The sequence below is a fragment of the Aquarana catesbeiana genome, linkage group LG04, assembly GCF_042186555.1.
Source record: "Aquarana catesbeiana isolate 2022-GZ linkage group LG04, ASM4218655v1, whole genome shotgun sequence".
NCBI classification, from domain to species: domain Eukaryota; kingdom Metazoa; phylum Chordata; class Amphibia; order Anura; family Ranidae; genus Aquarana; species Aquarana catesbeiana.
Window position 1 is genome coordinate 592,159,262 of NC_133327.1, and position 144,179 is coordinate 592,303,440.

Genomic DNA, 144,179 nt, shown 5'->3' on the forward strand with positions numbered 1-144,179 from the left:
GGGGACCTTGTACATCTTGGGTCCCAAAGTCTTTGCAACAATAGCAGGAAACCAACGAGTGTTGGAAGCCCCATAAGATCAGGCCCATACCTTTTGTTGGGCTGTGAATCGGGGGAGCTCGTCGTGTTTGACCATCTTGTCTTGGGACTGCAATACATGTTCCTGGACTGTTTGAGGGCGGAGCATGTCCAAAACAGTCCATGGCTGCCAACCCAGAAGGAGTTCAGCTGGAATTTTCCCAGTGGTTACATGTGGTGTGTTTCTGTAAGCAGAAAGGAAGTAGTCCAGCTGCTGGGGTGACAGGACTGTTGTTTACTTGCAGCCACTGTAGCTTTAAAATAGCGTTTCAAAGTCTGCACAAACCGTTCTGCTTGACCATTTGTAGCTGGGTGGTAAGGTGCGGTCAACTTGTGCTTGATGTTGTGGGCAGTCAGGAAACTCTGAAACTTCTGACTGGTGAATTGTGCACCGTTGTCTGTGACAACTTTTCTGGGGTATCCAAACGTAGCAGCGAGATGTAACAGTATAGAAATTGTCACCTTAGTCGTTGGCTGAGTAACGGGAATGACCTGTCCTCTGATCGGGCGTGCAAAGTCCAAGTGTAGGTGAAACCAAGGAACTGTGGCCAAGTCCAGGGCTGGACGCACCCTCAAGGAGCTCTCTTGCAGTTTGTGCGAATCCAGCACAAGCATTCACATATGTTATGATATCTGAGTCTAGGTTCAGCCACCACACATAGCCTCGGGCCTTTTGTTTCATACGTGTGCCCCCTGGATGACCAGTATGTAGCAAGTCCAGAATGTGTCTCCGGAGGGTCTGTGGAATGATCACTCAGTCTCCCCTTAAAACATAGTCGCCAGCCACAGTTAATTCCATACGCCTACGGAAATAAGGTTCATAATCCTGTGTGACGTTTGCAGGCCAAGCGGACCGTACCCAGGAGAGTATTGTTTTCAGGAAGGTTTTCTTGGCTATATGGTCTACTATCTTCCCAGAAGACAAGAAGGACAGGCTGGTGTAACAACAACTCTTGACTGATGGAGAAGAGTCCGTCGACATCCCTGTCAGTCGGGACATTGCATCTGCATTAACATTGGAATCATGACCGCAATACTGGATTTTGTAGCTGTATGCTCCCAAGAATAGGGCCATAGCGTTGGAGGTGGGATGCAGTTGTCTGGGAGATGCCTTTTCAGGGCTAAAGATCTGAAGGAGTGGTTTATGGTCCGTCAATATGGTGAATTGACTACCATACAGGTAAAGATGAAACTTCTTAATTGCCCATATCAGCGCAAGAGCCTCTTTGTCAATGTGTGAATAATTGCTTTCTGCTTTTGTCAAAGACCTGGAGGCAAATGCCACTGTTTTTTCTGACCCATCTGGTAAGATAGTACAGCCCCCAGACCATAGGGTGAGGCATCACAAGCCAAGGTGATAGGCTTCTGGAGGTCATAGTGCACGAGCATACATGAAGCCAACAGCTTCCGCTTAGAAACTTCGAAAGCACGTTGACATGCAGCCGACCAGTCCCATCTGGAGTGCTTCTCCAAAAGCTTGTTCAACGGAAATAAGGTATGTGCCAGATCTTGCAGGAATTTGTGGTAATAGTTCAGCAAGCCAAGGTATGATCGCAGCTGCTGGAAGTTGGTTGGGGCTAGAGCTTTGACTAAAGCATCAACCTTGGCTTCCACGGTGTGTATACCCTCCGCATCCACAAGGTGGCCACAAAACTCCAATTTAGGCACCATGAATTGGCATTTCGCTAAGTTCACTTTTAGACCCTGCTCTTGGAGTCTACCCAACAGAAACTCAACGTTCGGCTTGTGTTCCTGGTCCATCCGTCCCGTGATGAGCATGTCATCTAGCAGGCACTGCGTGAAAGGAATGTCCACCAAAATCGCGTCCATTTTTTGTTGCCAAATGGCTGGAGTGGAGAATACACCAAACACCATCCGATTGTATTCATACAGTCCCTTGTGGGTGTTGATGGTTAGAAACTTGTGGGAAGAAGGATGAACCTCAAACTGTAAATATGCTTGTTTGAGATCAAGTTTGGTGAACTTTTGACCCCCTGCAAGAGAGGCAAAAATGTAATCTACTCTGGGTAGGGGATACTGGTCTATCTCCTGTTGAGAGTTCAGTGCCATGCGGAAATTGCCACAAATGCGTAAGTCCCCATTTGCTGTGCTCTACCTTTGAGATGACACCTTGTTCCTCCAGCCGACTTAGTTCAGCTTCCACTCCTGCTCGGAGTGCGAAAGGTACTGTCCGAGCTTTGAAGAACTTAGGTTGAGTGTTGGGTTTCAGCTTGAGTCTCACACAGTCATGCTTTGTTTTGCCCAACTGGTTATCAAAGCTGCTTCAGGGACACCACCCATCCCTCATTATCTCCTAATGGAATTGTAACAGTGTTACAGGGGTTCATGGCAATGTCTAGCATACCAAAGAGAGCAATCCGTTCTCTCCCAAAGAGAGGGGGTCCCCCATTTTCTAGGATATATAGCAGTTTCTTTGTCTGACCCTTGTACAATACCTGTACTTTCACGTAACCTAGTGGGTGGAGTATCTGCTTTGAGTATATCTGTAGTTTGATTGGTGTTGGGCGGACAGTTGTTCGGGTCTGAAGTCGTCTCCATTGTTTCTGGGTGATAACTGAAACTGCTGCTCCTGTGTCTACATCCATCTTGAGTTTCTTTCCCTCAACGGTTACCTCTACAGTCATTGCAGAGGGTACTGAACGCATATGATGTATGTCTAATCTGTGGAGCACGTCCTCATCCTCCGTCTCAGATGATGATGTATATCTTCCCACCATATATGTCTTTGTCTTGGGGTTCAGAGGTTGTTTATCTCGCACCTTCTTGCTACGGCACACTTGTTTAAGATGGTCTGTCTTATCGCAATATTAACAGGTCTGAACCTTAAACCAGCAGACTTTGTGGTCATGGTCTGTATTCCCACAACGGTAGAAGGCTGACTCCCGGCTTGGTGGGGGTCTGTATTTCCAGCTTGCGGCAGTTGGCTTGACTGCTTTCTGAAAACTTCCTATTTCACCTCTTCCCTTCTGCCCTGGGGGTTCAATTCCTCTGTATCTTTCGCAGCCATTTCCACTACTGAAGCTATCTCAATTGCCTTTGTAAGGGTAAGGTCTTTCTCAGTTAACAGTCTCTTTTGGCTAGACTCACAATTCAGTCCTATGACAAACTTATCTCTGTAGGTAAGTACTCCCCAAAAGAACAACTAGAGGCTAGTCTGCCAAGTGCGAGCACATAAGCTTTAATTTCTTCACCTGGCTGCTGCTGCCGCTGATAGAACCGGAATCTTTCTGCAATCTCTAGTGGTTTAGGTTCGGAAGTGATCCTCTAATGCCCCGTACACACGGTCGGATTTTGTTCGGACATTCCGACAACAAAATCCTAGGATTTTTTCCGGCGGATGTTGGCTCAAACTTGTTTTGCCTACACACGGTCGCACAAAGTTGTCGGAATTTCCGATCGACAACCACGCGGTCACGTACACCACGTACGACGAGACTAGAAAAGGCCGGTTCAGAACCAAGCGCGGCACCCTTTGGGCTCCTTTTGCTAATCTCGTGTTAGTAAAAGTTTGGTGAGAGACGATTCGCGCTTTTTCAGACTCGTGGCTTTCAGATCGTTTTCTGCCGTTCAGTTTGTGCTTGTGGGTTTGTATCTGCTCTTCAGTGCGTGCAGCAAGTTCCGCGTGACTTTAGGTAGTCATTGTATTCTTGTTCGTTCGTTACTGGTTTTCAGGTCGCTCTTCACAGGCCTTGCTGTTCTTCAGTGCGTTCTGTTACTTCGTTCTGAGCAGCCGACCGTTTTCTAGCCATGTTTCGTATGCGTACTCCTCGTACAGTTCGTGCTGTGCGGGGGCTTGGTGTTGGGGTCCTGACCTTGACACAAGTCCAGTCCATGAACAGGGTGGGGAGGAGTTCATGGACCAAGAATTGGTTGCTTCAGCGTGACCAGTTCTGTCATATGCCTTTGCTCCGTGAGATCCGTGAGAATAATCCTGATGATTTCAGGAACTTTCTCAGGATGATGGACCCCATATTTCACCGTTTGTTGGCTTCGCTGACCCCTTATATCAGCAGGCAGGATACCTGCATGAGGCAAGCCATCACTCCGGAGCAGAGGCTCGTCGCTACCCTGCGGTATTTGGCCACAGGGAGAAGTCTGCAGGACCTCAAGTTCTCGACAGGCATCTCCCCCCAGGCTCTTCTTTGTGGACATTTACTGCTTGTGTTTGTTTGAGCTGACCCTGACAGAAATGTGTGGAGTCCAGAAAATGTTGTGATTGTGTAACCTTTATACAAAGCACTGTTGGCTGTTATTTACTAAATGCAAAGACACTTTTCACTACAAGTGCACTTGCAACTGCACTGAAACAGCACTTGTAGTGCAAAGTGGATTTGCCCTTAGGAAATTACCCCCATTTTCTCATAAAACAACAATTACATCACCCCAAAAGTGTTGTAGCGTTGAGACAATAATCCACACATTCTTGATGAACAATCTTTTTAATACCTGCACAATCACATGTGCATTTACCAAAGGTTTTTCTGACAAACCAACATGTTTGTTGTATAACAATTTTTGTGGTGGCATTATCCAAAATCAAAATGTCCATTTTATAGAAAACAGGCCTGTGTAAAACCAACAAGAAAGACACAAATCTTGATCTTACAAAGTTCACATTAGGTAGAACTTGAAGGCAATATCAGACATCAGTATTTAGGAACTTTGTTTGATATTGCGTTCAGATGGGGGAAAATCACCCCTGGAAAAGCCAAATTTGGAAGATGCACACAAATTTCACAATGTCAACATGTGCTATCTGCCATCAGGGGGGATCAAGGGACGTGTTTTGGGGGAGAAAGCCCTTCCTCACCGCTACTTTATTATTGAGGAAGGGGTTGCACCCCCAAAACGCGTCCATTGATCTCCCGTGATGGCAGATAGCACATGTTGGCACACTGTGTGCATCCTCCAAATTTGGCTTTGGGAAAAATCACAAAAACATTTCGCACATTGTAGCAGACAAAAGAAGAAAGTGATTTGGAGGGGTTTTAAACTCGCCCCAAAACATCAATGATGTTTTTATATTTTGGAATAACATCATTGATGTTTTGCTTGATGTTTTCCAATTGTAAATTACACCCCATGATCTCCCCGATCAGGATCTGGGCACTTTCGGATGTGAAAGGATCTTCATCCACAACCTCACGATCACCTAAAAAGAGAGGAACCCAAAATAAATTAGGTATCCAAAAAATGCCGCCATCCATCTCTTATCTGAGCCTGTGGTCGCAGACACTCACCTGTTGTGGTGACTAGTTCCACCACGTCTTCTTCCTCCTGCTCATCTTATGTTGGTGGGATTTCCCCTTCTTCCAGAGGTGGGGGGTCTCTGGTCTCCTCGGATGAGTGGTGTCCTCCGAGTCTTTTCTCCCCTATGTAAAACAAAAAAGGTATACTTAGCACACAGATATTTGATGGCAGAACTATAAAGATGAAACATTGCTTGGAAGTGGGGTACAATTATCTATTTTAGCCGAGTTCCAAGATGTAGCTTTTTTAGTGTCCTTTGTCAACCTGCAATACTTTACCTGTTTAGTACAAGCTTCACAGATGGAGACCCCCCCTATAGTATACACTGGAGCACCTGTGTGCCCCCCCTAATAAAAATGGTGTTCTTGTGTCCCACACTAGTGCTCCAGTGTCCAGATGTGAAAACAGCTGCTCAGTGTCCTCTCCTTACACACAATTTAGTTTGCATTTCATTCTAGTAACAAAGCCATTTACACAACCCAATTCTTTGAAGCCAAGTATAGGGCGTCAAAATGGTGGCCAAATGCATATGGGCTAAACAATGGTATTTTATAGTCCGAAATAAAAATGTGTGATCCGAACGAATAATGTGCCCATGAACATGAAAGTTGCCATTTTAAACTGTACAACAGTTCCTAAAAGCACATGGAGCAGCACGAACGTAATAAACACAAAAAGAATAGGAACACAGCACAACTACTTACTTTTTTGCAGCACTCTCCGGATCTTTCTGTACTGCTCATGTTCTCGTAATTTCAGGTCCGACCACCGCTTCCTGAGCTGATCTTTCGATCTTCGTACCCCGAATTTCCGGTGCAGACTCCTGACCACTTTCGCCATGATCTTGGCCTTTCGGACATTGGGGTTGGGGTAAGGCCCATACTTTCCGTCATAGTCGGCCTTCTTCAGGATGTCCACCATCTCCAACATCTCCCCAAAGGACATATTTGAGTCCTTCAATCTCCTTCTGGATCGGGACGTTTCAGGCTCCGGCCTTTCCTCCTCCTCCTCCTCCTCGTTGCTACAATTAGCACGATCCTGCTGTCTATCCGCCATGTGCTCTTCCCCCACTGCGCCGAACGAAAAGGGGCGGGGAATAGACTAGAAAGAACGTCAGGGGCGGGCGGAGTTATACGCATGCGCAGTGTGTATAAATCGTAACACGCGCGCGTCTTACGTACGATCTGTGAGCGGAGGAAGGAGCATCGGAGACGCCAATCGTGATAACGAAGGTAGGATCTAAACTTGCGCCTATACTGCTTTGAAATGGAAGCCTATATTGTAACAAGATTAGGGGAGTTTGGCCTGACATTAGGGTTTGTCTTGTGTTGTGTCTTGCAGAGAAAATGGATGGGTTCAACGACCACAATTTCCTGCCCCTGTTTATTGACAAGTACAGGGAGCTGCCCTGTCTGTGGCAGGTCAGACACCCCCACTATAACCATAAACAAAAGAGGCAGGCAGCGCTGGAGAAACTGCTGGAGTTGGTGAAGCCGGTGGTCCCCACAGCAACCATCCCTTATTTAAAAGCTAAAATTGGTGGCCTGAGGAGCACTTATCTTAGGGAGCGCAAGAAGGTCACAGATTCCCAGAGATCCGGAGCTGCAGCAGATGACATTTATGTCCCCAGGCTGTGGTACTATGAAAGACTGCGATTTCTGTCAGACCACACTGAAGTCAGGGAATCCCTCTCTACTCTTCCTTCCACTCTTCCTTCCATACCAGCTGAGGCTTCTGATGTCCAACCTGGGACTTCCAGCCAGGAAGAAGTGGAGGAGCCCAGCTGGAGTCAGGTATAGCATTCTTCTACAGATTTCTGGGCAATAAATAAATGATGTTTACTAGATGTTATTATTGATCATTAATTGAAAGTGTTTTACATATCAATAGACAGTAGTGGGCACCCAAAATTGGGACAAGAATGAAAAATGCTGGGCTCAGAAGGATAGTCTGTTATATTTATTAACATTCAATTTGCAGCAGTCAGGAGGTGAAAATTGTGTGTGATTGATGGAAAAAATACTAAAACTATGTCCCTTTTTCATACACAGGAAGACCTCAGCCAGGAGGAGGTTGTGGAATGTGGCAGTCAGGAGGAGGCGGGGATTAGTGGCAGCCAGGAGGAGGCGGGGATTAGTGTCAGCCAGGAGGAGGCGGGGCTAAGTGTCAGCCAAGAGAAGCCTGGGACAAGTCGCAGCCTGACTGAGTCTCAGGTTCCTCCCCTCCACCTGCCATACAAAAGGGCCAGGAAGGCCACTCCCAGTCCTGTGCAGGATTCAGCATACAGGCTGATCCAGGAGGCTTCTGCGTCCCTCAGAGCCTTCCCCAGTCCTGCAGAGGCCTTTGCCTGCATGGCTGCCACCAAATTGCAGGGCATGCAGGAGGGCCAACGCAAGCTCTCTGAGGACCTGATTTATAAAGTCCTACGTAAGGGGGAGAGTGGGGAACTGACACCCAAGACGGATGTCATTGAGATCGACGATCCTCCTCCTCCTCCTCCTCCTGCTGCCACAACTCCACCACCAGAGCCACCACGTGGAAGGAGGCGTGGAAAGAAGACCAGAGAGTGATGACCCTGGGTTCAGTCTGGTCTGACAGAAGATGAAGTCTCTCGTATGACCACAGCCTGGGGACACAGATGTCATCTGCTGCTTTCCGGATCTCTGGGACTTCTGGACCACACTGCCCTCCCTTAGATATGGACTCCTCAGGCCACCAATTTTGCTTTTAAATAATTGATGTCTGCCCTGGGGGTCCAAGGCTTCGCTCACTTCTGCAGTTTCTCCAGCGTTGCCTCCCTCTTTGTTTTTTTATGGTTGTGACCCCTTAATAAAATTTTTTTAGGTAAATTCTACTCTCCTGTGTGTGTTTTCATCCAAAAAGGACAGTTTGTTGGTGACGATTCAGGTACATTTCTAACATAAAATGTGAAATTAACAAGGGACAACAACACGAAACAATCTCCTACAGATTAAATAGAACAACATATCAATGGTGTTGTGGGAACTTGTCACAAAAAACACACAAACATTTTCGGGAGTACAAATCAAAATCACCAAAAAAAAAAAGAGAAACACAAAAAAAGATTCTACATTAAAGGCAAAAAAAAAAAAATATATACAAAAATATGTTGTCAGATGTGAGAAATCAAAATATATTGAGGGAATCCCGATAAATAGTAACGAAAGAAGTGTGTGTGAATATGAGCATCATAACTACTTAATTCTTGTCACATTATAAAGAAGAAGAGAGTGCGCTGTAATAAACCATTTTTAACATTGCAGCGTGACGAAAGTGCTGTATCCATTGCGAACGCTAAGTTTACCAGAACGAGCTGTCCCGTGTCGGAATTTCTTCTGAGCATGCGTGGCACTTTGTGCGTCGGAACAGGCCACACACGGTCGGAATTGACGCGATCGGAGTTTGTTGTCGGAAAATTTTATCTCCTGCTCTCCAACTTTGTGTGTCGGAAAATCCGATGGAAAATTTCCGATGGCGCCCACACACGGTCGGCTGGTGGGTCTTTTGTTCGGGGGGTGGCGCAAACAAACACCCCCCCGGCGGCGTGGTACTAACAACCCCCACCCCTGGACATCTGCCGGTTGGTCTGGCACTTACCTGGATAGATAGATCCACATAGATGGGGGTGTCATCCAGCACGGCGGGGTGCAGGCAGCAGCTCCAGGCTAGCGGGTGTGGGGTCCGGGTATTGGCTCCAAGCTAGCGGGTGTGGAGTCCGGGCAGCGGTTCCAGGCTAGAGGGTGCAGGGTCCAGGCAGCGGCTCCAGGCTAGCAGGTGCGGGGTCCGGGCAGCGACTCCAGGCTGGTGGGTGCGGGGTCCGGGCAGCAGCTCCAGGGTGTCAGGCTACCTCTCTGTCTCCAGCGACTTCCTCCCTGGCTCCATGTCAGGCGTCCAATAGGTCTCACACCTGCTTCCTGATTGGCGGGGAGAAGATTTAGTGTGAAAATAGCGAAGATTAATTTGCTATCGTCACACAACTGGGTGGGATCAGGACGCAATGCTCTGTGCCCCGAGCCCACCCTTTTTTGAAGCCTATTAGAGCCTCTGGCTCTAATCATGTGCTTCAAAAAACACCCCCTCCATCCCCACCATAGGAATTCATGCGCCCGGCATCCTGAAAGGGGCCGGTTGCATGGATAGGGAGGGCGAAGGCGGTGCTGGGGGGGTGGCGCCCGTGCGCCCACAATGTACGGCCCGCCACTGCTTTACAAAAACTTTCATTGTGACTAACTTTCTGAAAGACTGTTTAGTTTAAACATAGCATTGCACACAGAAAATCAGGATCTCCACCGCACCTATCCAAAACATAATTAGATAAACCACTCAGTCAGTACAGAACCATTATGTTCAAAGAAGTAGAGTCAAATTCTATAAGTAATAAAGCACAGGTTTTAAACGAATAAATAAAAAACAAATATAAAAAAGATGGTACCTAAATGTATTAAAAACATTACATATTTTAATATAAAAACAGAGGAGGAAAAAGGGAGAATAAGAAAAACTAGAAAGAATAAAAAGTGAAAGAGAGGCATCAAGGAAAAGGGGAAACAAAATACTGAAATATTAGATTTTGTTATCATGTTCTTATCTAATTCTAATCTGTGCATATCCTTACCTGTACATATCCAGACATATCCTGAGGTGTATATGTGTGTTTTTTTTTTTTTATTACAATAATGTGATGTTGTTTATCACTTGTTTTTATTATATTTGTATGATACGGGATATGTAGAGTTAAGAATATGCACAGATCAGAATAGGCACAGATAAGTACATGATGGCAGTATCTAATATTTGAGTATTTTGTGTTCCCCTTTTCCCTGATCCCTCCCTTTTCCATTCAATTCTTACTCCTTCTCTCAAGCTCATGCACTGTTATTCTCAGAATTCTGAGTGAGTATCTGTCAGAAAAACGGGACCCGCGCCTAGAAAAAAAAAATTCAATTTTGTTAATTGCGGAGGGGGGTTGGGAAGAGGAAGAACAGAACTTTCACATTTGACTGAGGCTGGCGGCTGACAGCAGGGGGTCCGGTGCATCCCCGTTCTCCATTTCAGGGACGAATCAGGGCCAAATTTTTGAATGAATTCAGCCCTGAAACGGAGCCAAAGATGCACAGGACTCCTGTGAAATCCGCTCCGCAGCCACCACAGAGATGTGTGAATCGGCTTCATTGAGAGCCAGCTCAAAGGTCTGCTTCACGCGATGTACTAATAATTTGTTGTGCCTTATATTTATACCTAGAGTTCAAATGCCATATTAACGTAGGCCATGATTTGATCTAAAATCTAATATGTTGCCCAAGTAGTACTAAAAATTCAATGTAAACAATAGAAGATAGCATCCTCTAAAACACGTGTCAAACACAAGACCCATCGGCCAAAACTGGCCTGCCAGGTCATTCGTATGGCCCTCACACCTCTCCTGCAGCTGGGGCACCCCCCTCGTCTTGGCCCCACCTTGTCTGAGCAGTCAACAGCTGTACCCAGGACAGAACTCCTCCGCCATATCCTGCGCCATTCTCCATGCAGCCGCGGAGAGGCTCATCTCTGCCTACCTACCTGTCTCAGCAGTCGACAGCAGAGAGGAAGACAGAACTCCACCTATAGATTGTGCGCCTCTCTGTGCAGCCGCAGCACCACCTCGTCTCCACCTACCCTGTTCTCATCGTTTAGCAGACTCCAGCAGCTGTCTCCAGCCCTCTTTTGGTCCTCCTCCAGACCTTGCATTTTCTACCTCCCAGCTTCTTCCTGGCAGCAGCACAAAGTAGGGGGGTGGGGGAACTGATGTAAAGGAGGGTGGAGGACTCTGGATTCCTGATGGTGGGGATGCTCTTGAATCTGATTTAAGGGGAGGGTGGGGTGCTCTGGACATCTGCATATGATTACTATGAAAATAATACAGCTCTATACCAGCTGAGGGGGGTTGCATACCGCTGGTATCATCCACAAGAAACTTTATTGGAGATTGCTCAGAGAGAATACGATGGCAGAACCATGTTCTGTCAGAGCAGTCTCTAATAATTTCTTGTGAATGGTACCAGCATTGTGCGATGTTTCTTTTCAGACTTGCATCATTTGCTACAGGCAAGGCCGTGACAAGGGATGGGCAGAAGGGCGGCTGCCCTGGGCACTGTGGTATCATGTGGGGGGGTGCCACAAGGTGACTGAGGAGGGGGATTGTGTGGGAAGGGGGGATTTAGGGGGCTGCAGGGGGTAAGTATTGTTCTAGGAGGGGGAATTTGGGGAGGGGGAGTGCTAAGAGTAGTGATTTAGGGGAATTTGTGTTGGGAGAGGGGATGAGGGGAAGAAGAGTTGACCTTTTCACCTGGTTTGCTTGATATATTCAATTCACAGCTTTCAGGGATCGGTGTTTCTGGTGATGGGCTCTCATCAAAATAAACAGTACGACTTATTGTCAGTCTTTGGATGTAGGATTCTGTAACCCTTAGTTTGCTCACTGTAGCCTACTAGAATGTCCTCTATAGCTCTGTTGTCCAGCTTGGATCGCTTTTCACTTAGAATATGCTTTACCAAAATTATCAAAAACACTCGGATGTGCCCTATTCTAGGCTTTGATCCATGCCACATTTCAAATGGAGTACTTTTAATGGTTCTTGAGGGTAGTCTGTTCTGCAGGTAGGTTGCAGTCATGACTGCTTCTCCCCAGGACTTGTGAGGTAGGTTGGTATCCGACAACATGCATCTGGCCATTTCTATAAGAATGCGATTTTTCCTTTCTGCTACACCGTTTTGTTCAGGAGTGTATGGTGTGGTTGTCTTGTGTACTATTTCTTGTCTCTTCAGATATGAGGCCACTTCTTTGCTTATGTATTCTCCCCCATTGTCAGTGCGTATTATTCCTGGTTTGCATTGGAATTTGTTGCTAGACATGGCAACGAACTCTTGAAGTTTCTCTGATGTTTCATTCTTGTGTTTCATCAGATAAGTAGTTGTGTACCTGGCATAATCATCAATGAAAGTCAGTAGATATCTGTTCCTACCTGACGTGGGCGTTATCATTGGACCGCATATGTCACTGTGTATGAGCTGCAGGGGGTGGGCAGTTTTTCTTTGAGATGCCTGCGGAAGGGGAGCACGTGTGGCTTTTGCTTCAATGCAGCACTTGCATTTCATGAGCACTTTACAAGGTGCTATTGTTAAATCTTCTGATAAACCTCTTTTTATAATGTCCTGTATAGCTTCTGGACTTTTGTGCCCCAGCCGCCTGTGTCATAAGTGAATATATTTGCTGTGTAGGTCATTAGAGAATATATTGGCTTACTTTCCTTTTGCAAGGAATCACTTATCAACAGTGCATTCATCACCCTGGAACTTTACTGTGAGACCATTGTTTGCAAGACTTTTCACTGATAGAAGGCGGTCTTCTAGTTCTGGAACATACAGTACTTTCTTTACAAGGATATGCTGCTTGCCTTGTGGTGTAACGCAGTTCAGGAAGCCCTGGCCTTTACCTTCGGATGTTTCAATCAAAGGTTGTATGGCTCACAAAAGTGGGAAACAAAGTCTTACTTTGGATGTTTGCAGTCACACACCAATAGACAAACGGTCATCAAGAAATAGAAGCAGCTGCTGACTGTACTCACTGTGAAGGCTTTACAATAACTACGCTTGAAGTTATGGAGTTGCCGGCTTCTTCTTTTTCTTGATGACGTTTACCTTCGGATGTGATGCTTTTCCCATTTGCTAGGAAAACTTTGTCTTTTACACTGTAATCAATGTTTGTGAAGAAGGTCTCATCACTAGTCATGTGGCTTGTCGCTCCTGAGTCTATGCACCGGCTGCGTGGCTTGCCACTCTGTGTCACTTTAAAGGTGTCACTCCATGATGTGTCTGCAGTTTCCTTTGTGGATGCTTTGACTCTTTTGTGATTAGCTCTAGCTTTCGCTGCTCTGCTTTCCAGATAGAACAGTCCTTTTTTAAGTGATCGGTCCTTTTACAGCGAAAACAGGCTCTGCTTTCTTTGTTGTGCTTTATGCCTTTGTACATCTTAAGAGCTTTATCATCATGGTGCATATTTTCTTTCCTTTTGTCATATTCATTGATTCATTTCCCTTTGACATATTCCAGTGTCGGCTCCTGCTTGGGCCTGGTTTCCAAAGCGTTAATGAGAGCAGTATATGTCTCTGGAAGGCTGCTAGGGAGCAGGGTAACAGTATGATTATCTTTGATGTCCTCTCTGAAGAGGCGCAGCTGCTCTGATTTGATTTGCTATGATTTCTAGCATAGCTTTCACGTGGTCATACATTTGCTGGCCTTCTTCTAGTGTCATCTTATACAGCTTTCTTAGTAGAAAGAGCTTACTGTTGAGGCTTGAATGCTCATGCAGTTTCTGTAATGAAGTCCACATACCTTTAGCCGTTTTCTCTGTTCTTATGTGGATAAGCTGCTCATCTTCCACTAGCAAGCTTATAATCACTTTTCCCTGTCTATCCTTCCTATCCCAATCCTCTCTCTCTCTGTCTGTGGGTCTGTCTGTATTCAGCACTTGCTAAAAAGTCATATATGCTAAAAACCATTTGTAGCCTAAACTTCCACAGCAGGTAATTGGCATTGTTCAGCTTTGCGATTGCAAACTTCACATTTGAACTGCTTGCCATCTTTCAATATTCTGTATACAGTATTCACTGACTTGCTGTACTCACTGAGTATTCTTTCCAGTGTGATCTGGGTGCTGCTGGGTTTGCTGGGTGCCTGGGATATCCTCTCCAATGCCTGGGTGTCTGGGACCCATAACCTATTAGCAGGTTATTGAATAATGCGCTTGGAAGCTTGTTGTATGCAGAAAATACTTTACTTTCATGGAGAATTAGCAATGCATCTCTTACAGAATGGAGAAACATGACACAGGAGTACATGCACTTAACATAGACAGAACTTACATATTGTCAGTTTATTAGCAACTTTGCTGTTTTCCTTTTCCAACAGTATTTACTCAGTTTTCCAGATCAAATCTAAGTTTGAAACTGACCATTAAAAAACTGTCAAGAGTTAAATACCTTAACATTTTTAAAATGCTAGTTATTGGCTGTGCCATTAAGTTCAATATTTTCCAAGTCACTGACCCATAGACAATATGCAGGAGAGGAAAGTAAAAAAAAAAAGTCAGAATTTATGTTTGTTCCGACTACTGGAAGAAGAAGAGGCGAAAGCTACAAACGACCCTTTCTTATTGCTATGACAGGCCAAAGAGTACTCATTCTAGTGCCAGGAACAGGGCCCACAGGATAAATTAGGAACAGAATAGAAAAAAACTTCCTTTCTTACACGTTTAGGCAACAGGTTGCCTTATGACCCGTAATTCCGCCAGCAAAAGTCCGATGAGAGCTTTTGGTCCGAAAATGCGACTGTGTGTATGCTCCATCAGACTTTTGCTGTCGGAATTCCAGCCAGCAAAAGATTGAGAGCATGTTCTCAATTTTTCGGTCGGAAAAAGTTCCGATCATCTGTACCAATTCCGACGCGCAAAATTCCTACGTATGCTCGGAAACAATTCGACACATGCTCGGAAGCATTGAAATTCATTTTCTCAGCTCGTCGTAGTGTTGTACGTCACCGCGTTCTTGATGGTCCAAAGTTCAGCAAACTTTTGTGTGACTGTGTATATGCAAGCCAAGCTTGAGCGGAATTCCGTCGGAAAAACCATCCAAGATGGAAATTCCGCTTGTGTCTACGCAGCATTAGTCACAGCTTCACATGATACCTAAGCTTGACAAAAACAGTAATGTTATGCAGTAACTATGAGTAACCAACCTTATGATTAAAGTCACAATCCTTCTGTTATGGAAGAAAAAAAACAAGCTCAAAAGCCAGACGCCTGCCAGAAAGGCCCTATCCTCTAGTCCTTTGGGTCTGGGCAAAGTTCTTACTTTCTTCATATCCCCCCTCCTACCATTAGAAGGCAACCAATTCCCATGGAAAACCTGTGCCTTGCTGGACACCAGATTCGCCAAAATGTCTCAGGAGCCCAGGGAGGAAGCCAATTGAGTTTGCTACAGCCAATTCCTTCTAGTGGTGACTTAAGATCATCACTGGTGTAGTGGATTGTGTTCCCAGTCAGCTAACCCGTTCATTATTTACTCAGTAATAAAAGCAATGGCTATGCTTTTTTTGCTGGGTTCAGGTGGCACATGTTAGCAAGGACATTTTAGTTTTTTTTATACTGTTTGTGCCGGCTCTTGGACTTTATGTGACTACACTTGGAGAGGTGTTGCTGAGCCCCACACCACACTGAGTTGTGAATATGGACAAAGCAGGTTTAGTGGCTCTGAATTTCTTTTGCTTTACAAAAATGTAATGCCATAGCACATAACTGCTGCATCCCTCCCATTGCAGTTGGCATATATTTTGGGTTCCACCAGCACACACCAGCTACAAGCCCCAGGGTCCTCCTCACTGCAGGCACAATGCCAGCAAAAAGGGGAAAGGTGTCCAGCTTACAGAGCTTTCTTCCTCCACCAACACGGGTGCAGGGATGGGTCACAGCATTGCAAGGGCATTTTTCTGCACAAGGTCCAGGGCCACAAATATACCGAAACATTATAAGTGTTTTTTTTTTTCTTCAGAAAGTTAGCAAACTTAATTTGTTCATGAATGGCCTAATGACTAGACATCGGTGTAATAACATATGTGCTCTATCCTGCAGCTGGTTCTGTTGAATTTATTTGCTATGCTTTCAGGGTGGGGCGCAATGCTGTTCCAGTTGCAGAGTTGTGGTTTCCTGTTCTCAGAATGTGCCTACTGTTTGCTGTAGTACGACACCCCTCTTTCATATAACTCCAAGGTCACTATCCATTTCTCCATTTAGGTAGTTTTCCTGTTTCTATTTTCCTGCCATTGCTTATGTAAAATAGACATTGAAAGCAAACACCCCCCCAGTGTAATCCAATAAAAATGATGCTGTAAACTTTGGAAGATGGTCATTTTAAAAAGTAATTCCATTATTAAATGTAATATGATATTATCAGAGGTTTAACATAAGGGCTACATTGTATGAATATTGTATATAATCTGATCACACTCTACAGCAGTATTAGACAATTGAACTAGGATAACAGGTTCACTTCAACTTTTTAACATGCTGTTCATTAACTGTTTTTTCTCACTCTTGAAATACAATATTTGACATTTTCTCTGAATAAATTCTATTTCACTAGGTATATTTGTGATCAGCAATTAAAATGATTAAATTGGTAGTGGCATTAAAATGCCGGCTATTTACTTCCAAGTTTAAAAAAAAACCCCTCACTCATTGTTTTATTAGCACAGATGCTCACATTTTAAATAAACATTTTTTTTTTAGATATGCATGTACAAAATTAGCTTGATATAAAAATTCTTGTTGATGAGTGTAAATTTGTAATAACCGTGTTTCAAGTAGGTTTTTAGTTATTAATCAGGGAGGTTTCAGTTTATGTAGTGGAATACAGTGCTAACTTAAATAGCACTGTAGCCAGGTAATGGACATTCATATATTTAAATATTTGCATATATTCCCGCCCTCCTTTTTTTCCCTTTTTTTGTTTATTGGTCAGGTTGTCTTTTTTTCTTTTCCTTAAGAACCCCCCCCCCTTTTTTTGTTTTCTCTCCTTTTTTTACTTAAAGTGGAAAACCCGAAAAATTTTTTTTTTTTTTTTTTTTTTATATCATACTGTAGAGTATTTACTATCAATTGAGCCCAGTCTTGCCACACAAAGTTAATCCAGCTCTGAGCAATCCTCTTTTATTGTTCAGTGAGAAAAATCTTGACAAACTGAGAAAAACTTTGTCAAATCCTCCCCCTTGCTGTGAGTGACAGGTGATTTACATATCTCATGCACTAGCCTAAGACACAGGCATTATTTTTTAATTCCCTCCCCCACTCCTTTCTTCAGCAGCTCTGCAGGGATTAGCTGTTCCACACCTCAGCATGATTTGGCATGCTGAAGTCATGTGGTTACTTTCTTGTCTTTTCACTGGATGTTAGAGATCATAGCAGAAGTTCAGTGTTAGAAATACACATATTGACAAGGTGAGTGTAGAGGTGGGCGGGGAGTCTACTGACATCACGACTCCACCCACCGAGCTCCAGACAACAGACCCACCCACAGAATCTGCAGTTTTTCGGGTCTAATAACAGACAGAGGGGAGACATTTGACAGGTAAAGATACATGCAGGAGGCATGTATATCCTTATAGATAACCCCTATGGCAGTAGTTTAAAAAGGATGACATTGGGTTTACATCCACTTTAAGCATGTGTGACATTGTATGTGTAAATTTATATTTTAAACTTTTATTGAAAAAAAAAGAATAAAAAGATATTATATAAAAAAATAAAAATAAGCAATAAAGGAGTTTAAGCACCCACTGACCTCTTCAGTTATAGCCAGAGTGCAACATCCTTAAAGTTCACAACACAAGCATTGAAGTCCTTCAAGTGTGGTCTTAAAGCGATATTAAACCCTCAGTGTTTAAGCACTTTCAACAGCTGATTTAATCACTTACTGGGTATGCAGCTTTTTTTAAATTTTATTCTTTGCTTATGTTCCAGTTTAAGCTGGTGCCATGACCACTGCAATGAGTTTTCCTTTCTGGTTTCCCTGCATGCATGGGTGGAGCCACACTTGCCTGCAGGGACTAGAGCTGCATCTCATGGTACTGTGTAAATTAATAGAACACACAGACCCATAGCCTGTGATGGCAAGGCACCCCCCTCCTCCTCCTCCCCCCGACACTAACAGACTGGATGAAGACTGCATTGTCCATTGTTAAAGCATTTGTTACACCAACACTTCATATTCCGGATATGTGCCTGCTGTACCATGTACTTATATGAGAAAATGTCCTGTTCCCTTTGTTTTGCTTCCTTTGTGTGAAATCCCTGGTGTTCCTGCTAATCCTCTTGCGTTCCTATTTTTTAAAAAACTGACCACACTAAGCAGGAGAGCACAGTGTGGTCAGTTCTCTAGCTATGCTGGGAACTCAGCGTACTCTCCTCCAATGATCAGACTTTTCCTGACACCCTCCCCCCACTGCACAGCCATTTACAGGCAAGCTCAGTGTGCTGGTGTTTCTCCTTCCCCAGCTCTTATGCAGCTGAGAACAGAGGGAATGTGATCACTTATAACAAAAGGGGACACAAAGTATTTATAATGTTTTTAAATATCTATGCAAAAATGTTTTGCATTTCATTTCTATTTTAAACTGAAAAGGTTATTTTACAAGGTGGTCATTTACAATCACTTTAACTCTTCCAGTGAAGAATGGAACTTCAAAGAAGCAGCACTGTGCCAGCAGGAGCCAGTAGCATTGAAACCTTTAACCACTTCCTTACCAGGCCAATTCTGACATTTCTCTCCTACATGTAAAAATCATCATTTTTTTGCTAGAAAATTACACAGAACCCCCAAACATTATATATGTTTTTTTTTAGCAAAGACCCTAGAGAATACAATGGCGGTTGTTGCAACTTTTTATCTCACACGGTATTTGTGCAGGAATTTTTCGAACGCTATTTTTTTGGGAAAAAAACAGTTTTGTGTTTAAAAAAAAACAAAACAGTAAAGTTAGCCCAATGTTTTTGCATATTGTGAAAGATGAAGTTATGCCAAGTAAATAGATACCTAACATGTCACGCTTCAAAATTGCACACGCCCGTAGAATGGTGCCAATGTTCGGTACTTAAAAATCCCCATAGGCGACGCTTGAAATTTTTTTACTGGTTACATGTTTTGAGTTACAGAGGAGGTCTAGAGACAAAATGATTGCTCTCACTCCAACGTTCGCGGCGATACCTCACATGTATGGTTTGAACACCGTTTTCATATGTGGGCGGGACTTACGCATGCGTTCGCTTCTGCGTGCGAGCACACGGGGACAGTAGTGCTTTAAAATTTTTTTTTTTTTTTTTATTGATAATTATATTTTCTTTTTTTATTTTGACACTTTTTTGAAAAAAAAACATTTTTTTTATTCCTATTACAAGGAATATAAACATCCCTTGTAATAGGAATATAACATGACAGGTCCTCTTAATAGTGAGATATGGGGTCAGTAAGACCCCATATCTCACCACTAGGCTGGGAAGCCTGAAATAAAAATAAATAAATAAAACGATCACCGCTTCCCAGCCGAAGCCTCCGATGATCATAGAGACTCTGGCGACCATCTGGTCCACCGGAAATCTCTATGATCTACATCCGGCACCGGCGGATCCGCTCTCCACCTCACCAATCGTAACGGTGAGTCGGAGCAATCACCGGAGGGCAGTGGGAGGGGGGGACGTCCCCTCTCGCCTCCCATAGGAACGATCAAGCGCGGAATGGCCGCTATGATCATTCCTATGGTGTAGAGATTCGCCGGATGAAACCGGCAAAATCTGAATGATGTCTGTAACTACAGGCATCATTCAGATATACCCGCGCAAAGCCCAGGACGTCATATGACGTGGGCGGGCGGGAAGTGGTTAAACTGCAAGTGTTGAGGTCCGAACTTTAAAAGTTTACTGGAGAAAGTTTATGTTATTGTGTTCAGTGTGTTAAAGTGATTGTAAACCTTAGTCATGAAATCTGAACAGAGCACATTTATCTTTAGTGTTTACTTATCTCTCTCCAAAGCTCTAAGTATTGTTTCTCTATGGTGCTTTGTTCCTCTGTTATCAGCATGAGTCACTTATGACACGTTTTCCAGACACGTGAGATAACATTTTTGATGGGGAGGGAGCTCAGCGCAGAGCTTGTCTATTCAGAACACAGCTCTGTATCCTTCCTTCGCTCCTGTTTGCTGTGTGGAGGGGGGGTGTGTCTTTCCTCCAATCAACTCTCACACAGTGTAACTGCAGCTCTCCATGCCCTCATCTGTGATACTAACAGATGGAGAAGGATTTTAACATGATCCTGCCCATTTGAAGGGGTGTAGGGAAGAGAAGACTGCAGATAAATAAGTAAAACCTATATAGGAGGATTTGCTTCATCTCTGTGTATCACCTGAGGCCAGTCACTTCACTGGGTATATGAGAGGGTTTACAACCACTTAAAAGAGGTCACTGTCTTCCCACAGTGAGTTCCTCCCACTGGTGTGGGTCCCCAGAGCTGCCATTTTAAAATTGCCTGAAGCTCCACTTCTTTATGCGTTTTGTCACAATGATGTCTTCAAGAAGCATTGACTGCTTCCTGAAGACGCCATTGTGACGAAACAAGTAGAGGCAGAGCTTCCAGGATGTCACTTCCGGTCACTTAATTTCCGGTAATTGGAACGCACGCCAGCTCCTGGTTACTGCGGAGAGGTTGTATGAGTTCCAAGTTAGTCTTGCGGGCTGTATTGGTGTCGATGGGGCATTTATTGAAGAGGCCATTTGTTAATGTTTTCATGTTTCCTCAAATCTAATACATTTGCTACACTATGAGAACCTTTTTCTTTTTGGGCATATCTGATATATATGAGAGCTATAAGGGACGAGAATTTTACATCAACTAAAGGTGGTTTCTCTGGTCAAGTGAGGGGTGTAATCGAGCGCATATTGACCACTTTTAATTAAGTGGTGTCTGGAGGTCTGGTGAGTATTTAGTACATATATTAATCACTGGGTGTCACAACAAGGTGTGACAAAGAAGATTTGGATTGGATGCTTTTTATGGACTCCCATCTGTTTTTTGGAAACTCAGATGATGCATTCCACAACCACGTAAAAAAAAAATAGTGTCAATAGGGAATGCATAAAGCAGAATCCAGCAGACCTGCATGGTACGTTGATGAACGAGAAGCTTATGGCGATACCTGCGGACACTAGAGACAAATTTTGGCAACCTTGGTTGGACCAGTTCCCAGCGACGAGCACGCCTTCCAGTTTGTTGAGTCTATAGAAAATCCTGGCAAGCCCACCGATGCTGGCCTTGGATCCCCTGGGGTGGGGCATACTTTCTTCTTTGTGATTTCATTTTCCTTGGTTTCCTACTCTTACTCTTCCTTTCTTTAGTATTTCTTCTTTCTTTCTTATTTTTGGTCATTTACCGCCAGATGCCAGTGTACGGAGTCTGTCAATTGCTCTTGGGCCACATTTTTTAAGTACATTTTTCTATTTTTTTAATTTTATGTTTAATCTCTTTTTATTACATATTCATAGAAAATACATGTTTACTTTACAAATACAGGTTGTAACAACACAAATGTGTCCGAGTTCGGACAGCCATAATATGGTAGGTTACAAGCAATGTCGAACAGAATAATAACAAACCTGTTCAATTTTAACAGTGGTTACAAGAAACAGATGCATAGAATTAGATTCATGCCTATAGGTTAACATAAGCCATTGAACTATATTGAAAAAACAGCAATTATGAGGGAACCCCAATAGTAACAACAAACGTTTTAGCCAGAGACATGATATCTGGGTTAGTAGGCAACACACTGGTGCCATCTTCTAATGAATTGGTAAAAAGACAATGGTGTAAATCATAATGTAAAAAAAGGAAGGGAGGAAAAGATACGGAGGAAAAATAAAGGGAAATAAAGGGAGAAAGAAAAGGAGAGGGGGAAGGGGGGGGGGTACCATGAGGAGGTCCTGGGCTAAATTGACACCCTAGACCTTGTTAGAGATACAGGAGTCAAAACCAGAGGAATATTTGAAATGAGACCATATTGTCCACATAAGTTTATGTGAGTCAGATTTATCCTCATCCCATGCGACCATGCGTTCCATGAGCTCAATCTTGTCCAATTCACAAGCCCATTCACCCATTGATGGAGCCTCAGTCTGGCGCCAATGCCTAGCTATCACAGAACGAGCTGCTGTGAGAAAATGACTAATTAAGTTTCTTTTAATTTGTCTATAAGAGCTTGGCAACACGGACAACACTGTAATCTGAGGTTCATTTGGGATGTTATCTCCCACTAATCGATTAAACAAACGTAATATTTTTTTCCCAAAACGTGATAATTTTCGGACATGTGCCCCAAATATGGGTCATGGTGCCAGACTCCCGTAGACATCGCCAGCAGGTATCAGGGATAGATGGATCAATTTTGTGCAAAAGTGTAGGGCAGTAATACCACCTAAGCAAGATACGATAAGTGCGTTCATGTGCATGAGAAGATATAGAGAGTTTGTTGAAACAGCCAGTATTTTGTCCCAGTCCATATCTTCCGATCATATTTGAAGTTCCTGCTCCCATTTCGGAAGAAATGGTGGTGGGTTTGGGTAGAACTCCCTCAACAAGATCTGGTATATCTGCGAAAGTGTGTGGTCCGGTTTAGAGGTTTGTGAAAGCAGCAGTTTAAAAGCAGTGCAAGGTCATGTTAGGAAGTCAATAGAGGGCCCTGAATTCAAATGATGCTTCAGCTGTGTATATTCCAGCCATGCACACGATGAGCTATGACAGGAAGGGAGTATCTGAGCTAGGGAAATGAGAGTTTGGCCATGCAGAGTATGGTTTAAAAGAGGACCGTCTTGGCAGTGCCAGCTAAGAAATTTAGAACTAGACACCGTGGAGGAAGAAGAAGCTAGTCCAAACAATGGGGTCAGAGGACTTGGTTTGGAGGAGATTAAACCCTTACATAAGCGTAAGTATCCCATGTCTATAAAATAGTGAGTACAGTGAAAGGTAATAAATCTTAAGAGGGTCTCTGATCTGGTTCTAACCACAGTAAGGATGTAAGATCCGGGGAGATGAGGTGGTTCTCTAGCCGAGTCCACAATTTGGTGGAATGGCCTTGACAACAGTCAACCGCTCTGAGTAAAGAAGCTGCGTGAGAATACAACAGTAAGTGGGGAAGAGAGACACCACCCCTGCATTTAGGTAAAGAAAGGATAGTTTGTCGAATTCTGGGCTTTTTATGTCGCCATATGAAAGTACAGATAGCCTTAATTAAAGATAAAAAACCTGGAGATGGAGGAGCAGGAATGGCCTGAAAGGTATATAATAATTTAGGTAAAATGTCCATCTTAATGACATTCATGCGACCCAACCACGAAATGTGCGGCTTATCGTAGGACTTAAGACATGTACAAACCATTTGAAGAAGGGGTGTGTAAACTAAGGTCTGTCATATTCGGTAAGACAAATGACATTTTAATACCAAGCTATCTGATAGCTATAGGTTGCCATTTAAAGGCAAAATTTTGTTGGAGGTGAGATACAGACGATTGGGATAAAGAGATATTCAAGGCCTCTGTCTTGTCATAATTCACCTTAAAATTACTCATAGCTCCAAATTCTTCAAATGTTCATATCAGAGATGGAATAGAGATAAGGGGGTTGGTAATATATAACAGGAGGTCATTTGCATATAGGGAGAGTTTGTAATGATGATGGCCTACTGTAATGCCTTGAATATCAGGGTGTTGACGAACGGCAATTGCAAGGTGTTCCATGGTAAGAACATACAACAGTAGGGAGAGAGGGCACCCCTGCCTCGTGCTGTTGCGGATCCAAATAGGATCTGAAAGGAGGGGGGCATGTATATAAAGCCAATATTTTAGACAGCAGCTTAGAGCCGATGCCAATCTGTTGAAGCGTTTGTTGTAAGAAGGATCAATGAACCTGGTCAAATGCCTTTTCGGCATCAACCGAAAGCAGACAAGCCGGAATATGGCACTTCTGGGCATGTTCCATTAGGGTAAATGTTTTAAGAGTTTTGTACCTAGCCTCCCTACCTGGGGTAAAACCCACCTGGTCAAGATGTACAAGCTCGGGAATCAAAGGCGTAAGTCGGTTAGCTATAATTTTAAAATATAACCGAATGTCTAAGTTGGTCAAGGAGATAGGGTAGCTCCCACATGAAGTTGGATCCTTACCCGGTTTGGGCAGTACCGTAATGTGTGCCTCAAGTGCCTATGCCGGGAATGGGGAGTCAGTGGAAACCACATTAAACATTTTGGTCATGAGAGGGGCGAAGAGGAAAAGGTTTTTTAGAAGCGGGCAGTATATCCATCCGGGCCAGGACTCTTATTTTTCTTAAGAGAAGAGATCGCTGTAGAGAGTTCTTCCTCTGTGAAGGGTTGTTCAAGATCCTGTACTGTCTCTAAATGAATGGTGGGAAGGGTGGTCTGGGCAATATAGTCCGCTATTCTAGATAAATGGACATCCGAGAATGAGGTAGGCGGGCAAGGGGGTAAATTGTACAAGCTGTCGTAGAAAGAACGAAATAAGTCATTCATTTCTTTAGGAAGATGAGTAATTTGACCAGCCGGGTGTTTGAGTTTCGAGATAGAGGTAATGCTATTCTTGGCATGCAGCGCCCTAGCCAGCAGTTGCCCAGGTTTGTTAGGCTCTACATAATACAGCTTGTGCAGCCTATCCCTGATAGCCATACTTTTCTGATTTAATAAATCCAAAAGTCACAGTCTAGCATTTGAAAGTGCCAGCATGGTAGCGGGAGATTGACTCAGTTTATGGGACTTTTCCAAATTGGAAATACAAGTCGACAGATCAACAATTTGAGCAAGACGGTCCTTCTTAAGTCTAGATCTGTGCTTAATGAGCATGCCCCGAACCACACACTTTAGTGCTGCCCATTGAATGGGAGCAGAAGTATCATCAGTCCGATGATCTGAAATAAAATTAGCTATAGCTTGTCTAATTTCAGTAGAACACAACTCATTTTGAAGAAGGGAGTCATTTAACCGCCAAGCCCATTGCCGTTTTGATAGGTTGGGTAGGGAGAGGGGCAAATATACTGGTGCATGATCTGACCATAATATATTTCCAATACTACTCTGTGGAAGGAAGGTAAGGGCATAGTGATTTACTAGAAAATAGTCAATTCGTGAGTAAGAATTGTGAGCAGTTGAGTAAAAGGAGTAATCCTTAGCTGTAGGATTGGAGAGTCTCCACACATCCATCAAATTGTGTTGTAGGAGGAAGTTTTTCAATTTATTGATTTGTGAGTATGAAATAGAACTGCGAATCATGGAGGTGTCCATAAAGCGGTTCAACACACAGCTAAAATCCCCCTCCAAAAGCATAGCTCCTTCAGCGAAGTCTATCAATTTGTTAAGGTAATGAATTATATGGGCAATTTGGTCTTGATTCAGGATGTACATATTTGTCATTGTACACATTGTGTATATTTTGCCATAGAGAGCCAGTTGTACAAATATGTACCGACCGGGGGCGTGGCTTAGCAATGGCCGAGTGAAGAAGTGCTTACCGAGAGCTCCTGGCCTTCCCCTCTCTCACCCACAAAATTGACGGTTTATTCATATAAAAGTGAGGTATAACTTCCAAGAGGTACAGGACAATATCATCGGCCAGCGGTAACCGGTCACCAAACACGTGGAGCGGAATCCAAAGATATTTTCGAAACTCACCGAGGGTATCGCCAGGCGCCATTGTGACAGTGCCACGTGTACAAGACATGGCAGAGGCTGATGCGCTGAACTTACCTGTCTCCCCTGCTCCGTCCACTGCCTCGGATTGCTTCTCGGGGACTTCCGCTGCCTTCCACACTGATATGGCGGGCTCATCTCAGCAGTTGAGCGACATGCCCGAAGATCTCCGTGCCATCTTACAAGCCATCCCCACTAAGGCGGACATTGAGGCCCTCCCCTCCAAGTCGGACATTGAGACTCTTATTCATGGAGGAGGCACATGCTCAAGATATTTAGGAGATCAAGGCTGAGCTACATGCGCTTTCGGATCGTGTGGATTCCGGGGAGGGTTCTATTTCGTCCCTCACACAGCGGGTCTCGGCATCGGAGCGCTCCCAAGAGTCCCAGGCAGCCACAGCCGTGGATCTGCAGCTCCACTTGGAGGACTTAGAGGACCGCAGTCGCCGTAACAATTTGCGACTACGGGGCCTCCCTGAGGCTACCGGTGCCGAGGATTTGGAGGCAACGGTGGTTGCCATCTTTTAGAGGGTCCAGAAGGTCCTGGGCACCGCCCCACCATCCCTAGAGCTGGACCGGGTTCATAGAACCCTCGGGCCGAAATCATCAGACCCCGAGAGGTACTCTGCAGGATCCACCACTACACTCAAAAGGAGCTCATCCTCCGCAGGGCCTGGGATCACGGAGAGGTAGAATTTGATGGTGCTGCTGTCAAGATCCTTCCGGACCTCTCCAGAGCCACACTACAGAAAAGGGCTCTATTAAGACCCGCGCTGGAATTGGCCAGACATCAGGGCTGCACATACCGCTGGGGGTACCCTTTAGTGGTGACATTCCGAAATGGCGCTGCCTCTTTCACTCTGCATACCCCGATGGAATTGCCTGCCTTCTTCTCCTTTTTAGGAGTGGAACTGATCTCGGTCCCAAACTGGCTTGCTCTTGTCCCTCGCCCTCCGGGTTGCCCGGGACCCTCCACTCAGCGGTCCTACCAACCTCCCCACCAACAGCAGTCCAGAAGGCACTTTCCGCTGAGGGATCACATGAGTCACGACTTTAATGCTTGTTACCAGTCCGTGTTTAAGCCTGATCTCGTTATACCCCTTAATTGTTGATAGTTGACCGCTTCCTTGTGTCAGTTTGCTGCCGGTGCCCACCTTCACTCTTATCCTCCTGATGACTGGAGCCGTCTTGCCCTGTGTCCCGGGACCTCCACCCCCTCTGCCGAACATTGGCCACAGGTGCCCCGTAGAGATGGTCGGAACTTGTTGTACCACTAGACTTCTAACCTGGGAGTGTTCCCGCATGCATGGAACTGTAACTAGACCCTGGGGGGCATAATCGAGTCAAGATGGAGGATCCTTAGATGTCGTCCCCAGGTTCAATGGTTCATATGTTACACCCGTATATAGGCAGATTAGGAGCTCATCCCTTTGTCTTCCCATACTCCCCGCTATCAAGATCGGATTATTATGCCAGTACATAAATGTGCTAATGCTCCCAAATATGAGTGTGTTACTTGGGATTAGGGATGAGCTTCGTGTTCGAGTCGAACCCATGTTCGACTCGAACATCATCTGTTCGCCCGTTTGCCGAATTGCGAACGATATGGGCCGTTCGCGCCAAATTCGTGTGGCGCGTCACGGCCCATAATTCACTGCGGCATCGCAGTGCATTGCTGGCTGATGATTGGCCAAGCATGCACTATGACCCGCATGCTTGGCCAATCACAGCGCCGTCTGAACAGAGAGCCATAATTGGCCAAAGCCAAGGAGGCTTTGGCCAATTATGGCTCAGGGGATTTAGTACACGCCCCACAATATATAAGGCCGCCTGCACGGCGGCCCTGTGTAGTGTGTGTTCCGGCGTTGAAAGAGATAGACAGAGAGACAGTGTCATTTGATTTGAGTTAGATAGATTAGGCAGAACAGTCAGTCAGTTTAGCTGCACTTACAGTGTATTGTGTATATATATGAATCCCAGGTGTTGCATATATATATATATACACTGTATTCAGTTTAGCTAGATCCGTTCCTGTTATCTTCTTACTGACAGGCAGGCTTGTCTTGTTACAGTATTTACAGCTACCTGAAGAAAATTGCTGGTGTTCTTTTGATCCTATTAGTACCACAGTCAGGCAGCTAGACTATTTACAGTTAGTGCAGTGCGTCCTGCTCACAGTGTTCAGCTAGATCCGTTCCTGTTATCTTCCTACTGACAGGCAGGCTTGTCTTGTTACAGTATATACAGCTACCTGAAGAAAATTACTGGTGTTCTTTTGATCCTATTAGTACCACAGTCAGGCAGCTAGACTATTTACAGTTAGTGCAGTGCCTCCTGCTCACAGTGTTCAGCTAGATCCATTCCTGTTATCTTCTTACTGACAGGCAGGCTTGTCTTGTTACAGTATATACAGCTACCTGAAGAAAATTACTGGTGTTCTTTTGATCCTATTAGTACCACAGTCAGGCAGCTAGACTATTTACATTTAGTGCAGTGCGTCCTGCTGACAGTGTTCAGCTAAACCTACAAGTTAGTGGGGTGCGTCCTGCTCACAGTGTTCAGCTAAACCTACAAGTTAGTGTGGTGCGTCCACCTCACAGTGTTCAGCTAAACCTACAAGTTAGTGCGGTGCGTCCTGCTCACAGTGTTCAGCTAAAACTACAAGTTAGTGAGGTGCATCCTGCTCACAGTGTTCAGCTAAACCTACAAGTTAGTGGGGTGCGTCCTGCTCACAGTGTTCAGCTAAACCTACAAGTTAGTGGGGTGCTTCCTGCTCACAGTGTTCAGCTAAACCTACAAGTTGGTGTAGTGAGACCTCTGCACAGTGTTCATCTAAAGCTACAAGTTAGTGCAGTGCGTCCTGCTCACAGTGTTCAGCTAGATTAGTTCCTGTTATCTTCTTACTGACAGGCAGGCTTGTCTTGTTACAGTATTTACAGCTACCGGAATAAAATTGCTGGTGTTCTTTTGATCCTATTAGTACCACAGTCAGGCAACTAGACTATTTACAGTTAGTGCAGTGCGTCCTGCTCACAGTGTTCAGCTAAACCTACAAGTTGGTGTAGTGAGACCTCTGCACAGTGTTCATCTAAAGCTAAAAGTTAGTGCAGTGCGTCCTGCTCACAGTGTTCAGCTAAAACTACAAGTTAGTGCTGTGCGTCCTGCTCACAGTGTTCAGCTAAACCTACAAGTTGGTGTAGTGAGACCTCTGCACAGTGTTCATCTCAAGCTACAAGTTAGTGCAGTGCGTCCTGCTCACAGTGTTCAGCTAAAACTACAAGTTAGTGCTGTGCGTCCTGCTCACAGTGTTCAGCTAAAACTACAAGTTAGTGCTGTGCGTCCTGCTCACAGTGTTCAGCTAAACCTACAAGTTAGTGTAGTGAGACCTCTGCACAGTGTTCATCTCAAGCTACAATTTAGTGCAGTGCGTCCTGCTCACAGTGTTCAGCTAAAACTACAAGTTAGTGCTGTGCGTCCTGCTCACAGTGTTCAGCTAAAACTACAAGTTGGTGTAGTGAGACCTCTGCACAGTGTTCATCTCAAGCTACAAGTTAGTGCAGTGCGTCCTGCTCACAGTGTTTAGCTAAAACTATAAGTTAGTGCTGTGCGTCCTGATCACAGTGTTCAGCTAAAACTACAAGTTAGTGCTGTGCGTCCTGCTCACAGTGTTCAGCTAAACCTACAAGTTGGTGTAGTGAGACCTCTGCACAGTGTTCATCTAAAGCTACAAGTTAGTGCAGTGCGTCCTGCTCACAGTGTTCAGCTAGATCTGTTCCTGTTATCTTCTTACTGACAGGCAGGCTTGTCTTGTTACAGTATTTACAGCTACCTGAATAAAATTGCTGGTGTTATTTTGATCCTATTAGTACCACAGTCAGGCAGCTAGACTATTTACAGTTAGTGCAGTGCGTCCTGCTCACAGTGTTCAGCTAAACCTACAAGTTAGTGGGGTGCGTCCTGCTCACAGTGTTCAGCTAAAACTACAAGTTAGTGTGGTGCGTCCACCTCACAGTGTTCAGCTAAACCTACAAGTTAGTGTGGTGCGTCCTGCTCACAGTGTTCAGCTAAACCTACAAGTTGGTGTAGTGAGACCTCTGCACAGTGTTCATCTAAAGCTACAAGTTAGTACAGTGCGTCCTGCTCACAGTGTTCACCTAAAACTACAAGTTAGTGCTGTGTGTCCTGCTCACAGTGTTCAGCTAAAAATACAAGTTAGTTCTGTGCTTCCTGCTCACAGTGTTCAGCTAAACCTACAAGTTGGTGTAGTGAGACCTCTGCACAGTGTTCATCTAAAGCTACAAATTAGTGCAGTGCGTCCTGCTCACAGTGTTCAGCTAAAACTACAAGTTAGTGCTGTGCGTCCTGCTCACAGTGTTCAGCTAAAACTACAAGTTAGTGTGGTGCGTCCACCTCACAGTGTTCAGCTAAACCTACAAGTTATTTTTTTGCGAGCTCTGCACAGTGTTAACCTAAAGCTACCTGTAGAAGGTTGGTGGTGTTTTCCTGATCCTATCACTACCGCAGGCAGCTAAAAAAGCTACAAGTTAGTTTTTTGCGAGCTCTGCACAGTGTTCAGCTAAAGCTACCTGTAGAAGGTTGGTGGTGTTCTCATACTACAGGCAGGCAGTTGATTTTGCTAGCTGCAGTATCAGTACATATATATATATATATATATATATATATATATATATCCCAGCTTAGTGCAGCTACAGGCCATTAGTATGTCTGGAAGGCCAAGAAGGAGAGGCAGACAGTCACAAGCCAATAAGAGAGGGCAAGCAGGCTCTGTGTCTAGTGCTGGTCGTGGAGACGGTGCATCCTCATCAGCACGTGGCCGTGGGACACGCTTGGCCTTTTTTTCAGCAGCTGGCTGTGTTGAGCCGCAACATGCGGAAGACTTGGTCGAGTGGATGACCAAGCTGTCCTCATCCTCCTCATCCTCTCTCACCCATGCCCAGGGTACTTTGTCTGGCAAAGCAGCGGCCTCTTCCCTCGGCTCAATGTCATCAGTGACTCCTTCCCTAGCCCCACCATGTCCTCCTGAGGAGTCCCTCGAACTGTTTGACCACAGTGTTGGGTACATGCTCCAGGAGGATGCCCAGCGTTTGGAAGCCTCTGATGATGATACTGAGCTTGATGAAGGCAGTAACATGAGCACGGACAGAGGGGGTGCCCAAGAAGGACAGCAATCTGGCAGTCATGCTCCCCCTGCTGCAGCATACTGCCAGGTTTGCTCCAGTGATGAGGAGGGAGGGGATGATGAGGTCACTGACTCAACGTGGGTGCCTGATAGGAGAGAGGAAGAGGAGGAGGAGGCGGCACATCACCAACAAGGCAGGATGCCCTCCAGGGGCCAGCCTAAGGGCAGCACATTGACTGCATCACACCCCAAAGCTCCACATGTGCAGGGCGCTGCAGTCTCTGCGCGTTATTCAAAAAGTTCTTTGGTGTGGGCCTTTTTTGAGACGAGTGCATCAGATCGCACCGCTGCTATTTGCAACATATGTCTCAAGCGTATCTCGCGTGGCCAAAACATCTCCCGCTTGGGTACCACATGCTTGACCAGACATATGTTGACCTGCCATGCAGTTCATTGGCAAGCGTATCTAAAAGACCCACACCAAAGAACAAAGAGGACCTCTCCTTGCTCCTCATCAGCTGAGATCTCCAACCCCACTATACCTTCAGTCATCTCTGAGACCTGCACTGAGAGGAATGAAGGTGTAGAATTAGGTGTGTCACAGCCAAGTACTTGTGGGCAATCTGCTTTTGGTACACCGACGTCAGATTGTACCAGGCAAATTTCCCTGCCCCAGCTGCTGCACCGCCGAAAGAAGTTTGCTCCCAGCCATCCACATGCGCAGCGATTGAATGCTAGCTTGGCAAAATTGCTAGCACTTCAACTGCTGCCTTTTCAGTTGGTAAACTCTGCCCCCTTCCGTGAGTTTGTGGAATGTGCGGTTCCTCAGTGGCAGGTACCAAAACGCCACTTTTTCTCACGGAAGGCGATTCCGGCTCTCTACCGCCATGTGGAAGGCAATGTCCATGCCTCGCTGGACAGGGCGGTCAGCGGTAAAGTGCATATTATCGCTGACTCATGGTCCAGCAGGCATGGACAGGGACGTTACCTAAGTTTCACGGCGCATTGGGTGACTCTGCTGGCAGCTGGGAAGGATGCAGGACAAGGTGCAGTAGTGTTGGAGGTTGTTCCGCCACCACGCCTCCAAAATGCTAATGATTGTGACACACCTCTCTCCTCCACCCCTCCTCTTCTTCTTCCTCCATGGCCTCTTCCTGTGCTTTGTCCTCAGAACCAGCGGTGCTCCGTAGCCGTTCAAGGGGCTACGCAAGTACGCAGGCCAAAAGATGCCATGCGGTGCTTGAGCTGGTGTGCTTGGGGGACAGGAATCACACTGGGGCAGAGGTTCTGTCAGCTCTGCAGGGGCAGGTTCAGAGGTGGTTGACGCCACACCAACTTAAGGCAGGAATGGTGGTTTGCGACAATGGCACCAACCTCCTCTCTGCCCTCCGACAGGGACAAATGACCCATGTGCCCTGTTTGGCTCACGTCCTTAACTTGGTGGTGCAGCGGTTCTTGGGCAGGTACCTGGGCTTACAGGATGTCCTGAGGCAGGCCAGGAAAGTCTGTGTGCATTTCCGCCGGTCATATAATGCCAGTGCTCGGCTGACGGACCTCCAAAAGGAGTTTAACCTGCCCAAGAACCGCCTAATCTGTGACATGCCCACCAGGTGGAACTCAACGTTGGCCATGCTGCAGCGGTTGCACACACAGCAGAGGGCCATCAATGAGTACCTGTGCGACTATGGCACCAGGACAGGGTCAGGGGAGCTTGTTTTTCTTTCCCCACGCCATGATCAGGGATGCATGCACTGTCCTGTCACCATTTGAGGAGGCCACAAGGATGGTGAGCAGTGACAGTGCATGCATCAGTGACACTGTCCCCCTTGTCCACCTGTTGGAGCACACACTGCGTGTAATAATGGACAGAGCACTTGAGGCAGAACAGGGGCAGGAAGAGGAGGACTTCCTTAGCTCTCAAGGCCCCCTTTATCCAGACAGTGTTCCTGCGTGCCCGCCGATCACACAGGAAGAGGACGAGGAGGAGGAGGAGGAGGAGGAAGATTGTGTCAATATGGAGGTGGAGCCTGGCACTCAGCATCAGCAGCAGTCTTTAAGGGATCATTCCCAAGAAACACATGGACTTGTACATGGCTGGGAGGAGGTGGCTGCAGACCATGTCGCCCTTAGTGACCCAGAGGACTCCGGACCGAATGCCTTAGCAAACCTATGCTGCATGGCCTCCCTGATCCTGCAAAGCCTGCGTAAGGATCCTCATATTCGTGGTATCAAGGAGAAGGACCAATACTGGCTGGCAACCCTCCTTGATCCACGTTACAAGGGTAAGGTTGCAGACCTTATCTTGCCATCGCAGAGGGAGCAGAGGATGAAACATCTTCGGGAGGCCTTGCAGAAAGGTCTGTGCAACGCGTTCCCAGAGACTGGGAGGTTACAAACTCCTGTTTCTGGACAACGTGTTGCTGAGGCTTCGGGCAGTCAAAGAAGGAGCGGTGGAGAAGGTGGCCGTCTGACCGATGCGTTCAGACAATTTTTTGGTCCGCAGTCCCAAGGTATGATCGGTTCCAGCAACCATCGCCAGCGTCTGTTTTACATGGTGCAGGAATACCTAGGGGCAAGATCTGACTTGGACACCTTTCCCACCGAAAATCCTCTGGGTTACTGGGTCTTGAGGATGGATCACTGGCCAGAGCTTGCACAGTATGCAATTGAGCTACTGGCCTGTTCTGCATCCATCGTTCTTTTGGAACGCACATTCAGTGCTGCTAGAGGCTTTGTAACCGATCACAGGGTGCGTCTGTCCACCGACTCGGTCGATCGACTGACCTTCATAAAAATGAATCAGTCTTGGATCACCACCAGCTACCAAGCACCTGATGCTGATGTAACCGAATAATTTTTTTTGAAATCTCAGATCCCTTCAAAGACTGCCTATACTGATGCTGAGTGACTATCCCTGAGAAATTATCCTCTTCCTCCTCAATCATCACGCTGATAGCTTGTAAGAACATTTTTGGTTCTGGGCGCCACCACCAGTGCCTAAGGCACAATTTTTCAGCCCCTGTTTAACAGGGGCGTGTAATTACAATTTTTGATGCAATACCTTGCAGCAGGGCTCGTTTCTGCGTTACAACTAGAGTATCTGTGAGGGGTTGCAGTGTTGTTGCACCAGTGCCTAAGGCCCAATTTTTCAGCCCTTGTTTAACAGGGGCGTGTAATTACAATTTTTAATGCAATACTTTGCAGCAGGGCTCGTTTCTGCGTTACAACTAGAGTATCTGTGAGGGGTTGCAGTGTTGTTGCACCAGCACCAGTGCCTAAGGCCCAATTTTTCAGCCCTTGTTTAACAGGGGCGTGTAATTACAATTTTTGATGCAATACTTTGCATCAGGGCTCATTTCAGCATTCCAACTAGAGTATCTGTGAGGGGTTGCAGTGTTGTGGCACCAGCACCAGTGCCTAAGGCCCAATTTTTCTGCCCTTTTAACAGGGGCGTGTAATTACAATTTTTGATGCAATACTTTGCAGCAGGGCTCATTTTAGCATTCCAACTAGAGTATCTGTGAGGGGTTGCAGTGTTGTGGCACCAGCACCAGTGCCTAAGACCCAATTTTTCTGCCCGTTTAAAAGGGGCGTGTAATTACAATTTTTGATGCAATACTTTGCAGCAGGGCTCATTTCAGCATTCCAACTAGAGAATCTGTGAGGGGTTGCAGTGTTGTGGCACCAGCACCAGTGCCTAAGGCCCAATTTTTCTGCCCCTGTTTAACAGGGGCGTGTAATTACAATTTTTTAGGCACCAGTGCCTAAGGCCCAATTTTTCTGCCCGTTTAAAAGGGGCGTGTAATTACAATTTTTGATGCAATACTTTGCAGCAGGGCTCATTTCAGCATTCCAACAAGAGAATCTGTGAGGGGTTGCAGTGTTGTGGCACCAGCACCAGTGCCTAAGGCCCAATTTTTCTGCCCCTGTTTAACAGGGGCGAATAATTACAATTTTTCATGCAATACTTTGCAGCAGGGCTCATTTTAGCATTCCAACGAGAGTATCTGTGAGGGGTTGCAGTGTTGTGGCACCAGCACCAGTGCCTAAGGCCCAATTTTTCTGCCCGTTTAAAAGGGGCGTGTAATTACAATTTTTGATGCAATACTTTGCAGCAGGGCTCATTTCAGCATTCCAACTAGAGAATCTGTGAGGGGTTGCAGTGTTGTGGCACCAGTGCCTAAGGCCCAATTTTTCTGCCCCTGTTTAACAGGGGCGTGTAATTACAATTTTTGATGCAATACTTTGCAGCAGGGCTCATTTTAGCATTCCAACGAGAGTATCTGTGAGGGGTTGCAGTGTTGTGGCACCAGCACCAGTGCCTAAGGCCCAATTTTTCTGCCCGTTTAACAGGGGCGTGTAATTACAATTTTTGATGCAATACTTTGCAGCAGGGCTCATTTCAGCATTCCAACTAGAGAATCTGTGAGGGGTTGCAGTGTTGTGGCACCAGCACCAGTGCCTAAGGCCCAATTTTTCTGCCCCTGTTTAACAGGGGCGTGTAATTACAATTTTTGATGCAATACTTTGCAGCAGGGCTCGTTCCTGCGTTCCAACTAAAGTGTCTGTGAGGGGTTGCAGTGTTGTGGCACCAGCACCAGTGCCTAAGGCCTAATTTTTCAGCCCCTGTTCAACAGGGGCATGTAATTACAATTCTTGATCTAATATTTCACAGCAGGGCCCATTTCTGCACCCACCAAGAGCGAGTGAGGACTTACAGTGTTGTGGCACCAGCACCACCACCACCAAAGGCCCAATTTTTCTGCCCCTGTTCAACAGGGGCATGTAATTACAATTCTTGATCTAATATTTCACAGCAGGGCCCTGTGAGGGCTTACAGTGTTGTGGCCACAACAACACCTAAGGCCCAAATTTCTGCTGAGTATATAGGGCAGGCCCCTACTTTCAAACATCTAACTTACAAACGACTCCTACTTGCAAACGGAAGGAGACAACAGGAAGTGAGATGAAATCTACCCCTAGGAAGGGAAATTCTCTCCTGTAAGAGTTAATATGGGAAAAACATTTCTCATTTCCACTGATGCTTTCCAATCCTTGTTCCACAAAAAAACCCAAATTTTCAAAAAACATTTGTCATTGGGACAAAAAGTGAGGTGAAATCTTCTGAAGAGGAGGAAAGACAGCAAAACAAATGTCACAGGGGTGATAACCCTTCCCTATTTTTTCCAAAAAGCTTAAAAAAGATTTTTTGGCTGGAGCTAAACACGTTAAAAATGTACCCGTTCAAAATTACAAACAGATTCTACTTAACAACAAACCTACAGTCCCTGTCTTGTTTGCACCGCCTGTATACTGCTGTTCAGAGTATATAGGGCCTCGTTGCCCCACACCTTTCCTTATTTTAATTTGAGTGCGGGGTTTAAGACCCAAAGGGCCTGGTAATGGACTGGGGGGTACCCATGCCGTTTGTCTCACTGATTTTCATCCATATTGCCAGGACCGGACATTACATTAAACCCGCAAGCAGTTTTAAATGAGATTTTTTTCCTTTAAAAATGACATTTGGTGCAGGGACTGTTCTAAACACGGGAAACATGCGCCACTTTACAGGCATACTATAGACACACCCCAGGTACGATATTTAAAGGAATATTTCACTTTTTTTTTTTTTTACTTTAAGCATCATTAAAATCACTGCTCCCGAAAAACGGCCGTTTTTTTGATATATGTCCCCTGGGGTAGGACCCGGGTCCCCAAACCCTTTTAGGACAATACCATGCAAATTAGCCTTTAAAATGAGCACTTTTGATTTCGAACGTTCGAGTCCCATAGACGTCAATGGGGTTCTAACGTTCGTGCGAATTTTCGGTCCGTTCGCAGGTTCTGGTGCGAACCGAAACGGGGGGTGTTCGACTCATCCCTACTTGGGATAATGCAATAGGTATTCTTTGTTTGATCAATTTTAAATAGTTTCTGTTGATTGGGGTGATATGGTGATGTTTCTCCTATTGAGGCTACGCATTCTCTGATGGGGGGACTGGACTCTCCCCCCCTTCCTCCCTGGTCACCCCAGTCATCTTGGGTGTTTTATTCTGCTGGGGTCGAGGGGGGGGGAGCACGAGTGCAGCCTCTCCTGACACAGTTTCTCTGCTATGCTGATATGATGATCTCGGGGGAGGTATTACTCATGAGGATACACCTTCTGGCTGTTTCTCCCTGGTCCATGTGCTGTGGGTAGGGGGGCCTTAGCATGCAGAGACTGGAGGAGACGATCCACACCATGACATCAGGCCAGGGAGTAGAATTTTCTCTTGTTCTGCAGACCTGGTGACTTATATACAGGACTGTGGATCTGGGAACTAAGGGCTTAAGGCACCATGCCCGACAGGAATAGGGGGGTATATCCTGGGGGGTGGACGGTCTGGCGACTGAAGGGGACCATGGATCCTGGGCTGCTGGTCCGCTTCTCCCTTTCTGGTGGGTAATGGTTTTTGAATACCAATTCTGGTGCTGGGAATACGGGCGTAAGTTTCCAGTCGCTGTTTAGAAGTTAAATGGGGTCATTATGATTACAGTTGTTAGCATGATCAGGTTTAGGAGCTGAATTTTGTATGTATGTTCTATAATTATGAGCACTGCATTTTCGGAAGTCTGTACGCCTCCTCTTTAAACCCATTCTCCTTACTCACGACTTACAGCCGTCATCATCTGAGTATTGCCACATATCCTCATGATAGAGGGTGGGGGTGGTCAGTGAGTTTACTACTGGCTGTTTCTTTCCACGACCCCACCTAGGCTTGCGCTCGATTACCAGTTTTATACTGGTGAGCGTCTTAGCACTATTGTGCTACTCGTTTAGAATATCTTTCTTGCATCCTATAAGTGCGATCTTAACGCTAACTCTTTCCCTTTCTCACTGTACTGTTCTCTGCTACCTCGCTTTTCCCCTACCTTTACTCTTTGACCCCAGTTACCCACCTACAACTGGGGGCCAGGAAAGCGCTGAACATGTTTTCTCTAAACGCGAAGGGCCTGAATGAGCCTGAAAAAAGGTGCATGCTGCTGCATGACCTACGACGTCATAAGGCTAACCTAGCATTCATACAAGAGACACATTTCAAGGGAGGTAATCTCCCCATACTGAAATAAACTCTTCTCGACGGTGTACTACTCCACACACGGGGCAGCTAAATCCCGTGGAGTATCCATACTTTTTTCCCCTTCTGTCCCTTGGAAATGCGTAGATGTGAAAACTGACCCAGAGGGACGTTATTTATTCCTCAGGGGAGAAATTGGTTGTGTTGAGGTGACACTGGCGAATATCTATGCCCCTAAAAAGCCACCAGGATCATTTCATTGCCAAGACACTAGATAATCTGTTAGAGTTCACTAGAGGACAGCTGATACTAGGGGGTGACTTTAATGTCCCACTAATCCCCACCGAGGATACTTTCTCAGGACACTCCTCAGTAACACCTGCCACTAGAAAACGCATAGCACGTTCCTTACACAAAGCACAACTGATTGACGCTTGGAGACTACTTCATCCGACTGAGAGGGATTACACCTTCTACTCCACTCCACATAAGCAGTATTCAAGGATTGACTACTTCTTAATCCCCCATGCCCAACTGCACGCCATTCGTGACTCCTCGACCGGGTCTATTACATGGTCTGACCATGCCCCTGTTTTACTGTCATATGCCCTGACGGACAATCTCACCTCTAGAACGAGGACCTGGAGATTGAATGAAAGTCTCTTACAGGACGAAGAGGTCCTTAAGAACGTGGCCAGAGAATTGGATTGCTACTTTAAGACTAACAATACTCCTGACAGTAACCCCGGAATCGTCTGGGAAGCCCATAAAGCGGTGATCCACAGAGTTCTAATTAAACATGGGGCACGCATTAAGAAACAGCGCTCGGCACAGCTGACGTCGCTTCTTAATGATTTACATGCAGCTTTAGCTAGACACAAACATGCCCAAACTCTCTCCACAGAAGCAGAAATCCTGTTTCTACATAACAAAGTTACAGATCTAATGCAGTTTTGGGCTAAAGCTGCGATACAGGTTTGTCGGCACGTATCGTATAAATCAGGGAACAAATGTGGTAAGCTCTTGGCCAAATCATTGAGAGAACAGGTACTCGCCAACTACATCCCACATATCATGGCACCTTCTGGTCAGAAGATTACATTCCCTCAAAACATAGCATGAGAATTCAAGGATTTCTATTCGTCCCTTTACAACCTACAGAAGCCATCCCTCCCACCATAGCAAACTGAGGACTATTTGCTCAAGTCAGGCATGCCCAAATTGCCCACTGAAGTCAGTGAGTTGTTGGAAGAACCCATAACTATTGAGGTGATACAGGCGGCAGTTGGGGCCACTAAGCTGGGGAAAGCCCCGGGTCCGGATGGGTTCACTACACAATATTATAAAGTCTTACTACCTTCCCTCGGGGAATTCATGCACAAATTCTTCAACTCACTGGGTTCTGGCACGGCCATCCAACGAGATACGCTCTCAGCACATATTGTGGTGATCCCCAAAGAAAGGAAGGATTCTACTGCTTGCGGGAACTATAGGCCAATCTCACTCCTCAATGCAGACCTCAAAATTTTTACAAAAATATTGGCCACTAGGATCCAACTCTATCTCCCGTCCCTGATTCATTTAGACCAGGTGGGATTTGTCCCAACCAGGGAGGCAAGGGACAACACAATCAAAGGACTTAACCTCCTACATGTAGTCAATCATACTAAGACCCCCTGTGTTTTCCTAAGCACGGACGCAGAGAAGGCCTTTGACAGGGTGAACTGGCAATTTATGACTTCCGTTTTAAGCCATATAGGATTGGGCAACACGATGCTAAATTGGATAAATTCAATTTACATTGACCCCACAGCTCGTGTTCAGGCTAACGGAGTCCTGTCAGACTCATTTGCAATCAGGAACGGGACACGTCAGGGATGCCCTTTATCCCCGCTCCTTTTCGCCCTGTCAGTGGAACCCTTCCTGCGTACCGTGCGTGCCAACCCGGATATCACCGGTGTGGTTATGGGAGACTCGCAGCAGAAGATCGCTGCATATGCAGATGACATGCTGTTCTCGCTTACTAACCCAGTGGTCTCCCTTCCAAATCTTTTACAAGAATTTAGAACATATGGTAGTATTTTGAATATGAAAATCAATTTCAATAAGTTCGAAGCAATGAGCATAGGGGTGCCTCCACGTCTCCTTACAACCCTTAGGGACAGTTTTAAATTTAAATGGACTGCCACAGCCCTGAAATATCTGGGTACACATATCCCCTCCAAAATATCTCATATATTTGCCCTGAATTTTCCCCCGCTTTGACCACTGTTCGTGCTCTGCTCACCAAATGGCATACGGGGATACATTCTTGGTTTGGTAGATGCAATATCCTTAAGATGTGCATTCTTTCCAAATTTCTATACCTTCTACAAACCCTATCGATCCAAATCCCTTCTTCATACTTCGACCAGACAAGTGCCCTTTTTTCGATTTCATATGGGCACATAAAAGGCCAAAACTTAAAAACGTCAGCTCATACTGCCCAAACAATATGGAGGACTGGCGGTTCCAGCCCTACGCAAATATCAATATGCAACCCATGTGACCAGATTTATTGACTGGAACCGTTATCAGTCCACTAAACTATGGACTCGGTTGGAACAGACTCAATGTGACATACCCCTGAACAGAGCACCTTGGTGCTATAATGTACTGCCAAGAGACATGAAGAATCATCCCGATAGGCACGACAGTGCGTACACGTTCATTTCTCTTTACACGATACGTCACTCGACTCCCCGCTCCGTCCGATCCTGGGAACTCCTGAGTTCACACCAGGATACACGGACCCTATCTTCTGCTCCCTGAGAAATTTTGGTTACTTCCAAGCCTCCCATTTCTTACTAAATGCCCAGTGGCCCACCACGTATGAACTCATGAGTTCAGATGCCCCATTCCATTTAGATCACTGGAGAGCGCTTCAACTCAACCATTTTCTTAAATCACTACCCCCTCCGGAAATTTTGACCGAGCCCTGAACACTTACGAAGCTTATTGTTCTGAAGAGGGAGCTTTGCCTCATGCCTTGTCTGTTTCCTACCAGTTGTTGATTACACCACCAGAGGGCCACTGGCTGCAATGCCTCGATGTGTGGGAACGAGATATGCAATGTATCTCCACAGCACGTCAAAGACAAAATATCCTCCATTTTACATATAGATCCTCAATATGCACAAAAATGCAGGAGACTAACTATAAACTAGTCACTAGATGGTACAATACCCCTGCAAAATTACATAAGATATTCCCTTCTTCCTCGGATCGCTGCTGGAGATGCCAGGGTGATCGAGGAACGATTCTCCACATCTTTGGGACCCGCCCCATTTTGGAGAAGTTCTGGAAGACCATCCAGCATACGATACAGAAGTTCACTGAGCGCCCCATTTTGGCTGATCCAGCCTTCTTTCTGCTCCATGCCTCTCATATATCAGGTAAGGTCTACAAAAAATCATTGATCCGCCACTTATTAGATGCCGCCAAGGCGTGCATTCCATTACTGTGGAAGTCCACACAAGCTCTGACCGTTGGTATGTGGCTCAGAAAGGTGGAGGACATCAAGAAAATGGAGGATCTTGTCCTTACGGCCCGACATCAAAATGAACGGTATACCAAGACATGGAACATGTGGAATATGTTTATATCTTATATATCTTTATATCTCTGATGAGTGCCGGGCACTCCTGGGAAGTGATACACCAGGTTAGAATAGCTCCCTTTTAGAGGGACTGATGTTTGAAGAAGTTGGGTGTCGACTAACAGTACTTGCTAGTACCTGTGGCCCGAATCACATGCATTCGCTGCCTCCCTGTGCCCCCTCTACCCCCTGTCTCCTTTCCCTTCCTCCCTCTCCTTCTTTCCTGCTAGCTGTTCCTCTCTAGTTCCTCCTTCCACATTGCTCTCCTTCTTTTCCCTCCTTTCATCTTAAACTATCTATCTTTGACTCTTCTTGATGAGAAAATGGAAAATAGAAGGGGTTTGCCCTCTCCGACTGTGTAACACTACAGTATAAGGTTTCTTTGTTCTGTTTTGAAGGATTAAAATTACTCAAGGGTTGCAGATAATTTTGCCTTGTTTTCAAGATATTATACTGTTAGAGGCTGCGACCTCAAATATTTCATATTTACCTGTCAATGATATTGTACTGGGCTTTACCCTTTCTTGAACTTGTATAAAAACTATAATTGAAAAAAAAAAAATGTACCCACCGTCAGGATCCACACAAGTGTCCGATAAGTTGTATGGCACGGATTTGTGAATAGCGATTACAATCCCGCGTGATTTAGATTAAGCATACGTACTGTAAAACCAGGATGTATAATACTTGTTGTGTAAAGCAGAGATATGGTCAGTGTGGAAATGGGTTTCTTAAAAAAAGGCTAGACCTACCTTAGACTTGTGAAAGTCATACAAGATCTGGGAATGTTTTGATGGTTCATTCAAGCCTCGGGCGTTGAAAGAGCACAGCTTCATGGAGGGTTTTGTCCAGGGACCTCCCATGGTACTAAAAAAAGGGGGGGGGGGGGGATGAAGGACAAGAAGAAGGATAAGAGGAAAGGAGGAAGAACTAAAAGGATAAGTGGGGAGGTCAGAGAACGAAAGGGGTAGACAACCCCTAAGGAGAAGGACAGAAGAGAGGGAAATAGAAATCAGATGCCAAGAAGTATTCTTGGTACCCTATTACAAACTATGTCAAATGGCTATAAAAGCCCACAGAGAATCATCTGTCCCACAATCGAGAAAACAGAAAGATTTTCTATAATCTATTCTGGGAAAAAACGAAACATTCACGACAAGAGTGGAGCAAAACCCACATGTTATAACCATAACAAATATAAAATATCAGGGTAATAAAGTGAGAGGGCTCTAATACTATAGTAGAACACATATAGTGAGCCCAAACGGCAGAACATATTCCGATATGGCGTATCCAATAGCAACAAACAAAGATGTATGTATGTATACACGTACATCCAAAGACATACACATACACATACATGCCTACAGATATCCATATATATTAACAGAGTTAGAACTCGATGAGACCAGACTCTGCCACTTAGTCAAAATGCAAACTTCAAGGGAAGTGCAGAGAATCACACCTAACCAGCAGAGGCATCAGAGCTGTAAGCAAGAAAGGACGTCCGATGCCTCCCGTGGAGTAGGCAGACAATAAGGGATCACAAACAGTAAAATTACCAAGCAGCTAAATAACCTGGTAGGCCGAAGACAAAAATAACAACAAAAAAAGGGGGGGGGGGGAGTTGTAGTTGAGTTTAAGAGAGGAATTGTACCACCGGGTTTCTTCATGCTCATTATAGCTCATTATAGGAGATGTATATATGCAAGAGGGAATGCACTGGTGTTGTCACTGTGGCCTCTGTGGACAATTTCAAAAACAAAAAAAAACAAAAAAAACTCAAGCCACCAAGAGAAGGACTTCCTTCTGTGTATAGTGGGTTGTGAGGCATGGTGGGTGCATGGTGGGTGCAAGATGATTAAAGTCATTGGGCGCCAGACACTTCTTGAATGCAAAAGAGAGTTTATTTCTCTTAACAAACCTTTGGGGGAAAGAGGGTTAGGGCCCGGACACCCTTAGGTAGTTGCAAGTTCAATTGGCGGACTCCGAGACTTCAACATCAGGACAGCCATGCAGGGAAAGACAATTCCTAGCACAAACATAACAGTTCCTTTCTCTTTCACTACAACCTCTCCTTGTAGTTTTTCAGTTCACTGAGCTCCCGGTCTTTCACTAGACCCACTGATTCACTGTCACTGAATCCCTTGAACTCCTCCAATCTTCACGGAGGTACCTTCCTCAAGCGTCACCGCCGCCTCTCTGCTGGGTCCTAGCTTGGCACTCAAGATACTTCTCAAGCTTCACCCCACTGGCCCACTCGATCCCTGGCTTGACACACAAGGCTGCTCTGCAAGCGTCACCTCTGCTGGCTAGGTCCTCGGCTTGATACCCACTGATTCCCGATTCTTCACCATCCCCGGTTGGTGAGAATGCTGCTCTGGTACTTGCTTCAGTTACTTACTGTGGTCCCTGGTAATAAGGTGGTTGGTCCCTTATTGGCGACAGCTTCCTGTCTACCTCTGACCATGACAGGTTCTCCGGCCGGCAGAACCGTCACTTTTGGCTGGACTGCAAGCCGCAGTCCCAACCCTGCGCTGCTCTCCCTCTTCTGGATAGGCCTCAGGCAGGCTAGCAGCCAGATGTGCCCAGGATGGGCCGAATCTCTGGCCTAGCAGCCCAGGTAGTGAAACACACGTCCACCCAGACAGCCATCCAGGTGGCACAGAACACAGATCACCTGACTCCACCCGAATATATAGCCTCTCCCAGCAGGCCAAGAAAATCCCTGCCCATTGGCCGAGACACAACATATACCCATAACCTGACCTTGCGTTGCTCTTCTAGTATCTAGTACCACCAAGTACCCGGCCACCTAGTGGTAGAAGAGAAAAGTGTAACAAGGCCAAACTTAGAGAGAAATTAATAGATCTCTAACAATCAACCAGGATAATTATTCCTGGCAAGTACATTTTTTTTTTTTAAAGTCTTTTTAAGGCCCCTGGACTTTATTTTTGTATACGAACACAGTTGTGCTCATAAGTTTACATACCCTGGCAGAATTTATGATTTCTTGATTTCTTGGCCGTTTCTCAGAGAACATGAATGATAACACAAAAACATTTCTTTCACTCATGGTTAGGGTTTGGCTGAAGCCATGTATTATCAATCAACTGTGTTTACTCTTTTTAAATCATAATTACAACAGAAACTACCCAAATGACCCTGATCAAAAGTTTACATACCCTGGTGATTTTGGCCTGATAACAAGCACACAAGTTGACACAAAGGGGGTTGAATGGCTATTAAAGGTAACCATCCTTACCTGTAATTTGTTTGCTTGTAATTAGTGTGTGTGTGTATAAAAGGTCAATGAGTTTCTGGACTCCTGACAGACCCTTGCATCTTTTATCCAGTGCTGCACTGAAGTTTCTGGATTCTGAGTCATGGGGAAAGCAAAAGAATTGTCAAAGGATCTGTGGGAAAAGGTAGTTGAACAGTATAAAACAGAAAAGGGATATAAAAAGATATCCAAGGAATTGAGAATGCCGATCAGCAGTGTTCAAACTCCAATCAAGAAGTGGAAAATGAGGGGTTCTGTTGAAACCAATCAGGTAGACCAACTAAAATTTCAGCCACAACTGCCAAGAAAATTGTTTGGGATGCAAAGCAAAACCCACAAATAGCTATAGGTGAAATACAGGACTCTCTGAAAACATGTGGTGTGGTTGTTTCAAGATGCACAATAAGGAGGCACTTGAAGAAAGATGGGCTGCATGGTCGAGTCGCCAGAAGAAAGCCATTACTACGCAAATGCCACAAGGTATCCCCATTTACAATACGTCAAACAGCACAGAGACAAGCCTTGAACCTTCTGGCACAAAGTCATTTGGAGTGATGAGACTAAAATTGAGCTTTTTGACCACAACCATAAACGCTTCATTTGGAGAGGAGTCAACAAGGCCTATGATGAAAGGTACACCATTCCTACTGTGAAACACTGTGATTCCTACTGTGGATCGCTGATGTTTTGGGGATGTGTGAGCTACAAAGGCACAGGAAATTTGGTCAAAATTGATGGCAAGATGAATGCAGTATGTTATAAAAAATACTGGAGGAACATTTGCATTCATCAGCCAGGAAGCTGCGCATGGGACGTACTTGGGCATTCCAACATGGCAATGATCCAAAACACAAGGCCAAGTTGTCCTGTCATTGGCTAAAGCAAAATAAAGTGAAGGTTCTGGAGTGGCCATCAGTCTCCTGACCTTAATATCATTGAGCCACTCTGGGGAGATCTCAAACGTGCAGTTCATGCAAGACAGCCCAAGAATTTACAGGAACTGGAGACTTTTTGCCAAGAGGAATGGGCAGCTTTACCATCTGAGAAGATAAAGAGCCTTATCCACAAATACCACAAAAGACTTCAAGCTGTCATTGATGTTAAAGGGGGAAATACACAGTATTAACAACTGGGGTATGTAAACTTTTGACCAGGGTCATTTGGGTAGTTTCTGTTGTGATTATGATTTAAAAAGAGTAAACACAGTTGATTGATAATAAATGGCTTTGGCCAAAGACTAACCCTGAGTGAAAGAAAAATTTTTGTGTTATCATTCATATTCTCTGAAAAATGGCCAAGAAATCATAAATTCTGCCAGGGAATGTAAACTTATGAGCACAACTGTAGGTCAAGCTCAGGTATTACATGGTATTTATTATATGACGATTCCTGAAATACTGCTTGCTTAGCGTACTTCCTAGGCTTTGACCATTGGGAGTTACATGGTTTGTTATTTTCCTACAGACCATTACAGTAACAGGGCACCCTCATCTGGTTACCTTTTGTCTTTGTAGTTATTAGCTATACCATAAAAAAGGCCTACTTATCTGTGGTATATATGTTATCATTCCCAACTCACTTTCTGCCACTGATCTTGGCATTTGTTCACTGTTTTGTGAGTTTGGTTTTATTCAATAAAAATACTGTGAAAGAAAACACTCGCAGACCAAGTTACTTGCAATCCAAGGTTTTACTGTATGTTTTTTCACTAGCACTGTATATAACACAAATCTAATATTTTTTGCACATATTGATTTGTATCATATAATTCATGAATTGTTAAGCTGATAGTTCTTGTATATTTATGGAGTGAATTTTATATTTGTATATATTTTATATTTATTTGGCACATGAACTAGTCATCACTTAGGTTGTTTTCGGTCTAATATTGGTATTCGCTAGCGCCGCCTACATAATATATATTATTATTTTAGTGTTCTTTGCACTTTATGGGAGACAGCAAGGTTGGATTACTGGTATACATTGGTGCTTTTTAGGTTTAGTATTGTTGTCACGTGGTGCACAGGTCTGTTATTTAGTAAAAAAAGCAACTAACCCTTGCAGGAAGGTCAGGCCCACTGCAAGGGAGGACTTGTAGTTTTGCCAGAGTTCAGCTTTAATAGCAATCTAGCTGCTTCCCTATGAATAGTTTCCTTTCCTGCATAAGAAGAGGACCTGTTTTCTTGAAGCAAGGCTGAGGAATGAATAAGTATAACATTTCACTTCCTGGGGTCACTGGCTGTTCCCACTGTGTGTATAAGGCCTCTTTCACACGGGGCAGATCAGTCATGATCCGCCCCGTGAACATCCGCTTGCTCAGCGGGGATAGCTCCGCCGATCCCCGCTGAGCAGGAAGATGACAGGTGCATCGCTGCACACTGTGCAGCGACGGACCTGTCAGAGCGCCGCTCTCCCCTATGGGGGGATCGGATGATGACGGTCCGTAGTGTCCGTCGTCATCCGATCCGATCCGAAAACGGAGGAAAAAGTAGGTTTTTCCTCCGTTACACTTTTCGGATCGGAGCGGGTCGGATGTCAGCGGACATGTCACCGCTGACATCCGACGCTCCATAGGGATGACTGTATGTCCGTTTTTCATCCGAAAACGGATGGATGAAAAACGGACATACGGATCATCCGTGTGAAAGAGGCCTAAAGGATTTTGTTTTTTGAAAGGATGCTTCTTCATCTGCAAAACAAGATCGCCTTGTGAATATTTACCTGCAAAGAAATACACTGAACCTTCTTTTTTCCATAAATAAATGTCTCTTAAAGCATTAAAGTGGTTCTAAAGCCAAGACATTTGTACCTTTATGCATTCCCTGCATTAAGGCAAAAAATGTACCAGTAGCAGTATTGCTCCCTCACCCCCCTAAATACTCACTCGACCCAGCTTTGTGCTTGTGTGTAGCTGCTCTCTCCCTGCATTCACAGGACAGAGAGGCAGAAGTGGGAGTCATTGGCTCCTGCTGCTGTCAACCAAATTCTGTGAGCAGAGAGCGGGTGCAGGGCCAAGCCACACTATGTATGTCTATAGACACACACAACCCGGCTTAGGAGTGACCCTGCATGTATGCCCCCATAGCAAGCAGCTTGCTATAGTGACAAACACAGATAAGGAGGAGCAGAGACCACCAGCAGGGGACCCCAGAAGAGGAGCTTTGGGGATGCTCTGTGCAATTACAGCAGGTAAGTATAACATGAAAAATAAATATGGCTTTACAACCACTTTATACAACAACAAAAAATGGGAGCCACACATTTAACATGTGATAAGCACAATATCAAATGAAAGAGGAGTTCCAGTATTGGGAAAAAATACAAATACTGTAGCTGCTAACTTTTAAAATAAGGACACTTACCTGTCCAGGAATCCCGCAATGTCAGTACCCCAAACCAATTCGTTCATCTGTTTCGGGTGCAGGCACCGGCATTGCAAGTAAGGGAAACTAGCTTTGAAGCCTTCAAGCTTCACAGCTTGTTTCCTACTGCGCATGCGCGAGTCTTGCTGCACTGTCTGAATTGTCCCACTGTCTTCTGGAACACACACAGGTCCCAGAAGGCAGCAGGAGGAAGGAGGAGGGGCCAGACATGACGCAGATCACCATGATCTTATCAGGAAGTGGGAGCGGGTGCCCATCAAAAGCTGGTACCCGCTCCCCCCAAAAAAAGCCAAATGTGGCAGTGGAGGGGGGAGGGAGCAAAGAAGCGGAGCTTCCCCTTTTGGGTGGAGCTACGCTTTAAATAAATAAAGTCATAACTGAACATTACAAATCAAATTTAGGGGTTGCTAATTATCAAGGATTACCCCTTTTGTAAGTGTGTCAAAGCAATTTATTATCTAACCTGGGACATGGAGATGTAGAGATGCCATGTAACAGGAAGCTGGTGGTGTAGGGTAATTAGAAGGTGCATATGTACCAAAGAAATTGTTCTTCATCTTTTTCATGAGGGTGCACCTGATGCTGGTTATTCAGTGCTTTCTTTTATAGCTCCCGTCACACCTCCAGAGATAACCACTTGGCTCTTGAGCCTATTAGCAATGGGATGGGCAAAATTGTGCCTAGTTTTAAAGGGTGGTGGTAAGGGTATGGATGATAAAGAAGATGAAGAGGGTGCATGGGTGTTAGAAAGATATGGAGGGATGGGTGTAAATTCTGGGGTTGGGGGAAAGATTGAAGGTGGGGAAAGTTAGAAAATACATTTGGAAAGCAGGGACAGTTGCATTATCCTACCAGAAAATGCAAATAGTGAGGAGTCAGAGGTAAGGTAAAAGACTATTGTTCTGGAGACCTGTTAATTGTCTGACTTTGGGGTGGAGGAATAGACTATGGGGTCAATTCACAAAGTTTTACTGCATGCAATAAGGGTATCATATTACTCATTTGCATACATTATTGCATTCAGTAAACTAAGTCCAAATTACAAAAAAAAAAAATTATATAAAGATTATTTACAGTAAAAAAAAAAAAAAAAATCACGATTCACAAATGGACCAGAGCATTAAAAAGCATGCAATAATTACCCTCAGGGTTTTGCTGGCGGTATTTGTCAAAAAACAACCTGGGGGTCAGGGGATCCCCAAGCTGTTTTTTGACAAATAGCTGATTGCTAAGCAGCGGGCCGAAAAGCTGGTCGCCGCAACCTTAACAACCAATAACTCATCAGCAGTATGAAGCAAAAAACAGCATGGGGTCCCCCTTGTCCATAACAGGCCCTTTGGGTTGCCAAATTCTTTTTAAAAAATGGGGTGGGGGTCCCCCCAAAATCCATACCAGACCTCATCTGAGCATACAGCCCAGCAGATCAGGAAAGGGGGGAAGAGTGCACGTCCCCTTCTGAACCATACTAGGCCACATGCCCTCAACATGGGGGGATGGGTGCTTTGGGGCAGGGGGGCTCTGCCCCCCACCCTAAAGCACCTTGTCCCCATGTTGATGGGGATAAGGGCCTCATACTCACAACTGTGGCCGGTGGTTGTGGGGGTCTGCGGGCAAGTATGCTAATCGGAATCTGGAAGCCCCCTTTAAGAAGAGGGTCCCCAGATCATGCCCCCCCCCCCCCCATGTGAATGATTAGACACAGACAGTTTTTGACAAATCTTTTATTAAAAATAGAAAAATTTAAAAAATAGTGTCTCGCGATGTGAAGGTTGGCTGCCTACTGCAGGCTCCACCACCTGACATTTCTTATATAGGTAAGGGGTGGGGCCACCTGGCTACATAACCTGGTAGCCCCACCCCTTGTGACATCACGGACCAGTATATGCTTACCTACATAAGAAATTTTAGATGGTGGAGCCTGCATTAGGCAACCAGCCTCCACCGACAGCAGGAGCGTCTTTGTTATTTTTTCTTTTTCAGGTCTGACGGACGGCGTGATGGATGGTGGATTTACATTGTGGGACACTAACTTTTGATGTTTTATTTTTTCATAAAAGATTTGTCAAAAACAATCTGTGTGTTTTTATTATCATGTGACACTTTTTTGGTGAATGGGTAGGGGTACGGTGTACCCGATACTCATTCACATGGGGGGGGTCATCTGGGTGCCCCCTTCTTCCAGATTCCAATTAGTCCCCACCGGCCATGGTTGTGGGGATGAGGCCCCCCCTTTTCTGACATGCTAGTCTACATGACTGGGGGGCCCCACGCCATTTTTTTTCATACTTTTTAATTGCAAACTTTTTTTTTTTTACAATCAGCTGTCAGCGGGAAAGCCCGCTGACAGCTGATGAGTCATCAGTTCTTAAGGACGCAGCGGCTGGTTTCCCAACCCACTCTTTAGCAACTAGCTCAATACGGTAAATTACTGCAATAACTAATGCGGTAATTACCGCTAAATTGAACAAATACCGCATTCGGTATTTAACTACAAATTCCTAGAAAACTGAACACTAGCACAATTGTTACCGCATGCGTTTTTTTAATTGCATTTTACTAGCTGTTAATTAACTCTGTGTGAATTGACCCCATTGTCTCTGTGTATGGAATTTCAAAGTGTAGCCAGTAGACCCATGTGTGTATTTTAGCAGTCTGCCATGGGAAATGTGTACCAGTTCTTCCACATCTGCCATCATATTAATTCTGGAATGCCAGTCATTCAAAGAAGGCTGGTGCATAAATTTCCAATCTGGCAGAATTATTAATTTGGCTACATTAGGAATATGGAATAGCAAAGTGTAATTGACTCAAGTGGTATGGATGTGTCAATGCCATCAACCCATATAATATTTAAAAATATGCACAAACCTCTAATTGGGATTTTTAAGGCAATGAGAACAATTGAATTAAGTAAAAAATAATTTAATAAAAATATAGATATAAATACATAGAACAAAAATTGATAAGTAATTCTTCCTCATGTCACAAACATAACATAGTTTTAAAAAAGCACAGTGAATATTGAATAGAATGAAAGAAAGTGATACATCATACTACAAAATACAATCACCACAAATTCAGAGGTTGTGTCAAGTAGCAGAATTCCAACGCGTTTCAACTTATATTATTTAATAGAGTCTTCCTCAGGGAAAATTGTATCACCATCTAAGAAAGATCAAAATCACAATGTTATAAGCTACATACACATATCACATTTAATGCAAATGGTCAGAGTGACTACTAAACCACTTACATTCTCTATCTGCATTTAATAAGCAACAACTAGTGCGTTCATAGTATCAGAGTGAGAGGTTCCAGTCCTCCATTTACCCCAGCTGCCAGTGAAAGATCCCAATAATGGCATTCCAAGCACCAATACTTGATGGCTATATAAAACATATATGAAAGGGGTAGTGAGAAAAGCCCCCCCCCCATATACATATATAGGTAAGCTCCAAAGATAAACCCCCCTAAGAATGTTCAGTTGTTCCTAAGCCAGAAACTTACTTGAATAGGAGGGTGCAGGGGTTCGTCCAGGCCCAGGTCGGACCATCAGATAGTCAGCATTCACTGATAACCTCCTTCGGTTGAGAACCGAGGGGAAGAATGGCGCCATTTGCCGTCCCTGGCGTCCTTTTAAATGGTGTGGGAGGTGTAGAAGCGCCACGCCGACGTGATGATACGGCATGTCCCAATATGTGAGCCAGCCAGACAGGATGGCCACCATGATGGAAGAGGGCAGTGCCCACCAGTGGAGCAGTGTCAGGGCTGGCTCTGCTCTTCCTTCTCTGAGCTGGCCGCTCAGCTGTCGGCTAATTGCCAGCTCTCAATTCTCTCCACAGTTAACCAGCTGTTGTGGATCTGCTCGTCAGTCCCGCCTACTTAAAGATCTCCAGCTCACTTCATTCCGGCCTTCGCCTTGGTCACATCACAAAAAAAACCATCTCCTGCGTTCCTGTTTGGCTTTGCTGACATCCCTTCTGGCTCCTTATCCTCCTTGCTGTTCCTCTACTTGGATCCCTGACTTCTGGCCTGGCTGATTACCTGATCTGGTTACTGAACTCTGGCTTGGCTGATTACCCGATCTGGTTACTGAACTCTGGCTTGGCTGACTACCCAATCCGGTTACTGGGCTCTGGCTATGCTTTGACTACGGTTACTCTATTTACCTTTTTATTAATAAACAAGTGTGATTTTACTGTTCTTCTGTCTTGTTCTGGTTCATGGTTTCTGACAGTAGGCGAAGACCATGAATTCAGAAGATACAGTCAGTCCACTTGTTGGTAATATTTTTTCCAGATTGGATGAGCAAGATCACTGCATGGATCAGTTTGCCATGGTGTTACAAACACTCCTGAGTCGCACGGCTCACCTAGAATCCCCCACTGTGGCTGCTCCGGTACAACCTGAGTTGCAGGCCGTCTCTGCTGCTGAGGCAGTCTCTGTGCAGGCACCCGTCTTAAATATTACCTCTATAAGAGGTATGTCTGGTTCTGCCCCACTTTCCCAGCGATTTTGGGGGCGATCCAGTTCAATGCAGAGGGTTTCTCAACCAAGTTGAGATATACTTTGAGATGCTGCCCCAGGCATTTCCCACTATGGGAGACGCAAAAACCTGTTGTCTTGAGTTACCCTGAGTTTGTGGCCTCCTTAAAAAGGGTATTTGACGTTCCTGCACGCTCCGCTTCTGCTGCCAAGTGCCTCATGTCCATCAAACAGAGTACGAGAACTGTTGCCGACTACACCATTGAGTTCCGTACTCTGGCAGCTGAGGTTGCTTGGAACAATGGGGCCCTTGTGGCTGCTTTTTCTCACGGTCTTTCGGATTCCATCAAAGATGAGATAGCAGCCCGAGATATACCTACTGAGCTGGAGAGCTTGATCTCATTTGCCATCCTCATTGACGCCAGACTCAGAGAAAGACTTTCTTTTAAGTAGCGCTTGCGGAAGCCTCCTGTACGTTTGCCTCCAGTGAAGATGAACCCATGCACTTGGGCTTCATGCGTCTCTCTGCAGATGAGAGAGCCTTTAGGAGGAGGGAGAGATTGTGCCTTTATTGTGGCCAGGCAGGTCAATTTTTGAAGTCTTGTCCTACCCGTCCTGGGAACACCTGAACCTTGAGGTCCTGTCATAGACAGACCTTAGGTGGTGTTGTGTCGTCCCCAGTTATCCAGAAGGATAAGTCCCTGGTTTCGGTCACCCTTTCTTGGGCTAAGTTGTCTATCGAGATACAGGCTATAATCGGCTCTGGGGCTGCAGGCCTGTTAACTGATGCTGCCTTTGTGTCAAAGCACTCAATTCCACTGCAGCTGCGTGACACTCCACTTGCCATTAAGGCTCTTGACAGGAGACCTCTACGGCCTGCCCATGTGACTCATGAGACAGTTCCGTTCTCCACAGCCATAGGGGCTCTTCACCATGAGATAATCCAATTCCAAGTGATTTCCTCTCCTAAGTTTCTGCTGGTTATTGGTTATCCTTGGTTATAGAGGCACAACCCCTCTTTTCATTGGCTTCGTGCTGAGGTTCTGTCCTGGTCACCACAATGCAGTGAAACATGCTTCTGGAAGGTAGCCAAGGTCCTGTGTACCTCTTCACTTTCCTCCCTGCCAAAGGAGTACCAGGATTTTAGCAATGTCCTTGACAAAGGTCAAGCCGGTAGTTTGCCTCCACACCGGCCATATGATTGCGCAATTGACCTTCAACCTGGTGCCACTCCCCCTCATGACCGGGTTTACCCCTTATCGGTCTTGGAGGATAAAGCCATGGAGGAATATGTTGCAAACGCACTTTCTCTGGGTTTCATCTGCAAATCCTCGTCTCCTGCTGGTGCTGGTTTCTTCTTTGTGAAAAAGAGGAGCGGTGAACTGAGACCTTGTATTGATTATAGGGGTCTCAGTCATTTCACGATTAAGAATGCCTACCCGATCTCGTCGATTACAGAGTTATTTGACTGCCTCAAGGGAGCAACGGTTTTCACGAAGCTTGATCTGAGAGGGGCTTACAATCTCGCGAGGAATAAGGAGGACGACGAGTGGAAAACTGCATTTAATACGAGATCAGGCCATTATGAGTATCTCGTAATGCCTTCTGGCCTTTGTAACACCCCGGCAGTTTATCAGGAATTTATTAATGATGTCTTCTGAGATTTGTTGCAGTCATGCATGGTGGTTTATCTCGATGATATCCTCATATTTTCCAAGTCCCTGGAGAGCCACCACACAGATGTCTGTTGTGTGCTTCAGAAATTAAGAGAGAACAATCTCTATTGTAAACTGGAGATGTGTGAGTTCCATCGGGAACAGGTTAAATTCCTGGGCATGTCATTTCCACTGCTGGTTTTTCGGTGGACCCAGAGAAACTTTCGTCAGTCCTACAGTGGCCTTGACCCATGGGGTTACGTCTTCTGTAGCGTTTCCTGGGTTTTGCCAACTATTATCGGAAGTTTGTTCGTAACTTCTCGTCTCTGGTCAAGCACCTGACCGATATGACCAGAAAGAACGGTAACCCACAGAGTTGGTCTCCGGAGTCCATTAAGGCCTTTGAAAGTGTCCAGGCTGCTTTTGTTTCTGCTCCTGTGTTGGCACATCCTGATCCTACGTTACCTTTTATCCTTGAGGTTGATGCTTCTGAGACTGGTGTTGGCGCCCTTCTGTCTCAACGTCCTACCTCTGAGAGTGCTATGCATCCTTGTGGCTACTTTTCCAAGAAATTGTCACCTGTAAAGTGCAATTACGAGATTGGTGACAGAGAGCTGTTGGCAATCATTTTAGCCCTGAAAGAATGGAGACATCTCCTCAAAGGTACCACTGTGCCGGTTCTCATTCTTACTGACCATAAGAATCTCACATTCTTGTCTGAAGCTAAACGCCTCTCTCCCAGAAGGGCGCGATGGGCTCTTTTCTTGTCAAGTTTTAATTACATTGTCTCATTCTTCCCCTTTACTAAGAATGTAAGGGCTGACGCCTTGTCACGACAATTTTCCTTCACTTCCAAGTTGGAGTCGGTTCCGGTTCCTATGATTCCTCCTGATCGTATTCTGGCTATGGTTTGCACCAGTCTTACTTCTCCTTTGGGTGACAAAATTCTTGCTGCTCAGGTTGATGCTCCTCCTGAGAAACCCTGTGACCGCTGCTTTGTCCCAGAGTGTCTCCATACTGCCGTGCTCCAGACTTACCATTCTCCCAAGGCAGCTGGCCACCCTGGTAAGAATCAACTCGTTTGGGCCATTTCCCAACAATTCTGGTTGCCTAGTCTACGTGCTGATGTAACTGCCTTCATAGCTGCCTGTTCCATGTGTGCTCAGAGTAAGACTCCACGACACCTTCCAGTGGGCCTCTTACAACCCATACGCAATGGAGAGAGGCCCTGGACCCACCTGTCTATGGATTTCATTGTGGAGTTGCCCAACTCCCAAGGCAACACGGTTATCCTTATGGTGGTTGACCGGTTCTCAAAGATGTGTCATTATATTCCACTTAAGAAGTTCTAAGGAACTGGCTTCCATTTTTGCTTGGGAGATCTTTCGCTTACATTGGCTATCCAAGGTGATTGTCAGGGGTAGTGAGTTTGTGTCCCGGTTCTGGCAAGCCTTTTGTGCACAGCTGGGAATTCAGCTTGCTTTTTCCTCTGCGTATCTCCCGCAGTCTAATGGGGCCGCAGAACCAGCCAATCAGTCCTTGGAGCAATTCCTACGTTGCTATATTTATGACCATCACAACAACTGGTCAGACCTATTACCATGGGCAGAGTTTGCTCACAACAGTGCCTTGAATTCTGCTTCCCGATTGTCTCCGTTTATGGCGAAGTATGGTTTCCAACCTTCCAAGTTGCCTGACTCGTTTGTTCCGCAGAGTATTCCTGCGCTAGAGGAGCATCTCCATGGTCTTTGTTACACTTGGGCACAAGTCCAGGAGGCTTTGCATCATGCTAATGATAGGTACAGACTTCATACTGACCGCAGATGCCTGCCTGCGCCTTCCTACCAGGTTGGGGACAGGGCCTGTCTGTCATCTCGCAACCTCCGACTTCGTGTTCCCTCACTGAAGTTCGCACATTGATTTATTGGGCCTTTCCGTATCCTTTGCAGGATTAACCCAGTGGCTTACGCATTGGACCTTCCTCCTAGTATGCGCATCTCAAATGTGTTTCATGTCTCCTTATTGAAACCGTTGGTCTGCAACCGCTTTACCACCTCGGTGCCATGTCCTCACCCTATACAGGTGGAGGACCATGAGGAGTATGAGGTACAATCCATTGTTGACTCCCGTAGGTTCCGTGAGCGCATACAGTACCTGGGGCATTGGAAGGGGTATGGTCCGGAGGAACACTCCTGGGTCTCATCCTTGGATGTACATGCTCCTGCCCTCCTCCGTGATTTCCATAGACATTTTCCCCTCAAGCCCAGTGGTCCTCCGAGGGGGAGGGGTCGTTGAGGAGGGTGGTACTGTCAGGGCTGGCTCTGCCCTTCCTTCTCTGAGCTGGCCGCTCAGCTGTCGGCTAATTGCCAGCTCTCATCTCTCTCCACAGTTAACCAGCTGTTGTGGATCTGCTCATCCGTCCCGCCTCCTTAAAGATCTGCAGCTCACTTCATTCCTGCCTTCGTCTTGGTCAAATCACAAGAAACCATCTCTTGCGTTCCTGTTTAAAGACTGGCTTTGCTGACATCTCTTCTGGCTCCTTATACTGTTTGCTGTTCCTCTACTTGGATCCCTGACTTCTGGCCTGGCTGATTACCTGATCTGGTTACTGAACTCTGGCTTGGCTGATTACCCGATCTGGTTACTGAACTCTGGCTTGGCTGACTACCCAATCCGGTTACTGGGCTCTGGCTATGCTTCCTCTACTTGGATCCCTGACTTCTGGCCTGGCTGATTACCCGATCTGGTTACTGAACTCTGGCTTGGCTGATTACCCGATCTGGTTACTGAACTCTGGCTTGGCTGACTACCCGATCCGGTTACTGGACTCTGGCTATGGTTAGACTACGGTTACTCTATTTACCATTTTATTTTTATTAATAAACAAGTGTGATTTTACTGTACTTCTGTCTCGGTCTGGTTCATGGTTTCTGACAAGCAGATAGATACACTGGAGGCAAAATGACGTTGCGTCAAGCCAGCATGTGAAACTGGGGCGTTACGCGGCGTCATCCCCTGTGTTGGAGATGCCCACATCCATGAGAGGATGTCTTGCAGTGTAATGATCTGTCTGACAGGATGATAACATCCGAACAAGCAGACCACCGCAATGATGGAATGGCGGAGTGGAGTGCCTCAAAGGGCACCTGGATACCGCAAGGCTGGTGGCATGCACCGATTGGTCATCACTCCCATCTACTCCAAAAATTTTTTTGAAACAGACGGAGTGAGGGCCAATAGGGACTAATAACCACCGACACATAGAGTCCCCAGCTTGAACAAGGTTCAAGCTCCAGGATGGGAATGCCACGATGTCAAAATAAGGAACCGTGGCCCCCCTGTATCGGGTAGAGGTGGATGGGCAGAGAGGGTGAAGGTCCTATAAAGTAGGAAGTCAAAGGAGGCAAACAAATAAACCGTATCTCACTCTAGACACTGGAAAACTTTCAGGCCACATGTAAAGTTTTGCCTACATAAGAAAAAAATACCATAAATAATAATGAATTATACATAATGGTGGAGGTCCCTGGGCCCTACACACCCCTGGCCCAGAGTGCCTGGCTGGGCCCAGGGAAGGAGAGTGAGAAAAGGCCCCAGACACAAACCATAAAACTAACCTAAATATATAGTTGTATATATATATATATATATATATATATATATATATATATATATATATATATAAACCCTCCAAGCAATGTATCTCATGTTCAATAGTTCGAAAACGGCCCAGGGGTCCCCAAGGGTAGCCCCCCAGGGGAGGCTAGTCAAAAAAAGAAGAAGAAAAGGAAGAGAGAAGGTCCCAAACAGAATAGTCATTCCAAGGATACTGATCTAGATGGTGTGTTGCCTCAATGATCTTACAGGAAAAAAAGGCAGCTCAAACTAATGGATTCCCAACAATTAGGATAAGAGACATGGAATTTAGGATATACAGTCCCTTAGTCTGTCTTACCCGAGCTGAAGCCATCTAAAAAGGGTCTAAAGCTCTCCATTTCGTTTAAACCAGGGGGAGTTGTGGCCCTAAGGTGTCTGATCCAGCGCATTTCACGCTGGAGCAGAACCTTATTCCACTCACCCCCCCGATGGGTAAATGTAGCCTATCCAAAACTGAAAAATTAACCTTAGGCATCCTATAATTATGATGTCTAGCCATGTGCCTTCCTAATGGTAGGTATAGATTGCCTATACGCATGCTGTGCATGTGTTTCTCTATTCGTTTGCCAAACTCTTATCAGGTCTTCCTGACTTAGAAGGCACTGCATTGGCATTGCATAAGGTACACAACGCCTTGTGTCCTGTAGTTGGCAAAGTGGCATAGACAAAAGATCTCCCCATTCGGCAAAGTTAATGTGGTCCTCCTTCCAATGACTGCACACTGTGAGCAGGATCCACATGGGTAGGTACCCCAAGTTTTGCATAGATCTTTTCTTGCATTTCCCCTGTACTCACTTTGCGTTAGCATATTTCCAATGGAACCTGATTTCTTGTATGTAATCTGGAGTCTGGGTGTCACCAAACCCCCCAAGATGGGATCCTCTGTGAGGATCGGCCAGTGCTTAGAGATGATCTTTCTTATCCGATTGTGTTCATTAGAAAATCTCATAATGATTCTAGTTGTTGTATCTGCTTTCCTTTCAATTTTAGTTTTAAAGATCAAGTCCCGGGGGGCGTGGCTAAGATGGAGACCTGAGAGGACGTGTTTGTCAGGAGCTCCGCATCTGAGAGGCTGAAATATCCGTTTTTAACATAGGAATCTCGCTTTCCACCCTAACTGTGCGGCACAGGCTGACCCTGGGTATGAGAAAAGGCAATTCAGGTTCGAATCGCAAGCGGAATTCTACCTTTAATTCTCCGCCGCTGTCCCGGGCTGCACGTGCTCTCGCCAGGAGCAACATGGCGTCTCAAACAGACCAGGCAGACCCGTCCGCCCTGGGGACTGAGCAGTTTAGTGCCCTAATGCAAGCCATCACGGGCTGCCAGACAACGTTAACGGCGAAAATCGAACAGATACAGATGGAGATGGGCCTGGTGAGGAGAGACATGGACAAGTTCCGAGACAGGCTCTCTGAGTCCGAGAGAAGGATCGGGGACACGGAGGACACACTCCGGGAGCATGGTGCCTCCCTCCGCACTTTACAACTAAAAATGAAAGCTGTGGAGATGCGTGCGGAGGATCAGGAGAACAGGAACCGGAGGAACAACCTCCGTATGGTGGGCCTTCCTGAGGGAGCCGAAGGCCGTGACCCAGCTGCATACACGGAGAAGCTCCTGCGTGATCTGCTGCCACAGGCCCCTTTCTCCCCTTATTTTGCAGTGGAGAGGGCGCATAGGATGCCATCCGTGAGGGGTCCACCGGGAGCTCCCCCTCGGACCTTTATCTTCAGGTTACTGAACTTCAGAGACCGAGATCTGGTGCTCCGTGAGGCACGTAAACTGGAGGAGCTGCGATATGAAAATGTTAAAATTATGATGTTCCCGGACTATTCTATGGAAACGCAGAGGCAGAGGCGCACTTTCGACCATGTCAAAGCCCAGCTGAGAGTGAAGGGACTGAAATACAATATGCTTTTCCCGGCCAAGTTGAAGGTGGTGGATGGTGAGTCGTCTAAGTTCTTTACATCCCCTGAAGAGGCAACCCGCTGGCTGGAGTCCCTCCCGGGGGCTCGCTAATCCCGTTCTCCGCCCTACATCCCCCCTTCACTTTGAGTCCCCGGTCACATGTTGTTTTGCCCGCACATTAGCCACCGGGTTTTAATGTTCTCCTGGGGCTGTAATCCTTCCCCGCTGGGTGAGACTCTGCAGTGCAGGGAGTACTTTCCCCCCCTCCCGGGGCTCGGTGGAGGGAGCGTACTGTCACGACTCATGCGGAGAGGCAGAGAGACATTGTGGTGTCCAGGGGTGATGCTCTTTTCCCCCGTGTCCTGAGCTGTTTCCCAGGTACTTTCTGGGGTGGGCGTGGGCGGGCGGCCATGACCGGATCTGCTGTGCGCCTCCAGCGCCCTGCCGCCCCTGCAATCTGGAGCTGAGGATCCTCCTGTGTCTCCCAGAGGGACTTTCTTTCAAAAGCTCCTCTCCCTATGATGTTCGGCCGCGGAGATGAGGGATGGATTCCGGACCTTTGATTCTACAGCTGCGAAACACACATGTAACTATACCTGCTTTTATGACCCAGAGTTGGGACCTATGGCTATGTCGGGACTGACTGTCACATATTGTGGTTCTCCAGGGGACTTGGAGGGGGGATGCACATTGATAAAAAGGGGGGAGAACTCATCTTCCATTTATATTTTGAGTTTCAGTTATCTTTGCAAAACTTACTCTGTCATCACAGGGTTAATTAGTAAATAAGTCTGTGCCCTTAGCTTGTTCTAAGTGTAAAACAATAAGTGTTCTGAATAGATTTGTTCCTATCTAGGTGAATTACTATTCTATCTTTGCAAAACTTACTCTGTCATCACAGGGTTAATTAGTAACTAAGTCTGTGCCCTTAGCTTGTTCTAAGTGTAAATGTATATGTTCCTATATACATGGTTTATTATTACAAGCTGCCTCCAGACATAACGGTTGGCGGAGTGTCCTGCTTCCGCTTTTTGGGAAGAAGTCCTGGGTGTGTTCCTTCTTGCGCACTTCCCCCACAGGATTCTTTCCTACACTATAGTTCTATAAGTGTTTGTTGGGATAGGTTTGGGTACGCAGACACCCTGAGATATGTTTATCAGGGTGTGGGGTGGGTTGGGTGGGGCTTTATGTTTTTGGTTTAGTTTTACGAATTTTTCTTTTTCTTTTCCTTTTTTATGTATTTGTTTAGTTTGCTCATACTTGATCGGACAGAGTGTAATACTGCTAAGTAAGCATAACCTGTGGTGCTCCATGATACTATGCTGGCTACTAAGGGCCAGCAGGCCCTCCATGACTCTAGGCTCGCGGGGCGTGTCAGTCTCTTCGGGTCCTGACTACAGGGATCTCCGGTTACTCATCCCCCCCCCCCCCTTTTTTCTCTATAGTATGGCTCCATTGAAAATCTTATCATGGAATGTCAGGGGTCTCAACAATAAAATTAAACGCTCCCTGGTCTTTGAAAACATAAAAAAATACAATCCCCAAATTTGCATATTTCAAGAAACCCATTTAGTGGGAAGCAAAACTATGAGTCTTAAGCGCCCCTGGGTACGGCATCACTATCATGCCTCCCACTCGAGCTACTCTCGTGGGGTTAGCATCTTGATACACTAATCCCTGGGTTGTGAGATCCTTGGGGTAAAACTGGACCCGGAGGGACGATATGTGCTGCTCCATGTGCTGGTCGACACGATTGAACTGGTGATTGTGGGGGTATACTTGCCACCCCCAGCTAATATGTCCCTCCTCCAATCTATTGCTTCGCAATTGGCACAATTTCCTACAGATAATGTAATCCTAGTAGGAGATTTTAATATCCCACCCAACCCCTCTTTGGATAAGTTATCATCAGACTCCCAAACAGAATCTGCCCTCTCTAGATGGGCGCAGGTGTTCGGGTTGATGGATGTCTGGCGCTGGAAGCACCCCTCAGATCGCATGTATTCCTGCCACTCCTCATCACATAATTCGCTATCCCGTATCGACCTCCTGTACGCAAGCGTCACTATGCTCCCCAAAATACAGGATATCACCATGCTCCCGCGTGGTGTATCAGACCACTCACCGCTACTTTGCTGCATCCAAACTACAACACCCGCAGCAGATAGAATTTGGCGCCTATCAAAATTCTGGATAACACACCCCACTATTGAGTTTGAAATAAACAGTCTAATTAAACAATTCTGGTCTCTTAATGCAGACACCACCTCACCGGGGAACGAATGGGAGGCATTTAAGGCCTATATTAGAGGTTGCTATATCTCATCAATTGCCACTGAACGCAAAAACGATCTGATTACACTGGAGCAGGCGGAGGCAAATGCCCAGGCCCTTGAGGCTCGATATGTTCAGACTGCTAATCCCATAACAGGCCAGGACATGAAGGTGGCATATAGGGAGGTAATGTTGCTCAGGGTGGCCAAGGTAAACAAACGCCAACTAGCCCAAACCCAAAAAATTTTTGAACAGGGGGATAAAACAGGAAGACTGCTGGCCTGGATTTCTAAGGAGCAGTCCTCAGTTTCCGCTATAGCGCGACTTAGGAAGGAGGACGGGACTTTGGTGGCTGCCCCGGGGGAAATCAATGCCAGTTTTGTGAAATACTACTCTGAGCTGTATTCCTAGGGTGAACTACACCATGGAAGAACTATCTGAGTTCCTAAATAGAGTGTCGTTCCCGGTCCTTTCCTCTTCAGCGAGAGAAAGTTTGGAGGCACCGATCACCCTGGAGGAGGTACAGATTGCACTAGCCTCAATGCAGACAGGTAAAACTCCGGGGCTGGATGGATTCCCATCAGAATTTTATAAACAAAATATGGAGGCAGTGGCACCCAGGCTACACCACATGATCACCAAAACATTGCAGGAAGGGGCCCTTCCTTCCTCCATGGCCCAAGCTATTATAATAGTGATTCCCAAGGCGGGTAAAGACCCTCAGCTCTGCTCATCATATCGACCAATATCCCTCCTTAACTCGGACGCTAAAATACTGACAAAAATCCTTGCCAGACGCCTAAATGAGGTGATTCTCACCTTGGTCCATGAGGACCAGTCGGGCTTTATGCCTGGCAAAGGTACGGACATCAATCTCCGTAGACTGTACTCGGTCTTGGCCTCGGGGGCTGGGGACGGCTGCCCTGCAGTAGTGGCCTCCCTGGATGCAGAGAAAGCTTTCGACTCGGTTGAGTGGCTGTATCTGTGGGAGGTCCTCCGTAGGTTCGGATTTGGTCCAGTCTTTGTCTCCTGGGTCAGGGCCGTGTATGGGGATCCGACGGCAAGGGTCCGCACAGGCACTGTCCTGTCTGCACCCTTTTCTCTGAGTAGGGGTACGAGACAGGGATGCCCCCTGTCCCCGGGGCTTTTTGCACTTGCTATAGAACCCATGGCAATCCTCCTTCGGTCTGATCCTGCGATACAGGGTATTCCTATAGGCCCCCTCCATGAAAAAATATCACTATATGCCGACGACACACTCTTATATCTCAGGGATGATGGCATTTCCCTGCGGACTGCGCTCTCGGTGATCAACGAATTTGGGAGGTACTCAGGGGTCTGCATAAATTGGGGTAAATCTATACTATTCCCACTCCATTCTGGCACCGATCCCCCCCCCCCCAGACGAACAGCTTCAAAGGGTCTCTCAGTTTAGATACTTGGGGGTGGAGATTCACAGGGACCTAAAGCAGTTTATTCCTCTGAATTTGACCCCGGTGGTGTCCCAACTATCCCATAGATGTGCAGTTTGGAAGAACCTTCCGCTCACACCTGTGGGTAGGGTGAATTTGGTTAAGATGACCGTCCTGCCCAAGTTCACTTACCTTTTTAGGCATACTCCTATACCTTTACCAGTCTCTTTCTTTAACAAACTAGATAGCATAATTACTTCCTTTGTATGGAAGGGAGCAATGCCTAGGATAGCTAAATCAACGTTGCAACTACCAGTCACTTTGGGGGGTTTGGCTCTACCGTGTTTCTTAAAATACTATTGGGCAGCAGTCCTGGTCACTGTTAAGTGGTGGCTGTCCAAAACACCGATGAACTAAATTGGAGGCGGCACTGCTGGGCTCGCATGAGGAGCTCAATGTCTTAATACACAAAGGACCTAAATCCAACCCCCGGGTGACTACGCCCATGAGGACGACAATTAAAGTGTGGGATACTGTGGCCTCAAAGATGGGGAAACCGAATACGTGGTCCCCCCTGACCCCACTGTGGGGTAACCCCCGCTTGTCCCACTTTGCTTCCATGCCTGACCCAAATGTGTGGGTCAGGTATGGAATCACAACCCTGGGTGACATCGTTTCTGAAAGACAGCTACTTACTTTTGATGACCTAAAACACGGTAGAGATCTACCGAACCACATGTTCTTCCGGTACCTGCAGCTACGCCACGCATTCCGGTCCCAATTCCCTAATGGGATAGATCTACAGCTATCTGACATAGAAAATATGTTGCAATATCTAGACGGGGGTACACTCTCTAACATTTATAATAAGCTGGTAGTCCTGGATACCTCTAAAGTCTCACGATTGTACACAACATGGCAGAATAATATCCCTGGCCTGACGGACGAGGACTGGGAGGAGGGGATTCAGCAATATTTACCCCTAATGATCTCAGCTAGAGACAGATATACCCAGTTAAAATTTCTTCATCGGGCCTACTACTCCCCTGCACGCCTAGCAAGAATCTACCCGGGTAGATCGGCAATATGTCCTAGATGTGGTACAGATGGTGCAGACTTCATTCATGTGGTTTGGTCCTGTCCTGTGGTAGAGGGTTATTGGAGGGAAGTCCTGTCTGAGATTAACTCTATAGGTGAGCTCACGGTCCCATTTAGTCCCATCCCACTTCTCTTAGGTATTTGCGATTTCCTTGAAGCCCCCCAGAGGAAGAAACTATTTGTATTTTATACGTCCTTCTACGCGAGGAAGGCTATTCTTTTACAATGGAATCAGGCACAGCCCCCCACTAAACAGGTCTGGTTGTCCCTGGTAAATGCCGCTCTGCCCCTCTACAAATTACACACTCCCGTTGGAAGTCTTCATTTGTACTACAGTTCCTTCTAAGGAAGTCTAAGAAACTGGCTGAATTGGATTGACCTCTTAAGTGGCTCAGGATGGAAACTGTCTGCGTGCAGCACCGTATTGCCAGTGGTTTCCTTCCTGTAAACCCTATTTAAAAGTCCACCCACTTGGTCCTTGGAAATGGTAATATCCAAGAAGTTGACTTCATGGGAGTCATGTGTCATAGTAAAGAAAAGATTGAAGTTATTCTGATTCATGAGATTCAGACAATCCCTAAATTTACCCTCTGGACCATCCCAGATGATTAGTATGTCATCAATGTATCTCTGCCACATACAGATGTGGCGAGCATACATGGATGACATTTCTCCTAGCAGAAAATCTTTCTCCCACTCCCCAGGTACAGGTTGGCATATGAGGGTGCACAGCACGTCCCAATAGCCACTCCCTGCACCTGGAGGTAGTGGGAGCCCTTAAACACTAAAGTGTTGTGTCTTAAAATGAAATCCAACATCTGGAGGACAAAAGCATTGAACCTCATGTCCATAGTGGCCCATTGTCTGAGAACCTGTTCAATAGCTGCAATCCCCAGATCATGCGGGATACTATTGTAGAGTGATTCTACGTCAACTGTAACCAGTATTGCAGAGTTGGGGATCACCAAATTGTCAAGAATTTGTAATAAATTAATCATATCCCTTGTGTACGAGGGTAAGTCCATAACATGAGGCCTTGGGTGTTGATTTATTATTTGACTAATACCTTCCATGATAGAGCCATTTCTGGAGATGATAGGTCTTCCTGGGGGATCATCAAGATTTTAATGCACCTTCGGCAGGGCATAGAAAGTGGGCAAACAGTGGTGCCGTGTTCGTATAAAATCCCACGTATCTCTATTAATGGCGCCCTGATTGAGGGATTCGTCAATGAGGCAAAGGAATTCCTGATTGAATTTATCTACCAAAGCCGGGGAGATTTTTTTATAACATTTAGTGTTATTGAGTATGTTCAGGCACATTCTTTCATATTTAGCATTGTCCATCAGGACAATATTTCCCCCTCTATCCGATGCTTTAATTGTGATGTTCATGTCATTCCTAATGGTTTTAAGTGCATGTCTATGTTCTGGACTCAGATTATTTTTGGTGGTCTGTTTAACCAGTTCCTCAATTTCTCTAGTGATCTGTCTCACAAACAGGGCTATCGCTGGGTTTTGATTGAGAGGTGGAAACTTGCGTGATTTCTTTTTAAATTTTTTGGCTGTATAGTTGATGGGCTCCCCCCCCTCCTCCTCACTTTCTCCGCTGTCCAATTCTTCCTCCCAAAGGTCCTCTATGAAATCACTCTCTTGTAGTAATAAATTTAGATCTCTCAGGGCTCTAAAGTCAGCCGCTTTTAAATTGGAGGTTATTTCAGGTTCGTTGATTGTTTGTTTGGTATACAGACTCTTAAGTAATAACTTCCTGCCAAATAGGTTAATATCCTTAATAGTCTCAAAACTGTCCATATCATGATTTGGGCAGAATAAGAGACCCAATGATAATACCTCCCATTCAGCCTTTGTCAAAATATGTGAGGGAAGATTGATAACATTCAATCTTCCTTTTGGGTTGGAGTTATCAGAGGTATTATTGACAGCTGTGTCAGAGGCGATGGGGTAGGTGGTGGCGCTTGTTTTTTGTCTAAAAAACTGTCTAGTTGGGATTGCTTTTTTCTGGGATAGGCCCCCTGGTCTTTTTTGTTACCTTTTCTGTGATTAGAGGAAGAAGAACCTCTAGGATTCCCATTGGGTGCACCTCTCACCATACTAGTTCTGCTTCCTCTTCCACCCGTGATGACTCCATTGGTTGCGGGTCCGTAGTTCGTTTTTTGTTGATTTGTTGGCTCTCCTTCCATTTCCTGTTGTTTTGGAAAGGGTCCCTTTCTTTTGCCCCGGAGCTGACTTGTGTATGAGGAGAAGAGTTGGAGGGTGTGTCAGACAGATAGTGATTGGTTTTATTGACACTATCCTGATATGAAGTTCTTGGATTTTTCTTTTTGAATTTTTTTTATCAATGTTCCACTTGGAAGCCCTGCCCTCTCCAAAAGCATTTTTGTCCCTCCAATACTTTTTCTCTTTTTTTATGAGAATAGCTTTACCAAAGATTTCCAAATGCTCTTTTAATTTCTTTTCATGAGCAGCATATTCTTCATGCTTTTTTAGAGGGGAGAGTCAGGCATATAGTGTACTAATTTCCACATCCATACCTTCTAATTGCTGTCTATATTCGTTCTGTAGCAACAGCATAAGATTCATAGAGCAGTCATTCAGTTTCATTTCCCAATTGTTTTTTAACTCCTTGGAGATATTGTCCAGGATAGGGAATATTTGAATACTTAGACCAATAGGGTTTACAGCTTCCCTAATGTATCTGCCAAGTGATTCAATGTGCCAATGCAATATGCACTATGCTTTTTTAAAACTTTGTTATGTTTGTGACATGAGGAAGCCTTACTTATCCATTTTTGTTCTATGTATTTATATCTATATTTATAATAAATTATTTTTTACTTAATTCAATTGTTCTCATTGCCTTAAAAATCCCAATTAGAGGTTTGTGCAGATTATGGAATAGCAAAGTTTCCCTGTATGTGCGTGGGGGGCTAGGTTGCGGTGTTCCTTGAACTTTCTTATGTCTAATCCTGTCCCAGCACCAAAAATTAAAAAAAACAAGAAAGGAGAACTCAAACTATCTAGCACCTAGCCTAGACATGGTTACAAAAAGAAAAAACTCTGACCCTGCTGCCTTAGGCCACAAGAAACTAGTCACAGAAAGTACCGAAGGTTGCTTAATTTTTAGCAATAAAAACTTGGCAACAACGTTTAATGGCTAACTTGGCACATTGCTTTACTGACTGAATTCCTGATACCAAGGTTGTAAAGAAGTTTTAGTGCAAAAGAAGCAAGGGTTTAATGTGTACATGACAGTTGTTGCATTACTAAAGATTTTGAAATTATAATTTTTTAGTCAAAAAACTACAACCCCTGGCATTAAGTGTGGAATCATCACTCTTGGAAAATGTTCATTCAATTGTTTAATTATGTAAAAAAACAAAACAAATTACAGACATGCCTCTATTTTCATTTAACATGCCAATCTTCTTGCTTTAAGAAACACTTAAAACAATTTGAAAAGAAAGAAAACTGTAGTCAGTTGCAACTGTTTTTGCAGATCAAGCAGAGGAAAAAACTATGGAATCACTCAATTCTGAGGAAAATATTATGGAGTCACCATGTACTTTGCAGTTCTAAAACAAACATCTGCATCAGATTACATCCTGAAAAATTATGTCATCATCACCAAACATCCTTTCAATTGATGGAATAAGAAAATTGTCCAAAATCTCAATAAGTCCCAGCATCATCACCCTGCCCAATGCAGATTGGTGATTTATCACTGAATATCACTTCCACCCAGTCATCCACAATCCATGATTGCTTTTTTTAAGCCCGCTGTAAACCTTGTTTTTTTCTGTTTAGGCATTAATGATGGTTTTTCATTTGGCTTTTCTGTATGTAAATCCCATTTCCTTTAGGCGGCGTCTTACAGTTTTGTCACAGACACTGACTCCAGTTTTTGACCATTTGTTCCTCATTTGTTTTGCTGTACATTTTTTGTTTTCAATGCATATTGCTTTAAGATTCTATTTTGACGCTTTGATGTCTTCCTTGGTCTACCAGTACTTTTCCCTTTAACAACCTTCCAATTTAATTTGTACCAACGAAAACCATCATTAACACCTAAACAGAACAAAACAAGGTTACAGTGGGCTAAAGGTAATGGACTCTGAATGAAAGTGATATTCAGCAATTAATTACGAATCTGCATTGGGCAGAGTGATAATGCTGGAACGTTTGTTTGGTGCCGTTCCACCGAAATTAATGAAGATGACTGCCTGAAGAAAAAATGCAAATTTCCACAATCATTGATGATATGGGGTTGCATGTCAGGTAATGGTTTATTATTAATGGTTTTTTGACCTTGAGATGAAGCCCTGTTGTCTGAGTGTGATATCCAGAATAGGCCCATGATATTGGCACAGGGAGGAAAGTTCCTGTCACCTGTCACTTGGTCATGGATACTAATGTAGAGGTTTAGGTGGATATGTGGGTAAAGTGTGCACCTATGAAGTGTGGGCATATGATCTAGAGTTGATGAACGTGGAACCTCATCCTTACGTCTTGACTGGTCATTCAAAGTGTGTGCGTGTAAGTCACCCTGCCAGTGTGTTTACACTACAAAGAGACTTTGGTTTCTATTCACTTCCTAGACAATGCAGGTAGGATAATTGGTTTCACCTTCAAATTGATTATACAGGGAAGTTCATAATTGAGGGTATCTATGCCCCAGTCCCTAAATAGTGTAAAACACATTGAAACATGATTATCTGCATTATTGATACAGAAATCAAATAATTAAGATTTGTTTCAGCTGTTCTGCTCCTAACTATCAGAATGTAAAGTAAAGTAAAACCATTGACATCATTTGAAGTCATGCTGGTACCTAAAAGGAGTAGCAATGATGATTTTAACAGTTTATAGAAAGGGGGTATAACAAATATTGGGCAATCCATTGAGGGTCTGCAAAACTAAAAAAGATAAGAACTCATGGAATAGAGTATACATGTGCTTGCATGTCAGATTGTTAGGTCAACTGGGGCAGACATAGATTTATGAGGTTCTATGTAGATTTATGCATTGTGGGGTAAACAGCAAATGTTTGGTACAAGCAATGGTTTTCAGAGGTAGAGGATCACAACCAAGGCCTCTCTTGTATGAGGATCTGCTACAACCACCCATGCAGCCTCTATTCCTTTATCAATTTATAAAGTTTAGATTCATAGCATATGGTCAGTAGATTCAAAAATGAAGTGAGTGGTATGTGGGTTCACGGCTGCTCCGTCCCTATATGTTACTTAGCGAGAAAAGTATCTCCAGTGGCACTTTGTTGTAGCAAAACACAGTATTTAGCTGTGTATGTGCATTTTCATGCCCTTTTCCACATTGTATAGCAAGGCAATGTACATTTATGTACATCTTCAGTGATCAAAGATTTTAATATGTTTATTATACAAATTGATAAAACATACATATTAAAATCTTTGATCACTGAAGATGTACATAAATGTACATTGCCTTGCTATACAATGTGGAAAAGGGCATGAAAATGCACATATACAACTAAATGTGTAGTGATACAATCACCAATCTCCCATCTTCCTATGCAGGGGGGGAGAAAAACATGTAAATGAACAATGATTACTGGATGCATGGTAATTCAATCACCAATTTTCCAACGCGTTTCAGTTATACACAACCTTTCTCCGGGCCTATTAGGTGAGATTGCATTCATGTATTGGCTAGTGCACAAATAATGTCTTTGCAGTCAGTCCTGCAGGAGTCCCATGCCCAGAACAGCCTGGCCCTGAATCCCACAGGGAGTTGGAATGGATGGGGGGCCTGCCCAAAAATAAGCCAACACCCCCACTGGTTAGGTCAATGGTAATTTGAGGGGAATGGATCTTGATAAGTGGAACGCCACCTAGGGTGTTTGTGGAATCAGGCCTGCATAGTAGACCCAGTGGGTATGATGTCCTACCCAGACTGCTCTTGAACACGTTGGAAAATTGGTGATTGAATTACCATGCATCCAGCAATCAGTGTTCATTCACATGCTTTTCTCCCCCCTGCATAGGAAGGTGGGAGATTGGTGATTTTATCACCACACATTTAGTTGTATATGTGCATTTTCATGCCCTTTTCCACATTGTTTAGCAAGGCAATGTACATTTATGTGCACCTTCAGTGATCAAAGATTTTAATATGTTCATGTAGCACTAGGGGACAACTTCCTTCCTATTTACAAAGAAATCCTCTTCTTCCTTCTTCCTGCACAAACTTGGTTCACTGTAGTACCTGCTGATCACTCCAGGTGGAACTAACCAGGGCCAGCCATACCATGGGTCCCAGTGGGTCCATTGGACCCAGGAAGCACTTTGAGAGGGGCAGCAAATTACCCTAGCCTGTCTATTTAGTACCCTAGCCTATCTATATACTGCCCTAGCCCACCCCTATATTACCCTTGTCCACCCCTTGGAATTGAACATAATGGTATGTCATATAATTTTGCATAGAGACAAGGTGCTTTTGCATTTATGATATAAAATAATGGATGTGGGGGCCTTTTGTTGGGCGTAATTTTTTTTGGGGGGGTGGGGGCAGCATTTTATTTTTGGACCCAGGCAGCACAATGTCTTGGGCTAGCCCTGGAACTAATGCCACGTACACACGAGCGGACTTTACGGCAGACTTTGCTCGGCGAACTGTTCGCCGGACTTTGTCCGCTAGGTGCGCCGGACTTAAAAACGGACGGACTTGGACACACACAATCACTCCAAAAGTCCGATGACTTTGAACGCGGTGACGTACAGCACATATGACGGGACTAGAAAAAGAAAGTTCAAGCCCCACTACGGCACCCCTTGGGCTCCTTCTGCTAATCTCGTGTTTATCTCGTGTTAGTAGAAGTTTGGTTAGAGACGATTTGCGCTTTTCACACTTCAGCTTATTTCAATCGTTTTCTGCGGTTCAGTTTGTGCTTGTGAGGTTTGTATCTGCTTTTCAGTGCGTGTTGGTCAGTTTGTAACCTGCCTATCAGGCCGTTCTGGTCCGCTCGTTCCTGATTTTCAGGTCGTTCTTCATAGGCCTTGCTGTTCTTCAGTGAGTTTGTTATAAGTTTGTTTGTTTGACCAGACGACCGTTTTGAAGCCATGTCGCGTGGACGTACTCGTTCTCAAGTTCGTGCTGCATGGGGACTTGGTGTTGGGGTTAATACTTTGACCCGAGTCCAATCCATGAACAGGGCGAGGAGGAGTTAATGGATGAAGAATTGGTTGCGCCAGAGTGACCAATTTTTGCATATGCCTTTGCTCCGTGAGATCCGTGAGAATAATCCTGAGGATTTCAGGAATTATCTCCGGATGACGGACCCCGTTTTTGAACGTCTGCTGACCCCCTATATCAGCAGGCAGGATACCTGCATGAGGCAAGCCATCAGTCCAGAGCAGAGGCTAGTTGCCACTTTACTTTACTTGGTGACTGGGAGAAGTCTTCAGGACTTGAAGTTCTCGACAGGCATCTCCCCCCAGGCTCTGGGGATCATAATCCCAGAAACCTGATCTGCCATCATTCAGGTCCTGCAGAAGGACTATATGACGGTAAGTTTTAGCCTTTAACATTACATGATATGTATTAAACGTTTGCTAATGTATTGTCTAAATGTCCTCGTTACCTAATTACCATGCTTGGAATATGCTGTGAATGTCCCCTTTATCTTCATGCATGCCTGTTTTTTTACATTAATCCTTTTTTGCCCTACATGCATATTTACTTTCACTAACCTCCCCACCATGCAATCCTGGGTCCATTTATATCTCTAGCCTATAGTCCCTTGAACAATGTATATTGTCAGCTCCATTGTACTGTTTGACCCTCCCCCACCCCCTCAAATGTTTGAAACTGTCAGGTGTGTTTTTGACCCTAATTAGAACCCCTCCCCCACCCCCTCAAATGTTTCAAACTGTCAGGTGTGTTTTTGACCCTAATTAGTACCCCTCCCCCACCCCCTCAAATGTTTGAAACTCTCAGGTGTGTTTTTGACCCTAATTAGTACCCCTCCCCCACCCCCTCAAATGTTTGAAACTGTCAGGTGTGTTTTTGACCCTAATTAGAACCCCTCCCCCACCCCCTCAAATGTTTGAAACTGTCAGGTGTGTTTATTAACCTAATTAGTACCCCTCCCCCACCCCCTCAAATGTTTGAAACTGTCAGGTGTGTTTTTGACCCTAATTAGAACCCCTCCCCCACCCCCTCAAATGTTTCAAACTGTCAAGTGTGTTATTGACCCTAATTAGAACCCCTCCCCCACCCCCTCAAATGTTTGAAACTGTCAGGTGTGTTTTTGACCCTAATTAGAACCCTTCCCCCACCCCCTCAAATGTTTGAAACTGTCAGGTGTGTTTATTAACCAAATTAGAACCCCTCCCCCACCCCCTCAAATGTTTTAAACTGTCAGGTGTGTTTATTAACCTAATTAGTACCCCTCCACCACCCCCTCAAATGTTTGAAACTGTCAGGTGTGTTTATTAACCAAATTAGAACCCCTCCCCCACCCCCTCAAATGTTTGAAACTGTCAGGTGCGTTTATTAACCAAATTAGAACCCCTCCCCCACCCCTCAAATGTTTGAAACTGTCAGATGTGTTTATTAACCAAATTAGAACATCTCCCCCACCCCCTCAAATGTTTGAAACTGTCAGGTGTGTTTTTGACCCAATTTAGAACCCCTCCCCCCACATTAAAATTGATCAATGGGCCATCGAGGGGGTGAGTAATCTTATAAGTGGGCCTTATGTTTTTTATAATTAAACTAACAAAAAAAATATTAATAATGTTCGACTGCTGTTGTTCAAGAATGTTTTTGTGTAATCTGATATCCAAGTTATGTTTAAAAGTACTTATCTTATTTTTTTTTGTTTCACTCCACAGTTTCCTTCTAGTACACAGGAATGGCAGACTGTGGCCTCCCAGTTCGCTGACCGTTGGGACTTTCCCAACTGTGTCGGGGCAATTGATGGGAAGCATGTCCGCATTGTGCCACCACCCATTCGAGGTCTTATTTCTATAACTATAAGGGGTTCCATAGTGTAGTTTTGATGGCAGTGGTCTCGGCACATTTGGACTTTCTGTTTGTGAACGTGGGGAAGAACGGCCGGATGTCTGACGGAGGAGTCTTTGCACAGACCGAGCTGTGCCAGCGTCTCCAGACTGGTGGCCTGGGATTGCCACCTGATGACCAGAATGTGGATGGACTACCCTCAGTTTTTATCGCTGATGAAGCTTTTGCTCTCGGCAAGCACTTGATGAGGCCGTTCCCCCAAAGGACACTCACCCCTGAAAGGAGGGTATTTAATTACCGGCTGGCCAGAGCAAGAAGAGTTGTGGAGAATGCCTTTGAGATTCTGGCCAGCTGGTTCTGTTTGTTCCTCTCGGCCATAAATCTGGCGGACTATTAAATAAATTATGTCATACTGGCTTGCTGCATACTCCATAATTTTTTAAGAAGACATTCCGCTACATATCTGACCTCTGTTGGACCTGAGGCCGGACTTGGAGTTGACCAAACTCTCACAGGCCTGGAAATTGTTCGTATTGGCTTGGCCCCCCAAACTGCACGTCAAGTGTGTGACCGATATGTAAATTATTTTAATGGTCGGGGGGGCCATTGCTATTCAAGAAGAGCTCTAATTTCTTTAAAAAAATAAAGATAAAAAATTTTGGCAAAAATATCTTGTTTGGATTCTTGTTTGCATTTAGTTTTGTCTGTCTCCTAGTGCACTTGTAGTAGTGGCAAGTGCATTTCCCTTTTTTTAATAAGGCCCTTTGTCTCTGTAACCACACCAAAATTAGCAAAACATCTTATTGACAAATAATCAGCCACACACATTGTAGTAGTTAAAACATTTTACTGTGTGCACATTGAAAGGTGCATTTTTTTGGAATTTTTTTTTTTTTTTATAAAAACTTTTTTTTTTTATTATTTAAGGCATATTTAAAAAAAATAGACCTTGTTTACAAAATTAAAATTAACAACAGTTTTTTTCAAAACATACATAAAAAAAAAAGAACTTACAAAGTTCAACATGTGTGAATAACGGTGCTGGTGATGTCACCCTTGTAAAATTTGCAGATGCTCAAAATTCGGTATTAAAAAAGGTTCACGTCAACATGTGCTATCTCCCATCATGGGGGAGCAATGTACGTGTTTTGTGTGTGAAATCCCTTTGTTCCTCTCACAAAATAACATTTTTAGGATGAAGGGGTTGCAAACACAAAACAAGTACATTGATATCCCCTGATGGAAGATAGCACATGATGACACACCGTGTGCATCTGCAAAATGTTTTTTTTAATGCTAAAAATTCTAAATTTTAACAAAAAACACACTTGACAATGAAATGAAGAACATGATTGATGTTTTTAGGCAAAACGTTATTATATTCTGCCCAAAACATCAATCATGTTCTTCATTTCCTGTTGCATGGTGTCCAGCCGCATTTTCATGCTCTCAATTTGGTCACGCATTCGATCTATTTGGCCATTCCACAACATTATCTGGCCAATAAGTCGTTGTGCACTGTCTGTGCTGAATGGCTCTTCCGCTTGGCCTTCCACAACCAGAACCTCACCTAAAATGTGTGGATAAAAAAATGGGTTAAAATATGAACGCCTAAATAGATTACCTGTCAGTCACTCACTTGGTGGGGTTGAAAGCTCGCACACTTCCTCCACCTATCCTTCCTCCAGCTCGTCGGGTGGGTGTGGTCTTGGGCTGGGGCTTGGGGTATCTTCAGCTTCAGGCTGGTGACTTGGGGGGTCCTGGGATCCTTGGACTGTTGTCAGAGTCTTTTCTCCCCTATGATAATTAAACAAAAGGTATAGTTAAAACACAGTGATATTTTTTATTTTAAAAATTAATATGAAACCTTGGTTATGAGTTGTGGACAATTGCCTTTTTTGGTCCACAAAAATTTAGAAGACAGGATGAAAATTCCCTCTGAACAACAATTATAAACAATTCACATTTTCATGCCAGTTTCACAGATGCAGACACCTCAATGATCTCCTATGTGTATTACCCCTCAAAAATTTATTTATGGTCACATGCTTGTGAGTCCAGATGTGGAAACAGCTGCTGTGTCCTGTCCTTACATTACACTGAATCATTTTTGAAGAAGCATTATATTTTCAAACACATCTACACCACATCACCAAATTTTGGGAATACGACAAATTATCAAGACCTAAATGTATGTCCAACCCTGTAACATCTTATTTGGCGAAAAAATAACGTAATTTTCTTAGTATCATGTGTATTTTTACAAAGAACGGTCTTTACGAACGATGCTGTATTAGCGAAAAAAATATGGATCAGCATGCAAGTTAAGTATCTCACTAGGAACACACAACAAGTACTTACTTTTTTTAAGCAGCTTCTTTATTCGCCAATATTGTTCTGGCTCCCTACTTTTGATGTCAGACCACCGCTTCCTCAATTGTTCTTTCGACCGTTTAGTGCCAAATTTAGCTTCTAGAGCGGTTACAACTGAGGACATTATTTTGTCCTTACGCATATTCGGTCGTGTGTAGGGTCCTTTTTTCCCATTGTAGTCCTCCCTTCTCAATATGGACACCATCCCCACCATCTCTTCAAAAGCCATGTTGGTGGCCTTATATCTCCTCCTGGATGTGGATGGTTGTGGCTCCGGGCTTTTCTCCGCGCTACTTCTACTTAATCTCTCCGCCATCTTTCTCGATATACTCCCACTGCGCAACCAAGAGTGAAGGGGCAGGGACAAATCGTACTAAAGAACGTCAGGGGCGGGCGACGCAGGCGGAGCATGACACATGCGCAGTGTATATACAGCTATTACGATGGCCTACGTATGTCCGTGCGGAAGTAGCGAGCGTCAGAAACGAAGGTAAGATTAAACGTGGGTGTGTGTGTGTTTGGTGTGTGTGTGTGTGTGTGTATATGTGTCCCCTAGATTCTGCAAAAAATAATCCTGGGAGTTCTGACTGACGTTACAGTTTTGATCTTGTGTCTTGTCTTTCAGCAAAAATTAATCCCTTTAAGGAGGCTGATTTTTTGTCCAGATTTATAGATTTATATCAGGAAAACAAAAACCTGTGGGAGGTCAAACACCCACTATATTACAATAGAGATGTAAGAAAGGCAACACTGGGCACACTTTTAGAATTTGTGAAGACTCGAGTCCCCCAGGCAGACCTCAAGTTTGTGGACAAGAAAATTGGTATCTTGCAAAACATGTATAAGCGGGAACACAATAAAATCCAGGAGTCACTCAGATCCGGAGCAGCAGCCGACCAGGTTTATGTACCCAAGCTGTGGTACTACCACAAAATGCGATTCCTGGATGCCCGACCAGAAGCCAGGCAATCACTTTCGATCCTTCCCCCCACCCTTCCCTCCAGCCTTCCCCCCACTCTTCCTTCCAGCCTTCCATCCACCTCCACCCCAGCTGAGGAGTCCCAGGAAGAACTGGGCCTTTTCAGCCTTGATGAAGTGGATGCACCAAGCTTCAGCCAGGTATCCTTTTTTGTGGAATTTGTGATTGTGTAAATCTTAATGATGTTAACGTCTCAAATTTTTAAGTGCTTTATAAAAAATGACTTCATCACAAATATTAATATGTAGACAATATCACTAGACAGTAGTGGCCAAAAATATACTAACTTCAGATATTGTTGATCAGCTGGAATAATGGTGGGGTCAAATAGATAGCCTTTACTATTTGTTTAGAATTAGATTTGCAAGTCATGAGCTGAAAATTGTGTGTGATTGTGTAACACAAAATTACAACTATGTTCCTTTTTTGACACCCGATGACCTCAGCCAGGAGGAGGCCTTGCCCAGTGGGAGAGAGGAGGAGGCCTTGCCCAGTAGGAGAGAGGAGGAGGCTGTGGCTGGGCCCAGTAGAAGCCGCACAGAGTGTCAGGTGCCTCCCCTCCGCATTACCACCAAAAGGCCCAGAAGAATGACACAAACTGAGGAGGAATCCCTAGCCCTCATTCGTGAAGCGAGCCAAATAATAAGCACACCACCCAATGTAGAGGAGGCGTATGGGACATATATGGCCAGCAGATTGCTGGAACTGGAAAAGGGTCAACGCCTCCTCTGTGAGGGTCTGATTTTGCAGGCCTATCAGAAGGGCTTGAGAGGGCAGCTTACTGCTACAACCTATCTAGCAGATGAAGCCACTCCTCCTCCTCCTCCTCCTGCCCCAAGTACACCACCAGATGCACAGCCTCCAAGGAAGGCTGCAGAGAAGTATGGAGGGAAGGCTGCAGAAAAGCGTGCAGGGAAGGCTCCACGGAAGAGTCGAAAGTGATTGCCTGGCTTCTGTCTGGTCTGACTGTACTCCCTGTGCTCCCTAGTCGCAAGAGACCAATTTTCTTGTCCTAAAACTTGATGTGTGTCCTGGGGGACGAAAGGCTTCACAGATTCCCAAAGTGTCTCCAGTGTTGCCTTCCTAATTTTTTTTTTACATTAAAAAATTTATTTTTTAGTTACCTTACATTATTTACATTATTGACTATGTGTTTTGATTCCAAAACTACATTTTGTTTGGGAGTAGGCAGGTACAGGTCAAAAAGACTATGGGGTTGATTTACTAAAAGCAAATAGACTGTGCACTTTGCAGAGTGCAGTTGCCCTCTGCAAGTGCAATTGCTCCGCAACTAAATGAGGTAAGGCTTGACTTTGCAAAGAGTACCCAATCCTGTGCAAGGAAAATTCAAAAAACAGCATTTTTGCTTGCACATGATTGGATGATGTAAGTCAGCAGAGCTTCTGCTCATTTACTAAGCTCTGGAGCAACTGCTCTTGCAGAGGGAAACTGCACATTGCAAAGTGCACAGTCTTTTTCCCTTTAGTAAATCAACCTCTATGTGTCTTTGTTCCTAAAGGCTAAATCATTTAGAAAATCAAGTGCAAAGTACTAGTGAAAAGTGCACTTTAGAAATTGCACTGCAAGTGCACTTGTTGGAAGTGCAGTCGCTGTAAATCTGAGGGGAAGAGCTGAAATGAGGGGAAGCTTTGCTAATTTTATCATACAATCACGTGCAAGAAAAAGATTTTTTTTTTTTTTTTTTGTAGTTCCTTGCATGTGCCCCTTGGATCCACAGCGAATGCACTTCCAAATGCTCTTTCCTGTCGCATCATGGCAGCATACACGTTGGGTTGTGACTCCGCCTCCACAACCTGATAGGACCACATAGCTATAAATTAGAGAGTAGACACCTGCCCCAGTATTCTCTTATTTTTCCTCACCTGTCAGGACGCACGGATCAGCACCCCCTTACCGCTTCGCCCCAGCCAGGTTCTAGCCTCTCCTGGATGGAAGTCCTTCTTGTACAGCCTCTAAACGAGCTAAATGGAAGGAGCCCCACTCTGGTGATCTCAGGGGCATACTCTCATCTCATTCAGCTGTCTGACCACAAGTATAAGCCTTAAACAGGCTTCAAGTGCAGCAGCCCACAAAAGCCTTAAACAGGCTTGCTGGAGGAATGGCCAGGAAAACTTCATTGTGGCCTCATGAAATAAGCCTTAAACAGGCTTAGTTGTGTGCAGCGGTCTCCCCCCCTCTTTCCCCCTCTCCTACCAGTGCCTCTGCCCGTCTGCTGGGCTCTGTGGTTCTCCTGATTTGCTCTCCGGAGCGCCGAGTGTTCTCGGCGTCCTCGCGCATGCGCGGTACGTCGTTTTGGGCACCGCTGGGCTGCTTTCCAGCTTCCAAGATGGCGCCGGGTGTCTCGCGGCGCTGATGGCGGCGGATTTAAAAGCCCAGCAGTAGCTGCATTTGCTGCTGCTGATTGTCTATGCATGACAGATTGTCTGTTTGGACTCCAAAGCGCTCTACAAAGGTAAGTGGCCTTCCTTTATACTGCCTTTAAGTCAGGATTCCTGCTCCCTCTGAAGCCTCTCTGCATAGCGCTGTTTATTGTTTCTCACTGCAGGTTTCCAGTCCGCTTTCTCTCCATGGAGACCGCTGCCCCAGCAGATCACCGTCAGCCTATTAGGTAAGGGGGGGGAAGACAAATGTAAGTATTGAAGATCGAAAAAGAGAGCACTACTAACGCTGCCTAAATTGGTCAGCCCTACCAGGTCTTCAAGAACGTCTGCCTCAAGACAAAGAGAGTCCTCACGCAGGAGAAGTCGCTCCAGACATAGAAGGAGCCGCTCCTATCACAGAAGAAGCCGCTCGAGAGGAAGCCGCAGAAGAAGCCGCTCCCGGTCGCGCTCTAGACACGGCCGATCCCGCCACAGAAGATCGCCTTCACGCAGGCATCGTTCCCCCGCACGCCACTCCCGTCCTGCCGGGAACGCATGCTGGGTTTGCGGCGCAGCGGCTCTTCCAGGAAAACTGGTCTGTCGGACATGCCGGGAAGAGGCCGCAAGAGAGAGAATCTCGGAGGTCGGAGATTCAGCAGGGGCCGTAGCCCCCCAGGCCTCGGTATCCGAGGTGGATTTCTCTACCACTACCTCTCCAGCCCGGGCTAGCACATCGAAGGAGCAAGACTCCCTGTCGGATAATGAGGGTCTGGAGGTATCGGCCGGATTCGACTTCAGTCTGGTAGAACCGTTTATAAAATCGGTTAAGGAGGCGATAGGTTGGGAGGAACCCCAGCAAGCCCAACCGAAGCAGAGGAAGTATTTTCCTCAGCTTAGAAAGGATCCGGAATCCTTCCCGTTCATTGAAGAACTTGAGGACCTGATCAAAGAAGAATGGCAGAGACCAGAAAAGAAGTCTAGTCTGAATAACAGACTACTGAAGTTATACCCACTCAAGGAGCCTAAGGTGAACCCTCTGGTGTCCCCTCCGGTAGTGGATGCATCCCTGATGCGCCTAGCCAGACATGTTACCCTCCCGTTAGAAGACGCGGTAACGTTTAGAGATGTCCTCGACAGAAAGATCGACACGGATCTCAAGCGGGCTTACCTGTCGGCTGGAGGCGCCTGCAGACCTGCAATAGCACTTGCTGCAGTAGCATCTCGAGCTGGTCCACAAGCACGGAAAAGCTTGTATCAGAGGGGGCAGACCAAGAATCAATAGTAAAGGCGTTGCAAGAGTTAAGCCTGGCGGGCGACTTTGTGGCTGAAGCTTCAGTCGACACTATCAGGTCTGCATCTAAATCTATGCTGGCTTCAGTAACAGCCAGAAGAGCATTATGGCTAAAGCCCTGGACGGCGGATCCAGCTTCCAAATCCAACTGGTGTCGTATTCCGTTTGATGGTGAGCACCTCTTCGGAACAAAACTAGACACAGCCATCTCCAAAGTAACCGGCGGAAAGTCCGGGCTCATCCCCTCAGACAGGAGACCCAAGCAACAGAGACCTCCTCCCTTTAAGCGGAACCTCCCAGAGAGGTATAGGGATGCGAGAGCATACAGACCAGGCAAGGAGTATAGAAGGAGCTGGAAGAACCCTCAAACCTCCTTCATGAAGTTTCAGAAGCCTAAGGCGCCTGCTTCCAGTGACCAGAAGCCCTTTTGAAGGTGCGCCCGTCCGACCAGCGGTAGTGGGAGCAAGACTCTCCAGTTTCAAGCTGGTCTGGGCGGAAACCATAAGGGATACCTGGACCCTGGCCACTATCACCTTCGGCCACAGGTGGTCCTTCAAAAACCGGCCCCCAGGGGATCAGTTCTACCCCACCCGTATTCCCCCATCTCGAGAAAAAAGGTTGTCGTTACTGAACTACATCCAAGATCTTCTCCAAAAACGAGCAATAGTAGAGGTTCCACTGGCACAACGAGGCAGAGGATTCTACTCTCCATTATTTCTCGTCAAGAAGAAGTCAGGAGACCTTCGTCCGGTTCTAGACCTAAAGAACCTCAACAGGTCCATCAGAGTGGAGTCATTCAGGATGGAGAGCTTGCAGTCTATCCTGCAGGCTATAAATCTGGGGGACTGGATGCTCTCCATAGATCTCCAGGACGCCTACCTGCATATTCCGATCCACGGGGCATTCCAGAAATTCCTACGATTCTCGGTGGGTCAGGGGCACTTCCAGTTTCGAAGCCTTCCCTTTGGCATCTCATCAGCCCCCAGAACATTCACGAAGGTGCTACTACCAGCAATAGCTTTTTTGAGGGAGAAAGGTCTAAGGGTCCACCATTACCTGGACGACATCCTCCTCCTCTCAAGCAGCCAGGAATCACTCGTCCAACATCGCGAGATCCTGGTTTCCACCCTAATGAGTTTAGGATGGATAATCAATTGGCAGAAAAGCAACACCCAACCTACCCAAAGGATGGTCTTCCTGGGAGCCGAACTGGACACCCGAGCGAACACAGTGGAGTTACCAAGGGAGAAATCGTCCCTACTCATTCAGAAAGTGAAAGAGGCTATCCCAGCGTCATGTCTGCCGGCCAGAGCATACCTCAGCCTCCTAGGTTCCCTATCGGCAACCATTCCAATGGTCAGATGGGCGCAATGGAATACCAGACCCCTACAAGCCTCCTTCCTGCGCCAGTGGGACGGATGGTCCATGTCCCAATTGATTCGCATCCCAGAGGAAGCCAGGCTATCTTTACGGTGGTGGACCCACCCCGACAACCTCAGCAGGTGCAAGCAGATAGTCACCCTCCACCAGGAGGTAGTAACTTCAGACGCCAGTCTGGAAGGATGGGGGGCACACTACCTACACTATGCAGCTCAGGGCCGCTGGCCCTTCAAAACCAAGGATGTAGTATCGAACATCCTAGAGATGAAGGCAGCCTTCCGAGCCCTCTTGGCATTCAGTTCACTCCTGAGAGGGAAACAAGTCCTCATTCAAATGGACAACCGAGTGGCGGTAGCCTATATCAACAGGCAGGGGGGTACCAAGAGCATCTCCATGATGCGGGAAGTCGGTCCGGTGATGCAATGGGCTCAACTGAACCTGTGGGACCTGAAGGCGACCTATATTCCGGGGGTTCAGAACTTACTGGCGGACTCCCTCAGCAGAACATTCGTTTCCAACAACGAGTGGTGTCTAAGCCCACAGGCCTTTGCCCTCATATGCCAGACATGGGGTCATCCAGACATAGACCTCGCAGCAACACCAGAGAACAAGAAGTGTCAGAGGTTTCTGTCGAGGAATCCCTTCCCCACAGCGGAGGGTACGGATTGTCTCCAGCACGCCTGGAACTTTCACCTAGGCTACATTTTTCCACCAACCCCACTGATAGCCAAGTTCCTTCTGAGGCTCAAACACTCAACAGCTCTAGTACTAGCCGTGATTCCCTTTTGGCCACGGAGGCCTTGGTTCACCACCCTCCTGCAACTGAGCACAGCGGATCCACTTCCACTCCCGGTAACAACGGATCTACTAACCCAGGGCCAGCTACTACATCCGAATCCAGAGAGATTGCACCTAGCGGCCTGGAGACTGAAAGGTCTAGGTTCCTAGAGCAAGGATGTTCTCAGAAGGTAGTCGATACCCTGCTTCAAGCCAGGAAATCCTCCACGAATAGCACCTACGAGAGAATCTGGGAAAGATTCTCTTCCTTTGCTCAGGAACAAGGTTGGGACCCGTCTTCCCCATCAGCAGTACAAGTGCTTGAGTTCCTTCAGTCAGGTCTAGACAAAGGCCTTAGGTCCAACACCCTGAAAGTCCAAGTCTCTGCCATCTCTGCCTTGACAGGGGTCAGATGGGCACTTAACCCTCTGGTGGTGCAATTTCAAAAAGCCTGCCTGAAGCTAAGACCACCCAGGAAACCTTCATTTCCAACATGGGACCTATCAACTGTCCTAGAGGTTTTATCCGGAGAACCATTCTTCCCCCTTGAGAATACCTCCCTCTGGGACCTGACTCTAAAGGTGTCTTTCCTAATTGCCATCACATCAGCGAAGAGGGTCTCAGAAATGCAAGCCTTGCTGATCAAAGAACCGTATCTGATGGTTTACCCAGACAGACTAACCCTGAAGCCTTCAGACAGGTTTATCCCAAAGGTCTCCTCTGCGTTCCACTTTAACCAGGAGATTGACCTCCCGGCTTTGATCACGGATCAGGGCGTCCCTCATCCCTTGGATGTCAAGGGCAACATTCTCCATTACCTTTCGGTAACCAAGCCATTCAGGAAGTGCGAGAACCTTTTAGTCATCCCACATGGGTTCAGGAAGGGCCAGGCAGCTTCTGCCCGTACCATCGCCTCATGGCTCGTGAAAGCTATCAAGAAGGCCTACTCCCTAAGCACCTTGCAGATTCCGGGAGATCTAAGAGCGCATTCCACCAGGGCAATGGCTACTTCATGGGCAGCTTACTGTAAAGTCTCAGCGGAAACCATTTGTAGAGCGGCCACTTGGTCTTCGAGGAATACCTTCATTTCTCATTATAGAATAGACGCTGCACGTTTAGCAGCAGTTGAATTTGGGAGGGCCGTTATACAGGCCAATTCTTCTGTTTCTTGTCAATAAATTTTGATTTTGCATTCCCACCCAGTTTGGCGAGTTACTCCCCAACGTGTATGCTGCCATGATGCGACAGGAAAACGGAAAATTGTATACTCACCTTTCCGTAATTTTCCTTTCCTGTCGCATCTTCATGGCAGCATACAATCACCCACCCTCTAAGGTGACATGTGTATATATTTACAGAGAATACTGGGGCAGGTGTCTACTCTCTAATTTATAGCTATGTGGTCCTATCAGGTTGTGGAGGCGGAGTCACAACCCAACGTGTATGCTGCCATGAAGATGCGACAGGAAAGGAAAATTACGGAAAGGTGAGTATACAATTTTCCGTTTTCTGTGCAATTCCAAGTACAATTTGCACTTGTGAAAAATGAATTTACCTTTGGAAAATAAACCCCCCTATGTCTAATTAACAAGGGACACCAACCTCATTAAGGTTCATTAAAACAACACAAAATATTAAGGTTATTGTGGTAACTTGAAACTACAAAAATAAAATAAAAAAAAAACATTTTGTATAATTTAGCACACATTGTAAAATAGATAGTGTTTAAATCTAAAAACAAAAAGATGAGTCCAAAATCTAATTTAATACTTTATTTATGGAGATCTGGCTTTTTAAAAATATCATATTAGTCATGGCATGAGGATAAATCATGAAGAAAGTAGTTTATGAGAACTCTGTGTGAATATAAAGCACCAAAACAACTTCATTCCTCTCGCATTATAAAGAAAAAAAAGCGCTGTATTAAATGATCACAGAAGAGGAATGTGCTAGATTCAATACGAAGGCTAGTTTTACCAGACCGAGCGCTTCCGTCTTGTAATTGCTTCAGAGCATGCGTCAGTTTGAGTCCGTCCGACTAGCACACACACGACCAGTTTGTCCGCTAGAAAGAAGAGTCCGTCGGATAGATTTAAAACATGTTTCAAATCTAAGTCCGTCCAACTTTTGAGCAAAGTCCGCTGGAGCCCACACACGATCGAATTGTCCGACGAAATCCCATCCGCCTGGCAAAGTCTGCCGTAAAGTCTGCTCGTGTGTACGCGGCATAACAGTCACTTTGTTAATTCAGCAGAAGCCCATTACGGGCTAGGAACTTCTTGTCCCTTTTTTTGTAAACTAGCACATGTAGAGTGAACAGCATCTCTCATAACCTTCTGCTTCCTGTGGCCACTAACCCCAGTTCCACCACTCCCGTTGCCTCTCCGGCTTGAATCCCTCCAACTGCCTTCTGTGGTGGGATCCTTCCAGGCCAGCCTCCCTAACTCCAGCCCAAGGCAAATCTCCCCCTGGTGAGGGGTCCCTCAAGGGCCACTGACAGCCACCCTCAGCACTCTTTCTCCATCTTCCACCTGACCTACTGGCATGGCCGATGTCTATTTATGGGTTTTTCAGTCCCCTGTCAGACCCACTCCTGGGGATTGGCTGAGGGCCCATAAATATTCATGGCAGCCCTTCCTAAGTCTCCACCAGAACATTCCCCAATATTCTAGAAACAGGGGGAGGCACCCGAGAGCTGCCAGGATGAGTCATCCAGCCCTGACCTCTAGAAAAAAAGGGCCAGATTTAATGACTCCGATTTAACCCAGAGCCAGCCATGTTTTTCCTACTCTCACTACTAGTAGCACACATTAGAGGGTGTTACATATGTTTTATCGATTTGTAAAATAAACATTTATCTTTTATGAATTTTCTGTATACTACTGTGTTTTGCTGCAACAAAGTCCCACTGGAGATACATTTATTGCTATGGTCACTAGATAAATCACAAAGCACAAGCAGCAAAAGCCAAACAAATGCTTGCTAGCTTATAGCATATCACTAAAAACAATCCGACTGAAATCTTTAGTGCACAATCTATTATGTGTTCAACAGATGACATGCTCATATACTGATTAAAAATTCTATTTTTTATTTTATTTTATGTTACTTAAAAAGCAGTAATATCCCAACAAAGTGCTGGAAAATGTGATTTTCATAATGGCTGGTGAGCTCACTAAATGAATCAGGAAGGAAAGGAAAATGAATTAATAGGAGAGCGCTCCTGTTTAAGCCAAATGAATATCAGGGAAGGAAAGACAATTACCGCCCAGAGAGCCAGCTGGAAGCAAAGTGCAGTGTTATGTGTTTCTGCATGGCGCTCCCTTCATGTAATTAATCTTTCATCTGCTGAATTTATGCAGAGCATGTTTAATGAGCTGCTTAGTTGTGCATGTATTAATATTTTACCTGCCTGTGTTTTCTCTTCTTTGTGGAGCTGGGTTGGGTAGGTAACAGGTAGAAGGTTTGTAACCAGACTCTAATCATGCCACACAATGGCTAATAAACATGATTCAGAGAGAATGGGTGAAAAAGTATGAGAGAATTGAGGCTTTCTGAAGAAAAGCTTTCTGAGTTGTAGTTAGGATGGGTCACCAAGCAAAGGTATACAGGAGGATTCACCAGGGTATGGTGCACGACTAATAGTTGACCTGTGGACAGATTCTCCCACCTGAGCTGTGGATCTCTGCAGCTCCTCCAGAGTTACCATGGGCCTCTTGGCTGCTTCCTTGATTAATGCTCTCCTTGCCCGGCCTGTCAGTTTAGGTAGACGGCCATGTTTTGGTAGGTTTGCCATTGTGCCATACTCTTTCCATTTTTCGGATGATGGATTGATGAACAGCGTTCTGTGCGATGTTCAAAGCTTGCAATATTTTTTAATAACCTAACCCCGCTTTAAAATTCTCCACAACTTTATCCCTGACCTGTCTGCTGTGTTCTTTGGCCTTCACGATTCTGTTTGTTCACTAAGGTTCTCTAGCAAACCTCTGAGGGCTTCACAAAACAGCTGTATTTATACTGAGATTAAATTAAACACAGGTGAACTCTATTTACTAATTAGGTGACTTCTGAAGGCAATTGGTTCACCTAGAATTTAGTTAGGGGTATCAGAGTAAAGGGGGCTGAATACAAATACATGCCGCACTTTTCAATTATTTATTTGTAAAAGATTTTAAAACCATTTAGCTTTTTCCTCTCACTTCACAATTATGTGCCACTTTGTGTTGGTCTATCTCATAAGATTCCAATAAAATACATTTATGTTTTTGGTTGCAACGTGACAAAATGTGGAAAATTTCAAGGGGTATGAATACTATTTCAAAGCACTGTATTTTGCACCTTACTTTTAACTAAAAATGTGGAATATACAATTTTATATATTGTGGTATTCATTTTTTGGCTGCCTTCCCACTGCTTATACACACTTCAATTGTCTGCCTTCCCACTGCTTATCCACACTTACCATTTACTCCCCTGACTTTCCGTTTGCAGAGCAAAGTTAAGTACCTTGTGCTTCCAGGTTTGTGGCAGCATGTGGCTGCCCTCCCTTTCTTCTATAATGCTTTGCTTAAATGACCAATCAGCAGACCTAAGCAGTGTCATGTGGGGGTGAAGGGAAGGATGTTCTTAACGCTGTAAAAAAAAAAAAACATAGACAACCACTGAGTGGGATGTAGCAGGAGGGAAGAGGGGTACATTAGTAAAGTATATACTTTTTCAAATCACTAAAATCTAATGTAAGCTGTAACATTTACATTTTGTAATATGTAATTTCAAAAGTATTTTTCCAAATTTTTAAATCTTCAGTATTCATTAACCACTTCAATACGGGCACCTTTACCCCCTTCCTGCCCAAGCCAATTTTCAGCTTTTAGCGCTGTTGCAACAATTGTCATTGTTGCAACAGCGCTGTACCCATATGAAACTTTTGTCATTTTTCTTTACACAAACAGAGCTTTCTTTTAGTGGTATTTAAAGTGGATGTAAACCCGAATTTTTTTTTTATGTCATAATGTAGAGTATAAGATTTCCTATCATTTGAGCACAGTCTTGCCACAAAGAGTTAATCCATCTCTGAACAATCCTCTTTTATTGTTCAGTGTGATAAATCTTGACAAACAGAGAAAAACTTCGTCAAATCCTCCCCCCTTGCTGTGAGTGACAGGTGATTTACATACGGTATCTCGTGAACTAGCCTAAGACACAGGCAGTATTTTTTTAATTCCCTCCCACTCCTTTCTTCTGCTGCTCTGCCAGGATTGGATGTTCCACACCTCAGCATAACTGGGCATGCTGAAGTCATGTGGTTACTTTCCTGTCTTTTCACTGGATATTAGAGATCATAGCAGAAGTTCAGTGTAAGAAATACACAGGAGAAAAATGCATATTGACAAGGGGAGTGTAGAGGTGGGCGGGGAGTCTACTGACATCATGACTCCACCCACCGAGCTCCAGACAACAGACCCACCCACAGAATCTGCAGTTTTTCGGGTCTAATAACAGACAGAGGGGAGACATTTGACAGGTAAAGATACATGCAGGAGGCATGTATATCCTTATAGATAACCCCTATGGCAGTAGTTTAGAAAGGATGACATTGGGTTTACATCCACTTTAATCACCACTGGGTTTTTTATTTTTTGCTAAATAAACAAAAAAAGACCAAACATTTTGAAAAATAAATGTGTTTAAATTTAGGCCAAAATGTATTCTGCTACATTTCTCTGGTGAAAATAACCCAAATCAGTGGTTATTATTTAGTCTGTAGGAAAGTTATAGAGTCCACAAACTATGGTATATATCTGAAAACTGATCAATCCTGATGTACTGACGACTTATGTCATTTTTTGAGGCCTGAAAATGCCAGGACAGTACAAATATCCCCCAAATGGTCCCTTTTTGGAAAGTAGACAAGCCAAGATATATAGTAAGCATGGCAAGTTTTTTGAAGTTGTAATTTTTGTCACAATTTTTTGGAAAATAAAGAAATTAAAAAGAAATATTTTTTTTTACAATTTCTTTTTTACATACTGTCACCAGTGCAGTACATCGTCATCATATAACTGGTATGGCAGTGATAAGGGACACTGACTGGTGACAATATGTAAAAAAAAAAAAAAAAAAGTAAATTTTTTTTTCTTTTTTATTTAATTCTTTTCTTTTTTACATTTTTTTTAACACTGTGACCGGAGCAATACAGTGTTACCATAGTAACACTGTACTACTCTGGGGACGTGATCAAGATTTTTTTTTTTTTTACACATTATGATCGCTTATACCAGTCAATTTCACTGGAATAAGCAACCATTTTGACTGAATGAAACTGATTCATTCAGTTTGTATTGTTGTGATTAGCTGTGATTGGCCACAACTAATCACATGGTACAGATGGGATATGATTGGCCCTGTCTGTACCATGTGATCACTGTGACCAATCACAGCTAGCAACACAATTCTACACAATGGATGGTATGAAAGGAAGCCATACATTGTATACAATTATCATGTGATCTGCTGTGATTGTTTACAGAGATCACATGGTACCGGCAGCGGTACACTGTTCAGCCATTGGCTGAGTCCATTGGACACAGTCGAGTACAGATCGTGCTGCAGTGCGACCCATGGGGCGTGCTCAAGGTGCGTCCTGGGAGGACGTCATATGACATCCACTCGGAACGACGAATGTCCTGCCCAGCTGTCATATGACAATGGGGAAGTGGTTAAAGAAGAATTCCACGCTTTACTTAACTAATCTTAAAATATTCCCTTCCTCCTCCTAACACCTATTCTGTCTAACCTGCATAAGAAAGATCTTTATACTTATCTATTTTCAGACGGCTCCGGTCTGGTCTCTTCTATGTGAGATCTGGTGATCTCCCCTGTGTCAATCAGCATTGGCTGCAGGGGAGAGTACTCAATAACTGCTGACAACGTCTGAGTGGCGACGTCACAAATTGGCTCCTATTGCCCATCTGTTGTTGGCGTTCCCTCCTCCCCCCCTGCAGTGACTGCTGGCTGACACAAGGGACTGAGATCACATGACCAGACCAGAGCAGCCTGAAAATAGGTAAGTATAGACACCTTTCTTACACAGGTTAGTCAGAATGGGTGTTAGGAGGGGGAAGGGAATATTTTTAAGATTAGTTAGGTAAAGCATGGAATTCTTCTTTAACCACTTCCTCATTGTCAAATAACAGCTGGGCGGGACATTCGCCATTCCCGGTCGACTTCATATGACGCAATCCTGGAATGCGCTTTGGGCTGCGCTGCAGCGCGATCTGTACCTGGCTGTGTCCACTGGACATAGCCGATGACTAATCAGTGTAACGGTCCACTTCCAGTACCATGTGATTGCTGTAACTAATCACAGCAGATCAACAGCAGCAGATGGAACAAAACTTAAAAAAAGGGGAAAACAGGTATTTTACTTGTTGAAAAATGACAGTTGTTTATGATACACAGATAAATCTACTTTAACCAAAGTTGTTGCTTTCGCTACACATGGGGCTGGTTGTAGACTTATGCCGCGTACACACGGTCGGACTTTCCGGCATACTTGTTCCAGCGGACCAGAGTCCGCCGAACAATCCGACCATGTGTAGGCTCCGGCTGACTTTTCCGGCGGACTTTTTCCCAAAAGCCGCCGGACCTAGATTTGAAACAAGTTTTAAATCTTTCCGTCGGACTCAGTTTCTGGCAGAAAGTCCGCTCGTCTGTGTGCTGGTCTGACGGAAAGCCCGCTCGTGTGTATGCTGGTCCAACGGACCAGATACGATGCGAGGGCAGGGTATTGCATTTCGCACTCGCTGCAATAGGAAAAACAAATTTTCCTATTGCGGCGAGTGCGGGGCATACCAGGCCCTTAGGTCTGGTATGGATTATAAAGGGAAGCCCCTACGCCGAAAAAAACGGCGTGGGGTCCCCCCTAAAATCCATACCAGACCCCGATCCGAGCACGCAGCCCGGCCGGTCAGGAAAGGGGGTGGGGACGAGCGAGCGCCCCCCCCCCTCCTGAACCGTACCAGGCCGCATGCCCTCAACATAGAGGGTTGGTGCTTTGGGGGGAGGGGGCGCCCTGCAGCCCCCCCACCCCAAAGCACCTTGTCCCCATGTTGATGAGGACAAGGGCCTCTTCCCAACAACCCTAGCCGTTGGTTGTCGGGGTCTGCGGGCAGGGGGCTTATCGGAATCCGGGAGCCCCCTATAATAAGAGGGCCCCCAGATCCCGGCCCCCCCACCCTATGTGAATGAGTATGGGGTACCTGGTACCCCTACCCATTCACCTAGGGAAAAAGTGTCAATAATAAAACACACTACACAGGTTTTTAAAATAATTTATTAAACAGCTTCGGGGGGGGGTCTTCCTCCAGCTTCGGGGTCTTCTTCCGGCTTTGGGGGTCCCTCCGGTTCCTCTTCTCCTGGTGTTCCAGTTCTTCGGCCGGCTCCTCCGATGTCTTCAGGCCGCTCTCTTGCCAGCGGAGGTCCGGACTTCTGGGCTTCTTGGCTTCTTCCCTCTTCTCTTCTCCAGATGTTGACACGACGCTCTCTCCGGCTGGACTGCTCTCTGAGGGCTCCGTTGTGACTTATATAGGCGGAGACCCCGCCCCCTTATGATGTCACAGTCCCTGGGCATGCTGGGACTGTGACGTTTTAGGGGGCGTGGTCAACATCACCCGGGGGTACGATGTACCCCATATTCATTCACATAGGGTGGGGGGCCCTCTTATTATAGGGGGCTCCCGGATTCCGATAAGCCTCTGCCCGCAGACCCCGACAACCAACGGCCAGGGTTGTCGGGAAGAGGCCCTTGTCCTCATCAACATGGGGACAAGGTGCTTTGGGGTGGGCCTTCGATGTCGGCTCTTCCTATCATTGTGAAGCAGAATTCACCAAGCGTTGGATTGTTCACCCACTAATAGGGAACGTGAGCTGGGTTTAGACCGTCGTGAGACAGGTTAGTTTTACCCTACTGATGATGTGTTGTCGCAATAGTAATCCTGCGCAGGGCGCCCCCTCCCCCAAAGTCCCCCCCCATGTTGAGGGCATGCGGCCTGGTACGCTTCAGGAGGGGGGGCGCTCGCTCGTCCCCACCCCCTTTCCTGACCGGCCGGGCTGCATGCTCGGATCGGGGTCTGGTATGGATTTTAGGGAGGACCCCACGCCATTTTTTCGGCGTAGGGGGGCTTCCCTTTAAAATCCATACTAGACCTAAGGGCCTGGTATGACCCGCGACGGGGCTCGCAAGGTGTCAATCTCGCCGATAAAAGCAGCAAGATTGACTTCCTTTTCTAGTCCCGTCACACCTGAGTCACGTTCAAAATGAACAGACTTGTCCATGTGTGGGCAAGTCCGTTCATTCTGAAAGTCCGCCGTAACTCCGGCGAAAGTCTGTCGGAAAGACGGGCGGACTTAGCCCGCCGGAAAGTCCGGTCGTGTGTGGGCAAGTCCGTCCGTTTTAAAGTCCGGTGCAACCTGGCGGACAAAGTCCGTCAGAAAGTGTGCCAGACCAAGTATGCCAGAAAGTCTGATCGTTTGTACGCGGCATAAGGCCCCTTTCACACGTGCGGACCGTATGTCCGTATTTCATCCATCCGTTTTCAGATGAAATACGGACATACATGCATCCCTATGGGATAGCAGGTGTCAGTGGATGAATATCCGAGGACACCCGATATCATCCGGCTCCGCTATTGTCCGATTCTGCAGACGGAAGAAAATCCTATTTTTCTATCCGTCTGCTGAGCGGATCGGATGAACACGGACAGACGGTCCGTGTTCATCCGATCCCCCATAGGGGAGAGCGGAGATCTGACAGGGCAGTCCCTGCACAGTGTGCAGGGACCGCCCTGCACAGTGTGCAGGGACCGCCCTGTCATCCGCCGGCTCAGCGGGGATCAACGAAGCGATTCCCGCTGAGCAAGCGGATGTTCACGGGTCGGATCAACATGGATCCACACGTGTGAACGGGGCCTAAAAAATAAACTTTAATGTGTTTGTATGTGTATATGTATTTTTTGTGCATAAAAGAAGCATATTTTTTCTTTTTTGTTAGGTAAATAACTATCAAAACTGCATAATTTAAATTAAGTGTTGCTGAGAACAATTTATTTTAATACAAATTCTTAAAAGAGATATACACGATATGATGCTTGTGGTGTAAAGCACATGGCCCTGCCCACTGCATGTTGTTGGCTGCACCTGCCTATCAGACAGCCAAAATCAAGTAATAATGGTTTGTGATAGTAATTTACTTCTACTCCTCTTCTCATATAGAAAAATGCAAGGGCAAGGAATATCTGGTCCAGAGAGTTCATGACCAACTGATAAATATAAGCTAAATTGGAATACCATTTATTTATAAGGTTTTTGAATCTGATCATAATACAAGGTCCATTTTAATTGTGATTACACAACAGTTTTACAGTTCTGGTCAATAAGTTTTCTCTCTCAGTAAGAGCTTAGTCATTGGTTATGACATCGTACTCACATGAAAGTCAGATCTAAAAATAGATGAAAGGAAAAAGCAAAAGGAGAAGGACAAAGAACTTCTTGCTGAGTAATTGTCCTGGCTAAAAAAAGTCTCTGATATACACAGTTCCTGGTGATGTTATTTGGGTACGCTTTGCATGTAATTATCAAGATTACTATAGACTACTAAAGTGATGAAAAAACAGTTCTGTATTATAGTATGCCCTATTCCAGTAGGTGTTCTATACACTTCAGTGCCCACAAACCTCCATACAGTACAGTCACCTGGCCAGTGATGGAGCAGGTCCTTTCACCCTTTTTTTCGCTTTTAATAATTTTTTTTATCTCATGTTCAGTGGAAAGATGAAAATGCAGTAAAGAATGCTTATGGTTTCCCACGCAGGGGTCTTTTTGTGCAGAACATACAGAAGGTTTTTTCAAAAACTATTGAAAAAAAAGAGCATTAGGTGACCTGGGCTTAAATACCAGGGATGAGGCTCAGCTAGTTCAGGTAGCAGGGCTGCCATCAGGGGTGCATAGCCCTTACACATGTAGGGAGTCAGGGCATCCCAAGGGGCCCAAGTGCCCGGCAGGGTTGGGGGAAGGCAGGGGCGGGAGGAGCACCTGCCCCTGCCGCATTCTACTCATGTGGGTGTGGGGACGTGCATGGCTGCGCTGGATTTCTATATATGTGCACTACAGAAGAGGAGTTGGCAGCTGCTGCTCTGTGTCATTGAGCTCACATCAGGCTCATTACTGCCACCAGTGTGGGGGGCTGAGTGCATGCGGGTGTGAAGGAGCTGAGTACGTACAGGTTTGTGGGGGGCTGAGTGCATACAGGTGTTGTGCGGGGCTGAGTGCATAAAGGTGTGAAGAGGGACTGAGTGCCTACAGATATTAAAGGGGGCTGGGTGCATACAGGCGTGAGTGGAGCTGAGTGTGTACAGGTATGAGAGGGGCTGAGTGCATACAGGTGTGAGGGGGGCTGAGTGTGTACAGGTGTAAGGTGGGCTGAATGTGTACTGTTGCTGGATTGGAATGTCTCTTTGCTGAATATATGGGGATGTCTCTTGCTATATGGGGATGTCTTTTTTGTCAGATTGAGTAGTCTCTTTGCTCATTATATGGGGCTGTCTCTTTCTGGATTGGGACATCTCTTTGCTGAAGTTATTTGTTTTTTGTTTAGAAGTTTTTGTTTTCTTAGATCTGCTAGGGGAGGATAGATTGGGGGGCATTGAAAAAGTAGTGCAGTTATTGTTAGTGTGGGGTCCTGCTTAAAAGAGTCTACCTTGTCATGGTGCCAGGCTTCATATTTTTTGGCCAAAATATAATTTCTTACTGCTGTAGATGTTGTAACAAAACCCCTGCTACCACTTTTGCAAGAAAAAATCTAATCTTTCAGCCATTCTGAGCTGTTTCAGTTGTCAATTCTGAGGACCTTGTCTTTTTTCTCACATAAGCATCTTCACCACCATCCTGCCATTACAAACAGTAGCAGACAAAATTGTTAATCAAGAATACACCTCTTGGGGATAGAAATAGGCAGCAAGGTTTCCCATGAAACTATGCAATCAAATTGCTATTAGTTGAGTATTGAAATCATGCTTTGGACGCTCATTGGATGCAGAGAATACTTTACTTTTGTGGAGGATATCGTTATCATGTCTTACAGCATGGAGAAACATGAACAGGAAGCAGGAATATACAAGTACATGCTTAGATACGGAAGGTACATCCTGTGATTACATTACCACAGAGAATACACACTATAATACTGCACTGCCACCTAGTGGCATAGATAGATAGGTATAAGGTATATATATATGTATATACCTTATACCTATCACTTTTGTGAGATACTGCGTGTGTATATATATATATATATATATATATATATATATATATATATATATATATATATGCACCCCTCACATTTTTGTAGATATTCTACTCTTACATTTTTGTAAATACTTTATTATATCTTTTCATGTGACAACACTGAAGAAATGACACTTTGCTACAATGTAAAGTAGTGAGTATACAGCTTGTATAACAGTGTAAATTTGCTGTCCCCTCAAAATAACTCATACAGAGCCATGAATGTCTAAACCGCTGGCAACAAAAGTGAGTACACCCCTATGTGAACATGTTCAAATTGGGCCCAAAATGTCAACATTTTGTGTGGCCACCATTATTTTCCAACACTGCCTTAAACCTCTTGGGCATGGAGTTCACCAGAGCTTCACAGGTTGCTACTGGAGTCCTCTTCCACTCCTTCATGACGACATCACGGAGCTGGTGGATGTTAGAGACCTTGCACTCCTCCACCTTCCGTTTGAGGACCACAGATGCTCAATAGGGTTTAGGTCTGGAGACATGCTTGGCCAGTCCATCACCTTTATCCTCAGCTTCTTTAGCAAGGCATTGGTCATCTTAGAGGTGTGTTTGGGGTTGTTATCATGTTGGAATACTGCCCTGCGGCCCAGTCTCCGAAGGGAGGGGATCATGCTCTGATTCAGTATGTCACAGTACATGTTGGCATTCCTGGTTCCCTCAATGAACTGTAGCACCCCAGTGCTGGCAGCACTCATGCAGCCCCAGACCATGACACTCCCAACATCATGCTTGACTGTAGGCAAGACACACTTGTCTTTGTACTCCTCACCTGGTTGCCGCCACACACGCTTGAAACCATCTGAAACCAAATAAGTTTATCTTGGTCTCATCAGACCAGAGGACATGGTTTCAGTAATCCATGTCCTTAGTCTGCTTGTCTTCAGAAAACTGTTTGCAGGGTTTCTTTTGCATCATCTTTAGAAGAGGCTTCCTTCTGGGACGACAGCCATGCAGACCAATTTGATGCAGTGTGCGGCATATGGTCTGAGCACGGACAGCTGACCCCCCACCCCTTCAACCTCTGCAGCAATGCTGGCAGCACTCATACGTCTATTTCCCAAAGACAACCTCTGGATATGACGCTGAGCATGTGCACTCAACTTCTTTGGTCGACCATGGCAAGGCCTGTTCTGAGTGGAACCTGTCCTGTTAAACTGCTGTATGGTCTTGTCCACCGTACTGCAGCTCAGTTTCAGGGACTTGGCAATCTTCTTATAGCCTAGGCCATCTTTATGTAGAGCAACAATTCTTTTTTTCAGATGCTCAGAGAGTTCATGAGATGCCATGTTGAACTTCCAGTGACCAGTATGAGAGAGTGAGAGCGATAACACCAAATTTAACACACCTGCTCCCCATTCACACCTGAGACCTTGTAACACTAACAAGTCACATGACACCGGGGAGGGAAAATGGCTGATTGGGCCCAATTTGGACATTTTCACTTAGGGGTGTACTCACTTTTGTTGCCAGCGGTTTAGACATTAATGGCTATGTGTTGAGTTATTTTGAGGGGACAGCAAATGTACACTGTTATACAAGCTGTACACTCACTACTTTACATTGTAGCGAAGTGTCATTTCTTCAGTGTTGTCACATGAAAAGATATAATAAAGTATTTACAAAAATGTAAGAGGTGTACTCACTTTTGTGAGATACTGTATATAGATCGCAATATAGAAAGCTACTTGCTGTTGCTTCTTCCAACAATTGCAAGTGGAATAAATCAGAATGAAAGAGAATTTTGAAAATTCTGTTCTAAATGACTAGGTGATTTTCATAGCTAGACTGAGGAAGAGCAGACTCATTACAATTTTCAGATGGACAATGTTGCTGTCATACTTTATAAAGCAAGTCTGGCTGAGTACCTCCTTCAGTTTTCTCTGTCTCTCTTGCTAGAAAATTACCTTACACAACCAGCAATCAGAATATACATCAGCCAGCCTGTCAACAAACGCAGACAAATGACATGCCTCTGATTTTTAAGCATGTGCTGTATTGCATTCCTCCCATACATATACAGTTAAATCAATGACCATGCATTGAATATGCAACTGACAAAGATTATTAGGGGGATATTTTTCATCACAACAGGTAGTTCACTGTTTTGCTATTTTTATCTGCAGTTTACAGGATATAGGTAACAGTGTCAGAAAAAGAAAGAAAGAAATGTATTTACATAACATCTATATCATAGATGTAGTGCTCTAGTAAATAAAGATTACATACCTATGGGGAATTCCCTGCCCTTGAGAGGATAAGGAAGACAATAACAAAAAAGGGTGCAGTACCATGAAAAAATGCAGCATGTAGAGACATCTAGTGTTGTAAAAATATATCTGCATGGTACCAAGAAAAAATAATGCTGCTGCCCCTGATGGTGTGATTTTTGTTCTTTTATTAACCACTTGACTCCCTTCCCAACCAGACCAATTTTCAGCTTTCAGTGCTCTCACATTTTGAATGACAATTATGCAGTCAGACAACATGCTACCCATATTAATTTTTTGTCCTTTTTTTTCACACAAATAGAGCTTTCTTTTGGTGGTATTTGATCACCACTGGGTTTTTTTATTTTTTACTTTATAAATGGAAAAAGACAGAAAAATTTGTAAAAAAAAAGCATTTTTCTTTGTTTCGGTTATAAAACTTAGCAAATTAGTCATTTTTCTTCATACATTTTTACTAAAATTTATACTGCCACATATCTTTGGTAAAAATAACCCAAATCAGTGTATATTATTTGGTCCGTGTGAAAGTTATAGTTTACAAGCTATGGTGCCAATCACTAAAAACTGATCTCACCTGATCACACCTGATGAACTGATGACCTATCTCATTTCTTGAGACACTAACAAGCCAGGAAAGTACAAATACCACCCAAATTACCCCTTTTTGGAAAGTAGACAATCCAAGGTATTTAGTAAGAGACATTGTGAGTTTTTTTGAAGTTGTAATTTTTTCCCACAATTCTTTGCAACATGAAGATTTTTTTTTTCTTTTTTCCACAGTAGGAAAGGTGTTCATCCCAAAGGTGTTCTATCTGGTTAAGGTCAGGGCTCTGTGCAGGCCAGTCAAGTTCCTCCACCCCAAATTCGCTCATCCATGTCTTTATGGACCTTGCTTTGTGCACTGGTGCACAGTCATGTTGGAACAGGAAGAGGCCATCCCCAAACTGTTCCTACACAGTTGGGTGCATGAAATTGTCCAAAATGTCTTGGTATGCCTTAGCCTCCCTGGCGGTTTTCCCGAGTGTGGCTCGGGGTTAAAATTCAGTACCATTAGCGGTAACCCCGAGCCACACTCGGGATCGCATTGCAGGATCCTGGGGCGGCGTTACTTACCTTGTCCCCAGGATCCTGCGATGTCACCCGCAGTGTCCGAGGGCTCCGTCCTCCTCCGAAGCCTCTCCGTGCCAGGCTCCGTTCCCTGCGAGCGGCGCGATGCACGGGGCGGAGCCTGGCGGCAAATTCAAAAAAATGTCAAAAGCATAACACATACAGTACTGTAATCTTACAGATTACAGTACTGTATGAAATGATTTCACATCCCTTTTGTCCCCAGTGCTTTGTCCTATGCCCTGCATGCAATTTTACATGATATACACTGTTCTTTCTGCCTGGAAACTAGAGATTGTCCATAGCAACCAAAAAGTGTCCCTTTAGGTCAAAAGTGGCTTTAGACCAGCTAGAAAACAGCGATAGTAAATTAGAACACTTGCAGAATTGAGCGATAGTGAATTGTGGGGAAATTTATTTTATTACTATTTTTTTTTTTTTTTTTAATTATTTATTTTTATTTATTATATTATAATTTATGTTTTTGTGTTTCAAACTTTATCATACCCGGGATATCTACTAGACTCTGGTTTGGACAGATTTAAGTGTGTTATTGTTAAGATTTACAGACCTACAATATAAAACGCCAAATTTCCATGCAAAATAATGGTACCGCTTTCAGCACCTAAAATCCGAAATAATCATACCGCCAGGGAGGTTAAGAGTTCTCTTGACTGGAACTAAGGGGCCAAGCCCAACCCCTTTTAAAACAACTCCACACCATAATCCATCCCCCTCCACCAAATTATTTGGACCGGTGCACAAAGCAAGGTCCATAAGGACATGGAGTTTGGGGTGGAGGAACTTGACTGACCTGCACAGAGTCCTGATCTCAACCCGATTGGGATTAATTAGAGCAGGGACTGCAAGCCAGGCCTTCTCATCCACATCAGTGCCTGACCTCACAAATGCACTTCTGGAAGAATGATCAAACATTCACACAGACACACTCTTAAACCTTGTGGACAGCCTTCCCAGAAGAGTTGGAACTGTTATAGCTGCAAAGGGTGGGCCAACTCAATATTGAACCCTACAGACTAAGACTGGATGCCAGAAAAATGTTTATGTGTGTGTGTAAAGGCAGGCGTCCCCATACTTTTGGCAATATAGTGTGTATAATGCCGCGTACACAGGATCGGACTTTCCGCCAACAAAACCGTGGATTTTTGTTTGAAGGTTGTTGGCTCAAACTTGTCTTGCATACATATGGTCACACAAATGTTGGCCAACAATTACGAACGTGAGAAAGCGATGACGTACAACACGTACGATGAGCCGATAAAAAGGAAGTTCAATAGCCAGTGCGCCACCCTTTGGGCTCCTTCTGCTAATCTCATGTTTATCTCGTGTTAGTAGAAGTTTGGTGAGAGACAATTCGTGCTTTTCAGCCTCGTGCTTTTCAGTTCGTTTGTGCTTTTCAGTTTGTGCTTGTCGGTTCGTATCTGTTCTTCAGTGAGTGTTGTCAGTTCATTCCTGTCTTTTAGTGCGTTCTATTTACAGTTCGCTTCTGTATTTCAGTGTGTTCTTGTCCTCTCGTTTCTAATTTTCAGCTTGTTCTTCTCAGGTCCTTTCTGATTTTCAGTGCGTTCTGTCAGTTTGTTCCAAGCAGCCGACCATTTTCTAGCCATGTTGCGGTTGCGTACTCGTCGTAGAGTTCATGCTGTTGTTGGGCTTTGTGTTGGAGTTCTTGCTTTGACTCAAGTCCAGTCCATGAACAGGGGGAGGAGGAGTTCATGGACCAATAATTGGTTACTGGTTGTTTCCAATTCTCTCATATGCCTTTGCTGCGGGAGCTCCAGGAGAATAATCCTGACAGTTTCAGGAAATATCTCCGGATGACGGACCCCGTTTTTCACTGTCTGTTGGCTTTGCTGTCCCCCTATATTACCAAGCAGGACACCTGCATGTGGCAAGCCGTCACTCCCGAGCAAAGGCTTGTTGCCACTTGTGGCATTTGGCGACGGGGAGAAGTCTCCAGGATATTAAGTTTATGACTGTAATCTCCCACCAGGCTCTGGGAATCATTATTTCAGAAACCTGTTGTCATAAACCAGATGTGACCAGAACTGTGTGACTGCGACAGAGTGAACCAGACATAAATAGGAGAAAGTAAGTACGTTTATTAAAGTAAATGCATATAAATGTGAACACACCACCAATACAGAGTGAACAAACTGAACAACCAACCAGTGATAATCAACCAACCAGCATATATAGCAAAAGGGAGTACCAGAATCGGAGTCAAGCCAGGCCAGGGTCATAAACAGGAGATCAGCAGATGGGGGCCAGGAAAAAACAGACAAGGGACAAGATGGAAGCAATCAGGCTGCAGGGCAAGGATCCAGGGATACAGGAACAGATACAAACAGGTTCGGGATCAGGATCACAGATAAACTGGCTGCAGGTCAGGGCACAAGGACAATACCAGGGCAAGGTGTGTGTGCATTTGCCGGGTATTTATACACATCTCAATCAGACTTAACTTTTTCTAACGCCATAAATATGGCCGAATACAAACTGAACCATATCATTTTATGCTGCTGCATTTTACATAATTTTATGTGTAAAAATGCAGCCAACTATCTGGCCTCAGTTGCGACTGAGGCCGGCTCACCACAAGAAATAATGACGGCGCTTGAAGCTGGCCGTCCTGGCTTGCCCCCCAAAGCGCCCGCAAAGTACGGGAAAGCTATCTGGAGTATTTTGTGGGTAGGGGGGCAATTGATATGCCAGAGAATCTGTAAGCTCTTTCTAATAATTTTTTTCTGAAAAACTAAACTCATATTTCATTTGATTTACTGCTTGTGTTTCTTATCTGTCTCCTAGGTTTTCCAATAGCCTTTTATTTTTGGCCATTTTCTTCAATAGTGCAAATGTAACTTATTTGATACATGAGGTGACAATCTCTTCTTCAGCTATTATGTTCTGTTGTGCTATGGGTCTGCCACACACAATGTTTTGGTTGTTAACCACTTAACAACCAGCCCATAGCCGAATGACGGCTACAGGGCGGTTTCTTAACTCTGGAAGGGCGTCCAGGGACGTCCTCCCAGAATTCCCCTCTCGCGCACCCCTGGCGCGCGCACCCGAACACATCCGTGACCGTCGGGTCCTGTGGATCCCAGTAAATGGCCGCTGATCGCGGACGTTTACCATGTGATCGCTCTGTCAAATGACAGAGCGATCACATGTAAACAAACCGGCGTCATCTCATGACGCCGGTTCCTCTCCTCCCCTCTGTGTACTGATCGGTACACTGTGAGCGGAGAGGGGGATGGATGGATGGCAGCAGCACTGTGGGCTGGATGTGTAGTGCCCACAGCGCTGCTCAGTGACATCCAGACATCCATTCATCCATGCTCAGCCATCCCTAATGCTCTGCAATGCCCTGCAATACCCCATAACACTGTGCAATACTCTGCAATACCCCACAACACTGTGCAATACTCTGCAATACCCTGAAATACTCTGCAATACCCTGCAATACTCTGCAATACCCCACAATACTGTGCAATGCTCTGCAATACCCCACAATACTGTGCAATACCCCACAATACTGTGCAATACTCTGCAATACCCTGAAATACTCTGTAATACCCCACAATACTGTGCAATACTCTGCAATACCCCAAAATACTGTGCAATACGCTGCAATACCCCACAACACTGTGCAATACTCTGCAATACCCCGCACTGTGCAATACTCTGCAATACCCCGCAATACTCTGCAACACCCCACAACAGTGTGCAATACTCTGAAATACCCTGCGATACTCTGCAATACCCCGCAATACTCTGCAATACCCCACAATACTGTGCAATACTCTGCAATACCCCACAACACTGTGCAATACTCTGCAATATCGCACAATACTGTGCAATACTGTGCAATACCCTGCAATACCCCACAATACTCTGCCATACTCGGTGATACCCAGCCATACCCAGTCATATTCGGCGATATCCTGCAATACCATGCCATACTCAGCCATACCCAGCCATGCTCAGCCATACTCAGCGATACCCTGCCATACTCTGCAATACCCCGCCATACTCTGCAATACCCCGCCATACTCTGCAATACCCCGCCATACTCTGCAATACCCCGCCATACTCTGCCATACCCCACCATACCCAGCCATACCCTGCCATACCCAGCCATACTCTGCAATACTTGGTGATACCCAGCCATACTCTGCCATACCCAGCCATACCCAGCCGTAATCGGCCATACCCAGCCATGCTCGGCCATACCCTGCCATGCTCGGCCATACTCTGCCATACCCAGCCATACTCGGTGATACCCAGCCATACTCTGCCATACCCAGCCATACTCAGCCATACCCAGCCATGCTCGGCCATACCCAGCCATGCTCGGCCATACCCTGCCATGCTCAGCCATACTCGGCTATACTCTGCCATGCTCAGCCATACTCGGCTGTACTCGGCCTCTGTATGTGGCCAGGCTAAGGAAATCTCACACATGTGGTATCGTCGTACTCAGGAGGAGTAGGAGAATCTATTTTGGGGTGTCATTTTTGGTATGTACATGCTATGTGTTAGAAATATTGTATAAATGGACAACTTTATGTTAAAAAAAAAATGCGTTTTAACCACTTCCCGCCCGCCGGCTGTCATACGACGTCCTTGACTTTGTGCAGGGATATCTGAATGATGCCTGCAGCTACAGGCATCATTCAGATATCAACTTTTTTAGCCGGCGATTCCCTACATCATGAGAATGATCATAGTGGCTGTTCCACTGCTTGATCGTTCTTATGGGAGGTGAGAGGGGACGTCCCCCCCTCCCGCCGCCCTCCGGTGCTTCTACCGACTCACTGCTACGATCGAAGCCAGGATCTTTTTTTTTTTTTTTTTTTTTTTTTTTTATTTCAGGCTTCCCAGCCTAGAGGTGAGATGTGGGGTCTTATTGACCCCATATCTCACTGTAAAGAGGACCTGTCATGCCATATTCCTATTACAAGGGATGTTTACATTCCTTGTAATAGGAATAAAAGTGGTCAACATTTTTTTTTTTTTGGAAAAAAGCATCAAACTAAAATAAATAAAGTAAAATGAACAGTAAAAATAAATAAATAAATACATTTTAAAGTGCCCCTGTCCCTGTGTGCTCGCATGCAGAAGCGAACGCATATGTAAGTCCCGCTCACATATGAAAACGGTGTTCAAACCACACATGTGAGGTATCACTGCGATCGGTAGAACGAGAGCAATAATTTTGGCCCTAGACTTCCTCTGTAACTCAAAACATGTAACCAGTAAAAAATTTTAAAGCGTCGCCTATGGGGATTTTTAAGTAGCGAAGTTTGGCGCCATTCCACGAGCTTGTGCAATTTTGAAAGATGACATGTTGGGTATTTATTTACTCGGCGTAACTTCATCTTTCACATTATGCAAAAACATTGAGCTAACTTTACTGTTTTGTTTTTTTTTAAGCACAAAACTGTTTTTTTTCCAAAAAAAATGCGTTCGAAAAATTGCTGCGCAAATACCGTGCAAGATAAAAAGTTGCAATGACCGCCATTGTATTCTCTAGGGTCTTTGCTAAAAAACCATATATAATGTTTTGGGGTTCTATGTAATTTTCTAGCAAATAAATGATGATTTTTACATATAGGAGAGAAATGTCAGAATTGGCCTGGGCACTCCAGAACGCCTGAAGGTGCTCCCTGCATGTTGGGCCTCTGTATGTGGCCACGCTGTGTAAAAGTCTCACACATGTTGTATCGCCATACTCAGGAGTAATAGCAGAATGTGTATTGGGGTGTAATTTGTGGTATGCATATACTGTGTGTGAGAAATAACCTGCTAATATGACAATTTTGTGAAAAAAACAAAAAAGAGAAAAAAAAATTGATTTTGCAAAGAATTATGGGAAAAAATGACAACTTCAAAAAACTCACCGTGCATCTTTCTAAACACCTTGGAATGTCTTCTTTCCAAAAAGGGGTCATTTGGGGGGTATTTGTACTTTTCTGGCATGTTAGGGTCTCAAGAATATACATAGGCCGTCAGTACTTCAGGTGTGATCAATTTTCAGATATTGGCACCATAGCTTTTGGACTCTATAACTTTCACAAAGACCAAATAATATCCACCGATTTGGGTTATTTTTACCAAAGATATGTAGCGGTATAAATTTTGGCCAAAATATATGAAGAAAAATTACTAATTTGCTAAATTTTATAACAGAAACAAGGAAAAATGCATTTTTTTTTACAGATTTTTCTGTCTTTTTTCTTTTATAGCGTAAAAAATAAAGAACACAGCGGTGATTAAATACCACCAAAAGAAAGCTCTATTTGTGTGAAAAAAAAAAGGAAAAAAATTTCATATAGATACAGTGTTGCATGACTGAGTAATTGTCATTCAAAATGTGAGAGCACCAAAAGCTGAAAATTGGTCTGGTTATTAAGGGGGTTTAAGTGCCCAGTGGTCAAGTGGTTAATGTACGTAATGCATTAATGATAAAAATAATCATCCTTTTAAAATCCACAAATTAATTGCTTGTAGTCCCTTTAGTTTTGCCTTTAGTAAATACCCCCCATTGTCTCTGTAACTACAAGAACTTAATAAAAAAAAGGGTATTGAGTATTTAAAGAAGATGCCACACATTGTTGAGTATAAAACATTTTACATTTTGAAGATGAACACAAATTGGGACTCAAAATGTAGATTTCCCTCATGATCCCATGCCTAAAATGTGTTTCTTTTCCCTACATCTATTTTTTGCAAGCCCTTGCTCGCAGCTAAAGTAGGTGAGAGGAAGGGGTTGCACCTCTGAAACACGTCCATTGATCCCCCATGATGGGAGCTAGAACATGTTGACACACTGGGCCTTATTTCAGAAAGGACAATCCACTTTACCCTACAAATGCACTTTCAAGTGCACTTGCATTGCACTTGTAGTGCAAAATGGTTTTGCTTTTTTGAAATAAGCCACAGTGTGGCAACATGTGCTAGATCCCATCATGGGGGATCAATGGACGTGTTTCGGGGGTGCAACCCCTTCCTCTGACCTACTTTAGTTCCGAGGAAGGGGTTGCACCCACAAAACGTGTACATTGATATCCCATGATGGCAGATAGCACATGTTGACACACTGTGTGCATCTTCAGAAGTTGGCTTTGCAATTACTTTAAAACTTTTTGAAAACTTTAAACAATAACGAGAAAATTGACATTTTTGGGTGGTTTTAGATTTTGGCTAAAACATCAATGATGTTGGTCAGTCTTTTTTGAACATCATTAATGTTTTGCTTGACCTTCTCAAAATCCCGATTGCACACCATTATTTCACTGATGAGGAATTGTGCACTTGCACTGTTGAAGCGAGTTTCTTCTTCCACAAAATCCACATCGCCTAAAAAGAATAAAACACACCATGTATTATAAATATGCAGGCATACATCTATTACCTGAAGCTGTGGTCTCAGACACTGACCTGTGTGGTCACCATTTTGACCACTTCCTGACCAAAGGGACCAGGAGGGCGAGGAACCTGGAGGAGTCAGAGACTGCTTTAATTCGCCAGGCTACTGCAGCACTTACAATGACCCCTGGTGGCCACAAGTCATTTAGATGTGTGACAGCAAGTAAACTTGAAAACATGGAGGAGGGCCAACGCCTGATCTGTGAGGAAATCATTCTTCAGGCCCTAAACAAGGGGACAAGGGGACAACTCACAAATCAAAGCCACCTGTGTGAGTTAGACCATACTGCTCCACCACCTCCAGCAACACCACCAACACCACTGCCACCCAACTCACCAGAGCAGCATGGAAGGAAGCGTGGAAGGAAGTGTTGAGAGTGATGGCCTGGGTTTGGTGTGGTCTGGCAAAAAATGCAGGCTGTTGTAAGACCACAGCTTCGGGACATATATGTCATCTGCTGCTGCTCCCGATCTCCCGGAGTCCTGGACCGTATTGTGCTCCCTATTAAATGGACTCCTCAGGTTACCAATTTTGACAGTCAAATAATTGATGTCTGCCCTGGGGTACAAAGGCTTCACCAATTCCAACTGTTTCTCCTGCGTTGCCTTCCTCTTTATTTTGTTATGACCCCTATTAAATGTCTAATTGTTGTTTTGATAAATACTTGGCTATGTGTTTTACTTCAAAAAGGACAATTTTTTGTGAGTAGGCAGGTACATTTCAAAAATACAATGTCAAATTAACAAGGGACACCAACATAGTTGTATCTCTTTGAGGTTAAAAAAATACAAGATAATAATGGTGTTGTGGTAGCTTGACACACAAAACGACAAAAAATATTATGGAGATCACTAGAAAAAAAAAACAATTCTGGATATCATGAGAAAAAACAAAAAAAAACAAAATATGAAGAGCACTAGAAAAATACAAAAAAAAAGATTATTCAGGAGATCACAAGAAAGAATAAAAAATCAGTTTGTCAGAACTCTGTGAATATCAGCATCAAAGCAAATTCATTATTATAGCATTATAAAGAAGAAGAGAATGCGCTGCATTGAGAGATTTCAAAATTTCCCACTTGACGAATGTGCTATCTCTATTATGAATGCTAGTTTTACAAGACCGAGCGCTTCCAGCTCGTACTTGATTCCGAGCATGCGTGAACTTTTGTGCACAGACTTGTGTACACACGATCGGACTTTCCAACAACAAAGTTTTGTTGGCGGAAAATTTGAGAACCTGCTAGCAAACATTTGTTGGCGGAAAGTCCGACAGCAAATGTTCGATGGAACATACACACGGTCGGACTTTCCGAACACAAACAACCTCACATCCAACATTTCCCGTCGGAAAATCCAACCGTGTGTACGCGGCATAAGACCCTTTAAAATGACTAAGGACGCTTTACAATATAGTAAATATAGTAAGTAAAGGTGCATGTGTCTAGCTGCCAACAATTTTATTTTTCAGCGACATTCTGCTGCTACCGTGGTTTGCTAAAACTTCAACGTTGGTCTTTCTGGGTAGTGGCTTAGTGTGGCAATGTACACCTTTAATCACCATGCTTAAATGCAGGCATGGGCTTCTTAGAGCTCTTTACCCACATTCAGGCAGTTTAAAATTAAAATAATAAACAGGTTTAAACTTACCTGCTCTCACAGAGTGGCCCCAATCCCACTTTTTTGGAGTCCCCCACCGGCCTCCTCTTCTACGGGTTCCATCATAAGAATACGCTTCCTATGGTGGCACACATGCAGGCACGCCCCTGAGCCCCGCTGTGAGCATTTATAGACACACACAATGTGGCTATGGCTCCTGCTGCTGCATTTCTGCCCTGTGAGAGAGGAGAGCGAGAGCTGTCGCAGATGGGCACAGTGCTGGTTCAACAGAGGACTCATGTAAGTGTTTAAGGGGTGAGGAGGGATATGCAAATAGGCATTAAGGTAAAAAAAGTTTTCCATTTAGAACCACTTTAAAGTGTCATTAAACCCAAACTATGGAAACTTTCATTACATGCTAGTTCAGACTCACAAAGCCACAAATACATTTGTTTTCTGTAGAGAGTTGATCCTGCCTTCAGCTGTCCCTCCCATCTTCTATATGTCCCCACTGGAGCCTGAGACTGTGTAGACCAGCTGGTGTCCTCTACAGAGCATGCTCAATTTCAATTCCCTTCTAAGCTCCTTATTTCCTCCTTTTTCTTATCTGTGCAGCCCACATGACTATAGAGTCACACATCTTGGCGTATACACAGTGGTAAATTACACTCTTCTCCCTCCCTCCTCTTTTATGTCCTCCTATTGATATACACTATGGGGGTGGGATATATTATGTTGTTTGAATACACAAAAATCAGTATTAGGTGCCTTTCACAAAGGCAGACCTATCGGCAGGACCGGACTGGCCTACCGGGATACCAGGAAATTTCCCTGTAGGCCGGCTGCCCTGGGGCCGATTTGAGCGGCGGCTGCAGTGCTCCCCTCCCTCCCTCTGTCCTCTGGCTCCTCCTCTTGTATGGCACGAAGCTGGGTCTGTGTATGTAAGGCGGTGCTGTAACAAGGTCCCGCCCCCCTAGACCGACTCGTATGATAGTCTTCTAGATGGAAAACTGATTGAATCAGTGTTCAGCCTATCACACAAGCTGGTCTAGGGGGGCGGGACCTTGTTACAGAACCGCCTTACACACACAGACCCAGCTCCGTCCGTGCCATACATCGGCTGGTGTGTGTGATCCAGGAAATAGTGAGGCTGCAATTGGTAGGCAGTAGGCACAGAGGCAGCAATGGCTGGCACACAGAGGCTGCAATGGCGAGCACAGAGGCTGCAATGGTGGGCACACAGAGGCTGCAATGGTGGACACACAGAGGCTGCAATGGTGGACACACAGAGGCTGCAATGGCTGGCACACAGAGGCTGCAATGGTGGGCACACAGAGGCTGCAATGGTCGGCACACAGAGGCTGCAATTGTAGGCACACAGAGGCTGCAATTGTAGGCACACAGAGGCTGCAATGGCTGGCACACAGAGGCTGCAATGATGGGCACACAGAGGCTGCAATGGTGGGCACACAGAAGCTGCATTGGTTGGCATGGTGAAGCTGCATTGGTGGGCACAGCGAGGCTGCAATTATGGGAACAGTGAGGCTGCAATTATGGGCACAGTGAGGCTGCAATGATGGGCACAGTGAGGCTGCATTGATTGACATTATAAAGCGGCAGTTGATGGGCACCATGAAGCTGCATTTGATGGGCACAGTGAGGCTGAAATGATGGGCACAGTGAGGCTGAAATGATGGGCACAGTGAGGCTGCATTTGATGGGCACTGATGAGGCTGCATTGATCTCTTGTACCATGTCTGCAGTCTCTGGCCATCTCTTGTACCATTTTTGCAGTCTCTGGCCCTCTCTTGTACTATGTCTGCAGTCTCTGATCATCTTTAGTATGATGTCCTCAGTCTCTAACCATCTCCTTTACCATGCCCGCAGCCTCTGACACCTACTGTATCATGTCTGCAGCCTCTGACCATCTCTTGTATCATGTCCTCAGTCTCTAGTCATCTCTTGTATCATGTCCTCAGTCTCTAGCCATCTCTTGTATCATGTCCTTAGTCTCCATCCATCTCTTGTATCATGTCCTCAGTCTTTAGCCATCTCTTGTATCATGTCCACAGTCTCTAGCCATCTCTTTTGTCATGTCCTCGGTCTCTAGCCATCTCTTGTATCATGTCCTCAGTCTCTAACCATCTCTTGTACCATGTTCACAACCTCTGACTATCTCTTGTCTTATATCATGTCTGAAATCTCTGAGGGGGAGCATGGAGAGGAGTCAAGAGTGGGAGTGCCACCAGTATGGGGGTCATGGGAGAATTAAAACGTGTGGACTGTGAAGAGGAGACTATAGGAGTCACCAACCTGGAGCCATCTAACTGAGCCCTGCACAGTGTACCTGAGAGGAGGATAGTGACAGCGCTGCCAGGCAATTCTGAGGGGGGAGTGAATACAATAATATAAGGAGGCACTGATATAAAGGTTTCCCCCTTATATCAGTAACCCCCCCTCCCATTCTTTCTGTGGAAGGTGGTCTCTGGAAACCAGAGTCCCCCCCCCCACATTCCTAGGGTGCCCCTTGATGATGGACCAATTTTACCACCTTTAACTGGAATTTGCTTATATATATATATATATATATATATATATATATATATATATATATATATATAGCCCTATGTGCTTTTATTCCTGCCTTCTTTATGGGGCTATGGGGCTGGTATGACATTTTTTCCAGGGCTGGTTTTTATTCCCAGTCTGGCCCTGCCTATCGGGTCCACTTGAAAAACTGTAGAGAGCAGCAGATGCCAAAGAACAGGGAAAGATCTTGTGACCACACAACATTGCTGCAGTAATAAGGTACTTTTAAGATTTTTAAAAAATGCAGTGGCATTATATTTATGATTTATGTGAATGAATAATGGCAATTAACACTTCACTGTTTAGTATCACTTTAAGTTTCCTTGTTTTCCACCATCAGCAGTTCAGAGAGATTGCACCTAATGAGGTAGAGGTTGCTGGGCATTTGATCTGCAGGCAGATGTACGGTTCCCCACTGTCAATCCTGACATGCAGACAGACGGGCAGGAGCCCAATAACATGCAGATTCTACAGAAAACCCAGCCTCTGCCAATTTTTTCAGAGTACTGTGTCTCAGTTGGGGCGGTCCTATGTCAACAGCCATTTGTCTATGTTTTCAGCCCAGGTGCTTGCCTGGATTACCAGACTCAGCTTACTTCACTCTGAGTGAGGCCCTGTCCAGGTAAAAGCCATTTTTGTACTTTACTGCTTACTGAAGTAGTGATTCCTCTCTAGATTTAGGTCCTATAACATAGCTCCCAGCTGTACCTGATTTGAGGGACTGTCTCTGATTTGGAACAGTCCCTCTGTCAGCCTCATTTGTCCCTCATTTCGGTCTGATCTATATAGTTGTATATAAAATGCACTATTTATCTTTCAAAAGGTGTTTCTCAGTGCTAAACCTTTCATCGAAATTCTAAATTGTTGCATTTGTAAATTTCAAAAGCCAATATAAAGGAATAGTAGTGGTAAAAAAAAAGCACTTGTGGATTTAACTAATAATTTTTTTTGTATAATTCTCCTTTAAGGGGGTGTGGAAGGGGTGTGTCCTATGCCGAAATACTTTTGCTAATAAGTGTCCCTCGTTCCCATCTCATTAGGCTGAGAGGTAAAAAAAAAAGTATTGAAAAAGTGTTCATACCCCTTGAAATTTTCTACATTTTGTCAGGTAAAAAAACGTAAATGTATTTTATTGGGATCTTATGTAATAAACCAACACAAAGTGGCACATGATTGTGAAGTGGAAGGAAAATGATAAACGGTTTTCAAATTTTTTTACAAATAAATATTTAAAAAGTGTGGCGTGCATTTGTATTCAGCCCCCTTCACTCTGATATTCCTAACTAAAATCTAGTGGAACCAATTACCTTCAGAAGTCAGCTAATTAGTAAATAGAGTCCACCTGTGTGTAATTTAATCTCACTATAAATACAGCTGTTCTGTGAAGCCCTCAGAGGTTTGTTAGAGAACCTTAGTGAACAAATAGCATCATGAAGGCCAAGGAACACATCAGACAGGTCAGGGATAAAGTTGTGGAGAAGTTCAAAGCGGGCTTAGGTTAAAAAAAAACATTTCAAGCTTTGAACATCTCACAGAGCACTGTTCAATCCATCATCATCAATCCATTAGGCTATCCCCACTTCAGTCCGTCATGAACGCTGCTGCCAGGCTCATCCACCACACAAACCGCTCAGCGTCTGCCACACCCCTCTGCCAATCCCTCCATTGGCTGCCACTCAGTCACCGAATTAAATTCAAGATACTAACTATAACTTACAAAGCCATCCACAACCTGGCCCCCAGCTACATCTCTAACCTAGTCACAAAATACCAACCTAATTGTTCTCTTCGCTCCTCCCAAGACCTCCTGCTCTCAAACTCCCTTGTCACCTCATCCCATGCTCGCCTTCAGGACTTCTCCAGAGCCTCCCCCATCCTCTGGAATGCTCTACCCCAATCCGTCCAATTTTCTCCTACTTTATCCACTTTCAGACGATCCCTGAAAACTCATCTCTTCAGAGAAGCCTATCTGGCCCCCACCTAACAACTGTACATTTATCTTCTCAATCAGCACATCACCCATAGTTATTACCTCTTGTATCTCTTGACCTTCCCTCTTAGATTGTAAGCTCTAAGGAGCAGGGCCCTCTGATTCCTACTGTATCAAAGTGTATTGTATTTGTACTGTCTACTCTCAAGTTGTAAAGCGCTACGTAAACCGTTGGCGCTATATAAATACTGTATAATAATAATAATCATCTGATAATTGAAAGAGAATGGCACAACTGCAAACCTACCAAGACATGGCCGTCCACCTAAACTGACAGGCCGGGCAAGGAGAGCATTAATCAGGGAAGCAGCCAAGAGGTCCATGGTAACTCTGGAGGAGCTGCAGAGATCCACAGCTCAGGTGGGAGAATCTGTCCACAGGACAACTATTAGTTGTGCACTCCACAAATCTGGCCTTTATAGAAGAGTAGCAAGGAGAAAGCCATTGTTGAAAGAAAGCCATAAGAAGTCCCGTTTGCAGTTTGCAAAAAGCCATGTGGGGGACACAGAAAACATGTAGGGGACAGGTGCTCTGCTCAGACGAGACCACAATTGAACTTTTTGGCCTAAAAGCAAAACGCTATGTGTGGTGAAAATCTAACACTGAACATCACCCTGAACACACCATCCCCACCATGAAACATGCTTGTGGCAGCATCATGTTGTGGGGATGCTTTTCTTCAGCAGGGACAGGGAAGCTGGTCAGAGTTGATGGGAAGATGGATGGAGCCAAATACAGGGCAATCTTAGAAGAAAACCTGTAAGAGTCTGCAAAAGACTTGAGACTGGGATGGAGGTTCACCTTCCAGCAGGACAATGACCCTAAACATACAGTCAGAGCTACAATGGAATGGTTTAGATCAAAGCATATTCATGTGTTAGAATTGCCCAGTCAAAGTACAGACTTAAATCCAATTGAGAACCTATGGCAAGACTTGAAAATTGCTGTTCACAGATGCTCTCCATCCAATTTGACAGAGCTTGAGTTATTTTGCAAAGAAGAATGGGCAAAAATGTCACTCTCTAGATGTGCAAAGCTGGTAGAGACATATCCAAAAAGACTTGCAGCTGTAATTGTAGCGAAAAGGAGGTTCTACAAAGTATTGACTCAGGGGGGCTGAATACAAATGCACGACACACTTTTCACATTTATTTGTAAAAAACATTTATCATTTTCCTTCCACTTCACAATTATGTGCCACTTTGTGTTGGTCTATCACATAAAATCCCAATAAAATACATTCATGTTTTTGGTTGTAACTAAGGATGAGCTCAGGCGTGTTAGCAAACCTCATGTGCAGAGCCCGCCAGGAAGTGGGCACTGCACAGCGCTAATCACTGCAGTGAGACATTTCCCAATCTCTGCAGCCGCGCATCTGGACAATGTCTCACTGCTTGTGATTAGTGCTCCGCAGTGCTGACTTCCTGGTAAGCTCTGCACGTGCGGTTTGCGAACACGCCTGAGCTCATCCTTCGTTGTAACATTTCAAAGGGGTATTACATACTTTTTCAAGGAAACTGTATGTCCTATAGAGTTTCACATAGACTGTGCTGTACTGCCACCTAGTGTCCTTGTTGACTAACAATTGCTCGTAAGAGTCCCTGCTTGCATAACTACATACTAATTTGTTTAACATGGTTCTATATTGAATGCATATGTTGTGCCTCTTTGTATTGCTAATAGTACTCTGCACTTATGTAGTAGAGTTCATCTTTAAGCTACCCTCTGTTTAATCTTTTGAACAATTATGCACCCTGTTACTCTAGGTTATATATGTATTAAAACTGTTTGAAATGTATCTATCTGTCTGCTGCAAAATCTAAGAAGCGAATTAGAAGATTTTACAAGCAAGTCCCCTTTAAGGACCCATTAAGACCTATGTGCTGCAGTAGTTAAATAACACAGTGTTAAATGCACATTTTAACCTGCGTTGTTGCAACTCAGAGTAACGTACTTTCCACAATGAAGTGTATTGACGTGCTATTTATTTAGAATGGCCCCTAAGGCATAGCCACAATGCATAGCTGCAATGCCCCGGGGGCTGCAACACACCACAAAGCAAAATGTATCTTTTCAAGCTTCAAGCAACTGAACGTACAGATGTGAAAGGCCACAACAGAAAAGAACTGTTGGTGCTATATAAATCCTGTATAATAATGAGATTCAATGTTGAGAATTTTTGCACATATGGAAAATCACAAAAAAGCAAAATAAAATTCTCAGGTGTAAATGAGGACTAACGTCTGCTCATTCTTAGCTGCTGCAGTCAAATGTCTGATTACTTGGTATAAATTATACACTGTATTATTAAATATTAAAGTACAAGGTACTTTACATATAAGGTAACTATTTTAATTACAATAAGGCCTCGTTTACACTTGTGGTTGAGGGTGGTAAACACACATATTTTTACTACTCTCCCTTAACCTGCAAAGGCAGTGGGCGGTAGGTGTATATACAGCTAAAATTATTCAACTGAATGGGGGTCCCTGCCCCCCGCAATTGCGTGCAATGCGCATGTTGCAGTACCCTAGTGTGGGGCTTAAGGGGTTGAAAGAGGTGGTGAGGCAATATGATGCCTCCTCATTGACTCTGAAGTGCTCTCCGAAGAGTGGTCCAACATGGAACATTCTCAAACTACACCTTGTGTGTAAGCAAGGTCTAAAACAATATTTCCTCTTAAAGCCTCATCTTGATATGCAGTCTAGACTTGCTCCTTTGTTGGCAGTGAGTTGCTGCTTTCTTGCATAGTATCTCAGGGGTTAAGCCAAGGTATTAGGCAGATCAGGTGTGATAGCTAATAGGGTTTTGGTTCACTACAGACATTCAAACAACAAGGCAAAGCATGGCAAGTCCTCTATTCCAGTAAGTAAATCATTTTTATTGTCATGTACCCAACATTATATATACAGTGGAAGCATTAAAAGTTCTTGTCTGCCAAGTATCCATGATTTCAACTGATACATTTTTCTGTGCCTAAAACATACAGTTTCCATTGTATCACATAAAGGTACGTCTCTCTTTAACATTAGGCAAAAAGAATGATTCAGTGCTATTGTGTCCAACCATGCAGTGAAAATTCTAGTTATGTCAGACGCATTGGAATCCTATGTAGTAGCCATGTTGTACATGCTCTGCTGCCCCAAACCCTTAGATACTTACATAACCATTGCAATTTCCTTAAATAATGCAGCTCTAAAAATTGCAATTTGTTCACCTATACTCAAATTCTACTTTAATAGGCCTGTTGACACTATAATACATGTAAAAATAAAAACTTTAAAATGCTTCTCTGTTGGCTTGCAATCACATTGCAGTGTTTATATGCATCTATGCTAGTTTTTGCCTTTTTTTGTTTTTTTAAAGGCATGTTTCCTCTGACCCAATTGACACGCATTTATGTGCAATAAAATGCCAACATGTAAAAACTTAGCATTTTAGTAGGAACAGGACACATAGAAAATTATTGCTTTCTGTGTGTCATTGCAGTTACCTGCGTTCATCCAGTTGGGGAAAAAACGCAGGTACCTGTCCTTAGTGTGAATGGGCCCTTAAACTTCAGAATTTGTGCATATGCAGTGAAATTTTGTTCTCTTAAGCCTAGGTTCACACTGCAGGAATGAAATCGTGCGAGTTCAGCTGAACTTGCACGATTTCATTCCCGCATGTCAGTCCTGACTTCATGGGCGATTTTAGAGACATTTGTTTGGGTTTCTGCACAGATGTCAATGGAAATCGCACCCCCAAATCGCCAAAAGTAGTACAGAAACTACTTTTGGGAATTGGTGCAGCGTCGTATCAATTTGGATGGTGCAATTGCCGCTGATTTGACATGTCAAATTTGGAAGTTGAATGGTATGAGATCTTTAAAGATAAGCATACAACATGGCCATAAATAACTGGAGGTCAAAAATGGCAGGCAATGAGGGCATGCTTTAGGAGCTATAATGCTATAGCTTGTGACTTGGAAGCAATTCCTCATAGTAAAACACTTCAATCCATTTTATAATGCAGGGAATGGCCATACTCTATCCATATCATTGCTTTTTTTTAAAAAAAAAAAGCATTTGTGAGGTTAGGTACTAGATTAGAAAACCTATATTGCGATTGGCATTCCAATTTATGTCAAAAGGGTTTTGTCAGGGCTCTCGCAGGCCACACCAAGTCATCAAAGCATGGAGTTGACTTGTGGGCTACTTTCGCACTAAAGCGCCGCTCGTTTTTGCGGCGCTTTTTTGGGCACTAGCGGGCTGTTTTTTTTAAGGTCATGTGACAACGAAAAAAAGGCCTGTTTTGCAGCGCTTTGGAAGCACTGTTTATTTATTTCAATGGGCAGGGGCATTTTGAGAGCGCTATTAATAGCGCTCCCAACCCGCCCCAAAGATGCTGCTTGCAGGACTTTTTCTAACGTCCCACAAGTGCACTCCCAGTGTGAAAGCACACAATGCTGAGAATGGGAGCTACAGGGGGAGAGGAGTCTGATATAGGGAAATGTCCCCTTATAGACTCCATTAGTCCTCGCTCTCAAAGGCAGGCATCCCATTGGATATTCCATTTCCGGGAGAGTTTGGGTGGCCATCTTAATAAGGCAAACTTTAAATAGGAGAATCCCCATCATTTGGACACACTCTGAGCGAGTGACAGGTTGGAAAACGAACCCACTGGTAATGGACAGTGCTTAGTGCAGGGAAAGGTTTCTGGTGAGTAGAGACAGCGTAAGGGATGCTGTCTGGTGCCATAGAGCCTCCTGAAAATCCCCTTCAGTGAGCTAGTGCAGCCTGGATTTACAGCATACTGCCAGCCCTCCAGTAGAAGCTATTCTCCAGTAACGTTATAGTGTAATACAATGCTGAGAGCTGTTCAAAACTGTCCTATTCTCCAACGTGCTAACGTTTGTTCTTTGAGACTTTTCTATTCCAAACCATTACTATAAAATTTAACTTTACCAAGGCCAAGTGTGCGAGTAGTCCCTCCTAAGCGGATACCTAAGCGGGCCCTGTCTACAGACTTACTAAAGCATCAGTGACTGTTCACAAACAATGTTCCCTGAGCTTAGCAATTTAGGGGAAATTGGGTTCATTTTAATCATACAATCCGAAGCTAGCACAAAATCTAGTTATTTTTTTTAATTTACCCTGTGATTACAGTAGGTATTTATAAATAACAGCACTTCACCTTATTTGCTAAATGAATAAATCAACCCCATGCCTTTATAAACCTAGTTTTATACTTGTGGGAAGAGTCATCCTTAAATAGGAGAGGCCTGACCAAACATTGCTTCATGTAAAATCACGATTGGGTTACTAGTACTATATGAATGCTGTTAATAAGACAATACTATATAATCACAATGGACTTTTGGATGCTGCCACAGAAGTGTGTCTGTAAAATCTTTAATGCTGACCACAATTTTTTAGGGTGCCTGCCAGTAAAAGAAAATGGTAACCATGGAAGTGGTGTGCCTCTCTTCCTTCCCCTTTTTTTTTCTGTGTGAAATCCAATATCCTGCAATAAAGGACACAACACAAACTATTTGCAAAATAATAATAAACCAGCATTTTGAAACTGGCCTTGTATATTGAGATGACATTTACCACTTTTTGTTTACATCCACAAAGCATGCATAGTAAAACTTGTAAATTAAATTTACTTTATTATATTTTAGCTTTTTGTGAAGAACGCTGAGGCTCTTCGCAATGCTACCATGCTTGGTAGTATGTCAGGTCCTTTTCCTTCTGCTTGGACGACAAACTGATGAAGTTTACACTGGGAGTCTGGAGGATGATGGTGATAACAATGTGAGTACTTATAACTGGTATAGATAATGGACAACATAGGTGTAGATTTTGTAGAAGCAATGATAAATCGTAATGGTTATGGGGGTCCAGGTACTGCCCTGGGGGACGTATCAATGAAAAAAAGTTTATAAAAAAACATCATTTTTAAATGAGCAGTGATTTACTGATGCCTAAAGTGAAACCATAAAAATTAGAAAAGTCTGCCCGTAAAGTGACACATCTGCACCGTGTATAAAACCTGCTGCAGCAATAATGACATTTATAAAGCCAAACAAATTACATTTTCCATTCAAGCTTTCTTTATTTTATAAACGGCTTGGGGAGCCAGTCTGTATGATGAGGCCACAATTTAGTGCACATGGAACTGGATTATAGATTTTTTTGGATAAGTTCTGGCATCTAAGACTTTGGATATAAGTAACAGGTGTGGAAAAAAAATGGGCTTTGGGTGTTGGTGGTCTCTTCACACCGTAACCCTATAGAGCAGTGGTTCTCAACTCCTGTCCTCAGGACCCACTGATAGGCCAAGTATTGCCTTGGGGAGATGCAGACTAGAATACTGCAACCACTGAGTATTATTATGTCACCTGTGATGTATTTCAGTTATCCTGCAAACCTGGCCTGTTAGTGGGTCCTGAGGACAGTAGTAGGGAACCACTGCTATAGAGGTACTCTTGATGAAAGCAAGAACTGGTCTTGCTGTCAAAAATTAAAATGGTATGCACCTGTCAAACAGGTGTGGAAAAATTGGTCCTTGGGTGTTAATTGTGCCCATGAAACCTATATCAAAATGTTTTTTTCCAGATGACATCAACACCCACAAAGCTAGGTAGCCTAGACAGTCTTTCAGAGATCCAGAAAGCACTTAATCAGCGACATCGGCATCGGGGCTTGATAGCTGCTGCTAATCCAGGACTGATTCATTTTGATAAATGTCAGCCGGTTCACAGAGTCTGTGGACAAATGCACTCTTATCTGCCAGAAAACCTTTTGCCTGTGGACACATATGCTGCTGACCCCCTCCACAGTGCCATGAGAATGTCTGCATCTCCTTGTTGGCCTCCCAGACATGATGGGGAGGGGCGCTTATTAACCACTTCCCAACTGGCTCCTGTACATATACAGCGGCAGCATGGCTCTCCTGTGTGAATCGCCGTATACGCACTTTAAGAGCCATAGCAGGCGTGCGCTGCATGGCGGGGGACCCGACGTGTGCAATCGCCATCGGCCACCCGCGATCACGGGCATGAGAGCCAGAACAGGGATGTGTGTGTGTGTGTGTGAGTGTGTGAGAGTGAACACACAAATCCCTGTTCTGACAGGGGAGAAGAAAAAGATCGTCTGTTCCTACTAAGTATTAACAACGATCTGGCTCGTCCTCTAGTCATTCACATCCTCTCAGTTAAACACACCTAGGAAACACATTTAACTGGTTGATCACCCCCTAGTGTTAATCCCTTCCCTGCCAGTTACATTTACACAGTAATCGGTGCATTTTTATAGCACTGATCGCTGTATAAATGTCAATGGTGTCAAAAATGTCTGATCTGTCTGTTGCAAGGTTGCAGTCCCGCTAAAAATCGCAGACATTACTAGTAAAAAAGAAAAATGCCATAAAAATGCCATAAATCTATTCCCTATGTAAATGCTATAACTTTTGCGCAAACCAAAAATATGTAGATCAAATACCACCAAAAGAAGGCTCTATTTGTGAGAAAAAAGGATGTCAATTTTGTTTGGGTACAACGTTGCATGACCGCGCAATTGTCAGTTAAAGCGACACAGTACCGTATTGCAAAAAATGCTCTGGTCATTAAGGGGGTAAAACCTTCCGGGGTTGAAGTTAATATAAAATATGATAAGGATGTAGAAATGTGTACGTGGATGCATTTTAATCAAGTGAAAGTGGTGTTTGTTGCATTTTAACTTGATTCACTACACAGACACACTTCACTGACACATTACAATATACTGCAGTAAAATTGCACTGACACGCTGCAATATACTGTGGTAAACATGCACTAATGCACTGAAATGTACTGCGTTGAACCTGCCCTGACAAAATAAACTGACACTAAAGTAAAAATTAATGGTCAAACTACACTCACACTGCACTATTATAGACTCACACTAAACTGATATTCTACACTGAGAATAGAATCGCAATAGCCCTCTATAGCACACTAACTTGCTAGTAGCACTGAACAGAGCCCTGTTCTATCCCTCTCCACATCAATATCACACTGTAAATGGCCGTTATGGGGAGAATATTTTTATAGTGTGGAGTGGGACTAAGAGTAATGAGCCATGATTGGGCACAGTCATGATTACTTTCTCCAATTGTGGCTCTGATGACAGTGCTCTGTGTCCTGATTGGGCAAAGCTTTTATTGCTTTGGTCAGTCTGGCTTTTCAATGCACTGTGCAGCCGCACAGCAGCCCCGATAATTCTGGTGTTCGTCAAACGGGGAACAGCCAATGTTCAGCCCACACACATGCTCGGGCCGAACCATTCGCTTTTTATACTTGCCCTAAATGCCCGGTTGCTATGTAGTCCTCGTAATCTGCCACTTCCTGGTCCGCGGAGCTCCTTGAGACTTCCTCCCTCACCCATGCTCCTAGGAAATGATGATACATCATTTCCCAGGAGTCTGTGGGCAATAGTGTACGGCTGCCGGTGAATCGCGCATGCGTGAGATCGAGAGGTGCATGCTGGTTACTCAGCATGCACCTATCCATGCATATTGCAGGAAGCGATCTCGATTGGGCTTCACATGCCCACATTAATGATGGAAACAGCCACAAATGGAGGAATGATATTTTAGAAGTAAGGAATTTATATCTTTCAATAATCTATCAAGATCATTGTATAGATAGGTAGGAGGTGAAGTATGGCTTAGAGAAGCCTCGTATATTATATTATATTATATTTTTTTTTTTTTTGTGGTGTTTAGAGTGATATGGCTCATAGAAGCCTCTTACAAATTTTTTTTTTTTGTTTTTTTATAATGCATTTGAAAGAAGGAGGAGGGGGGGGTGGGGGGAAGGGAAATTTTTCCCTTTTTTTTTTTTTTTTTTTTTTTTTTTGGGGGGGGGGGGGGAATAGTGGGAAGCAGATAAAGATGTGTTTATTCTTTGTGATACATATGAATATGTTATGAAGTTTGTTCTTAATGGATATGTCAAATATTAATAAAAATGTAATAATAATAAAAAAGATCATTGTATACTGTTATTTTAATTTCGCTAGCAATAATACTAGGACCGAAAAAATAAATCAATAATAATTTTTCACCAGAACTCCACTTTAATAAGTGTTTTTTTTTTTTTTTTTTTTGCTAGAAAATTACTTAGAACCCCCAAACATTATACATTTTTTTTTTTTTCTAACACCCTAGAGAATAAAATGGCGGCCATTGCAATACCTTCTGTGACACAGTATTTGTGCAGTGGTCTTACAAGCACACTAAATTGATACCCAACATGTCATGATTCAAAATTGCGCCCGCTCGTGGAATGGCGACAAAATTTTACCCTTAAAAATCTCCATAGGCGAAGTTTAAAAATTCTACAGGTTGGATGTTTTGAGTTACAGAGGAGGTCTAGGGCTAGAATTATTGCTCTCGCTCTACCGATCGCGGCGATACCTCATATGTGTGGATTGAACATTGTTTTCATATGCGGGTGCTGCTCACGTATGCGTTCGCTTATGCGCACGAGCTCGGTGGGACGCGTTTAAAAAAAATTTTTTTTTTTTCTTATTTATTTTAACTTTTTGTTTTTTATTTTTATACTGTTCTTTAAAAAAAAAATGTCACTTTTTTATTCCTTTTACAAGGAATGTAAATATCCCTTGTAATAGAAGAAAAGCATGACATGACCTCTTAAATATGAGATTTAGGGTCAAAAAGACCTCCGATCTTATATTTACACTAAAATGCAATAAAAAAAATTGTCATTAAAAAAAAAAAAATGGCCTTTTAAGGGCTATGAGCGGAAGTGATGTTTTCATGTCGCTTCCGCCCTGCAATGGTATGGAGACGGGTGGGGGCGATCTTCCCCTCACTCATGTCCATACCCAGCAAGGAAGAGGATGCGATCACCTCCGCCGCTGCCGACGGCTACGGTAAGCGACGGAGGGCACCAAAGCGCGGTGGGAGGGGGGCCCTCTCCCACCACCAATAAAAGTGATCTTGCGGCGAATTCACCGCAGAGACCACCATTATAGGAAACCGGACAGCCGGCCAAAGAAGAGGATACCGGGGTTATGGCAGCTAGTTGCTACCATAACAACAATATTCCTCTTCAAACGTATATTGGCAGTCCGGAAGTGGTTTTAATCTACCATGACTTTTATGACAAACACTTAAAGCACTTGCCTTTACAGAAGCTGGCAGACTTTTGGGAAATAGGGACTAAGAAACTCCCCTATGATGGATACCTCGGAGTCTAGCTTGAATTTAGCCCATCAGTGGAAAACCTGAAACGTCTGACACCTTGGTTATTAGGTTTTCCTGACCCCTAGGGGCTAATCGGAGTTCCATGATAGTGAGGACAGACACAGACTATATTGTCAAAAGTATTGGAACACATGCCTTTGACCCGTTTTCAGCAGAGAGTGGGCTGAAGTCCGCTCTCTGCTGACATCACGGATGTCAGTCTAGGCACCGCGTCATCCCGACCACGGAGTCTGGATCCGCCAGGTGCCTGGACTGACGCCCCGCTCAGCCTCTCAGTGAGCCGCTGAGAAACTGAGCTGGCCGCCCCTCCACAGCCCAGCATTCCAGTGCACGAGGAGGAGGCAGAGCGGAGAGCTGCTAAATGACAATCTGCAGCTCTCTGCTTGGGGAGCTCTGAAAACCGAGTGATCAGGGGTGTTTGATCACATGATTCTCAGTGTAGAGACGTCGGGGGACAGATGCAGCAGGTAAGTATGATTCTGCAAAAGAAATCCTTTACTTTTCTTTTAATTGTTGTACTCCTTGGTGATGTAGTCGTTGGATTTAGTGCCTCTTTATATGCCAGATGTGGGTTAGGCCCAGTTAAACTGGGGTATGGGAGCAGGATGTAGTGATGTGCTAGGAGAGTGAGGAGGAGACCCTTTGCAGGGCCAAACTGTGAAGATGATCAGTGGAGGACACACTGGGAACAGATGGAGAATCCTTTCCACCCCTGACCTTCATCTAGCAGGTCCTGTGGCTTGGTCTTGGGACCTAAGTAGAGGCACTCTATGTGTATGGAGGGATCACCCAAGTGTGAAGCACCTGTGAAAGAGATTGTAAAGTCTGGGAAGATGGCTGCAATGGTGCAAGGTGATGCTACTGAGTGTTCTGCAGTAACAGACTTTTGCCAGGAAGTTGTGTAACAGAGGTACAGTGTTCTGCGCTAGAGACATCTCTCAGATGTCATGTTATTGTCTGCTGTCACACAAGGAAGATTTACTGGTGAATGTGCCTGAGTTGTGCAATATAGCGTTAAAATACAACTGAACCGGGCATTCCTTTATTTCGGGTAACAGCCCTCGGTAGAGCATATGTGAGCGGGCAGCCTAAGGCCAGGAAAAGTGTCTCTCCACAGCAGGTATGTGACTATCCCAACCTAAAAGAAGTGGGGCAAGTCTAGAGTCAGCATAGTGCAAACGGCTGCCCAATAAGGGGCCCCAACATGTTTTAGAAATACACTGAATAGAAAATGGGAGTAGAATAGGTCAGCAGCTGCAATAACCCTTAGCATTCGTGTCAGTGGATGCAAAAATAACCCCCCAAAATTAGTGTCCAGTGGACAAAATAGAACTCCTAACATTGTTGTCAGTGGATCCATTATTAAGACCTCAACATTGGTGTCAGTGGACACAACAATAATGTCCCCAGGATTGGTGTCAGTTAATGCAATAATAATTTCCTAGGATCAGTATCCTGGAAGCATGAAAAACCAATGCTGGCACAAAATCTTGGGATCAGTGGGTGCAGCAAAAAAAAAAAAAAGTCTCCAGTAGCCATAGTGTTCTAACTCCTTTTATTTGAAAATAAATGCAGCATTGATGTTCAGTGATTTTTTTTTTTTTTTTTTTTTTCTTACCCCCGTAACCACTCCCACAATGCTCCCCACAATACTCCCACTACTGTACTCCTGCCTCAGCTGTTCTGCATTCCAGTACAATAACAGAAAATTGAATGACAGATACTTACCGTAATTTTCCTTTCCTGAAAAGCTTCATGGCAGCACAGCTGGGTATAGGCCCCACCCCCATGCTTCCTGGACCTTAACTCGGAAATTTGAGCCCACCTGCAGCCTCCGCGTTCTGTAACTAGTCCTACCAAGCTGGGTGGGATCTGTGCTGCCATGGAGCTCGTCAGAAAAGTAAAATTACGGTAAGTATCTGTCATTCAATTTTCCGTTTTCCTGACGGCTCTATGTCAGCAATGCTGGGAACTAACTAGCCACACAGGGGAGGGATAATGCTACACACTTCTTAATTTTGGCTAAAAACAGAAGCCAGGATGCAATTGTCATTAAGGCAGTTTCTATACAGAACGTATATATTTTGATGCCCACATAGCTGTCTTGTAGATCATCTCTGGGACACTCGGCCTGCTGCCACTCTCAAGGTGAAGACTGCCGTGATTCCCCTGGCATAGCCAACCCTTTCAACTTGTAGGCCAAGGGGATGATCTTCACCAACCAAGAGGCAATAATCTTGTTGGAAGCCGTGAATTCATTAAGCGTTCCACCTGGAATGACAAACCGATGCTTCGACTTCCTGATGCCAGAAGTCGCCTTGATATAATATTTTTTAAAGCTTGGCCCACATCCAATGGGGTAACTTCTTGGCTATTCCCCAAAAAGAAACATAAGAAGGACAACCTCTTGTGTGATATGGACTCTCAAGGTCACTTCAGGCACAAATTCAAGCACTGGCATAAGTACCACCCTGTCCGGGAAGAACGTGAGTATTGGTTCTTTAAACCCCAAGGCCGCTAATACCAACTCTCTTCTGGCCGATGTAATTGCCTCCAGGAAAGAAGTTTTCAGTGAGAGGTACCACAGGTTGATTGAAGGTATCTGATGCAAAAACGTCCAACACCAATGGGAGATCTCACTTTGGAAACAACAATCCGAGGTTTCAACCAAATTGCTTCTTAAGAAAACAATATAATTAAGTGTTGGATGCTCACTGTATGCTGGTGAAGGCAGAGCTAGCCAAAATGTGTGCCTATAGCGTACTTACGCTTAGACCTAAATCAAGCCCCATCTGCAGAAACTTCAGAACATGACAGACTTCTGAAGAGTTCAGTGTAAAACCTTGATCAGCAGCAAACCTGTGAATTTATGCCATATTCTACTATAGGCACTGTCCTTTCTTGTTTTCGGAAGAGTATTCACAACCTTTGCAGAGCATTTGAGATCTATTAGCCTCTGCCTCTCAAGACCCAAGCCGTCAGCCTGAGCCTGTCGGGTGCTGGACAAATGGGACTTTGGAGAAGATTTGATCTTGCAGGCAGAGTGAGTTGATCCTTGACACTCATTAGGTGCAGTAGAGGGTACCAAGGCCCCTTTGGCCAATCTGGAATCCTCAGCCGGAAGCTGAGAATCTGAGGGAGTGGCAGACAGGCATAAGCTAGCTTGGAGATCCACTCTGCGTTCAGCACCTCCATCCCAATTGTTTGCGGATTATGGACCCTGGAATAGAACTTCAGCAACTTGGTGTTGACTGGGGATGTGAACACATCTACCTCTGGTGGAAGAAAATATCAAGCTCTGTTAGTTCTCGAAAGACTCGCAGTAGTCTGGACCATTCACTACCCAAACACTGCCATAAAAAAGCAAGTAACTCTCCAAACAAGTAAGGGACAATGTTGTTGAGAAGTACAAGTCAGGGTTAGGTGTTAAAAAATATCCAAATCTTTGATGCCTAGGAGCACCATCAAATCTATCATAACCAAATTGAAAGAACATGGCACAACAGCAAACCTGCCAATAGACGGCCGCACACCAAAACTCACGGACCTGGCAAGGAGGGCATTAATTGGAGAGGCAGCACAGAGACCTAAGGTAACCCTGGAGGAGCTGCAGAGTTCCACAGCAGAGACTATCTGTATATAGGACGACAATAAGCCACACGCTCCACAGAGTTGGGCTTTATGGCAGAGTGGCCAGAAGAAAGCTATTTTCAGCAAAAAACAAAATGGCACGTTTTGAGTTTGCGAAAATGCATGTGGGAGACTCCCAAAATGTATGGAGGAAGGTGCTCTGGTCTGATGAGACTAAAATTGAACTTTTTGGCCATCAAAGAAAACCCTATATCTGGCGCAAACCCATCATATCACCCAAAGAAGGATATGGAGGGATGGTGTCACCTCTGAGGAAAGCTGTAACGTCAGTGAACCCACATCCCAGGTAAGATGAAGAAAACTTTTTTTACTCAAACGAGAGTATGTATCCTCTAAGGGGACTTTAATTTGGGTCACTGACAAGTAGGTAGGTAAGTATTAATATATAAAGTAGAAAAGTAATAATTTAAAAAATAAATTATTTATTTATGGAAAAAAGATAAAAGCATAATGACTATGACATAACATAAGCAATAAAATGGATGCATATTCATGGAGACCAGAAGAAATAGCATTGACTAATTCTATTGTATAATAACAAATAGACAAAACCCGACGTTTCGAGGTAATAAGGGGATCAACCTCTTCTTCAGTATATGTTTGGCTAACCAATCACTGTATATATGATCACCTAGGACTAATACTTGAAGTGCAGCAAATTTGTTTAATGCATTGTACATGATTTTAAATCTTTTCCTTTTTCTTGTTTGACCATAGATGTAAATTATTGTCGTGACCAAATTCATTACCCCTGAAGAAGAGGTTGATCCCCTTATTACCTCGAAACGCCAGGTTTTGTCTATTTGTTATTATACAATAGAATTGGTCAATGCTATTTCTTCTGGTCTCCAAGAATATGCATCCATTTTATTGCTTATTATGTTATGTCATAGTCATTATGCTTTTATCTTTTTTCCATATGTAAATCATTTCTTTTTTAATTATTACTTTTCTACTTTTATATATAAAATACTTCCCTACCTACCTGTTAGTGACCCAAATTAAAGTCCCCTTAGAGGATACATACTCTCGTTTGAGTAAAAAACTCTTCATCACCCAAAGAACACCATCCTCACAGTGAAACATAGTGGTGGCAGCATCATGCTGTGGGGAAGTTTTTCAGCAGTCGGGACTGGGAAACTGATCAGAGTTGAGGGAAAGATGGACGGTGCTAAATACAGGGATATTCTTGAGAAAAACCTGTACCATTTTGTGTGTATGATTTGAGGCTAGGACGGAGGTTCACCTTTCAGCAGGACAATGACCCCAAACACACTGCTAAAGCAACACTTCAGTGGTTTAAGGGGAAACATGTAAATGTGTTGGAATGGCCTAGTCAAAGCCCAGATCTCAATCCAATAGAAAATCTGTGGTCAGACTTAAAGCGGGGGTCCACCTATCTATTGTTGTTTGTTTTTTTTTTTTTTTTTTTTTTTTTTTTTTGAGTTCATTCACAAACTTTTCTTCTCAGCATTACATACTCACATATTGTGTGTAATATGTCCACCTGTGTCAGATTTCATCGGAAAGAATAACTTATATTATTCACTGCAGACGGTTTCCATCTTCATTGTGGGCATTTGAAGCCCACAAGCATTTATTTCCTGGATATGGTGAATGCTGTGCTCCCAGCATTCACCGCTCATTCCCGCACATGCTCAGTGGCATCCTGGGAAGCCTGAGACTAGCTCCCAGGAGTCTGGGAGAGGCTAGAAACACGCCTACTCCCACGGGAGGAGAACCAGGAAGTGCAAAGAAGAATAGAAAAATAAAAGGTAATTACGGCGATTTAAATTTTTTTAAACGGCATGTCAGCATCTAGGCAAGGAAGAGAATACATACAGATATTGTTCAAAATTTGGGTGGAACTCCGCTTTAAAGATTGCTGTTTACAAGCGCAAACCATCCAACTTGAAAGAGCTGGAGCAGTTTTGCAAGGAGGAATGGGCAAAAATCCCAGTGGTAAGATGTGGCAAGCTCATAGAGACTTATCCAAAGGGACTTGAAGCTGTGATAGCCCCAAAAGGTGGCTCTACAAAGTATTGACTTTAGGGGGGTAAATAGTTATGCACATTGACTTTTTCTGTTATTTTGTCCTATTTGTTGTTTGCTTCACAATACAAAAAAAAAAAAAAAAAAAACATCTTCAAAGTAGTGGGCATTTTCTGTAAATTAAATGATGCAAATCCTCAAACAGTCCATGTTAATTCCAGGTTGTGAGGCAACAAAACACGAAAAATGCCAAGGAGGGTGAATACTTTTGCAAGGCACTGTAGACGCTGTTTAACTTCACCAGGACAGGTGACTGAAGGCTAGGAGCCTGAAATGCTGCGCCAACTCCAGAATGTTGGACACCATCTTGGACCCTTGAAAAAGGCCATTGGCCCTGAGCCCATTGCCCTTGAAGTAGGGCTCCCCTACTACTTTGCTGATGTCTGCCTGTACCACCAGCCACTAGGTCGTCATAAGGGAATGACATTGCAGAAGGTTTTGTTTCGCCAACCACAAGTTTAGGCCACTGGTCCAGAAACCCGACTTGAACGTGAGCGAGAGTTCGACTGAGCCTACCTGAGCTGCTGGAGCAAGGTGATTTCTGGGGCTCAATCTGAGACATGAAAGATCTCCAAATATGATCTGCACTGCTTGCCTTAAGGGACCATGTGTCCATCACTAAAGCTGTACCTATGTCCACAGAGGAGCCACGAAGTGCCCATAAGGCATGTATGGGTGTGGCACAATCCCAAAATGCCAGAAAGCATCCTGACATGGAGCTCTTCACAGACTGGATTATGCGCTGGCTTACCAGTTTTTCCTGGACTCCCAACCAGAAATGCAGAAGCTAGCCTTTCTGGAGTGAGCGTGGAAGCTGACTCTTGAGCTTCAGTCCCCTTTAACTCAACAAACTTTCATCTTGAGGCAGGAAGTCAAACTGACCACTATTTAGGCTTCACCTTCTAAGATCAAGAACAATGCAGTGATTGAGTACGTTCTTGAAGGCCACAGCATCTTCTGATGGTAAGGTCATGCATCTGGACAATCCACAAGGGACACACACCGACCAAAGAAGTGATCCCAAACCCTGGACACCTTCCTGTTCAAAAGGCTTAACTTTAACACCCTGCTGTGACAACATGCTCCAATCTTGTAGAACAAGCACTTGATTTGGCCACCATAAGGGAATTGTCAAGTCATCCTCTGGAGGCATCTTTATTGATATGAAAAAGTAAAATCCAAATACAGTCACTTCATGTACAGGGAAAAACATGAAAAATAGCTAACGCGTTTCATGCCCTATTGTGGCGCTTATTCATAGCTAAATAACTAAAAGTTGCGGGGACGGAAATAATCCAGAGTTTCAATGTGGTAAATTTATCGGAAAGACTGTTGTCGGCGACAGACATTACATTGCTTTCAAGGGGTTTAAACGTCTGCCCCTCTAACCACTCTAATTTATTTGGTACAATTCTGGATGTGAACAGACTGACTCGGACGTTAACATTACAAAAACACTATTTTTCTGAAACAGAAGATTTGGATACTTCCTTGACAGCAGATCGGTCATCAATTGGTGAGTCTATCCCTTCTCCTCAATCTTTCAAAGATGTATGTGCCTAAATAGACCTCACTGACTTGGCTATTGAGTCAGATTTGAATACAGATGACAATGATGCTTGTTGCAGTTCAGTGTCATTTAAGATGAAATATGAGTTCTAGAGGCAAGGACATGGACACATATCAGACTTTGGTTGAAAGGGATTTGACTTTGTTGGCACGGAATATTTTTTAAAAAAATCAGTTGATAATTTGTCTGATGAGAAAATGTCTATTGAAAATTTACGTAAAGATGACAGTATAGTTATCAAAAGTGCAGACAAAGGGGACTCGGTGGTTGTAATGAATGTGGCCACATACAGAGATGAGGCCATGCGACAACTATCGGACACCACTACTTATTGTAAATTAAGGGGCGACGCTACAGATTCATTTAGGGCAGAGCTCTCCTCGTTATTGGATCAAGCTGTCCTAATGGGTTTATTTACACAAAAAAAAGGAGATGTTTATACCTATGTTTCCGGTTATGCCAATCTTCCACCATATTCCTAAATTACACAAAGGTCTAACTCCCCTTACAGGTAGACCGATCGTGGCAGGCATAGACTCATTAAACAAGAGATTGGGTCATTGGGTGGACCAGCAGCTGCAACCACTGGTAGTGGAGCTGCCAGGTTACCTCCGTGACACCAAACAACTTTTATCTAAACTTGATGGTTTAACATGGAATGAGGATTACAGCTGGATAACGTGATGTTTCCAATCTTCAATTCCACATGCCCTGGGTCTACAGGCGGTGTGCTTTTTCTTGAAAAGATCAGGAAATTTTTCTCTGGCTTCACAGGAGTTCATTATTATGCGCCTGGAATATCTCCTTACACATAATTTTTTTTTTTATGTTCGGGAATTCTACCTCCAAAAATGCGGGGCCTCTATGGGAGTCAAGTTCACACCATCCCTGGCCAATTTGTATATGGGATGGTGGGAGAGGTCTCGCATTTTTGGACCTGGTAGTCCCCGTCGAAAAGATACTGCATTTTATTGTCGATATATAGACGATCTTCTGTTTATAGTCTCCGAGCCACACATCTGCTTAGATCAATGGTTGGAATATTTGAATGACAATGCTTTGAAATTAAAATTCACAGGACAACATGAACCAAAGTCTAATAGAGTTTCTAGATGTTAAGCTTACAGGAGACAATAATGAAATCATCTTGAATCTCTATAGAAAACCCACTGTGGGTAACACTCTTGTGTGCAGACTCTAGTCATCCAACCCATACGATCAAAAGTATTCCAGTAGGCCAATTTCTCAGGTTGAAAAGACTATGCACCAGACAAATAGATTTTGAACGGGAGGCCATACATATGTCAGCAAGATTTGAAGCTAGAGGTTATCCTAGGTCAGCTATTAATAGGGCTTTGTCCATTGCAAATAAAACACATCGGGCCAATTTGCTAATGGACAAACCCAGCAATTGCAGTAGACATAACAGATCAGATAAATCTAATTTTGTTCCAACATTCTCTACTCCATATAGTGCTGAATTTCACAAAATTAAGAAAATAGTCATCAAATATCTACCGTTGTTGTCTAACGATCATATCTATTCTCAAATTCTAAACAAAGGCATACGTACAGTATCAAGGAAAGCACCCTCTCTAGGTGGACTTTTGTCCCCTAGTCTTTACATTAGCAAAAAAATCAGCTGCTCATTGGCTACAGTTTAAGGGAACATACAGATGCGGTAGGCGGTCTTGTACATATTGTCCCTTCGTTAAAGGGGGTGATATCTACATCAACAGGTAGATCACATAAAATACAGTCCTTCATCAATTGTAATACGCGTTATGTAGTTTGTTATTACGTGTACCATTTGCTCTATCCAATATGTTGGTAGAACCACTCGTGGGCTGAAGGACCGCCTTTATGATCACCTCTATGACATAGAGAAGGAACATGCCACTAACATTGCTCGCCATTGGAATGATATTCATTCCAATAACACATCTAGCCTGACTATTCAAGGCATTGAAAAGATTGCCAAACCTCCTAGAGGTGGGGACAAATTTGGTATATTGTGCAAACGAGAGGTTCAGTGATTTTTATTTTAAACACTAGACGTCCCACCGGTCTCAATTTCGAATGGGACGTATCCCATTTTTATCAATAGATACGCACCCTGTTATGCCCATGTGCATCCTCAATTCAATCCAAATAACATATTGATTGATTTATGTTAGTATTGTTTCCTATAACATTCCACATACATACGTGTCTATTTTGATATTTTTGCCCAAATTTATCTAGTATATGACGTAATAGTTCATACTTGTATGTGGCTATGTTTCACGCCTTCCTCTTTTGACTTTTGATGTTTGATTTTCGATTTTCTGATTCATTATCATATTTTCTGAATCTTTTCCGTGCTTCTGCGACTTTTTGTGATATTTTGTGATTATACGATTTATTTTAATTTATTTTATTTTTTTGCTGTTTTTTTTTTCTTTTTTATACTTCCTTTTTGGTGACTTGTTGCTTTCAGTGATCTATTTAGAGCCTGGTAGTTTCAATTACTGCTTTCATAGCAAGATTATTATCTTCAGCTGGTCATTGCAGCAAGTATAGTGAGACTGTCTCCTACACACCTGCTTATATAACATCTGTTGATCCTCTAAGATTCTTTGAGATTCAACTGAAAAAAATCAGTAGCGTCACTAACTTTCCCATAGCTATTACAGACATAATGGGATTATTGCTTTTTGTTCACTGTGTCTTGTAGCTATTCATGCAATATTCATGATTATTTAGCACACATGGCTAGTCTATTTTCAAAAACTTTTATGTAACTTCTTTAGGGTCCCTCCTTTACTTCCCCACTTTTTTCTGTGCACCATTGAAGTGCTCCCCCATCTGATGACGACTTTCTGTCCCCTTCCTTTTACCCTTTTTAATGCTGTTTGTTGCAGTTTTGAGATATATATTTTTTGTTTGTAAATCCAACACAAATGGATTCCAGATGTCGCTGGGTGGGGTTTTGCATTTTTCTTGGGTGCATGGATTTATGTGGGTATAATTTATATATAATCATTTTTAATGAAAATTATTGTTTTATTTAGATAACTTTCAAATACGACTACATTCCAGGACGATGTGTATACATTGCAGTTACCAAGATATTATTGATCGTGTTGAGAATGGGTTCACTCAGTATTTCCACATCAATTTCATGTATATGTCATTTTGCGATTTTTGTATAAATTCAGCAGGTCTTCCATTTTCATGAATTTTGTTTATTAATCATTTATATACAGGTTTCCTTTGAGATTTTTCTTTATTTACAATTTGGAAATCAATGTTATTTTGATACTCATCGCCATCGTTCAGTATTGTTTCAGTATTTATCATGGTCTTTATCCCAAGGTTATAGATTTACACAATGGGAGAAGTTGAATTATGCAAATAATGAAAACAATCATGTGTTTAGTACACATGTAATATATGTATGCGTATTGGTTCACCTAATAAACTTTTTTAGTTTGGTGGACCTTTTGCAGGCATTATTATATAATTATATTATCACATTATTATACTACTTTGCCCTCAAACTTTAATTTAAAATTCAGCTTCATATCCCAGGTGTATCCTATCTCTTGGGTGTTGTCTTATGCCCTGTACACGCGATCGGACATTGATCGGACATTCCGACTACAAAATCCATGGATTTTTTCCGACGGATGTTGGCTCAAACTTGTCTTGCATACACACGGTCGCACAAAGTTGTCGGAAAATCCGATCGTTCTGAACATGGTGACGTAAAACACGTACGTCGGGACTATAAACGGGGCAGTAGCCAATAGCTTTCATCTCTTAATTTATTCTGAGCATGCGTGGCACTTTGTGCGTCGGAATTGTGTGCACACGATCGGAATTTAACCGATCAGATTTTGTTGTCGGAAAATTTTATAGCCTGCTCTAAAACTTTGTGTGTCGGAAATTCCGACGGAAAAAGTCAGATGGAGCCCACACTCGATCGGAATTTCCGACGACACAATCCGATCGCACTTTTTCCGTTGGAAAATCCGACCGTGTGTACAGGGCATTAGAGTTTATGTGGGTGGGTCTCCTTTTGAGACCATTTTTTGAGGCCATCAAAACCTGAAGTGTGTATATGAGTGTGTATATGTGTGTGTTATATATATATATATATATATATATATATATATATATATATATATATACCCTGTTTCCCGAAAATAAGACCTAGCATGATTGTCGGTGATGGCTGCAATATAAGCCCTGCCCCCCAAATAAGCCCTAGTTAAGTCCTTGTAGGTCTTATTTTCGGGGAAACCGGGTAGGGCTTATATTGCAGCCATCACCAACAATCACGCTAGGTCTTATTTTCGGGGAAACAGGATATATATATATATATATATATATATATATATATATATATATATATATATATATATATATATATATATATATATATATATATATATATATATATATATATATATATATATATATATATATATATTCCATGATCAAACTTTTAGTCATGCTATGAATAAGCGCCACAATAGGGCATGAAACGTGTTGGCTATTTTTCCTGTTCTTCCCTGTACATGAAGTGACTGCATTTGGATTGTACTTTTATATCAATAAAGATGCCTTCTATGGTGTGCGGCCATCCAGGATCCTCTTTTTTTTTTTTTTTTTCCCTCAAGCTTATGCAGAGCCAGCACCTGTGAATTCCATTAGGGCAGGCGCAAATCTGGGGGGGGGGGCCAATTGCACCCCCCGAGTAAATATTAGACTTATGCTGAGCGCGCCCCGGTAACCAGATCTGCGGTCGGGGCAACTCTAGCCATTCTAAGCATGAATTACTACGCAGAAACCTCGCGACTGCACTCTCTGCCCCCTGTACCTCACCCTGCAGTTTTTCAGCCTCTCTCCTGCAGGCTGCTGCTTGAGTGGGCAGGATGGGGATGTGCCTTTTCCCCAAGATCACGCTCGTCTGGAAGGGAGATGTGTGTAGCTGCTGAGCAGAGAGCCGTGTGAATGTTCCTGGAGTTGAGCCCTGCTGCTAGCACTACATTGTGGATTTGTTTACAGGCACCTCTATTCTGAGCCTGCTGAGTTACTGCAGCTTGGCATAGAGGTGCTGTTAGTTGACAAATGAGATCTTCATCTTCTTTTCAGGACAAGCGAGAAATTGAACTCATTAAAAGATTATGACCGCCCCCTTGGTGTTTGCCCTCATGAATCCCCCCCGTATCAGTGTATGCCCTCCTGATTTCCCCCCAGTGTATCAGTGTATGCCTTCCTGATTTCCCCCCCAGTGTATCAGTGTATGCCCTCCTGATTTCCCCCCCCAAGTGTATGACCTCCCGACCCCCCCCCAAGTGTATGACCTCCCGACCCCCCCCAAGTGTATGACCTCCCGATCCCCCCAAGTGTATGACCTCCCGACCCCCCAAGTGTATGACCTCCCGACCCCCCCCAAGTGTATGACCTCCCGACCCCCCCAAGTGTATACCCTCCCGGACACCCCCAAGTGTATACCCTTCTGATCTTACCCCCCAAGTGTATACCCTCCTGATCTCGCCCCCCCAGTGTATGCCCTCCTGATTTCGCCCCCCCAGTGTATGTCCTAATGATCTACCCCCCCAAGTGTACACCCTCCTGATCTCGCCCCCCCCAGTGTATGCCCTCCTGATTTTGCCCCCCCAGTGTATGCCCTCCTGATTTCGCCCCCCCAGTGTATGCCCTCCTGATTTCGCCCCCCCAGTGTATGCCCTCCTGATTTCGCCCCCCCAGTGTATGCCCTCCTGATTTCGCCCCCCCAGTGTATGCCCTCCTGATTTCGCCCCCCCAGTGTATGCCCTCCTGATTTCGCCCCCCCAGTGTATGCCCTCCTGATTTCGCCCCCCCCAGTGTATGCCCTCCTGATTTCGCCCCCCCCCAGTGTATGCCCTCCTGATTTCGCCCCCCCCAGTGTATGCCCTCCTGATTTCGCCCCCCCCAGTGTATGCCCTCCTGATTTCGCCCCCCCCAGTGTATGCCCTCCTGATTTCGCCCCCCCAGTGTATGCCCTCCTGATTTTGCCCCCCCAGTGTATGCCCTCCTGATTTTGCCCCCCCAGTGTATGCCCTCCTGATTTTGCCCCCCCCAGTGTATGCCCTCCTGATTTTGCCCCCCCAGTGTATGCCCTCCTGATTTTGCCCCCCCCAGTGTATGCCCTCCTGATTTTGCCCCCCCCAGTGTATGCCCTCCTGATTTCGCCCCCCCCAGTGTATACCCTCCTGATTTCGCCCCCCCCAGTGTATGCCCTCCTGATTTCGCCCCCCCCAGTGTATGCCCTCCTGATTTCGCCCCCCCCAGTGTATGCCCTCCTGATTTCGCCCCCCCCAGTGTATGCCCTCCTGATTTCGCCCCCCCCAGTGTATGCCCTCCTGATTTCGCCCCCCCCAGTGTATGCCCTCCTGATTTCGCCCCCCCCAGTGTATGCCCTCCTGATTTCGCCCCCCCCCAGTGTATGCCCTCCTGATTTCGCCCCCCCCCCAGTGTATGCCCTCCTGATTTCGCCCCCCCCAGTGTATACCCTCCCGATTCCCCCCCCCCCCAATGTATGCCCTACTGTTCCCTGCACACTGCCCTACATACTACTGACCTCTGTACACTACCCTACATAATACTGACCTCTGTACACTGTATTACACTGTATTAAACATTAAATTCAGTTCCGTAAGCAACACCTTATTTTCTGGCAGTGCCCCTCCCGAGACTAGACTCTGGATATGCCACTGCATTAGGGTGGGTGTTTTGTTACAGATTTGGGAGATTGGAGCGGCAATCTTTTGCTTTATAACCTTACCAAAGGAGGAATAAGAAAATCTGGACAAAAGTCTCCTGTTTAGAAGAGACTGAAGAGGACTGATTGGCTTGAGAAGGTTTTCGAGACCAGTTTTAATGGCCCTGAAAGGAAGACTGGACATTGCCAGAATAGATTACCCTTGCGGAAGGTGAATTCAGCAATTCCTTAAAAGTGTCTTGACCACATGCTTAACTAATTGTGACAACTTGGTCACCATCTTAATCACTGTCTGCTTGACCAAAGTAGGAATTGTACAGTCATGTTCATCCACATCTTCTTGGAAAGAATCTGACAAGGGTTAATTTGCCTGGGAAGGTTCTGCTCATTGGCACAATATATGACCCTTTCATAGAGTGAGTGGCAGCAACTACTGTTAGAATGTTTTGACCATGTGTTCAATGAATATGACAACCTGGCAGGTGTCAACATCTTTATCCCTGGCTGCTTGAACCAGCAGGCTTTGCCTGGAAGACTAGGAGACTGCTCACTGATAGAATAGATAACCCTTTCACAGGGTGAGTGGAAACAATCCTTTTAGAGCTTATAAGCCTCATGTGACAATCTGCTAGGTGTCTTATCCTTGGTCGCTTAAACAAAACAGTAGTCGTGTCCATCCAGAAACTTAGGAAAAAAGGTTGTTTCTCCTGGTATGGCTAGGCGGCTTCTCATTGTCAGAGCAGATAAACCTTTAAAAGGGTGAGCAAAAACCGCTCCTTTAGCATGTATTGAAAATGTGCTTGTTGAATGTGACATCCTATAAGGTGTCGTCATCTCTATCCCTGGCTGCTTGAGCCAGTAGGATACATACTGTCCTGCCCATCCGCATCTTCCTCTTTATCTGAAGAGGGCTGTTTTGCTTGGGAAAGCTATTAGACTGCTCATTGCCAGGACATATTACCTCATCACAGGGTAAGTGGAAATAACTCCTTTTGAGTGTATTGGCCACTTGTTTAATGAATGAGTCAACCTGTTCTGTATCATCATCCTCATCTCTGGTTGCTTAAACAAAGCAAGATTCATACAGTCATGTTCTTCCACAGCTTCCCCTATGGAGAGTCTGAAGAGGCTGTTTTGCCTGGGAAGGCTATGAGACTGCTCATTGTCAGAACATATAACCCCTTCACAGGGTGAGTGGAAACACTCCTTTTGAGTGTATTGGCCACTTGTTTAATGAATGTGACAACCTGTTCGGTATCATCATCTGTCTCTGGTTGCTTGAACAAAGCAAAATTCATAGTCCTGTTCATCCGCATCTTCTGCCTGAAGAGGGCTGTTTTGCTTGGGAAAAATCTGAGACTGCTCATTACTAGAATAACCTTTTTGCGTACCACTTAACAAAGCAGCTCACAAAAATAATTCAATGCTGTAAAAAATGGGTTGCTTAGTAACAAACCCTCAGGCCGGGTTCACACCTATGCAAGTTAGATGCGGGTTTCCCTGCATCCAATTTGCATGGCAGGAGAATGTGACTGGCTCCCTATGGAGCCGGTTCACATATCTCCATTGCGGCTGCGGAGCGCACTGCACAGGAACACTGTGCGTCTTTGGCTCAGTTTCAGGGCAGAATTCAGGCATAGAATCGGCCCTGATTTGTCCCTGAAACTGGGAACAGGGACGCACAGCATTCCTGTGCGATCCACAGCGGGTTACAGTGTGAACCCGGCCTAAAGGGTCAGCCACTGCTATAGCGAGGCTGAAGCTTCGATCTACAGCCCTGATTTACCAAGTGGTTGATGAGCTAAACCTTGCCCTGCCAGGAATCGGGATATAATGAAAGTTTTTTTGTTCAGAACAGCAACAAAACGGTAGGAATTTGCAACAGAAGCACAATAATTTTCTGCAATGTATACAAACCACCCAAGGGAATTGTAGACCTCATAAAAGCATGCCTCTCCCCCCTCCCCTTTTTTATTTTGTTTTATTTTATTTATTTTATTTTCGGGTGAAAAACTGGAAAGCGGAAGGAAATATAAAAGATGTCCTATATTTCAGCAGGCAATAGCTGGCTATAGTATTCATCCACAGGCGACTCCTCTACCATGTCTAGGAATGCTGGTCTTTTGAGGGGGTGGCACAATAGTAAAGCAAACGTGAGAAGCCACCAACGGATGAGTACTCCCTATGGAGGAGTTTAGGGAATGCTAGTGGCTGCAGGGAGCAAGGCACAACAATACCCACCAATGCAGCATTCATTTGGATACAAAGCATTTTTAAATTTGGCTCCCCAAACCTCCGCCATCTGACTAAACACTGGCACAGTGCGGGTGTGCGTGGCTAGGGGAGACTCTACCGACACCGCTGACCACTTGATGTGAACCCAGCAGACCCCAGACAAGGCTGTTAGCCATGATAAAAGCCCCCCTGAGGACCAGCAGCGGGGCTCCCTGGAATACGAGTCATTTAGCCAAGACACCAGGGACTGCGTCCAGCCTAATCCACATGCATGGACAGATGGCTAGCTCTTTAGACCAACCAGTTAGAGGAGCACACCTAGGTCCTGCGCATAGGAGGTAAAAAGAAAACTGGTGATAAGTATCTTTCAAGCCCTTAGACACGGTGTGAGTGGAAGATAAAGGTATAGGTCTACATATAGGGGTAAACACCGTAGAACACTAAGTCAGCTTGAATGTTATAATGATGGAAAAGAATGTATATGTATCTGATGGAATGTGATGTGACAATGTATTCTCTATCACTCTCTTTGGATAAATAAATGTGAAAAAAACAAAAAGAAGAACGCTGAAGCTGCAGATGGCCTCAAATTTATGAGTTAAGGTCTTGGAAGCATAGAGGAGGCAGAGCCCATACCCAGCTGTGCTGACATGGAGCCGTCAGGAAAGGTCACACTGGAGGATCTTAAAAGTCCTCTGGCGGGCCAATCTGAGCCTGCCAGAGGGTCAATAAAACAGCCAGGTAACTAGCATTTCAAAAATGAGTCTCGCATTGGCAGTCCTTTTTCTTAGAAAAGGTTTATTCTAATACCGGTTTGTTGACTTTAATTCATGCCAACCTAGGACACTGTCCCTTCTAATCTACAGATGATATAGGGCAGTGATGGCGAACTTTGGCACCCCAGATGTTTTGGAACTACATTTCCCTCAACTACACTGCAGAGTGCATGAGCATCATGGGAAATGTAGTTCCAAAACATCTGGGGTGCCAAGGTTCCCCATCACTGATATAGGGTATATACAGTATAAATATAATATAGGATTTTGTTGGACTTAGTTAAAACTTTGGTTAAACTTTCCCATCCTCGTGAAGACTTCTCTGGTGGTCAGCCTTTTTGGACTTGACCTGCTATTCACTGAAAAGAAATTTAGAAGGATTAAAAAAAGCCTTTGACTGTATTTGTTGTGTATAACAAATGTTATGGAACTAAATTTATATATCCTTTCCTTAAAGGGAATCCAGGCTATTGAAAGTGAAAATCAAGTCCATGTTGGTAAGTCTTCATATTATACAATGTAACCACAATCTGCTAGTTATATCTGTGGTACTAAAGTTGCAATTAAACCAAACCTGTCTTCTGATATGAAATGTTTTGTTTAGTATTAAGCATCTTGGCAATGTGCAAAAAGTGCAGAGAAACAAATGGCATGTGCATCGATTTGAGACTCAATTGCAGCTGAGGAGCCCAGCCAACTATCCCTGGTATCGATGACCTTAAGCACTTACTACACCCTACAGTACTTCTGGCATGGGCCTAAACAGATTTTGACATTTTCCCTATTATACCTTGCAGGAAAAAAAAAAACGACAATGCATTTTTAACCAAAGTTCTTAACCAATCACAATTATTAAAAAGGCATGATTGTAAGACATATATTGTGATCAGCGCATGGCAAAATGATGTCTAGAAGTGTGTTCATAGCAATACATGTTTGTTTGCTTTAGTTGGGGAACCATCATTAGAACAATTCCCCTGGCCTAAACATTTAAACTAGAAAGATATTTGCTTGTGAACTAGTAATGTTGTCAGGGACGCTGATATAGCAGTACATCCAGCCCTCCTGTACTGGGCCCCATCAGTTCACACGAGTGGCCCGGGCACCTGCTGAGCATGAGGGCCAGCTGTACTGCCTTATTGCTGACACTTGTGGATTCCCCTGCAGCTCTGCTGGCTTCTACTCTTTCTCAATCTGGCTGCGCTGCGGGGGATCGGTTCTTGGATCTGCGCCCCTTTCGCCTGCTGTCAGGCCCCCCTCCCCTGCAGCAATGCTGGCTTTCCTCCTCTCCCACCATCAGCTGCTGAAGGGCACACGGGGGATTGTTTCAGGATGGACAGCAAGGGGACCTTCCTTTCCTGAATGAACACAGTGAGTGATCTGTACCAATCATTCATGTGTCCATTCATCACTGAAGCATAGTAAACCATGTTTACTATGCTTCCGTTTGTGAATGAACTGGAAGCCTCGGAGTGCTTCCCGTTTATTCACTGTCCAGTGCAGCTGAGCCTGCAGAGAAAGGGACTGGTGAATCTGTCCTCAGTCCTTTTCTCTGTCCCAAATGTCTGTTAGACCCCTGATATTACACCAAAGGCCACCCAAAAGGGCAGATAAAAAAAATTTAATACATTTTTCAATGTGAAATAAGAATTCTTATGCCACCCCAGAAGTAAGTGAGTTTCATGCACTGTAAAATATCAGTTTATAGAGGACATAGAGGTCTACAGTACACACTGGTTTACAGGTAGGCAACATGATGTTATCATATCAACATGTGCTTGGGCAGAACACTATATACAGTGTATGTAACTGATATGTCCTTCAACTAGACCCGGGGCAGAGTTGTGCATGGCTTTGTATGTTGTGGTTAGTATTTTGAATTTAATTCGCTGGGTGACTGGGAGCCAGTGTAGGGATTGGAGTAGAGGGTTGACAGACACTGAGTGGTTGGTAAGGTGTATAAGTCTGGCAGCAGCATTCGTGATAGACTGAAGAGAGGATAGGCTATGGAGAGGTAGGCCAATGAGAAGGGAGTTGCAATAGTCAAGGCGAGAGATAACAAGGGAGTGAATGAGGAGCTTGGTGTTTCTTTGATTTGTTAAAAAGGGGCGAATTTTAGAGATGTTACGGAGGTGAATTCTACAAACTTTTGACAACGATTGGATTTGAGGCTGAAATGACAAGTCAGAGTCTAGGATTACACCTAGTACCCTGGTTGCATTGTTGATTTTAATGGAAAAGTCATGGAGAGGGGCACAGGCAGGGGGGAATAATAATAATAGCTCAGTTTTTTAGAGAGATTTAGTTTAAGGAAGTGGTGCGACATCCATGCTGATATGTAAGTTAGTAATGCGAGAGGAGACTGAAGGAGTGAGGTGAGGAGTAGACAGATAGATTTGGATGTCATCAACATATAAGTGGTATTGGAAGCCGTGGGCGGTTATTAAGTGACCAAGGGAGGAGGTGTAGATATAGAGGAGAAGGGGTCCAAGAACAGAGTCTTGGGGGGCCCCCACAGAAAGGGGCAATGGAGAGGAGGAGACAGAGTTGTAGGTGACACTGAAGGAGCGCTGTGATAAATAGGCAGAGAACCAGGATAGAGCAGAATCTCGGAGGCCAAGGGAATGTAGTTTATTGAGAAGGAGCGGGTGGTCAACATTATCAAAGGCCGCAGAGAGGTCAAGTAGTAGGAGTATGGAGTACTGGCTGGTTTTAGCAGTTTGTAAATCATTAGTGAGTTTTAGTAAGGCAGTTTCCATGGAGTGCTGCGAGCGAAAGCCAGACTGTAAGGCCCCTTTCACACGGATGGATAGAATGGTACTTTTAGCTGCGGATTTTCTAATTTTCTACCGCAGCTAAAAGCACACAATGCTTTCCTATGGCCCCATTCACACACTGCGTTTAACTGTGAATTAGATACATGCGGTTCTGTGCGGATAGAAAAAATAGAATTGACTGCGTCCAGGAGCGATTTAGCGCAGCTATCCGCACATAACCTCAGATAATCGCAGTGCACTATGTCAGCTGCGGATAACAGCGCCGAGCTGCTCATCGGGAAAGGAAAAATGATTTTTTTCTTTCCCAATGAGCGACAAGCACGGGGATACGACTCGAATCCCCGCCAATGCCCGGCACTGTTTGGTATGAATCTTGAGGGGGTCTCCACGCCAAATTTTAAATAAAAAAAATGGCGTGGGTTCCCCCCCAGGGGCATACCAGGTCCTTTGGTCTGGTATGAATTTTAAGAGGAACCCCTACGCCGAAAAAACGGCATGGGGTCCCCCCCAAAATCCATACCAGACCCTTATCCAAGCACGCAGCCCGGTCGGTCAGGAAAGGGGGTGGGGACGGGCGAGTGGCCCCCCCTCCTGAGCCGTACCAGGCCGCATGCCCTCGGGTGATGACCACGCCCCCTAAAACGTCACAGTCCCAGCATGCCCAGGGACTGTGACGGCATAAGGGGGCGGGGTCACCGCCTATATAAGTCAGAGCGGAGCGCCCAGAGTGCATTCCAGTCGGAGAGAGCGTCGTGTCAACATCAGAAGAAGAGAAGAGGGAAGAAGGCAGCAGACCGGGCTCCTCCGCTATAGCAAAAGAGCGGCAAAAGAGCAGAAGATAGCGGAGGAGCCCGGCAGAAGACCCGGAGAGCGCAGAGAAGAACCGGAGAGACCCCCGAAGCCGGAAGAAGACCCCCGGAGCTGTCTAATAAATTACTTTAAAAATCTGTGTAGTGTTATTTTTTTTCATTCGCATAGGGTGGGGGGGCCGGGATCTGGGGGCCCCCTTATTAAAGGGGGCTCCCGGATTCCGATAAGCCCTCCGCCCGCAGACCCCGACAACCAACGGCCAGGGTGGTCGGGAAGTGGCCCTTGTCCTCATCAACATGGGGACAAGGTGCTTTGGGGTGGGGGCCGCAGGGCGCCCCCTCCCCAAAGCACCCACCCCTCATGTTGAGGGCATGCGGCCTAGTACGGCTCAGGAGGGGGGGCGCTCGCCCATCCCCACCCCATTTCCTGACCGACCGGGCTGCGTGCTCGGATAAGGGTCTGGTATGGATTTGGGGGGGGACCCCACGCCGTTTCAGCGTAGGGGTTCTGCTTAAAATCCATACCAGACCGAAGGGCCTGGTATGCCCCTGGGGGGGAACCCACGCCATTTTTTTATTTAAAATTTGGCATGGAATTCCCCCTCAAGACTCATACCAAACAGTGCGAGTCGGCACCCTGTTGGGTTGCCATGGAAATGGCAAACCGCAGCCAAACGCGACCGCAGCTAATCGCACTGTGCAAATGCAGCTGATCGCAGTGCCTGGAGTCTTGAACTCCACAGGAAAAAAAACATGCTTTTAACTGCGGCAGAATAGCCGTCCGTGTGAAAGGCGCCTAAGGGGTCAAGAAGGTTATTTTCACTGAGGTCGGAGCTAAGACGGTTGTAGACTAGGCGTTCTAGAAGTTTAGAGATGAATGGGAGCAATGAGATGGGTCTTAAGTTGTTCAGGTTGGTAGGGTCCAGTGAGGGCTTTTTAAGAATGGGAGTGATCTGCGCATGTTTTAGAGTGGAGGGGAAGATGCCACTAGAGAGGGAGAGATTGAAGATGTGGGTGAGGGAGCATAGGATAGAAGAAGAGGGTGACCATAGTAGTTGTGAGGGAACAGGATCCAATGGACAATGGGTTA